The sequence below is a fragment of the Sarcophilus harrisii genome, chromosome 6, assembly GCF_902635505.1.
Source record: "Sarcophilus harrisii chromosome 6, mSarHar1.11, whole genome shotgun sequence".
NCBI lineage: Eukaryota > Metazoa > Chordata > Mammalia > Dasyuromorphia > Dasyuridae > Sarcophilus > Sarcophilus harrisii.
Window position 1 is genome coordinate 135,972,282 of NC_045431.1, and position 144,179 is coordinate 136,116,460.

General features: G+C 34.6%; 3 protein-coding genes across 5 annotated transcripts; 2 read left to right on the forward strand and 1 right to left on the reverse strand.

Moving 5' to 3' along the window:
- Positions 1-3,106: 3,106 nt before the first annotated feature.
- On the forward strand, positions 3,107-7,376 carry LOC100932142 (sodium/hydrogen exchanger 9B2). The gene is made up of 5 exons (XM_031943525.1): positions 3,107-3,113; positions 3,576-3,718; positions 5,020-5,147; positions 5,444-5,526; positions 7,225-7,376. Exons 1-5 carry the CDS (start codon positions 3,107-3,109, stop codon positions 7,344-7,346), a joined length of 483 nt encoding a protein of 160 aa, XP_031799385.1. The 3' UTR covers positions 7,347-7,376.
- A 5,183-nt stretch (positions 7,377-12,559) lies between these two features.
- On the forward strand, positions 12,560-80,104 carry SLC9B1 (solute carrier family 9 member B1). Of its 3 annotated transcripts, none has more exons than XM_031943357.1 (12): positions 12,560-12,789; positions 22,479-22,527; positions 25,673-25,784; positions 33,572-33,742; positions 41,965-42,107; positions 44,601-44,728; positions 46,382-46,557; positions 56,229-56,335; positions 57,235-57,384; positions 71,028-71,136; positions 71,740-71,876; positions 79,688-80,103. In XM_031943357.1, exons 2-12 carry the CDS (start codon positions 22,489-22,491, stop codon positions 79,886-79,888), a joined length of 1,473 nt encoding a protein of 490 aa, XP_031799217.1. In that variant the 5' UTR covers positions 12,560-12,789; positions 22,479-22,488; the 3' UTR covers positions 79,889-80,103. The 3 variants fall into 3 exon arrangements, with proteins under 3 accessions (XP_031799217.1, XP_031799216.1, XP_031799219.1); XM_031943356.1 differs by lacking the exon at positions 12,560-12,789 and adding an exon at positions 20,060-20,191; XM_031943359.1 differs by lacking the exons at positions 12,560-12,789; positions 22,479-22,527 and adding an exon at positions 28,431-28,486 and having other exon boundaries at positions 79,688-80,104.
- A 39,309-nt stretch (positions 80,105-119,413) lies between these two features.
- Positions 119,414-141,159, reverse strand: CISD2 (CDGSH iron sulfur domain 2). Its single transcript, XM_003774332.4, has 3 exons — positions 140,839-141,159; positions 122,015-122,229; positions 119,414-120,563 (listed from the first exon to the last, which is right to left on the reverse strand). The coding sequence occupies exons 1-3, from the start codon at positions 140,939-140,941 to the stop codon at positions 120,474-120,476; spliced, it is 408 nt and encodes a 135-aa protein (XP_003774380.1). The 5' UTR covers positions 140,942-141,159; the 3' UTR covers positions 119,414-120,473.
- Between the last annotated feature and the right edge of the window lie 3,020 nt (positions 141,160-144,179).

Below are 144,179 nucleotides of genomic sequence, written 5' to 3' on the forward strand. Positions count from 1 at the left end.
TGTAAGTCTCTCCAGGCCTCTCTGAAATCATCCTGCTGGTCATTTCTTACAGAACAATAATATTCCATAACATTCATATATCACAATTTATTCAACCATTCTCCGATTGATGGGCATCTATTTAATTGCCACTTTTTAGCTACTTACAGAAAGGGCTGCTACAAACATTTTTGCACATACAGGTCCCTTTCCCTTCTTTAACATCTCTTTGGAATATAATACTGCTGGATCAAGGGGTAAACAGTTTGATAACTTTTTGAGCATAATTCCAAATCACTCTCCAGAATGGCTGGATGTATTCACAGTTCCACCAACAATATATCAGTGTCCCAATTTTCCCACATCCCCTCCAACATTCAGCATTATCTTTTCCTGTCATCCCAGTCAATCTGAGAGGTGTGTAGTAGTATCTCAGAGTTGATTTAATTTGCATTTCTCTGATTAATAATGACTTGGAACATCTTTTCAAATGGCTAGAAATAGTTTCAAGTTCCTCATCTGAAAATTGTCTATTTATATCCTTTGACTATTTATCAATTGGAGAATGGCTTGATTTCTTATAAATTAGAGTCAATTCTCTATATGTTTTGGAAATGAGGCCTTTATCAGAACCTTTGAGTGTAAAAATGTGTTCCCAGTTTATTGCTTCCATTCTAATCTTGTCTGCATTAGTTTTGTTTGTACAAAAGCTTTTTAATTTGACATAATAAAAAATTTCTATTTTGTGTTCAATAATGATCTCTAGTTCTTTGGTCACAAATTCCTTCCTCCTTCACAGGTCTGACAGGTAAAGTATCCTATGTTCTTCTAATTTATTTATAATCTCATTGTTTATGCTTAGATCATGAACCCATTTTGACCTTATCTTGGTGTATAGTGTTAAGTGTGGGTCAATGCCTAGTTTCTGCCATACTAATTTCCAATTTTCCCAGCAGTTTTTGTCAAACAGTGAATTCTTATCCCAAAAGCTGCGGTCTTTGGGTTTGTTTGACAAACAATGATTACTAATCAACAAAGATTATTATTGACAAAGATTATTAAAGTTATTGACTATTTTATCCTGTGAACCTAACCTATTCCACTGATCAACTAGTCTATTTCATAGCCAATATCAAATGGTTTTGGTGATTGCTGCTTTATAATATAGTTTTAGGTCTGATACAGCTAGGCCTCCTTCATTTGATTTTTTTTCATTAGTTCCCTTGAAAGTCTTGACCTTTTGTTCTTCCAGATGAATTTTGTATTGTCATAGTATTGTCATCTTTATTATATTTGCTTGACCTATCCAAGAGCACTTAATATTTTTCTAATTGTTTAGATCTGACTTTATTTGTGTGGAAAGTGTTTTGTAGTTTTGCTCATACAGTTCCTGACTTTCCCTTGGCAGATAGATTCCCAAATATTTTATACTATTGGCAGTTACTTTAAATGAAAGTTCTCTTTGTATTTCTAACTGTTGGATTTTGTTAGTGATATATAAGAATACTAATGATTTATGTGGGTTTATTTTGTATCCTGCAACTTTGCTGAAGTTGTGGATTATTTCTAATAGCTTTTTAGTAGAATCTCTGGGGTTCTCTAAATATACCATCATGTCATCTGCAGAGAGTGACAATTTGTTTTCCTCATTACCTACTCATTTAATCTCTTTCTCAATTCTTATTGCTGAAGCTAGCATTTCTAATACAATATTGAATAGTAATGGTGAAAGTGGGCAACCTTGTTTCATTCCTGCTCTTATTGGGAATGGTTCCAGTTTATCTCCATTACATATGATGCTTACTGATGGTTTTAAATAGATGCTACTGATTATTTTAAGGAAAAGTTCATTTATTCCTAACTCTCAAGTGTTTTTAATAGGAATGGATGTTGGATTTTATCAGATGGTTTTTCTGCATCTATTGAGATGATCATATGGTTTTTGTTAGTCCCAAAAGTCCTTTCCAGGTCAGAATCCATTGATCCTATGACAAGATGGTCTCCATGATTCCTAAAAGTCCTCTAGATCTATAATGCCATAAGAAAACACTTTCTAATAATTGGAGCTATACACAAAGGAAATGGACTGCTTTGGGACATAGTGGATATCCCTTCTTTGAAGTCTTTCAGACAGACTCTGGATGACTATATGTGAGTACATTACACTGAGTATTTTCTTTTGGGTACTCATTAGACTAGATGGCTACTGAGATTGCTTCCAATTCTGAAATTCCATGATTTCATAAATGAAAATTCTGCAAATTTTCTCTTTTCTCATTAGTCCCACAAATTGAATTATAATACTTAAAAATTTTTTTTACACTATTGATTAGAGAAATGCAAATTAAAACAACTCTGAGATACCATCTCACCTCTCAGATTGGCTAAGATGACAAGAAAAGATAATGATAAATGTTGGAGGGGATATGGAAAAACAGGAACACTAATGCATTGTTGTTGGAGAAGTGAAATGATCCAACCATTCGGGAGAGCATTTGGAACTATGCCCAAGGGACTATAAAACTGTGCATACCCTTTGACTCAGCAGTACTACTATGGGTCTATATCCCAAGGAAATCAAAGGATGGAAAAGGACACACATGTGCAAAAATTTTGTAGCAGCTCTTTTTGTGGTAGTGTTGTAAAAAATTGGAAAATGAGTAGATGCCCATTAGTTGGGAAATGGCTGAATAAGTTGTGGTATATGAAGATAAAGGAATATTATTGTTCTATAAAAATAATGAACAATCTGATTTTAGATAGGCCTGGGAAGGTTTACATGAACTGATGCTGAGTGAAATAAACAGAACCAGGAATACATTATACATAATAACAGCAAAAATGTTGCTGTTTTTCAGTGTGTGATGTTTAAAAAATTTGAGAGTTTTTGGATAGTTAAAATCATTTTGTTAGTAATGCTAGCATATTATTAATAAAAGAAATGGTTATTTGGCCATATCTCTTGGACTAAAGATAATTCATGGTGTTTATATGTTTATATGTTCTTCATTATTAGTTACTGGGGAAAGTAACTATTAACACAGTTAATTTAAGTGAATTCTTTTAGCTGCAGAGAGAGAAAAATAGACAAGATAATTTCTGATACATGCCAACAACATAATCAGTTATGAAAGGTTTGGCACTTCTCAGTGATTCAGTGATTCAAGGAAGTTCCAATAAACTTTGGATAGGAAACACCATCTACATATAGAAAGAGAACTATGGACATTGAATGTAAATCAACACATGTTATGTTCACTTTTTTCCCTAGCTTTTTTTCTCTCTCTTGCAGTTTTTCCCTTTTGTTTGGATTTTTCTCTCCCAACACGATTCATAAAGAAATGTATATTTAAAACATTAATATATATATATATATATATATATATGTATAACCAAAAAATAAAACAATTAAAAAAAATAAAAATTTTTAAAAATTATTCATTTAAAATTCAACATGTGTTAAGCACTGAAAAAAAATAGCTTTCAACCATTACTTAAATCATCAAGTGCCTTTAATAATTAAAAATATCCTCAATTTTATTAGAAAATTAATTCATCTGAGAAACACATGTTTTTGTTTTTGTTTTTTTCCCAAGGAATTCTGCTTGCTGGGTTTCTCCTTAAAAATATTCCTGTCATTAGTGACAAAATCCAGATTAAGCACACATGGTCTGCATCTCTGAGAAGCATAGCCTTTTCTGTTATTTTGGTTTGTGCTGGGCTTGGACTTGATTCAAAGGTAAGGTTGAGAAACACAATGCCTAATAATTGAATAGGACTATATTCTTAAGTAAGAATGAAATGTCAAAGTGTTTTGTAAAATGGATGTAGTTTCTCTTTGAATGGGAATATTTCAAGAAGACAGCTTTAATATGAGACAAAGTTAAAACAAAAGCCTAAGGCAGTATTTTACCAAACTTTCCCCCTTTTTTTGGTGACTCCCTGCATCCTCTGTTCCCATTTCTCCTTCAGTGATGTGTTCATATGGTCACAGGGCAGTCCTTTCATGTTTTCTTGGCTCTATCAGTAAGTTGTTGAGTTCAGACAACCTATGGCACTCTTAGAAAATCCCTGCCTCTTATGAAGGTAAAGAGAATACTTCAAGAACTGTTTGTATTCTTGAAAGAAATTATTATTTCTCTCTTGTATTTAATCATTAATTATTGAATTAGGATCAAGGTTTTTTTTTCTCCTTTTCTACTTCTTCATCCAGAAATCAACTAGTATGGAAAATCTTGGGCAAAAACTTGCCCAGCTGGGAATGCTAAAGATCTAATCAAAACCAATAAAAAAAAAAATTCCAAGTTTAGGCAAATGGATGGATTCCTGTTTATTGTGCTTACTCAGACAAATCTGGGAAATGTGGATTCTCCCTTTTGTCAGATGAATAATGTGGAAGTTGATAAATCTATTTGACCAAGTTTTGGGAATTCCACTTCGGGTACTCCAAGACCCTGCTGGACTAAACCCACCTCTCATGATTATTCTATGATTAATTTAAGTTGACCAATCAGAGAAACATTCATTCTTCCAAGAACATATAAACATATAAATGCCATGAATTATCTTTGGTCCAAGAGATATGCCCAAATGACCATTCCTTTTATTAATATGTTAGCATTACTAATAAAATGATTTTAATTATCCAGAAACTCTCAATTTTTTTTAAACATCACACTCTGAAAAGTAAATGTAATCTAATAAATTGGCCAGAGTTCCCTCCCAGCATCAAGACCTTAAATCTCAGAAAAAATAAAAACCAAATATAAAATGGGATATTGGGACAGCTAAGTGGCGCAGTGGATAGAGCACCAGCCCTGAAGTCAGGAATACCCGAGTTCCAATCTGGCCTCAGACTTAACACTTCCTAGCTGTGTGACCTTTCGCAAGTCACTTAACCCCAATTGCCTCAGGAAAAAAAATTAATAATAAAAATAAAATGGGATATTAAAGTGCCCCTTGAACTACCAAACAACTATTATGCTAATTTTGCCTGTACATTATTAGAGGGTTATTTAAATGTATCTTTTTCTATTTCAGGCCCTGACGAAGCTGAAGGCTGTGTGCCTACCATTATCCATAAGCCCTTGTCTTGTTGAGGCACGTTCATCTGCTATTCTTGCCCACTTCTTAATGCACCTACCTTGGCAATGGGGATTTATCTTAGGGTAATTTACTTTTCTTTGGCCTGCGAAAATAGGCAGGGATGTTTGGGGCTTAAATATCTGGCATTTAAATCTATAACTTTTTAAGATATATATTATAATATATATCATATAATATATAGTGCTTCCTAGGTGCCAGGTACTGTACTTCTGTTGAATTTTTTTCTTAGCTTTAGATGACTGAGATTGCCATAATTTTGAATTTATAAACAAGAGGATTTTTGTCCCTGAAGATATTATCTTATTCTTTCAAAGCCATGAAAATAATTTAATGAAGACTTGCAATTATGCCTTTTTAGTTTTGTTCTAGGTGCTGTGTCCCCAGCTGTTATGGTGCCCTCGATGTTCATTTTGCAAGGAGGTAGATATGGTGTTGAAAAAGGTGTCCCTATTAATGAAAAAAAAAATCAAATGAAGGTGGCTTAGCTGTACCAGATCTAAAACTATATTATAGAGCAGCAGTTACCAAAACCATTTGGTATTGGCTAAGGAATAGATTAGTTGATCAGTGGAATAGGTAAAACAGTCAACAAATATAGCAGCCTAGTCTTTGACAAACCCAAAGACCCCAGCTTTTGGGATAAGAACTTACTGTTTGATAAAAATTGCTGGGAAAATTGGAAACTAATATGGCAGAAACTAGGCATTGATCCACACTTAACACCGTACACCAAGATAAGGTCAAAATGGGTTCATGACCTAGGCATAAAGAATGAAATTATTAATAAATTGGAGGAACACAGGATAGTTTACCTCTCAGACCTGTGGAAGGGGAAGGATTTTATGACCAAAGAAGAACTAGAGATCATTACTGATCACAAAATAGAAAATTTCAATTATACCAAACTGAAAAGTTTTTGTACAAACAAAACTAATGCAGACAAGATTAGAAGGGAAGCAATAAACTGGGAAAATATTTTTACAGTCAAAGGTTCTGATAAAAGCCTCATTTCCAAAATATATAGAGAACTAACTCTAATTTATAAAAAATCAAGCCATTCTCCAATTGAAAAATGGTCAAAGGATATGAACAGACAATTCTCAGATGAAGAAATTGAAACTATTTCTAGTCATATGAAAAGATGCTCCAAGTCATTATTAATCAGAGAAATGCAAATTAAGACAACTCTAAGATACCACTACACACCTGTCAGATTGGCTAAGATGACAGGAAAAAATAATGATGATTGTTGGAGGGGATGTGGGAAAACTGGGACATTGATGCATTGTTGGTGGAGTTGTGAACGAATCCAACCATTTTGGAGAGTAGTTTGGAACTATGCTCAAAAAGTTATCAAACTGTGCATACCCTTTGATTCAGCAGTGTTACTACTGGGCTTATATCCCAAAGAGATTATAAAGAAGGGAAAGGGACCTGTATGTGCACAAATGTTTGTGGCAGCCCTCTTTTCAGTGGCCAGAAACTGGAAACTAAGTGAATCCCCATCAGTTGGAGAATGGCTGAATAAATTGTGGTATATGAATATTATGGAATATTATTGTTCTGTAAGAAATGACCAACAGGATGATTTCAGAAAGGTCTGGAGAGACTTACATGAACTGATGCTGAGTGAAATGAGCAGGACCAGGAGATCATTATATACTTCAACAACAATACTATATGATGACCAGTTCTGATGGACCTGGCCATCCTCAGCAAGGAGATCAACCAAATCATTTCCAATGGAGCAGTAATGAACTGAACCAGCCTAGCCCAGAGAAAGAACTCTGGGAGATGACTAAAAACCATCACATTGAATTCCCAATCCCTATATTTATGCCCACCTGCATTTTTGATTTCCTTCACAAGCTAATTGTACAATATTTCAGAGTCTGATTCTTTTTGTACAGCAAAATAATGGTTTGGTCATGTATACTTATTGTGTATCTAATTTATATTTTAATATATTTAACATCTACTGGTCATCCTGCCATCTGGGGGAGGGAGTGGGGGGTAAGAGGTGAAAAATTGGAACAAGAGGTTTGGCAATTGTTAATGCTGTAAAGTTACCCATGCATATAACTTGTAAATAAAAGGCTATTAAATAAAAAAAAAAAGAAAAAAAAGAAAAAGAAAAAGGTGTCCCTACTTTGCTTATGGCTGCTGGTAGCTCTGATGATATTCTAGCTATAACTGGCTTCAATACATATTTAGACATGGCTTTCTCTACAGGTAAATACTTAATAACTCATATTCTTTGACTCCTGAAATATAGAAAAATTGTTACAAGAATGGTCCATTTGTTAACTCTTTTATCTTTGATTTGACTTAATCAAATTCCAGCTTCCAAAATTATGTTGTTGGCATGTATCAGACATTATCTTGTCTATTTTTCTCTCTCTGCAGCTAAAAGTGTTCACTTAAATTAACTGTGTCAATAGTTACGTTCCCCAGTAATTAACAACTCTTATCAAATGAGCAGTGAGTAACATTGGTTGGTCTGGATTAACTGGGCTAGGGTATATTATTAAAAAGCCTTACCCAATGTATTATTTGCAAGATTGTCTTAAAACAGAGGTCTAAAATGAGTTGAGAAATTTGTTTCATTTTGGATCCTAACTGCACCATAAAAAAGAAAAATACTGTCCAGAAAACAATTACTGATTGACTTAGCTTATGTTAAAATTACTACCTAGTTATCAGAGTAAAACCTCAGACCATTAATAGGTTTAGGAAACATTAGCAAATTATACAATTTCATAGTTTCTTTTTAATGATTTAATAATTAGGAATCAATTTAGCTCTATGGCTTGTTAAATGTGATGAGTTAAGTTAAGCATATTACCTGAGCTTTCATAATTTAGTAATTTCAAGTTTTGATCCTATATTTTGCATTATTGACTTGTTTTGGACTTTTATTTATAACTTTATAAATAACAAATGACAAGACTTATTTCCTTGTCTCCTTGGCCTGTGATTTCATTATGTAGTAGAATTCCTTTTGTGGAAATTCCCATTATTGAGCAAGATTAGCATTTCCTCTGAAACTAGCCTCAAAGAGTATCTCTTGTACTGAGCATTTGTACAGTGATTTGCTCAGGGTCACCACAGCTAGCATAAATTAGAGGCAGGGATGGAATACAGATTTTTCTGGATTCTAAGACCAACCTTCTATCCATAAGTCCATGCTTCCTTTCTTTAACTAACAAGATCTCAGTTCCTCATCTATAAAATAAGAGGGTAGATTAGATGATCTCCTCAATCCCTTTAAGCTCTGCATTTAGGGTTCTGTTAATTTCAATTTAACTTAGTAGGCATTTATCAAGTGTCTATTGTATTGAAGCACCATAGGAGGCATTAAGAGATATACAAAAAATAATAAAGCATAATTCCTGTTCTCATGGAGTTGAGGGACAATAAGGAAAAATTACAGATATAAAAAAAGTGACGACAAAAGGAAATACTGATGAAGGGAGCAAATAGAAAAAAAATTAAGACTGAGGAGGAAAAACTAATTCCTGATTACAGGAAAGACTTCATAGAGGAGGCAAAAGTTGAGGTGAAGAAAGTAGAGTATTTCTAGGCATAAGGAAAGAGAAAGTTTATTCCAGGAACACAATAACTAGAACAAAGGCACCAAGCAAAGTATCAAAATGTAGAATAGGATGGAGGAGAGCCATGTGAAATTAGTCTGGAAAAGGATGTCGGTAACATATTGTAGAATGTTTTGAATGTGCAGACTGAGGTCTTTGTACTTGATAGGCAGGCAATAAGAAAGTATTGAGAGGTGGGTTGTTTTTTTGTTTGTTTGTTTTTGTTTTTAATTAATGGAAATGTAATGATGTGGAAAGCTACAATATGTTTCTTTGGCTCCCTATTACATCTAGGGAGATAAGATCCAGTGTTTTGCTTTTATATCCTTTCATAATCTGTCCCCTTCCCATATTTCTAGTATTCTTATATTTATACTACTTTCCCCTCACACACACATACACACACTATGTAATCCAGTGACACTGTCCTTCTTACTGTTCCTCACATCAGACACTCTTATCTTCTGACTCTTTCCATTTATACCGGCTGCTCCCCATGCCTGGAATTCTCTGCTTCTTATTTCCATCTCTTGGCTTACTTGATTTATTTCAGTTCTTAACTAAAATTTCCATAAGAAGCTTTTCCTGCTGTCTCTTACACTGAAGCCTTCCCTCTATTGATTAGCTCCAATTTGTTCTGTATTTATGTTTTTACATGTTGTTTCTCTTATTAGACTGTGAGTTCCCTGGGGGCAAGAACTGCATTTTGCCTTTCTATGTATATGTAATTCTTAGTGCCTGGAATAAAATATGTACTTAATAAATGCTGCTTTACTTGGCTTGAGTATGAAGACATGGCTCAGTGGGAACATAAAGTATATGTGGTAAGAGTAGGTTGGGTTATATACTAGGGTGATGGTAGTAGAAATTGAAAGCAGGATAGAGTCAAATATTTCTCATGTTAACTTTGATTCTTCTTTTTTCCCCCCCCATTCAACATTTCACATGGATATTTAGATGAATAATGGTAATATTGGCAGATATGAAAGGGTCCTCTGATTTTCGTGATTTGCCTTATTTTCCAGAGATGAAGACCCCTTTAATTACCTAACATAACAGTGATTTTTTGCAGCAGAATTCTATTCATCTCTCAGTGCCCTTGAAACTGAGTCAGCTGCAAACCTGGTTCCAGCCAACCTAACAGACTGATGAACCATTTGTAGGGCTTTTTGGATAAGTGAGAAGAAGCTACCTTTATAGTCTAGCAGTATCCAGGAAGGGATTCCAGTTCTGCTTCATTTTTCTCATAACTCATCTTCTCCTGCTTCTCTTTTGCTTTTTCTGTCTTGCTGTAACATAAAAAATCCAAGCCTCTACCAATATTGCAGATTCTTTTGTATTTGGTATAAGGAGTCCCCACATGCATGTACTTTTCTGTTGTAATAAATCAAGTTACTACTTATATCTGGTAGAGCTGTAGATTTTTGGTTAACATAAGAATAAAGAAATTGATTTATAGTAAAAACAACACTGAACTTGAAATCAGACCACTAAGCTGTATATGAGTCAAAGCTTTGTGACAATGTGACTTCAAATCCCCTCACATATTTGACCTTCATTATCTTACAGAATTGCTCAGAGAAAAGTCTTTTACAAACCTTTATAACCATAACAAGAAATTATTTCAGCTGGAATTTTGGTTTACTGGTGCTGGGTAGTGTTGGGTAGAAGTGGAATGCATTGTTGGCACTGTTATGCCATAGTTCTCTTTAACTGTTCTGACTTGGTTTCCCTGAACTAGTTTCCTTTGTCTCAGTTTCCTTAACTGTTCTGTCAAATCCCCTTAGTCATAAAAACCCACTCTGGTCCATTAAGATTGGGAACCGTCATGTATACTTATTGCGTATCTAAGTTATATTTTAATATATTTAACATCTACTGGTCATCCTGCCATTTAGGGGAGGGGGTGGGGGGGGGTAAGAGGTGAAAAATTGGAACAAGAGGTTTGGCAATTGTTAATGCTGTAAAGTTACCCATGTATATATCCTGTAAATTAAAGGCTATTAAATAAATAAAAAATAAATAAATAAATTTAAAAAAAAAAAAAAAAAAAGATTGGGAACCGTTTACTCTAAGGTTATAAATTGCTAGCAAGATAAACAAGAGAGCAGAACTCCTGACCCTCCCCTGTCCTCAAGAATTTACAATATCCCTCTAAAATATTCCAAGATACCTCACTGACATCTTTATCTCTGGGTATTCAGACATCCTGTCTCTGGGCTTTTAGGAGTTATGGTCTCCCCCCAACCTGACAGAAGCCTTCCCGCCTTTTTGGGTCTTTGTTTCTAGGGTTATTTAAAGAATGGGGCAGCTCCTATAAATTGCTGGATTCCAGCCCTGGGATCAACATGGTTTCCTTGGTCCCAGTATAATTTTATCTCTATCTGACTGGATAATTTTAGACAAGAGTCCTGTCCAGTCAATTATACTCTCCAATTAATAAACTATTGAAAACTCTCTAATCTCTCTCCTGCCTCAGTTTCTCCAGCATTACAGCACAAAGGATGATTGGAGGAAGATAAGAAGTCATTTACACAGAGGATAAAAAAAGAGGATTGGTTTAGTAATTGGCTAGGGATGGCAGTGAGGTGGAGTTGAACAATGGAAAGAGATTCTAGGGACACTAGCAGACTTGCACTGAATAGTAGAAGACACAGAGTTGTATATTGGTAATTTAGGGACAACCAGAGGTTGTCTCAATGTTGATGATAGTGCCCTGATAACCTTAATCTAGTTAGAGCTCTAGAAATATTTATGCCATTTATTAATGTGAGCAGTTAGTAAATCGGGAGAAGCAAGTTTTTGAAACTTTCCTTTTGAAGGAAAAAACTAAGTTCAATTTTAGAGATGATGAATTTGAGGTTTGGGATCAAGATATTTTACAGACAGTTGAAAATGTTAAATCGGAACCTTGGGGAAAGTGTGATGCAGATATAGAAGTCATTATAATCAGTATAATTGCTTTTATTTTAAAGCATATTTATGCCACACATACAGTTTAAAATGATCAGATCTTATTACTTTCTAAGCTTTGGTGACACTTGTGTTTTTAAAAATGAAGAAAATTTATGAAGCACTTAATATGTGTCATACAAGGTGCTGTCTTTGGAAATAAAAATACATAAAGCAAAAATGGCCCTTGACCTCAAAGAGCTTAAATTCTATTGGACCAAAGGAAGTGGTAGTCAGTGATTATACTTTGATTCTGAAAGTTATAGGGTTGGTGAAGAGGTACAGGAGAGTAGACTGATAGTCTCCATTCAGGAGGACAAAAGTAATTTGGTCATTGCTTAGGTTCCTGAATGAGGGGGAAATAAAAACAAATGAGGGAAATGGCTTTCCAGCTTGGGGCAAGGCAATGGATGATTGGTGAGGCTATGAGGATCTAAGATGGTTAGAGTTGGGAGCAGAAGTTAATTCAGTGAGGTGTGATTGTGTTCAGTCATAAGAAAAAAAAATTATGTGAATATGTCTCAAAAGGATTGAGAATTTATTTGGTTTCTTAAGACACTGAAAGTCAAATAAAGATTTTCTAATTAGGTTAGTTTATCATAAGAGAGATGAGAAATTATTAGAGAAATTGTTAGAAAATATCATAATAAAATTAGAATAACTCTTTCCTCAGATGGTGAATTTGCTATTAATCCATTGCACTGATTGTGATCAATTGATACCACTAGACAAATGAAATCACAGTGGCCTGTATCGGAAGGTGTGGTTTATTTGTTTGGGGGAGTGGGAAAGGAAGAAAGAATTAAAGATGCTTACCTTTATTTTCAGCTAGTATTTATCCCACACATAAATGTTCATAGTGAGTTTCTATATTCTACATTCTATATTCTACATTCTACATTCTATTAATAAGATGTTTGGTATTCATTCTGAAAAGAGTAACCTACTTTTATACAATATGCCTTTATACAATATACTATTACCATGGTGGTCTAAAAAGAGACTGTGCTTCTTCCCAGTCTGATTTGTAAGTCCTGAGAGAGGCCAACAATCACTTATTTAGTACCATAGAGAGAGAAGCCATGATTTAAAAGGAGACCTTGAGACTTATAGTTAATTCAAAAAATTTCATAAAAGAATCATCTGTACTTCTCAAAAGGTAAGTTATTTTTTTAATGTAATTTATTTAAAACAAATACAAAATAGAAAAGAAAACCAAAATCAGTGTCATGTGCCCAGCAGAACATAAGGAAGTATTTAAAAGATATAAAAATAAATTTCCATCTCAAGAAAGCATAAATAATAGTAAAATACATTGTATTCAGAACTTTCCATCTTTTCTTCCCTGTGTGTTTTCTTTTGTTCTCTGCTGTGCACTTTTTATTTTATTCTTTTCCCTCCCTTTTATTCTTCCTATCTCCCCCAAGCAGACTATAGTTAAGCACAGATATATACAAACACACACATCTACATAATACATACATACATATATACAAATGCATAACACACACATACATTTTAAAATAACATTAATATGACTGACTTTTAATGAAAATTTCTCTGAGTGATTTTTTTAAAAGTTTGACTTTGTCTGAAATGAATGATTACTATCAAAATAAGTTATTCTTATAAGCTTTCTAAAAGTAGTATGTGTTTTTCAGATTGAAAAAACTGTAGGTGATATTAAAAAATGGGAAATTGATATAGGAAAGACATATCAAAGCTGATTATAATAATTTCTTACAGAATTTTAGCCAATATTACTCATTTGTTATTGGGAGACTAAAAGAAATATAAAAACTTTAATCAGCAGCTACTTGGTGTTCAGAGAGATGGCAGTCAGAAACAGCATTGGTTTAGAATGTAATAGCAACTCATTTGTACAATTTAACAGGGGAAAAATAAAATAAAATCTTCTAAGGAAAGATGGTACCAACATAGATACTATAGATACTGATAAAACAGCAAGTTGGAATGAAGGGCATAAAAAGTTTGAAGACTTGCCAAGAGTTAAAACTAAGTATAGTCAATCTAAGAGCATTAAGGAAAAACTGAAAAGAGGTCAATAAAGGATGAAAGATAAAAAATATCAGCAAAGATTTTTATAACCAACTATTTTCACCATGGAGAACAGTGGAGTCACCATAGTTACTCTCTAACATCATATTCTTAGATGTGCTCATAAAGAATGTATAAATAGGACTGAAGGAAAAAAATAAAAGAAAAATACTGGATGAAACCAAGTATACATCGAGAAGGTCCATGCAGGAATCACTGCAATTTGAGGGTGCTAAGTTTGATTATCAATACATTTTAAGAAGGGAAAATATGAAACATATGGTAAACATTTTGGATCTTATTACTAAGAAAAATCAACTTAGAAATAAATACCAATTTATTTATATAAACTTTTATTTTCTTATCTATTTACATTTTCATGAGAATAAGCTATAGATACATCAAGAACATCATGTTGAGGGTATTAATAGGGAACAGGTTTTTGTAAGCAATATTTCACTGTATATTACATCTTTGTCATTGCACAAAAAACTGAACATACAAAATATCACTGTATTGATTGCTGACTAGATAAAAGCATCTGGTTTAGTAAAAAGAGATGTTTGTCTTTGGAGACTCTCCCCTTAGTAAGATGATCTCCATGAAATATATCAAAATCATGTTTCTTTGAAAGATGTAACAACAGAGATAATCTTTTTTGATGTTCACCTCATCATTAATATTATGGAAATCATACAACAGGGGGACATATGCTTGAAATCACTGTCATAGAGGATATTTTGCATGGCAGCCAAGTTAAAGAGAGATTCTTTGAAGATGATGAAATCCTTGGGATGTTGCTATGTTTTGGTATCTCAGTGATTGCAAGAAGTCTTTTAACTACAGAACCACACAAATGAGATCAACAAGCATTTTAAAGCATGGTTCCTTAGCTCTTTGTATCTTATGGACTCCTTTGGCAGTCTGGTGAAATCTATCCTTCTAAGACTAATGTTTTTAAATAATTAAAGGGAACACTAAATTTCAGTTATGAGTATAATTTTGAGAATAAAGATGTAATTTTCCCATCTAAGTTCATAGACTTCCTAAAGACCTCCTAAAATCTATTCACAGAGGTCTTGGGATCTATTGGTCCCAGATTAAGAACCTGTACTCTACAGAGTTTGGTCTTAATATATACATAGGAAAATCCAAATAATTAAAGAATGCCTATGATAAAGTGATGCCATGAAGTTGAATGGAAAATCTGCAGTCTTTATCCACATTTTGGACAAATACTGCAAGGAGAAAAGTAAGGCCCAGAATTGAACAAGAGAAAGAGAATGGATTGGATCATTTTGTAGAAATTTAATGACCCTCAAGTTCTGCCATAACATAAATGCCTCTCTTTTTAATACCATCATTTATATAATGTTGCTTTGACTGAGTTATGGAACATTAAAATCTCTAAAGAAATGAATTTGAGAATTGGTGAAAGAGCAAAGGAAGAGCTCATGTTGGACATGAGAGAGCGTAATGATATAAAATGCAATAAACTAGGAATTCTGAAAGGGAAGTGGGGTAAAGAGAGTTATCAAAGAAATACATGATGACAAATATGAAAATATGTTTAGAAGAATTGCACATGTCTAAACTATATTGGATTGCTTGCTGTCTACTGGAGGAAGAGAAGAGGAGAGAAGGAGAAAAATTTGGAATACAAGATTTTGCAAAGATAAATGTTGAAAACTACTTTTGCATATTTGGAAAAATAAAAAGCTATTATGAAAAATTTTTACATAAAATTTAATTTAAAAAATAAAAATAAAGAAATGCATGAGAGAAAGAAAGAAAATGGGCTGATCATGTGATAAAATGGAAGCTAACCAATATCCTATTCCAAGGATATCTTCATAGTGTTAGGAGAAAATGAGGTATATAATGTTGGAAGGAAAACTCATACACTGGGTCAGAAATTTATTTTGAGTATGGGAAGATTTTTCATACTCCCATAATCATGTTAATCAAAAGATATGTTGGTTAAGGATTAAGACCTAGTTCCAAAATAGATTGAAAAAATCTCTGAGGTATTAGAGTTGGTATGTCAGATTGGCTAAAATGGCAGGAAAAGATGATAAATTTTGGAGGGGATGTGGGAAACTATTGTGGGACACTAATACATTGTTGGTGGAGTTGTGAACTGATTCATACATTCTGGAGAGCAATTTGGAACGATACCCAAAGGGCTATCAAACCATGATCCAGCAGTGTATTTATTGGGTCTGTATCTCAAAGAGATCATAAAAAATTAAAAAGGACCCATATGTGCAAACAATGTTTGTAGCAGACCTTTTTGTAGTGGTAAGGAACTAGAAACTGAATGGATGCCATCAGTTGAGGAATAGCTGAATAATTATAGTATACAAATGTTACGGAATATATTGCTCTATAAGAAACGATTAGCAGGAAGATTCCAGAAAGGCCCAAAGAGACTTAACTAAACTGATGCTGAGTGAAGTGAGTAGACCTCAGAGAACATTGTACATAGCAGCAACAAGATTATGTGATGATCAACTGGGATGGACCCAGCTCTTTTCACCAGTGAGGTGATTCGGGGCAATTCCAATATACAATTCCAATTAGATGGAGAGAGCCATCTGACTCCAGAAAGTGAATTGTGGGGACTGAATGTGGATCACAACATAATATTTTCACCTTATTTGTTGTTGTTTTCTTGCTTTTTTTCTTTCTAAATTTTTTTCTTTTTGATGTTTGTATGTGTGTGTGTGTGTGTGTGTGTGTGGGTGTGTGTGTGTTGTGGTGTGTGTAGCATGATAAATGTGGAAATATATATAGAAGAATTGCACGTTTAACATATATTGGATTACTTGCTATCTAGGAGAGAAGGACAGGGGAAGAAAAGGAGAAAAATTTGGAACACAAGGTTTTGCAAAGGTGAATGTTAAAAACTATCTTTGCATATATTTTGAAAATATAAACCTATTATTAAAAATAGATTGCAAAATTGCAGTTATTAGATATTCTTTAAGTATAAACAATGGTATAATCTTTTAGGACAATTTCCAAAGATAGTAATCAATTATTTTTTGCTAGTAGAATGTTGATAAAATTGAAAATGGAGATAGCCTAGGAAGATCACAAAGAAAAGAACAAAACTAATGAAGATAAAAGAACACAGGATAAAAATGAATAAAACATTAATTTGAAAGAAAAAATTTTTACAACATTTTCAAGTGGTAATTTTATTGAATGGTTTTTCAGCATATATTTTTATATTTTTCTAACAAAGAAATGAAAGGAGTGGAAAGAAACTGGATTTTGAAGTGAGATTACCTGATTGTTGTTGTTCAATCATTTCAGTTGTATTCTATTCTTCATGACCCTATGGGTTTTCTTGGCAAAGATATTGGAGTGGTTTGCCATTTTCTTCTCCAGCACGTTTAAGAGATAGTAACTGATGCAAATAGAGTTAAGTGATTTGCACACTAGTGACTTGCTCACTCACACAGCTAGTAAGTCTCTGAGGCCAGATTTGTATGAGAGATTGATAATTCAGAAAACATTCTAGGACATGAGGAAAATGGGATGTTTGGCATAAATATGCTTTCTTAAAAGATTCACAGGATGAATAAGTCCAGTTTTCAGGAGGATTCTCCTTGATACAGAACTGAGCCCTAGTTGTTTGTATTGAATATTTTGGTTTGCATTTCTTCCTTTTTGGGTGGGATGGGATGGAAGGATATGGTTTGATTAAGAAAGAAAAGAGCTTCTTGGGAGGGTTTTTTTGGAATTTTAAGGAGAGTAATCTCCCGGATAGCTGGAGAAAAGTCAAATTCCTATATGGAGGTGGTCTCAATTTCCACTGTACCTACCCTCCTCCACAATTCTTTGCTCACCTTAAAACCTGTACATTTTCCCCAGCCTGCTCTGTATTGAACAATATTTAATGTGCTGAGTACATTTTTTAAGGCAGAAAAATATTTTATTTAAAATTATAACGACTATATATATATTGAATCACACAAAGAAGTGAATTCTATCTTCTATTCAGAAGTGCTTTTAAATACAATAGGCCTTCAGGTCCTTGATCTGAGCAGTTCTACAAATATTTCTCTACAGCAGTGTTCTCTAAAGCTATTTTGATCATACACCCCATCAATAAAAATATCTTGAACAAGTTATTAAAAATTCAAACAAGCTATTAAAACAAAGCCTCGTGGATTCAGGGAAGCACTGGCTCTCATGCACAGCGAAGAGAATTTTCAGGATGTTAAGCCAGCAAGGAAAAAGGAAACACGTTTTGCAAAACTGAGATTGAAGGTGATTGCTCAGGAAATGCTTTGTTCACTTCCTTATGTATGCAGATAACCAATAAAACCTAAGACTATTCCTGAAGCTTGTGATTCTTTACCCAGCCTCTTATCTTTATGTAAGTCAAGCAAATTCAGATAGAAGTATGTGGTAGACTTCTCCATAGCAACAGTTTCTAAAGGAAGGAGCTATGGAATGAATTCAAGGAGTCCATCCATGGTTTGACTGAAAGGATTGTATGATAGTAAATCTCTTTTCTTTTTCCCCACCACTTGTGGGCTTATTTCCAACACAACTACACTATTTCCTCCCATGACTGGCTTCCTTTGTGATTGTCCTGAGTGTGGACCCCTGGGGACAGTTGCCTATTTCCTCCAATATCCTCAACACATCATCATTTTCTTTGTTTCTTTCCCATAATTGCTTCCTCAGATGTCCCTTAGCAGTTAGAATCTGTGGTCTGATACAAATGGCAAGTGAGTAACCTCCCATCCCAGTTCCTCAACCCTGAAAATCAGACTAGGTCACTCTTCAGCAAACTCCAGTCATACCCTAATAACTTTAGAATCAAATATTTCATTTTTTATCTTTTTATCTCTTAATTTTTATTTTAGAAGTATTAATTTATTTAAGATACATAATTATTAGCATAGTAGTGCATTATAAAATGTATAAATAAGCAAATATATAGAGACGGACAGAGACAGAGACAGACAGAGCAGCTAGGGCATAGTAGAGAGCAGCAAGTACTGAGCCATGAGTCAGGAAGACCTCATTTCAAATTCAGTGTCACACACTTACTAGCTGTGTGATCCTGGGCAAGTCACAATTTAATATTCTAGCCTCAGTTTATTCACTGTTAAGGGTTCTGGAGAAGGGAATGGCAAACTACTAGTATCTTTGCCAGAAAACCCCAATGGGGTCACAAAGAGTCAGATATGCCTGAAAAGACTAAACTATAATAATAAAAAAGTGAATATGTAGGGAGGCTTGCTCAAGATACTTTTATTGATGGGGTGTATGATCAAAATAGCTTTAGAGAACACTGCTCTATAGAAATATTTGTAGAACTGCTCAGATCAAGGACCTGTAGGCCTATAGCATTTAGAAGCACTTCTGAATAGAAGATAGAATTCACTTCTTTGTGTGATTCAGCAGTATTTTCAGAGAACATATCTTCTTGGGCTCATGCTTCAAGAGCAAAATATTTCAGAAGTTGTGGTAGAGCAGAGATTCTGGGTCAGAATATTGCTTACCTGAGTCTATAGGTCATAAGAAAGAACTGCAGAGCTGTTCTTGTCAGAATGATCAGCAGGGAAAGAGCTGATGAAAGATCTGGTTGTACTAGCACAGTTCTGAAGTGCCTTTTGTTGCTACTTTATCAATAAAAAACCTAGGGAAAAGCCCACTATGAACTACAATGTCAGGACCAGTTGGGGACCAGGACTAGGAAGGTAAATGAGCAAGCTGAACATCTATCAAGGGATTAGGAGAGCCTCAGAAGCCAGATAGTGAGGAAGTGAACCATCACAAAGGAAAAGGTACAAAACAATAAGAATTTCAGGGTTATTGCCAGTTACTTCTAATCGGGGTGACTTCCCACATACTGAGGTCAAAAATAGTTTTTGACTCAGTTCCTAAACTCTGTTTTGCTGCTAACATCTGTTATACAAAATCCAGGTAATCCCTTTTTCTTTCGAGATTACTGATCCCTGTTGTTAATTTTTGCTCTTACCTTGTCCCTTTCAGATTGCTTGGTTCCTAAATTTCTGCCAACATCTCTGAGTTTCTGTTTCCTTGTATGTTAGCTGAGGGTGTCAGATTTAAAAGTCTATTCCAGCTCTAAATCTGTGATCCTAGGAGGTTCTGTTTGCCTGACCCCAGTTGCTCTGCTTATACCTAGGCAATTAACCAGGTTGGGAACTCAAACCTGGTTCTGACTTACGGATTTTTCTGATCTTGAAGCTTGTGTGCAACTTATCCCAGAATGATTACCTGAAACTGACCTCACTATAACTTCCCCAGGCAGGATTACATCTCCTTATACATATACAGCCTTTTATGACATATGTACCCTGACATGACAATGAATAACAATTTTTATGTCCCAGACAGTTCACTGAAATGAAACTCTTGTAAATGGATTCTACATGTAAACAGATGGATCTTAGTTCCTCCTATGAAATTCTTTCTACTACAGCAGACTCATTCAGTCAACTGTAATTTATTAGGTGAGATGCTATGCAATAATTGAATTTTTCTTTTGTTGAAAAAGCCTCAAATTAAAATTCAACTAATAATAATTAACAACCATGTACAAGGTGTTATGCTAGAAGGTAGAAATATAACACAATTTTTAAAAAAATCATCCTGTCCCTCCAGGAATAATGTTATACTGGATCAATATAACACAAGGTAAGAATAATTGGGGGTGGGATGAGGAGAAGAGCCCCAAATATCTGATGATGAAGAGAACAATTTCAGCAGAAGATGATCAAGGATTGCTGCACAAAAGAGGTGTGGTTCCCTAAGTCTCAGAGAAAGCTAAAGATTATGAAAAATAGAGTTGATAAAGTTCACTCCAACTATGAGATGGTCTTCCTGAATGGAAGGAGGCCCAAGGGTGAAATGTTGAGTTGGAGATCAGTGAATAGTCTACCTTTCTGAAACTATGCATGAAAAGAAGCTATATGAAATAGGCCTTTAGAAAGGTAGGCTACCTCAAATGTCAGGGTAAGAAGTTTATATTATGATACTGAAAAAGTTTAAAAGACATAGTTTCTGAGTAATCATTTTATTTATAATATTAGCATGTTATCAATAAAATCAAATTCCAAAGATCCTTCATGGCCATGGAATCACAGTTTATATGCCCTCAGAAGAGTGAGTGTTCTTCAGAGTGGCAATCAATTCTAATTGGTTGATAATTCATGAGAAAATGGATATTTAAATGAGATAAGGGCTCATTCTAATGAGTATTTTGGAGGTACTAATGATCACCCTTGTTTTGGTCAAAGAGACTTATCAGTATATATATCAAAGAGAGAATCTACTTTTAACCCAGTTTTCTGTGGCCAACATAATGAACAGGAATTCACCAGTTCTGTTTTCCAAAAATTTTGGGATGAGGAAGTGGAAAATCCTTTAATCCTAATGCAATAACTGTTATTAATATGATTAATATGAAATAATCATTTCAATATTTTTTAGAGGTAGTTGGGAAGTAGAAACCTTCCACAGAAGGTCTGTGAGCTGGGGAGTGATCTTAGACTCATGATTTAGCAACATTATTTTGGTAACTATGCAAGGAAAAGTGGTTTGGAGAGGAAAGAGACTGAAAATAATAAGACCAAATACGAGCCTATTACAACAGTCTAAGCAAGAGATGAGGATCTGAATAAACTATGGTGGTTGGCCAGGTGATGCAAAGAAGGGGACAGATATGAGAGATATTATAAGGGTAAAATCAACAGGACTTAGCAACCAGATATGGTGATGGGATGATAGAGAAAAAAAGATAAAAAAGAGATGAATGTCAAGTTTGACCCTAAATGTCTTGGAACAGAAATCCGAAAGTTTGGAGGAGGAGCAGGTTTGGGTTGGGAGTGGGGAAAATAGAAAAGAAATCCAGGCTTTGGTCATATGTTGAATGAACAAATTTTTTGGATATTAAATTTGAGGTATTACTGTTAGAATATGTAGGTAGAAGTCTAGCAGGCAGATAGACATGTGGGAATTGAATTCAGGTAAAAGATTCAGTCAATCAACAAACATTAGAGTTGGCCACCTCCAGAGAGAGAATTGATGTGTCAGTTCTGAGTGTAAATTAAACTATATATTTTTTTGCTTTATTTTTCTTGTGTTTTTTTTTTTTTTTTTTTGCAGCATGACCAATATGGAAATATGTTTTATATGACTCTATATGTATAATTAATATCACATTGCTTGCTTTTTCAAGGGGTGAAGGAAGTGCAGGAGGAAGGGTGAGAATTTAGAAATCAAAAATTTTTTAAAATGAGTGTCAAAAATGTTTTTTATGTAATTGGGAAATATTTAATGAAATATAAATATATTAGAAAAAAAGACTTAAAGTTGAATATATAGACTTGGGAATCTTCTACATAGAGATATTATATCCATGTATCCAAGAAAGAGATAGATGAAGAATTACCAAGAGATATTGAGAAATGGTCAGACAAAAATGAAAATTGTTTGTTCATTGTTGCAGTTTAAAGGGAGAAACTATAAGACACATAGTGTTAGAGTTAGGAGGTCACTTATATCTTCTCTTCTCCAATCTCTCCATTTCTAGATAAGGAAAGTGAGTCCAAGAAAGGGTAAATTACTTTTTAAAAATCATAAAGGGAGAAAATGGTAAGTCTAGAATTTGAACTTAGGTGTGTGACCCCAAACTAATTAAAAAGAAAACATCTGAAAGCAAAGGAATCCTAAATTGATGTTGAATATATTTTTAGTCTCTCTTTAAAAAAGTTTTCTTTTTCTTTTAAATCTTCCTAGCAAATACATCATGGAATCCAAAAGTGAAGACCCCCAAGCAGCTACTCAGGTAAAGTTGATCATATTTTATAAAACTATTTCAGTCTTCAGACAAAAAGTTCATTCATATTTCATTTCATTTTCCTATTTTCATATAATCAGATTTCTTAGTGGTTGGTTGTTCGAGTATGAGCAAGGCTTTGGAGGATTGAGCAGAAATTGACCGTCATCATATAGAGATGCTTCAAGGGGAAGGGTAGAACAAATTGATTACAAGATCAAAATAGGTGTAGGTAAAACTTAAAGAGGAGGCATTTATGAGGACTAACCCACTGGCTTAGAGATGAGTGAATAGTGTGGTATAAGTGAAACAAGGCTGATAACCTTATTTCTTGATGACCAAATTTCCAATGATGACTTTCTAATCTTTCCAAGGCAATAACATCTAGACTGTGTGCCCATGGATTGTACGCAAATACTTTTACCACATGACCTAGGTCATGAGATCCCAGGGCACATTGTTTTTGTTTTTGCTAAGGCAATTCGGGTTAAATGACTTGTCCAAGGTCACCTAACTAGGAAGTGTTAAGTATCTGAGTCCAGATTTGAGGTCAGATCCTCCTGAGTCCATGACTGGTGCTCTATCCACTGTGCCACCTAACTGCCCCCACAATAATGTTTTTAGAATATAAACTGTCCCAAATAATTTGAAAATTCCTTCCAAATAGGTTTGGTTTCATTTTTTGTCTCTGTATCCCCCTACCTAGGACAATTAAAATATTTAGCAAATATTTATTGAATCAAACTAGAGTGAAAGGACTTGGGTTAAAATCCCAGCTCTATTGCCTACTATGTGATTCTGTGCAATTGATACCCTCTCAGTGTGTCTGGTTCCTCATCTGTAAAATTGGATTTGATAATCTGTAAAGTCCTTTTTTTTTTTTAATCTGTGAGGTTTAATTATGTCTTAAAGCTGGAAAATACATATTACTTCCTTCCTATGTATATCTTTTTTCTTGTTCTTTTTTTTAAAAATAGCTTTTTATTGACAGAACAAATGCATCCGTAATTTTTCAACATTGACCCTTGCAAACACTTCTGATCCAATTTTTCCTTCCTTCCCTTCACCCCCTTCCCTAGATGCCAGGAAGTCTCATACATGTTAAACATGTTAAAGTATATCTTAAATATAATATGTGTACATATTTATACAGTTCTCTTGTTGTACTAGAAAAATTGGATTTAGAATGGTATAACCTGGGAAGAAAAACAAAAATGCAAACAACAATGGAAAAAGTGTAAATGCTATGTTGTGGTCCAAACTCATTTCCCAGTGTTCTTTCGCTGTGTGTAGCTGGTTCTGTTCATCACTGATCAATTGGAATTGAATTGGATCCTCTCATTATCGAAGATATCCACTTCCATCAGAATTGTTCCTCATATAGTATTGTTGTTGAAGTGTATAATGATCTCCTGGTTCTGCTCATTTCACTTAGCATCAGTTCATGTAAGTCTCTTCAAGCCCCTCTGTATTCATCCTGCTGGTCATTTCTTACAGAACAATAATATTCCATAACATTCATATACCATAATTTACTCAGCTATTCTCTAATTGATGGACATCCATTCAATTTCCAGTTTCTAGCCACTATGAAAAGGGCTGCCACAAACATTTTTGTATCATACAGGTCCCTTTCCCTTCTTTAAGATCTCTTTGGGATATAAGCCCAGTAGTAACACTTCTGGATCAAAGGGTATGCACAGTTTGATAACTTTTTGAGTATAGTTCCAAATTTCTGTCCAGAATGGTTGGATCCATTCACAACTCCACCAACAATGCACCAGTGTCCCAATTTTCCCATATCCTCTCCAACATTCATCATTATCTTTTCCTGTCATCTTAGCCAATCTGACAGGTGTGTTGTGGTATCTCAGAGTTGTCCTAATTTGCACTTCCCTGATCAAGGATTGGAACACCTTTTCATATGAGTAGAAATAGTTTCAATTTCATCATCTGAAAACTGTCTGTTCATATCCTGTAAAGTCCTTTTTTAACTTTTAACTATAGAATATTATAAGAATAACTAGCCTTGAAAGGAGGTTCAAAAGAGAACACAGAGGGTTTTATTGATTTGTTAAATTAAATATACATTTACATTCTTTTACAAAAGTATTCTTACTGAACATAAAAGAAGTTCAGTTTCATATAGTTTTTTCTTCTTCTTTGCATATTGAAATGTGTGTTTGTTGATTTTCTTAATTTAAAAATTAAAATTTAAAAATAGAGTAGCTAACATTACCCAGAAATCTGAAAGGCACTTCCTGCCTTTTTTTTTTTCAAAGATGGGAACTATGAATGTGGGACACCATGTATAACGGCACACTTTTTGGAAGCATTGGTTAGTTTTGTGGAATTGTTTTTTTTTCCTTTCTTTTTATTCTTTGTTACAAAGGATAGCTCTCTGAGAGTGGGGTTGGACAAGTATTAAAGAATAGAAGTGAATGTTAAAATTAAAGATACCAACAAAAAATTTTTTTTAAACAACAGCTATTATAGTGAGTATAATATCAGTAATCTGGGAGGGGGTTCCTTCCATTAAAAATCTAAAATGTCCAATATTTAAAATGGGGCACGGAATTAATACTGAGTGAAGTAAGCAAAACCAGGAAAACATTGAACACAACAAGAAATTTGTTATCACACATAACCAACTATAATAGATTTGGCTTTTCTCAGTAATTCATGATCCAAGGTTCATTCCAATAAAATTTGGATAGAAAATGCCATCTGCATCCAGAGAGAGAACTATGGAAAATGAATGCAAATAGAAGCATATATTTTCACCTTTTTTTCTTCTGTTTTTTTTTTTTTTTCTTGTGGTATTTTTTTTTTTTTTTTACCTTTGGTCTGATTTTTCTTTGTCAACATGACTCATATATTAAAAATGAATGTATTGTGTATATCATAAGAAATTAATTTTTTTATCTACGTTTTACTCAGTTCAGAAAACATTTATCAAAAGAATGCTTCTGGGGCCAGGTAGGTGGTGCAAATGGACAGAGTACCAGCCCTGAATTTGGGAGAACCTGAGTTCAAATCTGGTCTCAGACACTTAACATTTCCTAGCTGTGTGACCCTGGGCAAGTCACAAACCTAATTGCCTTGGGGGGGGAGGGGAAGAATGCTTCTGATAAGATTTTGTTATTTGTTTTAGAACTTTGGAGATGAAAAAGTTGAAGAAACCATCCTTTTGGAAGAATCAAAGAAAACTAAGAAATTTCGAATAAATCCACCTATGGGGAAAGTCAACAAAATAATAACAAATGGTATGTAAAGTTAAGTTAAAAGGGCACAGGGAAATTCTAGGCAGAATACTAACAACTCACTTTTGTGTGGTGCTTTAAGGATTACAAAGAATTTTACTCACAACATTTTTTTTGTTATTATCCTAATCCTACAGATTAAAAAACCAAAGTTTAAATAGATTAGTTTAAAAAGCTATCACAAAGTTGTTGCCTCATTCACTCATGATTTTTCAGATCCTATGATATGTTTGGGACTTATGAATAAATGTTTAAAACATTTCCCCCAACCAGTTGAGATAGTAGTATTACTTTTGCATTATTGTAAAAGATGTTGAAATAAACAAGTACTTATCTCTTGTAGATTCATATTTAACTCTTCATTAGTTTCATGTTGATTTTTTTTCTTTAGGCTTAGAAGTTATTTGGATTAGATAGATGCTAAGGTCCCTTGGAACTGGAAGTCAAGTTTTGTAATTCTACATGGTATTTTCTATTCAAATGTACTTTTGACATCTTATTCAATTAAAAAAAAAACAATTTAAACACCCCAAAAAGAGCATCTTGCTTATATGTACCAAGATACAAAAAAAAAAAAAAAGAATTCTATATGAAACCATGAATATTTATTTCATACATTTAATAATTTTGTTTACTAAGTATCTAATAATTCCACATATAACTTCTAGAACTGTCTTACTTCTCTGGGTTTCTTTCTAAGCTCCATTCTGCCATCCTTTTCTATGTTCTCTGTGTGTATGTTTTTCTATGGCTCTCTTTCTTTCTTTTCTTGGCATCACAATTGCTAACCTTCTCCTGCTCCTAATTTAAAAATCAATAGAAAGGAGGGAAAAAACACTCTTATAACAAATAAACATAGTTAAGCAAGCCAAATCTATATATGCCGTAGCCATGCCCCAAAATGTGTAAAATTTTGTAAGATTTTAGTAAGATTTGTAAGATTCTGAATTCCATTTTTTTCTCCCTTCCTCCCTTCCCTTTCCCCAAGACATCAAGCAACCTGATATAGATTATGCATGCAATCATTTTAATTTTTTTAAAATAATAGCTTTTTATTTTCAAATATATACAAAGATAGTTTTCAACATTTACCCTCGCAAAACCTTGTGTTTCAAATTTTTCTACTTCTCTTGCCTACACCCTACTTCCCTAGACATCACCCTCCCCAGAGCATGGACTTCCAGCCAACTGTGAGCATCAGGGTCAAAGACCCAGGGAACAGTGGAGTATTCCTAAGTAGAGCTGAAGAAGGAAATGACAAAAACCACTTTAGTAGCCAAGAAACTTAAAAAGAATCAAACCCTACAGAAAACATCTCAACAACAATAGATGGTAGAGCTCTCCTGAAAAATCCAGTACTAGTTATCTACACCATTTGCCCCTAAGGACTCTGAGCTCTCACACACACCACTGGATCCCATTCTAGAATCTTCACTTGAAAGATCAATTTAATCAATCAATCAAACCTACTATAAACCAACTCTATGCTAAGCTCTGGAGATACAAAAAGAATCAAAAAGCAACATAAAAACAAATACATACAAAACAAACTATTTACACAGTAAAAGGAGAGAACTAACATAGGGAAGACACTAGAAATCAAGGGGGATTTGAGAAGGAGGACTTTCTACAGAAGGTGGGATTTTAGTTGAAACTTGAAACCAGGAAGGTTCTTGATTCATTGTCCTCAGGTTGATCTAGAAAAGTGTCCACAATAAAACTGGCTCATGTCTAGAAACAAAAATGTGATTGGCCAAAAGATATGAACAGACAATTTTCAGATAAAAAATTAAAACCATTTAGTGTCATATGAAAAAATGCTCTAAATCATTATTGATCAAAGAAATGCAAATTAAAACAACTCTAAAGTTCCACTACATACCTCTCATTTTGGCTAAAATAATAGGAAAAGATAATGATGAATGCTGGAGGGGATGTGGAAAAATTGGGACACTTAACACATTGTTAGTGGAGTTGTGAACTGATCTGAACTGATCCAAACCATTCTGGAGAGCAGTTTGGAACTATGACCAAAAGGCTATCAAACTGTGCTTCAACAGTGTCTCTCCTAGGTCCATATCCCAAAGAGATCATTAAAAAAGGGAAAAGGACCTACTTGTACAAATATGTTTGTAGCAGCCCTTTGTGTAGTGGCAAGAAATTGGAAAGTGGGTGGCTGCCCATCAACTGAAGAATGAATAAGTTTTGGTATATGAATGTTATGGAATATTATTGTTCTATAAGAATTAGCAGGACAATTTCAGGGAGGCCAGAAGAGACTTACATGATTCATATTAATGCTAAGTGAAATGAGCAGAACCAGGACATCATTCTACATGGCAACAGCAAGATTATACAATGATCAATTCTGATGGACATGGCTCTTTTCAGCAATGAGATGATTGAGGCCAGTTCCAATGATCTTGTGATCACGAGAACCATCTGCACCCAAAGAGAGCTGTGGGGACTGAGTGTAGATCACAACATAGTATTTTCACCTTTTTTTTCAATATTGTTTGCTTGCATTTTGTTTTCTTTCTCATTTTTTTCCCTTTTTGATCTGATTTTTCTTGTGCACCATGGTAATTGTGGAAATATGTATAGAAGAATTGCACATTTTTAACATATATTGGGTTACTTGCCTTATAGCGAAGAGGAAGAGATGGGAAGGGAAGAAAAAAATTGGAAAACAAGGCTTTGCAAAGGTGAATATTGAAAATTATCTATGCATATATTTTGAAAATAAATAGTTTTAATCAAAAAACAAAACAAAACAAAAAACCAAATGTGACTGGCAGGACACCCAAATTCATCATAAGTAATTCAACATGCAATATAATTGTTGAATATAAAACATTTTGTATTTCATCCCATTCAATGTACTTAAGTTGCTAAAGGCTCACAAGAGCCACTGTACAAATGAAGAAACTTTAAATACTCAAATTCACCATCAGCTTCTCTTCTCCAATCTCACAAAAGGAATTGTATTGGGGCTACTGTTAAAGCAAACTTCTATCATGGCAATGTGTCCCTTTCTCATAGAGTACTAGATCATTTCCCCAAGCTTTATAATGCTAATTGGTGATCTAGACTTCTGAAGGTAAATTTATTTTGGTGTTTATTGAAACTCACTGCTTCTCACCAGTTTTTCTAGATCTATCCTTCCCTTTCTCCAAGGAGCAAGCTGAATCAGGCAATCTCTCTCAAAAGCTCTGTGTCCAGATCCTTGAACACCAAAATTCTTGAATTTGGGGTTATCCACAAGATAATTTTCAAAGCTGATGCCAGCTAGGAAATCTGTTTTCTCTTCTAAAAGTCAGGATTTCAGGATTCTACTATCTAGAGAATCCAAAATCTTCTTGCTCTTCTCCTAGAAGGGATATAGGATTCAGGAAGAGTTATCATTGAGCTCTCCTCTCCAGTTCATATCTAAGCATATGACACAAACTATTGTTAATTTTTCCAGTGCTTTCTCTGAAGACTGAGAGAGGGAATATAGAAATTTTCTTTCATGATAGTTTGTTGCACTTTGGAACAAAGAACAAAGGAAAAAGCAAAGAATGAGCCTGTGAGATATGAGAGCCCCAAATTGAGTACAGCTTGCTTGAGTACCAAGTGACTTGGGAAATCATAGTTCTTCTCTGTTTCATCATTTGCCTCCAAAAATGGCCTTAAATTTCAGATTTGAGTTTCTTCAGTTTTTATAACAATAGTATACATTATAGAATTTCATATCAGGTGATATTGGAACTTTCCTAATCCAGCCTAGTTTATGTTAATTATTTCTCTGTAGAATGGAAGTACCCAGTATTTTGAGGGAAAGACTGTTATTTTTAAGTTTGTATCACAAGCAACTGGTTTAGGGCTTTGCACATAGAAAGTACTAAGTTTTTGTTCTAGTAAATTGAATATTTTGAGGGGGGATTTATAAAATCTGTTTATGAAACAGATTATGACTTAACTGTATAAAACAAGTTGTATTGTTGCATGGTGAGGTTCTTTTTTAGCTAATGTTTTGGAATGAAGCCTAAAATTTTTGTTGCAAAGTAGAATCTGCTTTTCTCACATACTCACAAAAACTCTACTAAATAAACAACTAGTATTGCCAACTAATTTATTTGAAAATCCACCAAATAGAAGAAAAAGAATTTAAGTAGAGAATAAATAAACACCCTTAGTACTACAAGAGGCAATATGAAAAAGCTTGTGCTTGCAGTTTGCATTGGTCCATGATGGTTTTGAATATAACATTTAATGTACATGCCACAACATCAAGATTTTCAAAAGCCCAAATCTGCTTTGAAAGAATGTAAACCTTCTTGATGGATCACATGATTACCTAGTTAATGAGTTGATAATGACAGAATAATCAAGGGTAAAGAGAAAAATACTTTGGTGTAGCATACTGTATACAGATGCGGGTTTGTGTGTTTATCTGTCCATTTCTTGAGAATCATTATATTCAGATGTTGAACATTGTCATTTGGAAACAGTTTAATCACTGGTTAAGAAATGGCAAGAATACATTAAACATAGAAGTAAGCACTTAGATGTAATTGTTGCACAAGGACAGAAATCATCATGGATAATGGTCATTGAAGTTTTGAATTGCTATGGAAGCAAACCAAAAAGTTAAAATGGGAAAATATATTTGTCATGTAATTGGATGGTTATTTAAAGCTTTGGGTCCCACACAAGAGTTTTTAATGTGAGCCCCTTGAACCATTGTTGTAAACCCCCAAGTGGTTTGCACACCATTAAATGGGAATCACTGCCTTGGATTAATTTGATTCTAAGAGGTGCAAAACTCAATGGTTGCGTAGGTTTGGAAAAATTGTGAAGGATATTTTAGGGAAGTGAGCTCCTATCACCCACTGTAACTTTTTGAACCCACAGTGGAAATGAACCCATCAATGAAAAGCTCAGGGAACTTCAAACCTATTCTGAATTCTGTTGTATAATGTGAATACTTGGCAGAGGAAATGCTCTGAATATGCCCAAAACACTTTTAAGATTTTTTTCCTCCTCATGCTTTTCACTAATAATGAGTACAATATAAATACAGAGGAGAGTTAATGTGGTGAGGAATGAGAACAGCTATCTGAGGATGGTGGGAATTCTCTCATAAACAATAATCTTTCAATTGTTACAAGCTTTCTTTAAAACAGATAATACAATTAACAATGTTTTATGATCAAAAAATTGAAAAACATCACATTTTAAGATTTAATTTATTCAATATTTACATGTCTGGCTTTTTTTAATGGCAAAGAAAAGCAGGAACTGGCTAAGAAATAGAGTAGTAGATCAGTGGAATAGATTAGATACAAAATAATACACAGTAGTAAATGAGCATGGTAATCTAGTGTTTGGTAAACTCAATGATCCAAGCTTTTGGGATAAAAACTCATTATTAGACAAAAATTGCTGGGAAAACTGAAAAGCAATTTGGCAGAAGCTAGGTGTAGACTACCATCTCACATTGTATATCATGATAAAATCAAAATGGGCTCATGATTTAGACATAAATGATGATTTGCTATTGTTCAATAGTTCTGACTTCTGACTATTGTTCAGAGAGTTCTGACTTCATTTGAGCTTTTCTTGGCAAAGACACTAGAGTGGTTTGCCAGTTCCATCTCCAACTCATTTGACAGATGAGGAACTAAGGCAAACAGGATTAAGTGATTTGTTCAGGATCACACAGCTAGTAAATGTCTGAGGCTAGATTTGAACTCAGGAAAGATGAGTCTCCATAACTTCAGAACCAGCATGCTATTCACCATGCAGCCTAGGTAGGTGCTGGACATAGTGTAATACCATAAGCAAATTAGAGGAACATAGAACACTCTACTTTTCAAATCTAAGGATAAGGGAAGAATTTATGACAAAACAAGAAACAGAGAATATTATAAGATGTAAAATGGGTAATTTGATAAAGTTAAATTTAAAAGTTTTTGCACAAACACACACCAATGGGAAAAAAAAAAAAAACTAGAGGGAAAATTTAGAGCAAGTTTTTTTGATAATGGCTTCATTTCTCAAATATGAGAGTCAAATTTATAAGAATATGGGTCATTCAACTGATGATAAGTGAAGTGAGTAGGACCAAGTGAACACTGTATATAGCAAAAAGATTGTGTGATGATCAACTCTGATGGATGTGGCTCTTTTCAACAATGAGGTGATTCAGGCCAGTTCATTAGACTTGTGATGGAGCGAGCCATCTGTATTCAGAAAGAAGACCATGGGGGACTGAATGTGGATCACAACATAGTATTTTCATCTTTTTGTTGCTTGGTTGCTTTTTTTTTCTCATCTTTTTCCCTTTTTGATCTGATTTTTCTTGTGTAGCATGATAAATGTAGAAATATGTTTAAAAGAACTGCACATGTTTAACTCATATTGGATTACTTGCTGTCTAGGGGAGAAGATAGAGGGAGGTGAGGGAAAAAAAATCTGGAACACAAGATTTTGTAGGGGTGAATGTTGACAGCTGTCTTTACATGTGTTTTAAAAGTAAAAGTCTATTATTAAATTTTTTAAAAAAAGAATATGGGTCACTCTACAATTGATATGGTCCAAGTATAAGTATATGAACAAAACAGCTTTCAGACAAAGAAATCAAAGGTATCTATAGTTATATTTTTAAAATGCTTAAATTCACTATTGATTAGACAAATGCAAATTAAAACAACTCTGAGTTACCATTTCATATTTATCAGACTGGCTAATATGAAAGAAAAGAAAAATAACAGGTGTTGGAGAGAATATGGACAAATTGGGACTTTAATATGTTCTTGCTGGAGTTGTGAAATGAGCCAATCATTCTGGAGAACAATTTTGATCTATGCCCAAAGGACTATAAAACTGTACATACCCTTTGACTTAGCAATATCACTACTAGATCAGTATCCTGAAGAGAATAAAAAAATGGGAAAGGACCTATTTGTCCAAAAATATTAACAGGAGCTTCTTTTATGGAAGCAAAGAATTGGAAAATGAGGAGAATATATATCAATTGATGAATAGCTGAACAAGTTGTGGTATATATGACTATAATGGAATATTATTGTGCTATAAGAAATGATGAGCAAATGCTTTCAGAGAAACCTGAAAAAACTTACATGAACTGATATAAAATGAAGTGGGTAGAACCAGAACATTGTAGACAGTAATAGTAATATTGTAATAATGATCAATTCTGAATGATTTAGTTATTCTCAGCAATACAATGATCTAAGACAATTGTTTTAGACAAATGATTCATGATGAAAAATTCCATACATCTCCCAAGAAAGAATGGATAGAGTCTGAATGCAGATCAAAGCATACTGTTTTTACTTTCACTCTTTCTCTTTTCCTCTCTTTTTTCTTCTTTTTTTGTCTGTTTTCTATTATAGCGATTAATGTGAAAATGTTTTGTTTTACTGTATATGTAGATATCAAATTGCTTTGCCTTCTTAAGGATGGGAGAGGGGAGAAAACTGGGAATTTCAAATTTTAACAAATTGATGTTAAAAATTATTGGAAAAAATATAAAAATTAAAATAAAATGCCAAAGGAAGAATACCTTTGTTAAAGCTTTGGACACAGAGATATGTGAAAACATGTACTCATTCAAGCAGAAATAACTGCTTCCATAGAAGTAAAGCAGGTTCAATATGGGCTGAATAGCTAAACATAAAAGAAATCTTTTGTTATATAGAGGTGGGTATTATAAGGATAATTATATACAATATATGAATTATATATTTATTTCTAATATCTATTTTCTTGACTTATTTCAGGTGTTCTTGGGGTGCTGTTTTGTGTTATAATCTGGAGCTATACAGGCCGAGAAGTTTTTCCTGGTGGAAACTTATTTGGAATGCTAATTATTTTCTATTGTGCCCTTATTGGTGGTAATCTTTTGCATCTTATTAAGATTCCTTTAGTGCCTCCACTACCTCCTCTTCTTGGTAAGCATAACATTATTTAGGTATTCTAAATTCATTGTGCATATATTTTGAACATTTGGTAGTTACAGTTGTATGTTAACACTGACAAGCATTTTAGTATAATGAAAACTATCCTATTTTGTTCCATACCCATAGACAATATCTTTTTCTTTTTAAAATATTAAGTTTTATTAAAATTAATAAAGCCAAATAAATTTGCTTAGTAATAAGAGAAATTATTGTTCCTCTCTTGTATTTAATGACAAATAATTGATTTAGGACCAAGGTTTTTCCCCTTTTCTACTTCTTCATTCAGAAATCAGCTCCTGTAGGTTATTCACTTTTGAAGTGTAAGGCTGATATTGAGAATGAGAAGTCAGATCCATCTCATCATACTCATAGGTCAGGGTATATTTCCACCAACAAAGAAAAAGTCCTGTACCAATGGACTTTGGAATTTTTACTCATCATGTTAGCGGTAAATCTGATAATTTTCTAATTATTTTAATCATGAATAGTTATATATTTGTTATACTCTTTACTTGTTTTAAAAACATATCTTGCTCCCCAAGAATTCCTTCTATATCAAATCTTTTTTAAAGCAACTTTCCATAATTGAGATACATTGTTTCATTTTCTTCTATGTTTTTAAAAGTTTTTTTTTTTAATTTTTTAAGTCTGTCATCTAACTGGAATCCACTAAGATATATTGTTGGCATCTTTATAAACTGTTAAGCCATTAGAGTTGATAGAGGCAATAATTATCTAATTTAGCATGGTTCAATATGATTGATTTGATCTTAGAAGGAGATATTTTGGGCCAGAACTTGAAACAAGGTACTAAGTACAACTGATAGAAACAATGCTTGTGTTCACACCTTTAGAGAGCTCATAGAAGCAAGAAATATTTAAGTACTCATTGGAGTTCACATGTTTGGGAGATTTTAGGGTTTAGAAAGAGATATCAGAATTCACACCTCCCTTGAAGTTCTTAGGGCCAGAGAGCACTCTGGGAGATAACCCATAATCCCTCTCTCTCAGAGGACCTTTGGGAGATCATATATAGAGAGGAAGCTCTTAGAGCTTAGAGAAACTCACTCTGGAACACTGACTGGGGTCAGAGAGGAGTACTCTGGGAGGAAGCGCAAATGCCCTCTCTTCGAGGCAAGAGAGAGATTCATTGCATCTTCCACCTTGGTGTGGCTGGAGACTGAAGAAAGCAGAGGCAGAAGCCAAGGACAAAGCTGCAAGAGCTCTTGGAACCAAGCAGAGAGATAGGCCTTTGAGCTAACCGGACTATTGAAGGACACAATAAAAGATCTGAACTTTTATCAGCTGGCTGCGATTTTGGGTGATTATTTACTTGTAACTGAAACTAAAGCTGCCTCCAGAAAAACTCCCCGAGAAACCTGCTTTCTCCCAGAGAGAACTCTTATATTTTAAAAAAGAAGATCACCACATTTTGGCGCCCTGAACGTGGGGCTGACAGACCCCTCAGTGGATTTCCGTGGAAAAGCCTCCGATCCTGATTTCTGATTTGATTTTCTATTTCCTTTGGTATTTTCCTCTCCCTCCCTGAGATGTCAGGGAAGATGTGACCATCTTCTTTTTATGGTGTTTTCACTCCTTTTTTGAGCAATCAGGGAAGATGTGATCACCTTTTTGGGGTTCTCACCTCCTTGAGAAGTCAGGGAGGTCATGACCACCTATGTTCTAAATCAAAAGAAAAGGGGAGATGTTGGAATCTTTACAAATTGTTAAGCCATTAGAGTTGATAAAGACAATAATTATCTAATTTAGCATGATTCAATATGATTGATTTGATCTTAGGAGGAGATGTTATGGGCCAGAACTTGAAACAAGGTACTAAGTACAACTGATAGACAATAATACTCATTTAGTATGAGATATCTGAATTCACACCTCCCTTGAAGTTCTTAGGGCCAGAGAGCACTCTGGGAGATAACCCATAAGTCCTGCCTCCAGAAGGAGGAGTTAACCTTTGGGAGATCATATATATAGAGGAAGCTCTTAGAGCTTGGGGAGAGTTTCTTGGGAACATTCCCAGAAGTTGGAGAGGAGCACTATGGGAGGAAGCCTACAAGCCCTCTCTCTGAGACAAGAGAGATTCATTGCATCTTCCATCTTGGTGCTGGCCGGAGGCTGAAGAAAGCAGAGGCAAAGGATAAAGCTGCAAGAGCTCTTAGAACCAAGCAGAGAGACAGGCCTCTAAGAAAACTAACCAGGCTATATTGAAGGACACAATAAAAGATCTGAACTTTTATCAGCTGACTGCGATTTTGGGTGATTATTTACTTGTAACTGAAACTAAAGCTGCCTCCAGAAAACCTCCCAAGAAACCTGCTTTCTCCCAGAGGAGAACCTTTATTATTTTAAAGAAGAAAAAACATCTAACAATATATGGTCTAAGAATTGAGTCTAAATATATGCATCTTTTTAAAAGAATATTTACAAATAACAATTTGTATGTCACATATAATATATATCTTCTGCTTATTCATTCTTCTAGACTATTCTATTTTACTCTTGTATCTTATTTCTTATTATAATTTTGCTTTAATTGTTTAAATAAGCTTTATGGAAAAAGCAGAAAAGTCCTGGGAGATGACTAAAATTTTTTTCTGAAAAACAAGTAAAGTAGAATGCTGCTCTTATTCTCATGATCAGGAACCTAATATAGATTAGAGTAGCAATTTTTATGTGTACTATTGGGATAGTTAACCCAACCTGATATTTTCATGACAACTGTCTTCCAACATAATCTTTTTTTTTATACCATTATTTATCTGCAATATTGGGAAAGACAAAACTGAGTCCTACAATGATCAATATCTGCTAAGTGTTGGATACCTTTAGAAGTGTTGCAGTTCTTTTTTCGAAATCAATAACCTTGGATGTCCTAAGATTATATTAAAATCACTTCTTTTGGTAAGATTTTGCACATACTCTTTGTTCATCTCAAGTAACATGTGATTTCAATGCCAAACTTTACAGAAACAGATTTTAAAAGATTGAATTTTACATAAATTAAAATTTTTTGATAATCCCAATGTCTTAATGTATTTTGAAGATTTTTTCCTATTTCAGAAAAAATGTTTTTCCACATTTTTAAATTTAAAAAACTGATTCCAGATGTCTAGACAAGTTTAATTAATTAATCAGTTGACTTTTTACAAATAAGAAGTTAATAAATGACCATTTTGAAATGCTTTCCCCCTGTTATTCCTCAATAATTTTTATCAAAGGATAAAGATAGGAAAATGGCCTGTGATATCATTAATATAGAGAATCCCCAAGTGAGAAAACAACTCTCTCTGCAACTTAGTTGCCTAGAGCACTAAGAGTTCAAGTGACTGACCTATTGTCATTTTGATAATTCTTATTGTAAGAAATTCAATTCCTTGCAAGCTCCCAGAGAAGGAGACATTATTTTTCTTTTGTATCCCTAGTCCTTTTAATTATATTTGATTATATTACTTGATATCTATGATTGGTTGATTGATGTGCATATCTACAATCATCTTTTGATGAAAAATTAGCCAACTGCGTCTTTTCATATATATATATATATATATATATATTCTATTCTAACCGTGTTTTCTCATCCTACACTTATTCAGTTGGTTTTTGGAGTCATAATTTAGAAGCTAATCTCTACTAATTTTCATTTTATTAGATTTGAACTAGTTTTGCTGCCTGAAAAATATTTCTTTGAATTCAATTCTATTATCTACAATTTTAGCTATCCCTCCTAACATATGCCCTCAAGTCATGGATAAAAATATTGGATGGGACAGAGACAAGTATATTTTCCCTGAGGGTACCTCCTTTAATGCTGATTTCAGTCTATTAATCTGAGCTATTAATCTGCACTCTTGGAGTCTTCCTAGTTGTATCAACATTCATTCAGCCTACAATTTCCAATCTTGTTCAAAAAAATTGCCCAATATTTTTTGTCAGATACCTTATTAAAATAAAAATTTACGATATGCATGGCATTTCTCTGATGTACCAGATTTTGTTTTGTTTTTTAAACAGTAACTTTCAAAACTAAGCAAAACAATTTAGATGCAGTAACAAAAAATTACTATCTTTACAAAATATGAAAGACATTGGAATAAGATAGAGAGCTATCAGTAGCTCTGGTCCACAGGCTAAGTTCTAAAACAGACTTAATTGACATCCTAGCTAAGAATAAAAACCACCATTCCCAATTTTCCCAGTAGCATAAAAATTGACACAAAAGCTAAATAATTGGTGAAATGCCTTTTTTCAGTAGTACTTGCCATGAGGAACAGGAAGTTTCCATATCTAACTTCCGAATAACAAAGTGCCTGTTCTTTATACACTGCTTTATAAACATGTGGTTTAAATAGTTTAATACTTCATGATAATGTTCACAGTATTTTAGATTTCCTAAATGTATTGAAATTATGGTAATTTAGTAATTTCTAAATCTGACATTTCCCGAGAAAGCTCTTGATTGAAAGGGGGTTCCTAGGAATGCCTGCTCTTCAGAGGCCATGAGACCCTGGGCTTGAATTCAGAAAAACCTGGTAGCTATGTGATACTTGAGCAACTCACTTAAACTCTGATGCTTCAGGGAACTTCCTAGGACTTATCAACTAAGACAGGAATTTTTGCCATCTTCTTTGGTAGAAGGAATTCTCACTCATACTGAAAATTCATTCTCCATCAATGATTTCCTACCAGATGAGCATACAGACTCAAGGTAGGTAATGAGAAGTACTAAATATTATGCTTTCCATTTTATGGTAACCAAATTAAGACAAAGGGAGGGAGGTAATGATTCTTCTTTTTGTGTTCTTCAATTTGAAAAGACATACTCAATTCAATTAAACCACCTCTTATTATAGGTGCTAATGAGACATAATACCTACTTCAATGGAGGTTTCAATCAGCAAACTTTTATTAAGTGCTTACCAGGGTGCCAAGCACCCAGCTAAGTGTAACCTTATCAACTAGGGGATGGAAATGGTGAAACAGTGGGAAAAGGCTCCTGCAAAAGGTAATAATTGGGGCAAGTTTTAAAGGAAGCCAGGGATTCTTCAAAGATGAATCTGAGGAAGAAGAGCAATTCAGGCAAAAGTATGAAGATGGAATCACATGTTGTTTTATTCAATTGTGTCCTTTCTTGACCACATTTCTTGGCAAAAAAAAAAAAAAATACTGTAGAGGTTTGCCATTTCCTTCTCCAGCTCATTTTACAGATGAGGAACTGAAGCAAACAATGTTAAATGACTTGCCCAGGATCACACAGCTGGTAAGTGCCTTGAGACCACATTTGAACTCAGGGAGATTCCTGATTCCAGGCCTGGCACTCTATCCACTGTATCCTAGCTGCCCCATCATGTGTGAGCAACAGCAGGTAAGCCAGTCTAGCTTTATTTTAGATTTTATGGAAGGAAGTAATGTGTAAAAAGACTGGAAAAGTAGGAGGAAATTAGGTAGCAATGAAATTTAAATGTCAAACAGAAAAACTGTGTGTGTGTGTGTGTGTGTGTGTGTGTGTGTCGTAACAAGCTGGGGCCGCCACTGAAGTTCATTGAGTTAGGAGATGATCAGATTTGTACTTTAGGAAAATCACTCTTAGAACTGAGTAGAGAAAAATCAGAGCAGAGAGATCTAAATCAGGGAGACTAATAAAGAAGCTATTGTTAACATCCCAAGTGAAGAGATAATGAGGGCCTGAATGAAGATTATGAAAGTGTGAATGGAGAAGAAATGTTTAAAAAAGGAGCTAAGAAATATTTGCCAACAGATTGTGTCCGTGGAGTAGAGGATGCACCTCATAGTTGCAAACCTAGAGTGATTGGATGGATATGGAGGATTCAAAGATTAGGAAAAGTATGTTTCAAAAAGATGCCAGTTTATTTTGTGCATGTTAAGTATGAAATGCCTTCAGGATATTCAGAGTGCATCTAAGAGGAACTTGGGTTTATATAATATAAAACATGCCTTTTTTGTGAATATTTTGCACACTTTTCTACCATTTCTTTTTATCTATCCCTCTCTTAGTAATGCTCCTCTGCTATCCTTTATTTTCTATGTTCTTTTAGTTCTTTGTCTTTGCCTATTTGCATCTTGGTAGCTTTGATCTGTGATCCTATTAATCTCCTTTGGCACTTCTTGTGACCCTTGTGACAGGTTGGTCTGTGCCTCTCTGTACTTAACTCTAAGTCATTCCCTTCTAAATCCAGCTCCAGCAGTTCTTCCTGGCTTTATAAAACCTTCTTCATCTTCCTAGTCTTTTTCTCTGTACTTTGCTTGTGCCTTTATTTCCCTTGTGCCCTATCTTCTGTTCTATTTAGCTTCTTAATCTTCTTACTGCATTGTTTATTTGCCTTACACAAAAATTTTTCTGTTTTATGAGCAGAAGGAAATCTACAAACATGTACATCTGTGGAGAGAAAATCACATTGTCCAAAAGACTATTAGAATCTTCAGGGCTTCTCAGGGTTCTTTAGTTTGGGCCATCTGAATACATCTTCGTATCTCTCACAACCCACTCTTGAACCATTATGGCAATGATCTGCCATCTGTGTTAATAAAATAATAGAGGTTGACATTTATATAGTGCTTTCAGGAATTAGAACAGGTTTCTCCTATTATTTTTATTCTCCCTCCTATATGTGCTGGACTGTTTGAGCTCCTAAAAGGAGCAGGCTGCCAGGGTCATACTTACTAGTCTTCAGAGCCTACCCAGATAAACACAGAGATGAATGAGCTAATCAGGAGGTGCAAGCAGTCTGTCTTTATTCAGATATCATCTCAGCAAGTGAGGCAGGAAGCAAGAGAGAGAGTTCAGCTCAAAGCCATATATTTTTGCTTCCTCTCTTCTGGGATTACTTGTGCCAAGCAAGCCACTCAGCATAAAGCCATAGGTGGAGGGAGGCATATGGAGTTGACATTGTACCAAAGGAGGATATCTTGCAAGAGGACATGCCCCTTGCCACTTCAAGGAGTCTATCAAACTCCTATACCACTGTGTGGCACAACCTTCTGCATCAGGGTCATACCCTTTCTACTTCCTCAGTCCCATCCTGCCCAAGATGAAAGGCTATATGACATGTAAGACTATGTGGCTAATCTTGAAGAGAGATATGTCACCAACACCTATAGATTAAGAATGATTAAAATGACCTGGGCTAGGAACCAGAATTCCCTAATGGCTGAGCAAAAAAAAAAAAAAAAAAAAAAAAAAAAAAAAAAAAAAAAAAAAGGAAGAGAGAACAGACTATTACATTGCCCACCATCAACTTAGGGTTATTATATTCCTAGGACAGCCTTTTTCTCATTGCTGTCTGGAATACCTTCATATATCTCTACATCTTAATATCATTGTAATATCATTTTAAAATTTTAATCAGCATAATTTATGGCATTTTTCTTCTTAAATCTGTTTCAAAGACTACACATAAAAACCTATATGAAGCATAAGTCAACCCCAACCAACCGCTTTACTGACATATCCTTCTTTATTATAGTAGATAGGAACCTAGATTTGGAGCAGGGAAGAGATGAATTCAAATATTATTTCCAATACTATCTGTGGGACCCCAGGCAAGTCACTTCTCATTGCCTCCATTGCCTTATGTGCCTAATGAGAGGGTCTGTTTCAGAGACCTCTAAATTCTCTTCTTGCTCTAGGTCTATAGTATTACCGTTTTAAAATGTATGTCCACTGACAGAAACTTTCCAATTCCTTACCATATTTACCTATTATACTGTTCTTCTCTCCTCTCATGCCTCCTTACTCCTCATTAAAGCCAGCTTACTAGTAACAATAAACTATTTTGACTTTTTGTCTCAACCTATAGTTTTAAGTGTGGAAGCTCCCTAACCTGATGCACAACAACAGCTCCTTTGTAGCTTGTCATCTCCCTTTATCATTGGCTAGCATGTGTCAGAAACAGGAGTGAACCCAGGCTTTCCTGACACCAAGGTGGGCCCACTATTCCCCATGTCTTATTGCTGCTTAAGAATAATAATAATGATAATGATAATGATAATCAATGTCCATGGTTTGTAAAGAACTTTATGTAAAAATCTTAGTTCCTACTCATATGCAATTTGACTTTTTCTGAAATAATGAGATATATTTTCTGCTTAAAGGGAGAATAATTAAACACCCCTGTACTCTGTATTAGAAAAAAAAATTAAAAATCAAGACACACTTCTTTTTTTGTTGTTGTTCCCAGGGATGTTGCTTGCTGGTTTCATCCTCAGAAATACTCCAGTCCTCCGTGATTATATTTATATCAATCAATCCTGGTCTTCCAATTTGAGAAATACTGCCCTTACCATTATTTTGGTACGAGCTGGGCTTGGGCTTGATCCACAGGTAGATCATAATTTGGAATTTCATATTTGAGAATTATAGAGAAGTGAAAGAGACAGAATTTGCCTTATAATTATTTAGAGTAGAGTCTGGGATCAAAGCTAAGTTAAAGTAAAAAACTTTTGTAGAAAAATCATACCCCTTAATTGAAAAGGACATTTAGAGTATGGTCTTCCAATTTCTGCTTGAACATAATCAGTTTTGGGGAACACATTATTTCTTGAATTAGTCCATTCCATTTTTTAATAACTTTAATCAATATATATATATATGCACACACATAGAAAATATGGAGATAAATTGTATATAAATAGATACGAGTAAGACATATATAGAAAAATATATATCTAAATAAACATATAGAGAGGAGAGATAAAGAAATATAGAAACAGAAATATATATACAGAGATTAAGATAAGAAAGAAAAGATAAATGAATAGATATAAATATCTATATCCATATATACCAATTGAAGCTGTTAAAATATATATATATATGTGATACATTAAGAGAATAAGAGAGAATCAGCTTTAATTTTTATAGAAAGAAAATTATATGGACTCATGTCAACATGACTCAGTAGAAAGAGAGCAGGCTTCTTTGTCCCCTCCTTTCACATATAATAATTATGAGAACCAGGTTAAATGGCTTAAATCAGTTCTATAGGTTACTCTCTTAAGGTTTTAAATTGCAGAGAAGCTGATGATTTATAGTGATAAATGAAATTTCTTTATCTGACAATGAAATTAAAAATCCAGCCCCTCTTCCTATTTAGCATATCATTATGTGGAACCAAAATCTGCATTCCCTATATTTTCTGCCTGAGGGTCCTTATTTGATCTTGACAGCACAAAGAATAAATCTAACCATTTGATGATCCTACAAAGTGTGGAAATCAGTAATCCTTCCCTTCCCTCCTCTTTGAATCCCTTCTTTCTCCAAGTCAAACATTTCAGTTCCCTGAACCAATTCTTATATGGCCTAGTTTTATGTTCCCTCACCATCCCAGTCAGCCTCCCGTGGTTGTGTTGAAGTTTATGGACAGTTTATCTCCTCCAATATGACCCTCTGCACTGACAGCAATACTCTATCGGGGTCCTCAAACTATGGCCCGTGGGCCAGATGCGGCAGCTGAGGACAATTATCCCCCTCACCCAGGGCTATGAAGTTTCTTTATTTAAAGGCCCACAAAACAAAGTTTTTGTTTTTACTATAGTCCGGCCCTCCAACAGTCTGAGGGACAGTGAACTGGCCCCCTATTTAAAAAGTTTGAGGACCCCTGTATATAACCTGATTGGGAGATTACAGTGGAACTGTCACCTGCCTTATCTGTGTTAAAGGAAGACCCCAGTCCAAAAAGAGAGTCAATTAATCACAGTCTGATCTCAGATTAGAATAAAATATATTGTCTGGAAAGAAAAATTTGCAAGGAAAAAATCTTAGAAGGGAGGGGAAAGGGAGAAAAAAGAAGGGGAGGAGAAGAGGGAAGAGAAAGGGAGAGCAAGGGAGAGGAAGAGAGGGAGAGACAGGAAGAGAAAGAAAGAGGGAGAGAGAAGGAAAGAGGGAGGGAGGGAATGAGAGAGAGAGAGGAAGGGGGGAGGGAGAGAGAGAAGGAGGGAAGAGAAAGGGAGGGGAGAAGGAGAGAAGAAAAGAGTAAGAGAGAGGAGAAGAGGGGAGAAAGATAGAAAGACAGAGAGGAGTAGGGGGGAAAGAGAGAAAGGGAAGGAGAGGGAGGGGGAGGAGGAGGGAGGACAGATAGAGATGTACAAAAGGGGGAAAGAAGGGAAGGGAGAGAGAGAGACAGAAGAAAGAAGAAGAAAAAGAAGGAGAAAGAGGAAAATGAGGGGGAGGAGGAAGAAGAAGTGAAGAAGGAGGAAGAGGAGGAGGGAATGTCGAACTTGGGAGAGAGCAGATTCAGTTGAGTGTTGGGCTCTTTGGATAATAGATTTACAAACGGAAGAACCCCAGAGGCCCATTTAATTTTGTTGATGAGGAAGCGGAGACCCAAGTCAGCTATGCAAATAATATGCACAAAGTCACAGAAGTAGTAAATATAGAGCATAGATTTAAAGCTAGATTCAAAGGGATGGAAAAGCAGGTGAGAATAGTAAAAATAGAAGCAAAGCAGGCACATAGATTTGTCCAAGGAATTTGAAAGGGTGAAAGGGGGGGGGAAAAAAGGAATAGAGTTTGAAGGAATGATAGGATAGGTTGGAGCAGGGGAGACCCGGGCATGTGTATAGACAGCAAATTTAGGATAGGCATAACTCCTTAACCATTTTTACTTGTTTTAGGTAGTAAGTTAAAAAAATAAATCTTTAAAAATATAAAGGTACATATTATCAAATCTTTGAAGGGTAATAAGCCAAAGGAGAACTATTTCTCTGAACTTTCTAAAAAGTATTTTTAAAAAATTATTGATATTGAGTTTTTTAAATTGTTTTTGTTTGTGTCATTTTAAAGACCATCTGTATATAACTTGTTTCTATGTTTCAGGCACTGCAGAAATTAAAGGGAGTTTGTTTAAGACTATCCATGGGCCCATGTTGTGTAGAAGCATGCTCAGCTGCTGTTTTTTCTCACTTTATTATGAAGTTTCCATGGAAATGGGGATTTCTATTAGGGTAATTTATTCTCATTTTTCCTGTGAAAATATGCAAAACCAGGATTCTGGGATAAAAATGATGGGTATATCAATATGCTGAATAGTCATACTGTCTATAAATATATAAATACACAGATATGATTGAAATGTGGTATTGTCCTTCAATAGCTATAATATATAATATATATTATATATATTATACATATATAACATAATATATATAATATAATATATAGTTTTTTGTTTATTTTTACCACAGAAAATCTTACAAATTCAATTCAGTTAAATAGCATGTATTAAACACCTACTACAGTCAAGACACCGTGCTAGGCTCCGAAAACAAGTTGATGACAAAAAGTAAAGTCAGTTTCATCACATAGCTTTTTTATTCCTAGAATCCATAGGTATATTTTTTAATTCCTCTAGACCCTAAGGTACTAGACTGATCTACTGGCCAGTCTTGAATTGAAGTACTGAATGATTCATGTTCTATAATATCATTCTTCCTTCTCTCCCATCAACTCAAAATAAGTTTTAGATTCCCTAGGCTGAAGGATATCTGAATGGAGTAGGAGTCAAATTTGTACAAAGGAATTCCATTTGTCATTAGATACTTCTCACTCAACAGATATTTATTATTATTATTATTATTAATGCACTTATTATGTGCCAAGAATGGATCTTGTAAGTTAAGCTCAAGGAATTTGTAACTTAATTAAATATCAGAATAGCAAGACTAAAGAGAATCCTTTTAAATCATGTAAAATAGCTACTGGGTATTAACAAGTTCGAGAAGAGATCAGATAATTGTAGTCTGGAATATTTCTGGAATGGGAGAAGTAAGACCTGAATTGGATCTTTAAAAATGACTAGTATATTAATAGGAGAAAGAGTAATGAAATATTTTTAGGATATAATTATTGCTACATTTAAGCAATCTCTCATTTACAACTGTTTGTCTTCCCAAAAATTGACTTATAATGCATTGAGTGCATTTTTTCTTAGAAATAATGTTAGATACAGTGGTTATGATCTCCTTTTATCCTTAATTAAGCCATAATTTAGCTGTCAGAAATTTATATTTAATGTAATTATATGCATAGATATTTTATGTATAATGTACAAATGGCTTTTAAAATATAGTTCCTTGTCATATTCTTATATCTGCTTTTGTTACTTTTCAAAAATTATAAACTTCTGAACCACTGCTGGACCATTCTTCAAAAATTGCATTTTATATATAATTACCAAAGAGAAATTATATCTATACCACTAAAAACTGGAATATAATTATAGCTTTCTTTGCCCATCAACTTCATGCCAATAGTCACTCAGCTAGGTAGTGTCAGTGTTGTGTCTTAAAAACACACTGATTCCAAAGCTAACCTTGTCTTCCCTGGGTTATGCTATTTCTCTTTTGTATAAATCATAATACTGAGCCAGTGAAATATTTTTCTTTTTTTTTCTTTAAATGAAATATTTTTCTAGAAATACATGACACAGTATAACACAGAATAAATACATCATTAATGTTAGTGTAAAAGAAGTACTTAAACTGTGAATTAATAATAATTTAACTATATATATATATATATATATATATATATATATATATAAAGCAATTGATTTCTTAAATGTAATGTTCTTCTGTTAGAGTTCAAAGTGTCTTCAGCTTTGTCCTAGGTGCAGTTTCTCCTGCTGTTGTGGTACCCTCAATGTTGTTACTGCAAGAACAAGGATATGGTGTCAAAAAGGGGATTCCTACTGTGCTGATCGCTGCAAGCAGCTTTGATGATATTCTGGCTATCACCGGCTTTAATACATTCTTGACCATAACATACTCTTCAGGTACACTAAGCAATCCATAGCTTTGAGCCTCGTTTTTCTGTTATTTTGCTTAATAGTGACTTCATTTCTTAATTGGCTAATTAAAACGAAAGCTTAAAAAGGGTTTCATTCTTTTCATTTTTTCTCAGGCAGAAAAAAATTGTTAGTGCATTGGGAAACTACTGCTTGACCCCCAGTGGCTTTTAGTAGAATTACCAGGGAGTTAAATTAACTAAGGCATATATTTGTTGCAGGCTTATGATTTCACTGGTAAATGCAATACCCATTGAGAAAAATTCCCTAACCAATGCACATTTGCCACTGTTCTGTAACTTATAGTCTTAGCATTTGTCTAGGGCACTGAAAGAAAAAGAATTTTATCCAAAGTCCTAGCTAGTATTGGTCTGAAGCACCTAACATAGCTGGTACTTTTGTTTTTTGTTTATTATTATTTTTTTTTTGCTGAGGCAATTGGGGTGAAGTGACTTGCCCAGCATCACACAGCTAGGAAATGTTAAGTGTCTGAGGTCAATTTTGAACTCACATCCTTCTGACTTCAGGGCTGGTGCTCTATCCACTGCAGCATCCATAGCTAGCACTTTAACTACTGTGTGTATGTATATGTATGTATATGTGTATTTATGTATAGGTATAAATATATATACACACATATATATCATTACTATCATCACTGAACTATGAGTAGAGCTAGATTGAACTTAATTCATGCTGAACACAGGATACATTCTGGAATAAATAATGCTTGTTTGTCAACTTGCTTCATGATTTTCTACTTAGCTTGCCAGGTGTCTGTCAAGTTTCAGAGTTTACCTTCAAAAGTTTTTTCCAGTACTTAGCCTTAGTGTTTCCCCTCCCCACTTCCCTGCTCTTTTTCCTGACTATATCCTGTTTGTACATAGATCTTTGCTTATGGTTTTCCTTATTACACTATAAGCTCTCAAAGTATAGGGATTGTCTTTTGCCTTTCTTTGTATCCATAGTACTTAGCACAGAAATTAATAGCATATGTAACATATAACAACAGGGCACACTATTGTTAATCAAATAATTAATCTTCTGCAAAGCAACTAGGTAGCACAGTGGGATAGATATGCTTGCCTTGGAGTTGGGAAGACCCGAGTTCAAGTATAACCTTAGACATACACATCATACGCATATACTCAGACACACACATATATACATACACATTAACTCATATGTAAACATGTCTAAAATAATATTAATATGGCTGACATATGATATAGATTTCTCTCTTGATTGAATCTTTAAGTTTGACTTTGACTAAGAGCAATGATTATTAGCCCTACTTTTCCCCCACTAACAGATTCCACTCCTGAACCTTGTTGTAGCGTTTGTGTTTATCTCTTCTTTCTTTCTTTTTTAAAAATGATAGCCTTTTATTTTCAAAATATATACATGGATAATTTTTGACATTCATGTCTACAAAACCCTATGTTCTAATTTTCCCTCCCTCCCTCTCCCAGTCAGCAAATGATCCAATATATGTTAAACATGTGTAATTCCTCTCTACATATTTCCACAAATATGCTGCACAAGAAAAATCAGATCCAAAAGGGAAAAAATGTCTCTCTTTATTTCTTATCCCTGCTATAATTCTTCTACATTAATTCTGCTCCTTAACTTTCCTTGCTATTACTTTTTTTTTTCCGGTGGAAAGATACAGTTTATTTATTAAACTAAATACAAAATAAGAAAAACAGGATAGAAAAAAAAAAGAAAAGAAAAATTAAACAAAACAAAATATTGTTATGCCCAATAGAACATCAAGAAGGATTCAAAATATATAACAATAAATTTTTGTTTCATAAAAGCATATATAAGAAATTATATTTATAAATGTCCAGCTTTTCTTTACTTTCTTGTAAGTTATTATTTTGTTCTTTGTTTTATTTTTTTATTTTTTCCCGGCACATCCCCCTTACCTCCCCCAAGCAAGCTGCAATTAAGCACAGCTATATATATATTTACAAATATCTACATGCACACATACACAGACTTACATACATACATACATACACAGATACTCAGCTATAATCAGACATACACACATACATATATGCATCACCCATATGTAAACATTCATCGAAAACAATATTAATATGACTGATGTAATATAGATTTATCTCGATTTAATCTTTAAGTTTGACTTTGTGTAAGATCAATGATTACTAGCCCTACTTTTTTCTGAATAAATTCTACTACTAATCCTCATTATAATATTTATGTATATCTATTATTTCTTATCTCTGCTGACACTTTTATTTTAATTCTGCTGCTTAACTTGTTTTGCTTATTACTAAATCTCCTCCCTACTCATGGATCCCTCCCTTATTTTCTTCCCCATTCTTTCCCTTCCTTTTTCATCCCATTCCCATTAATCTACACACCTTAACCCACTTCTGTTAATCTGTTAAAATCTAATCCTTCTGTACCCTATATTATCCTATGACACTCTTCACATTCCTCACTTTATCCCTTGCCCATTAATATACATACCTTGTCCCAAGGACATAAATCTATACATTCTTCTATACCCCACCTTATCCTATTCCCTCTCCCATTATTTCTTTTTTTTTAATCGTTTAATTAGTGAGTTTTTTATTATAGCTTTTTATTTACAAAACATATGCATGGGTAATTTTTTTTAACATTGACCCTTGCAAAACTTCTGTTCCAAATTTCCCCCTCCTTCCTTTCCACCCCCTCCCTTAGATGGCAGGTAGTCTAATACATGTTAAATATATTAAAATATATGTTAAATCCAATATATGTATACATATTTATAGTTATCTTGCTGCACAAGAAAAATCAGATCAAAAAGGAAAAAAAAAACTTGAGAAAGAAAACAAAAATGCAAGTAAACAACAATGGAAAAAGTGAAAATGCTATGTTGTGGTCCACACTCAGTTCCCATAGTCCTCTCTTTGGCTATAGATGACTCTCTTCATTACTGAACAATTGGAACTAGTTTGAATCATCTCATTGTTGAAGAGAGCCATGTCCAAAAGAATTGATCATTGTATAGTCTTGTTGTTGCCATGTATAATGATCTACTGGTTCTGCTCATTTCATTTAGCCACCAGTTCATGTAATCTCTCCAGGCCTCTGAAATCATCTTGTTGGTCATTTCTTACAGAACAATAATATTCCATAACATTCATATACCATAATTTATTCAGCCATTCTCCAACTGATGGACATCCATTCAATTTCCAGTTTCTAGCCACTACAAAAAGGGCTGCCACAAACATTTTTGCACATGTGGATCCCTTTTCTTTAAGATCTCTTTGGGATATAAGCCCAGTAATAATACTGCTGGATCAAAGGGTATGCACAGTTTGATAACTTTTTGAGCATAGATCCAAATTACACTTCAGAATAGTTGAATTCATTCACAGTTCCACCAACAATGTATCAGTGTCCCAGTTTTCCCACATTTCCTCCAACATTTATCATCATCTTTTTTTCCTGTCATCTTAGCCAGTCTGAGAGGTGTGAAGTGGATACCTCAGAGTTGTCTTAAATTGCATTTCTCTAATCAGTAGTGATTTAGAACATTTGTTAATATGACTAGAAATAGTTTTAATGTCTTTCTCTGAAAATTGTCTGTTCATATCTTTTGACCATTCATCATTTGGGGAATGGCTTGTCATATAACACCATAGCTGTTTTTTATTCATATTTGGAACAAAATAAAATTTGTTTCTCTAGCTAAGCTGGTACCATTCTCTTCCTCTCTCCCTTCCTTCCTCTTTCTTCCTCTGCTTCTCTTCTTTCTCCATTTCCCTTTTCCTCTCTCCCTCCCTTCCCCTCTCCCTCTTCCTCTCTAAATTTCAAACAAAAAGTGCATTTTTTAAAATGTTTGACTTGAAGGGAAGCTATCTAGCATTAATTTCTTTTATTGTACTATAGTTTATTTCTACTGAAATATGTACATGTAATAATGTACAAAAGTTATAAAATCATCATTAAAATTATACAATCAAACAAGATATACAAGAATTTTGTGGAGTTTTATTATTGTGGCTATTAAACAATGAGAGCAAAATAACTTACTGGAATATTTTTTTAAAAAGTTAAATGTTAGTCATAGAGAAAAGAGACAGAATCAGTTTGCTTTTTTTCTCTTTCCCCATATCCATTTGATATTGCTCAAATTAATACCATCAGCCACCTAGGTTTTTTTTTTTTTTTAATTCAATGTTTTAAGCTTATGCCCAGTCACTGGTTTATTTATTCACAATAAAGAGTTGGGGGAAGAAGAGAATGGAAGAAGAGAGAAAATTTGTATCCAGTAGACAGGATACAAATGAACCAAATCTCAGCTTTCTAATTGTGAATGTTTTTCTTGGGATCATTTTTCAAGAATAAAGTTACACTTTCTCTTTTTGGTTAACACTTCTTCTATTAGCTGCTGGGACTCTTCAGTTATATCTTCATCTTCCATTTCCCTGATGTTCAGGTGTGTCCATTCCCTTGATTGGTTGCCCATTAAAATGTAATCTGATATACCTCATTGATAATAACCTCTCTGTCACAAAAGACTTTTCTGTGCATACCCTTTGATCCAGCAGTGTTACTACTGGGCTTATATCCCAAAGAGATTATAAAGAAGGGAAAGGGACCTGTATGTGCACGAATGTTTGTGGCAGCCCTTTTTGTAGTGGCTAGAAACTGGAAACTGAATGGATGTCCATCAGTTGGAGAATGGTTGAATAAATTGTGGTATATGAATATTATGGAATATTACTGTTCTGTAAGAAATGACCAATAGGATGATTTCAGAAAGGCCTGGAGAGACTTACATGAACTGATGCTGAGTGAAATGAGTAGGACCAGGAGATCATTATATACTTCAACAACAATACTATATGATGACCAGTTCTGAAGGACCTGGCCATCCTCAGCAAGGAGATCAACCAAATCATTTCCAATGGAGCAGTAATGAACTGAACCAGCCTAGCCCAGAGAAAGAACTCTGGGAGATGACTAAAAACCATTACATTGAATTCCCAATCCCTATATTTAGGCCCACCTGCATTTTTGATTTCCTTCACAAGCTAATTGTACAATATTTCAGAGTCTGATTCTTTTTATACAGCAAAATAATGTTTTGGTCATGTATACTTATTGTATCTAATTTATATTTTAATGTATTTAACATCTACTGGCCATCCTAGGGGAGAGGGGGTGGGGGGTAAGAGGTGAAAAATTGGAACAAGAGGTTTGGCAATTGTTAATGCTGTAAAGTTACCCATGCATATAACCTGTAAATAAAAGGCTATTAAATAAAAAAAAAAACAAATAAACAAAAATAAACAAACAAACAAAAAGACTTTTACAGTAGTTTTAAGTAGCATGTGCCTCTTAATCTTAAATCTGTACCATACCATAGAACCATTTTGCCCTTCATCGTTCAAATTAACATAATCTCTGTTTAAATCTTGATTTCTTCCTTGGATTTTTTGTCAAACATGGCATCTTCAGTTTCATCTCCTCAACTCAGAGGAAGTTTAAAAACCAACTTCTCATCTTTATAAGAATGTCTATTAATTATTTTCCAAACATCCTCCTAAATCCAGTAATATAAATGATCATGACATGTACTACTGCATTAACCAAATGGCAGAATACAAGACATTGTTGTCATCTTCAATAATTTTAGATGATACTTGACTTTTATTCAAACTGCCTCCTCCACACACCGCATAAAAGAATCTTCATTATTTTTATCAAAGTATTCCAAAGATATTCCCTAAAATAAAAGTCCTTGATTGGATTCAATCCTGCTAATGCACACCAATTTTTTAAGAATTGCATAGCCATGATGCTATTTTATTTCAATCTCAATCACAAATTGAACAGTGATTAATAATAACAGCTCTGTAATTGCATTTAAGTATGTGCACATCAAATTGGCATGTTGAACATCACAATGAACCATGCAATGCCAAAGAACATAATAACCTCAGCCTGTATCAAAAATTAAATAAGATCACAGAAATAAAATTAAAATAGATCTTAAATAAAGGCCAAGAGATGGAACAATTTTTCAAAATAGGATTTATGGTAACCTTGGCTTCCCAGTTACTCTACAGGAATTTTACATAAGACTTGGATTCATGGTACTATCCTTGATTAAGCCCCTATCCCATAGTTAACTCCCATCTTTTAGATCTTCATGCAGTAATAAAAGGCAAAGAACAACTAAAATAGCAAGCATTGTAATATTAAAGAGAAACTCCATTTAGCAAGCATGCTTGACACCCAAAACTCTGTTAGGATTCTTACAAGGTGCTAAGTCACTGGAATTGATAGGCACTCCAGGAGATTTACAAGTCAGGATTCAGTCGGGAGATTCACAAGTTCAGTGGAGGAGATTCACAAGTCACAGTTCCCACAATCCCACTCTCAGAGGAGTCAACCTTTGAGTTCACACCTCTAAAAGAGCATATAAAAGGACAAGCCCACTGGGAGAACAGGGAGATTTGAGAAGCCAGGATTCAGAGAGAGAGCAAGAAGCTGAAACTGGAAGAGGCAAAAGACTAGCAGCAAGAGCTCTTGGAACCAAGGAGAAAGATAGGGCTTTAAGAAAACTAACCAGGCTATTTTGAAGGAAACAATAAAGGATCTGGATTTTAACTCCTGGCTGCATTTGGGGTGATTATTGAACTGAACTGAAACTAAGGCTGCCCCCAGAAGCTCCCCAAGAAATCTGCTCCCAGAGAACAATTATATTTAGAGAAGAGAACATTACAAGACTCCAAGCAAACTGATTTGTCTTCTTCTTATCAGCCTGGTCTTAGTCCCTGGTCCCACCTTGATCTTAAGGTTAATCAAGGGGAGGGGGGAGCAAAAAATGTGGGGATAACAATTTGCCCATGATCACAGAAAGCTATCACATATTTTTAAGATATGAAAGCTGCCTAGCACAGACATAGTATATATTGTTCACATATATATAATATATACACATATATAACATACATACATAAATATACATATGTTTATATTTACACAAACACATGTATATGTATATATACATGTATATGCATGTGTGTGTATACATGTTGTTTTTCTATGGGAATGAGGGCATGCCAAGGTTTGGAAGAGCATGGACAACCATGTACAGTTTATCATGAAACAAACATCAGAAGGAATGATTAAAAGCCCTATTGCTTCATTAGTACCTATTTTTGACTCAAGAATGAGAGGAGGAATGTCTAAATAGATTAAACCCTCAGCAAATATTGAATGTAATTTTAAAAATTTTTCTTTGGTCTTCCTTTCCTATTGCCATTGCTCCTTCCTATCTACTCCCTATCCTATCTCCACTATGGAGTATGAGGGGGTTCAGGTAGTTAAATTTCTGGCAATTGTGGGGTAAAGGAAGATGAGGGAAGAGTAGGTTGGGCTATCTTTGGTTCAGGCTACCCCTTTTTCTTTTATTATAGTACCTGACTGAGGCATACTGTCTTGGAAATTTATGGTTTACATTTTTTATCATAATAACTAGCATTTAGATACTAAATCCTGTAAAATATGAAGTTTCAAATATATTCTCATTTGATTCTCATCATAGTCTTGTGATTCAGGTGATACAGATGTGACATCTAAGACATTCTTCCCATTTACAGAAGGAAATTCTGCTATCCCTATGTCTTCTACCAATAGAGCAGAGTTCTATAGTCCCTTTTACCATGGGATTTCAAATTCTGAGCCCTGTTCCACTCCCATACAAATTTGACCAGGATATCAGCTCTATGAATGCTGTTTGTGATATACATAATACTGGCTGATGATTATAGATACATACGTGCATATAGCAAGGTAGTATAGTAGATGGAATGCCAGACTTGGAGTCACGAAGACTTGTCTAATCTGGTCTCAGACACTTTCTAGCTTGTGTTACCCTGGACAAATCATTTAATTTTTCTCTGCCTCAGTTTTTCCATTTATAAATTAAGCTGGAGAAGGAAATAACAAATCACTCCAGTATCTTTGCAAAGAAAACCCCAAATTTGATCACAAAGAGTCAAATAGGACTGAAACAACTGAACAACAAAAATATGTAATTATTCAGTAGACCAAGTAATACAGAATGTAAAGTCTTACTGTGACATGAAACTTTATAAAACTTTAAAACAATTATTTAAAAAATAACATTTCAAGGATTAATTATTTTAAACTCAATATAATTACCATTTTGTGCTCAATTTTCAAACTTTGTAAAAATTTTCATTAGATGTTGCTCATGACTTTGTAATGTTAGTTGTTTTGATGTATACATGACAGATTTGACATGATCCTTCAAGAAAAAGCCTAATGGACATAGAGCAGGTGATTAAGTAATCAAACAAGAGAACCTAGTCTACCATTTTACGAGTTTGAGAAAGTATCATATAAGAACTGTCCAACATACAATGCATAATTATAGTATGCTTCATTTTGTTAAAAATGAAATTCAAAATTTATTATTCAAAGTTCATAAATCCAAATTATGTAAAAGAAGTATATACTTAAAACCACACTATGACTTTTGGGACACTGTATATTAGAGGCTGATTTTCATGTTTGTTTTAGTGTATATCTAATATTGTTGGTTTTTATCCATGATTTTTTTGTACATGAAAACACTGATAGGGTAATGTTTGTCTTTCTATATTTTATTTTACATAGGCAGATATTTCTTTAATATGGTCTCCTGAACTGATATACAAAAAAAGAAAATGATGAATGTTGGAGGGGATGTAGGAAAACTGGGACACTGCTGCACTGTTGGTGGAGTTGTGAATTGATCCAACCATTCTGGGGAGTAATTTGAAACTATACCCAAAGGGCTATAAAACTATGCATACCCAAAGGTATGAATTTCTGGATTTCTGGATCAAATCCAGAAATATCTGCTAGTTCTGTATCCAAAGAGATCTTAAAATAAAAAGGGAAGAGAACCTATTTGTACAAACATATTTATACAAAATATGTATAGAATATTTGTACAAAATATTTATAGTGGCTAAAAATTAGAAATTGAAGAGATCCCCATTTTGGGGAATGACTGAAAAAATTTTGATATATGATTATAATAGAATAATGCGCTATAAGAAATGACAAACAGGACAATTTCAGAAAAATCTGTAAAGACATATAAAATGAGATACAAAATGAAATCAGGAGAACAATGAACATAGTGACCACAGCCTTGTACGATGATAAACTATGAATGGCTTAGCATTTTTCTGCCATACAATTATCCAAGACAATTCCAAAGGACTCATGATCAATAATGTTATCCACATTCAGAGAAAGAACTAATGTTATCTGAATACAGACTGAAGCATAATATTCTCTTTCTCTCTCCCTCCCAGTATCCTCCTTCTTTCCTTCCTTCATTCCTTTCAATTTTTTTTGATTGAATCATCTTGTACAAAATGACTGATATGGAAATGTTTTATATGTTTGCACATGTATAACTTATATCAGAATGTTTACCATTTCAGGAAGAGAGGTCTAGAACTTGGAGCTCAAAACTTAAGAAACAAAACAAAATGAAACAACAAATATTTTTAAATATTTTTACATGTAATTGAGGAAAAAATAAAATATTATTGAAAAAAAATAATGGTCTCCTGATAATATGTTCTTTACAGGTCCTGTATATTGGATTATCATCATGAGTTTTTTTGAAATAATATTGGGTGTGTCAGCAGGAATTATCATAGGATATTTTCTTCGCTACTTTCCAAGTAGTGATCAGGTAAATAGGAAATAAATCTGTTTGATGAAAAGTTGTGCTTAAGCATTTAATAAGAAAAGCTATAATTTGGGAAGATATAAAATATCACTTATTACATTTATTTTTGTGAAAACTATTTTTAATGTATATTAAAGCAGATTTCTGTTGCTTGATAACAGAATCCTCATTAGTGCTTTTAATTGAAGTTTCTAATTTTTTGCAAATAAGAAACAAAAGAATGATCTACTTAACTCTGATGGACAAAGTTCTTCCTTTCCATTACTACCTTTTACTACTATGAGCTAGAAGTCATAAAATTGGATACAACAGCTACTATCCTTTCATTTCCAGATCCTCCCCTGTAAACCTTCCTAAAGGAAGATGCAACATCTACTCCTCTTCTTCCTTTCTATTGTGTTGACCACAGTTGACCTAAATTCTCAATGCTTATGTAGACAGCACAATTATATTTTAATATTTCCCTCCCTGGTTTGGCCTAGCCAAACTTCTTTTATTCCCCCTGACAATTGTTGAAGAGTGTGCTAGAGTTTACACACAGAGGGTTTTATCAATACAGAAAAGGCATATCTTTAAATATTGCTGATTTTTAAAATCGAATTTACTTGCAATTCAATTCTTAATTATTCAGAGGCTGCTGAATAGGAAGCCCTGTTTTTTCTCCTCACTCCCACTAAAAACTTCATGGTTAATAGTAACAAGATAGTAAAAATCTCATTAAGTTTGCTTAAGTTTTCTCTGGTTTAAAGATTTTCATGAAAAACAAGACAGAATGTTCAGATATTACTTAACATCACAAGAGATATTGATGACATGAATAGTAAAATGTCATAGATAATGAAAAACTTTTCTTAAATGTTTAATGTAAATTAATCTTTAAATATCTTTGTTTCTAACCCTAGCATATAGTTGCCTGGAAGAGAGCATTCCTCCTTATGGGTACATCTATTGTGGCTGTCATAGGCAGCAATCGAATTGGTTTACATGCAGCTGGAGGACTAGCTGCAATAGTGTTGACTTTTGTTTCAGCAATACAGTGGGACCATGAAAAGGTATTTACTAGAATAAAAAATGGTAAACAGTTGCATACTTTTTATTTCTATAATGAATGGTCAGAAAATTCTCTATTTAACAATGAGCAGAGTTCCCAATTTTTGTTAATTCTTCAGTTGTTTTGAATTCAGAACAATTTCTTTTTTTTTAATAGAATTTATCCTTTCATCCCCCTAATACATATCTAGAAAATTTTAGCATTCATTTTAATAAGATTTTGAGTTCAAAATTTGTCTCCTTCCCTTCCTTCCTCCCCTCCTGTCTTCTGAAGATTGTAGGCACTTTGGTATAGAATATATATGTGCAATCATGGAAAACATATTTCCATATTAATCTTAGTTATGAAAGAAGAAACACTCAAAAGAAAAAAAAAGAGAAGGATTAAAGTGAAAAAAAAAAAGTGCTTTGATTGCATTCTGAGTCCATCAGTTCTTTATTTGGTTATGGATAATGTTTTTCTTCATGAATACTTTATATTTGTCTTTGGAGCATTTTGTTGCTGAAATTGAATCAATCGTATTTGGTATCACACAATATTGTTTATACAGTGTTTTCCTGATTCTGCTCATTTCACTCTGCATCAGTTTGTACTAGTCTTTCCAGTTTTTTCTGAAATCTGCCTGTTCATTATTTCTTATTGCACAGTAGGATTTCATATATCACAGCTTGCTCAGTTTCCAATATTTTACTCCCCCCCAAAAGGCTTCTATAAACATTTTTGCACATGTAGATTCTTTCCTTCCTTTTTATGATCTCTTTGGGATACAGACCTAGTAGTGCTATTGTTGATCAAAGGGTATGCACAGTTTATTTGCCCCTTCATAGTTCAAATTGCTCTTTAGGAATGGTGGTTGGATCAGTTCACAACTCCACTAACCATGCATTAGTATTCCAATTTTCCTACATTCTCTCCAACATTTATCAATTTCCTTTGTCATTTTGGCCAATTGGTAGGTATGGAGGTGTGGTAACTTAGAGTTGTTTTAATGTGCATTTCTCTAATCAAAAAATGATTTAAAGCAGTTCTTCATATGCCTATAGACAGCTTTGATTTATTCATTTAAAAAGTGCTTGTTTGACCATTCATCTATTGGGAAATGGCTTGTGTGCTTATAAATTTGACTCTGTTTTCTATGTATTTGAGAAATGAGGCTATGAGATAAGGCTATGAGGTATTTGCTATTTAAAAAAATTTTTCCCCAGATTTCTGCTTTCCTCCTACTCTTGGTTGCACTGTTTTTGTGTATAGAAATTTTTAAATTTAATATAATCAAAATTAACTATTTTGCATTTTGTAATGCGCTCTATCTTGTGTTTGATCATTAATCTTTTCCCTTCCCATAGATCTGACTGGTAAGTTATTTCTTACTCTTCTATTTTGCTTATGGTGTCACCCTTTATAGCTAAATCATGAACCCATTTTGAATTTATCTTGGTATATGATGTTAAATCTATACCTACTTTATGTCCTATTGTTTTCCAGTTTTCCATAGTTTTTGTGAAATAGTGAATTCTTATGCTAGAAGCTTGGGTCTTTGGATTTATCAAACATTAGGGTACTTTTATCATTGACTCCTGTGTTATATGTACCAAGTCTATTCCACTAATCTATCACTTTATTTCTTAGCCAGTACCAGAGAGTTTTGATGATTACTGCTTTATTAATATAGTTTTGAGATCTGGTTTTGCTAAAATTAATTTTGTTGTTATTTTTTATAGCTCTATCAGATGTTTTTTGTGGTAGTTTGATTAGTAAAGCAGTGTTATCATTTTTATTATATTGGCTCAGCGTACTGATATTTTTCTGATTAAACAATTAGATCTAAATCTAAATCTAAACAGATCTGAGTTTATTTGTGTGAAGATTATTTTGTAATTGTGTTCATATAGTTCCTGGATTGATTGTTTTATAATTGTGTTCATATAGTTTCTAAGTTTGTCTTGGCAGATAGATTCCCAAATATTTTATATTGTTTACAGTTATTTTAAATGGAAGTTCTTTATCACTTGCTACTAGACTTACTAGGCTTTGTTGGTCATATATATATATAAATACTGATAATTTCTGTGGATTTATCTTATATCCTGCACTTTGCTAAAGTTGTTAATTTTTTCAAATAACTTTTTTTGTTGATAGGCTAGAGTTCTCCAAATATAACATCATATCATCCACAAATAGTGAATAGTTTTGTTCCTTCAATTTCTTTTCCTTCTTTTATTGCTAAAGCTAACATGTTTAGTACTTTTTAACAAAAATGATAATGGGCATCCTTGCTTCACCCCTGATTTTATTGGAAAGGCTTCTGCTTGTTCCCCTAACAAGTAATGCTTACTGACGATTTTAGATAAATACTGCTTATCATTTTAAGAACACTCCCTTTATTCCTATGCTGTCTACTATTTTTAATAGAAATGGGTCCTATATTTAGCCAAAAGCTTTTTCAGCATCTATTGAGATAATCATATATTTTTTCTGTTGGTTTTTAAAAATTGATATGGTTAATTATATTTAATATTGTACCAACTCTGCATTCCTGGTGTAAATCCCATCTGGTCATAGTGTATAATTCTTGTAATATATTGCTGTAATCACCTTGCTAGCATTATGTTCAAAATTTTTACATCAATATTTATTAGGGAAATTGGTCTATAATTATTTTTTCTCACATTTAGTTCTTTCTGGTTTAGGTTATCAGCACCACATATGTGCCATAAAGGGAGTTTGTTAGAGCTTCTTCTTTGTCTATTTTTCCAAATAGTCTGTATAATATTTGAATCAATTGTTCTTTAAATGTTTGGTAGTATCCACTTGTGAACCCAGGAAGTTCATTAATGGCTTGTTCAATTTCATTTTTCCAAGATGGGGTTATTTAGGCAATCAGTTTCCTGATCTGTTAATCTAGGTATTTTTTATTTTAGTAAATATTCATCAACTTTGCTCAGATTGTTAGATTTATTGGCATATGATTGGGCAAAACATTTCTAAATTGATTACTTTAATTTATTATTCATTGGTGGTGATTTTACCCTCTTAATTTTTGATATAAGATATTTAGTTTTATTTCTTTTTTAAAATCAAATTAACCAATGACTTACCTATCTTAATGATTTTTTCATAAAACCAGTTCCTAGATTTATTTATAGCCTGATAGTTTTTTGTTTTGGTTTTGTTTTTATTTTATTTTCTATCTTATTAATCTCACATTTGATTTTCAGGCATTAAAACACACAAAAATGAAAAAACGATTAAGGAGAGCAGAATCATTGACTTCCAAGGGCTTGATTGAAGCTTGATTTTTATGCAAAATAGCCTTTTAAAAAATAATTAAAATTTTCTGTCCCCTTCCTTGTTCTGACGTCTATATTCCATGTTTTTTTGTTTTGTTGTGTGTGTGTGTGTGTGTGTGTGTGTGTGTGTGTGTGTGTTTTGCTGAGGCAATTGGGGTTAAGTAACTTGCCCAGGATCACACAGGTAGGAAATGTTAAATGTCTGAGACGAGATTTGAACTCAGGTCCTCCTGAATTCAGGGATAGTACTCTATCCACCATGCCACCTAGCTGCCTCTTTCCATGTATTTTTTTTTTTCAGATTTCATCATTATTATCACTATGTCTGCTGTGTTCTGATTATGCTTTATTTATTCTACATTACTTTATCTCAAGCTTCTTTACATTTATCTTATAATCCTTTATTGAGAATTGTGTTCAATCATTCATTGTAGTTGTGGTACAATTGTAATAGATATGTTACAGTTTATTTGACTATTGCTCATTGCTGGATCCATGGATTGTCTTCAGTTAATAATATTTTTGACATTTTTTACTGTCTCTAAGTGATGGTATAATAAATTATTTTCACAAGTCTTTTTTCCCCTTTCAGTAATATCTATATGATATAGTCCTAGAAGGATAAGTGCTAGATCAAAGATGATCATATGAATTAACATAATTGTTCTAACTTTTACAATGTTTCTTTCCAAAAAGACTTCTTCCACTTAGAGCATTCTTCAACTATGTACTAACAGTCACACAGTATACTAAGAGGAAATAAAGAAATGTCTAATTATTACATTCTTTTGGAGGTAAATAAGTTTTGGTGAAGGGGTCCTGGAAAGTTAATGATTATTTGTAAGACTTATTTCTATTAAAAAAAAAATCTTCCCATGCTATGGTCCTTAACACAAGGCACTGATTGGAATCATTACTCTCCATTTCTCCGTCATCATAGTAAGTGGTGATTTGAGTTTTTTTCAAATCCCTCTTTTGGACCCTCTTTTAGACACCAGATAATGGTAAAGAAAAGGCATGATTGTCTACTTTTTATTCTCTGCATCCTGAGACACATTTTAATTCTTTACATTATTCCAGTCTATCTTTCCCAGAATCACTGCCTTTATATAAATCCTTATCACTCTTTCTTCTCTGCTAAATTTGACAGATGACTGCTTAAAAACATATCCTTCTTTGTGTGATGCATCTTTGTCTCTAGCCATTCATCTCTTTTTCAAAGACGATCTCTGCCCTTTTGCGGCAACCCATTCTATTTGGACCAACTACTACTTCATTGATAGGAAATCTTCCTTACGCTGAGTTTAAATTTCTTCTTTACAGCTTCCATTAGTTGTTCCTTATTCTGTTCTCTTGGGTCCAGTGGCAAAAATTGAGTATTTCCTTCAAGTCATATCCCTTCAAATTCTTGAATATTGTTACAGCTTCCTAAACCTTCACTTCTTTAGATTATATATATATCCAATTCCTTTAACCTTTCCTCATGCATCATAAATTTGAAGACTTTCATCAATCTGATTGCCTTCTTCTGGATATTCTTTAGTTATTGAAATAATGGTAGAATCCAAAACTGCCCCAGACATTAATTGGTCTCACAGAGTATTAAAAAGCCATTGGTGTCTCCCAAGCATTTAGACTATGGCCAGGAAAGAACTAAATGATGTTTTTGGACATAAATGTCAAGAGAGATCTTCAGAGTGATAAAAAATTAGTCTAAAATGGAAGTTGACATCACTGAAAAGTATAAAATCTGTGCTTGACATGTTAGAAAAATGCTCCTGTCTCCCATTGCATTTTTAGAGAGTATAAATATTGGCAAGGCTTCTCTCTTGAAGGAGAAGTCAAATTTTCTTGACACAATGAGTATTCCTACATACACATAAGCAGCTGGAAAGCATGTGGAGTTGCTGAAGTGTTGTGGGAGAACATCTCTCAATGTATAGATTGCCTGATAGGATATATCTTGATCAGAGCAGAGACATCAAGAGTCAGTGCCTCAAAGGCATTTTGACTTTGGCAGGAATCTCTCTCTTTTGAAGGGTGCTATCCCCTTCATGCCATGTATATAACATTGCTTATTTAACCCATTCCCAATGGAAATAGTTATCATAACTATAAGCCCTTCTCCCCCCACCAATGCCTCTCCGCACCTCATTTGTATAACATAATTACTATTTTTTCCTGGTCAGTTTTGCTTTTTCAACTCTGCCCCAATCTTCTTTTGAGCTACCCAATTACTGATATCAGTCTAAAACATATAATATACATTTCCTTGCACAACACATAAATGATTTGTCCATCTTAAATTTCTTGAAATTAATCTTTGATAGTGGCCTCCAATATGTTAAATTTTCTTTTAAGGTTGGGTTTGGCTGTTGAGACAAAGTCCTAAAAATCTGCAAATTCATTGGATGTTCTTTTTTTCATTCAATCTTACGGATAATTTTGCTGAATATGACATTTTTAGCCAGAGGCCTAGTTCTTTTGATTGCCAATATGTGTTATTTCAGGACCTGAAGTCTTTTATTGTGGCTACTGATAAGTCCTGTATAATTTTAATTGTAGCTCCAGCATATTTGAATTGTTTTTTTTTTTTTTTTTTTTTTCTTGTTTCTTGAAAATTTTTCTCTTTGATCCGAGGGGTTTTGAAATTTGGCAATAATATTCCTATGTGCTTAAATCTCAATCCTGGTGTGGAGTGGAGGGCCCCCCTGGTTGGTGTTGTAGGTGTTGTAGGTTTCCACACTCAGTCTCCAAGTTAAGAGGTAAAGATTTATTATAATTGTGATGCCAATCGAAGTGGACAAAAGTTCCAAGAGAATCTAGCAAAGAGCCAAAAGTAAGGAGATATTATGCTGCTTGATAGTGGGTTAGTTTCTGTGGGAATTTATCAAAGAATCAGAATCAAGAAGATAATTTTATAGGAAAGAGAAATTAAAATTAGGTTGATGTGCTAATATGATGGCTTAGAGTTATAACTGAGGAATAATAAGAGTGGGGTAGTTCCTATCACTGAGTTCTATGGTTTATTGACCAACAGAATCAGTATTAATTTACTGCTATTGACCAGCATTCTTTGTGGCACTCCCAAGGCTGGCTAGCCTTAGGGTTTTTCAAGAATTGCTACTTTCTCATATCTCTTTACTCCCTCCTCTTTCACGTATCTTCTGGAGCTGCTTCAGTAGAGCTGGCTGCCAAGCTGAGTCCAATTGAGGAGAGGAGACTTGATGATGATGGCAGCAGCATACAGGGGCTGTTGAGTTTTAGGATAGATAGCCAGTGGTATTCAGGTTGGAAAGTTAATGATGCTGTTTGAGTAGTCTAGATTAGTGGCTATAAGAGAGTTGTTAAGAATCCCCTTAAAATCAGCCACAGGTTTTAGGAATGAAAGAATTCACTCATTCCCAAATATTAGTTGCAAAATGAAAGTTTATTGTTGGATAGAAATCAGTTTACCAAGAGACTGACTTTATAGTGGCAGATCTATTGGAAAATGAAGTTTTGCACTGAGAATGCAGTTCTCGGTAGACAGAAGGTCCTGGCAGCAAAGGGAACTACCAAGGTCCATTTGCAAAAGTCCTTCGTTGGAGGAAGCCATGATATTGGGTGTCTTGGTGGGGCTGGGACAGCGCAAGCAGGTCAGACCCAATGAGGAGTGGAACAGCCCAAGCAGGTCAGACCCAGTGGGGGTTAGTGGGTGGAGTCCCAAGTTGGCTTATCTACAAGCTGGGTTTCAGTGTGAGTAGAAGATCTTTAATTGAATAGGGTTGAAATTCTTTTGCTAAGGACTAGAACCAACCCCACCTAGATAACAGAATGAAACTGTTTATCTTGTTTCTCTCTGGTGGGGTCCCTCACTGAGGCAGAGTTGAAGGAGATTTTTTTCCTTCAAGAATTTTTAGAGTTTTGGGGTCCCTTCTTCATTAATGGTCTGAAGTCTGGAAGATACAAAGCTCACTGTAGTGAGGGAGAAAGCAGTTATCCTGGATAAGGTGGAGGATAACTCAAAAAAAAAAAAAAAAAAAAAAAGCTGAAATGAGGCAGACCTATCTAATTGTTTGACCAGTGGTTTGGTTGTGAAAAATCCCCTTTCTTTCCATTTAGCTCCATGAGCATGCAAAACATGCAAGGCATATTTGGAGTCAGTATAGTTGTTCACTCTCATTCCTTTTCCCAATTCTAAAGCTCTGGGGAGGGCAAAGAGTTCAACCCTCTGGGCAGAGGTCCCAGTGGGGAGTGGCTTAGCTTCCAAGGTGCTACTGAGGCTCACCACAGAGTAAACTGATTTCTTTTCCCTGTTTAAATTAGTCAGTGCTAACACTGGGGCAAAAGTCAGTTCAGTTTCTTTGAGGCAGATTCAGAGAGTGACAAGATTGGCTCAAATACTTAACAGACTGACAGTCAATGTGGGCCTTAGACAAAGAAACACGATAGCTTCAGGAACTTAGATAGTTATTCCTGGTATACAAAAGAAAGCATCTTTAAGATCTAAAGTTCAGGGAGACTGACCAGGAACTAAAAGCTCGTACTTAAGAAATTTTTCAATCAGGGGTTGCAATCCCTCTCTGATCTCTGACTTCACTGGGTCACAGTGTGGCACCTGTGCCACTGTGGCACCTGTGAGGGAACATGCTGGGATTTTTAGGGTGCACTAAAGTTGGGGTGACATGAGTAACCTACCCAGGGATTTCTGGGTCCAAAGCAGAGAAATCTACTTCCTCCTAGATTTCAGATAGAATATTAAGGGCTATGAGAGAAGCACAAAAAAATGTTCCCAGAGGTGTGAAAAGAGAGAGTTGGGTCCCCAATTTTGCAATTAAATCATTCCCCAACAAGGGGGCAGGACAGGAGGAAATGATAAGAAAAGAGGGTTTGAATAACAGGTCACCAATCTGACAAGGCAGAGGGAATATCTCAAAATAGTTCCTAAGTTTTCCTTCAATCTCCATCACCATAAAAGAGGAGAGGTAGTGGAGCTAGAGTACCAGAGCAGGACAGAATACCAGCTTCCCATAAAGTCAAAGAGAAATTCAAAGGATTTACCTGTCACATCCAAAGTATGTGAGTTCAGCCATCATGATGGAATAAGGGGGAGCCTGACCAAACCCTGGACATTGTGGCTTTTGGTCCTGAGGAGACCAGAGAACGGGGCATTGAGTAGAGGTGGTTCAACCCTATTGCAGACAGTCTCTCTTCCTATGCCTCTCCTGATTGCACTTAGGGCCTGGGTCTGGACGTTTCCTCTGTGGACAATTGTGAGACCAATGGACCTGGCTGTGGCATCTGAAGCACAAACCCACATGGTTCTCAGATATAGCAGCAGCTATAGTTTGAGTCTGCTCTCTGATCCCTTTGGCTCTGCAATTTCCCTCCTCTGCCACAGTTCATTCCCTATTTTTGAAAACTCCAAAAGCTGTTTCCAACAGCTGTGTCTTGGGGAGTTTTGAGGACCCGTGGCAAACTTCTGCAGCTTCCTCTGAAAATCTGGGGCAGACTGACTAATGAAATGCATGCTAAGGACAGTGATCCCCTCCAGAGAAGTGAGGTCCAGGTCTTTCTTTAGAACCTCTAAAAGGCACCCCTGCAAGAGAGCAGGATTTTCCTCAGATCCTTGGAGAGCTTCCTTAAATTTTTCATAATTAACCTGCTTTGTAATTAGATTCTTCATACCTTCAATGAGGCAGATTAGAAAATGATCCATTCTCACTGTTTCCTTCCTGATAATCCCACCCAGGGTTTGTGATTGGAATAGCAATAATCCCTGAGAGGGGGGAGAGAGGGACTCAGCCATATCATCTCCAAACTTCTGGGCTAGATCCCAGATTTTCTTTTTCTCCTCTATGGTGAAGCAAGAGAAGATAATGATGTTAATATCTCCCCAGGTAAGGTCAAATTGGAGGGAGATGACTTTAAATCCCTCAATATGTCTAGTGGGGTCCTCAGAGTAAGGGCCAAATTTTTCCTTAATCTGGGAAAGGTCTGACATTGAAAGGACACATGTTTCCTGATTATTTCACCCCAAGAGCCTGCTAATAACTATCAAAAAAAAAAAAAAAAAAAACTATTTCTCTGAGTGGCCAGAGTTTAGAAGGAGTGGCTAAATCAGGATCTTGAGGGAGAGAAAAAAGGATTCTGATCCCAGTGTGAGAGAGTCTGAGGAGCAGGGTCTGGAGGTTTCAGAAACCAGTTTAAGAGGTGAGGGTTCAGGAGAAGGGTACTGGGTTGAAGAAATATTGCTGGAACATAAGGTCCACATGTTGATAAGGAGGGGTTCCCAGAAGGAATTCTTGGACTTCTGCTCTCAATTGCCCTCCAGTAGATTTAGGGATAGAAATGAACTGTCCCTAAACAGCATTTCTAGTCCTATAGTGCCTCACCTCCTCTGCCATCCACGGAGGGTGAAAAGGTGCAAAGATTCCTTAGTCCAGAAGGAACTTAGCTGAGAAATGACAAGAGATTCCAAGTCCAGGTGTATTCCTGACAAGGAAAATTTATAGAGCAAGGAACTCAGACAACCCAGACAGGCTTTCCTAGTTACTTGGGGTGCTCCCAGCTATAGGATGAAAAGGGGCTTACTTTAAGGAGAACATAAAAGTTGGGGGGTGGGGCCCACTATGTTAGGTACCAAAAATATTGAGGGGGAAGACACCCCAACAAGATCAGGGTCCCTCTGGTCAATGTTGTGGGTTTGACAAAAGAATTTGCATAATCACTAAGTCTGCAAATTAAGTGGCAAAGATTTATTATAATTGTGATGCCATTTGAAATGGACTAAAGTTCAAGGGAATCTAGCAAAGAGCCAAAAGTAAAAAGATACACTGTTTGACAGTGGACTAATTTCCAAGGGAATTTAGCAGAGTCAGAATCAAGAAGATAATTTTATAGGAAAGAGAAATAAAGTTTAGGTTGATATGCTAATAGGATAACTTAGAGATGCAACTGAGGAATGGTAAAGGGTGGGGGTAGTTCCCATCCTTGAGTTCTACAGTTTACTGATCAACAGATTGCCCAACACAATTTGTGGTACTCCCATGGCCTTCTAGCCTTAGGGTTTCTCAGGACTTGCTACTTTCTGATATGACATCCCTGGTGTCTGTCTTCCATTCTTCTTAGGTTATTTCAGGAGGACCCCTGTTCTGTCTCAACTTTTCTTTGTTGAGACCAGTCTATGTTCATTCATCTTGAGGTGCAAATCTGTTCTGTTTCTGGGGGAAATCTGGAGAGCTTGAAATTTTCAGACCTATTCTGCCATTTTCTCAGAATCCTCCCCCTCTCTATTTTTTTTCCCCTTCCTTTTTTCCTTCCTTTCTATCTAAAACACATGCTAGGAAAGGGAAAGGAGAAGTACATGTTTTATGTAGCACTGGTTATGGCAGTCCCTTCTGTAGCAAAATTTTCTCTGTTAAATGCCAAGAACAGAAGTAAGCCCAGGTATGAGGAAAATATTTGGCTAGTGAAAAGTGCCAAGTCAGAGTCAAGGTAAGATCATAAACTCTGGTGGGAATTTTAAAAGAGAAAGGCAGTTTTTTGTTTGTGGCTCTCTCTCTCTCTCTCTCTCTCTCTCTCTCCCTCTCTCTCTCTCTCTTTCTCTGTTTCTGTCTTCTCTGTGTGTGTGTGTGTGTGTGTGTGTGTGTGTATGTATGTCTGTCGTCTTGGGTGAGGTGTAAGAAGTAAGAGTTGAGAGATCCCCTGACAGCAATGGGGTCCCCCAGCTGGTCCACAGGGTTTGCAAAAGAATCCACAAACCCAAATGAAAGAGGTGTGGCAAAAAGTGGGTTTATTACACTAAGAAAACAGTTTTTTTAGCGGGAAAAATCCTGTTAGGCTTATTTGCAATGGTCTGGGCATAAAACATTTAATTTTATTGGTTTTTTTGCTGTCCGGAGCTAGGGAGCAATTTGAGGGACTTGTTTTCAATCTAATAGAGAGTAGTGATCATGCCCCAGGCCAAGATCTCCAATTGAATCTTAGGAGGAGATTATTTATCTGGGAGTTTCTCCTATAAACAGGAGGGTGGGGTTTCGATTCCTAGCCTTTCTAACCCTTCCTCCCCACAAAGATCAGGGGGACAATTTACATCAATCTCTCTCTGTGTCATCAGAATTTCTGTCGTCTGGTGTGTGTGTGTGTGTGTGTGTGTGTGTGTGTGTCTGTCTCTGTCTCTCTCTCATTTTGCTCTCTTCTCTCTCTCTCTTTTTTTCCCCTAGTCCCCCCCCACTTCTCTCCCACTTCTCTCCTCACTCCAGAGATCTGTAGGAGGATATATCTAGTCAGTCCAACTGTGGGACCTCAATTACTTAGACTGTGTTTGTTATATCTCACAACAGCTTCATCTTCACCTTTGGGTTAGAGGCAGGGAAGCTCCCTAGCTTTTGAATTTTGAATTTGAAATTTGGAATTGAGGTTTCAGACTTCAACTCAGAATAGTGGATTTTCATGAACTTTAAAATGGATTTTCCCTTTAGGAAAGAGATTAATGTAGTAAATAGCTCATTTACATGCAAATGAGTAATCCTTTTAGGTTTCTCAAAATTGAGGGAAAAATTATTAGAATATCAATAGAATATCAATTGATATTAGAATATCAATTCCATAGAATGGAAGGAGGGTGCAACATACCAGCTGCAAAATTAACTATGAATTAATTATTAGGGAAATCTTTGTATCCTAGAAAGAAACCTATTTAGATCAACACATTAAAAAGAAAGATTTCGATCAATTCTGTCTGCACCTGTGTAGAACTCAGAAAGCTCCTTAGTTTTAGAGCAACTCAGTCTCTGCATACCTGGATAGTAAGTAGAAATGAGCTTGAACAGCTCAAGCATGCATCTCCACCTTGTGGCTTTCTCTGGTTTTGCATGCTGAGTTGCTACCTGTACTTTATCATGATATTAATAAATGAAAGACTGTGGAATGTGTCAGAATAAGGCTTGGCATTGGACTTAAGGCACAATCAGGAAGATTGGGGTGGGGGGGAGGCAAATAAGAAGGCAAGAGAAAATTGTGACTATTAAGATTTGTTGTTCCTGGCAAGTTTTACTGACAGAAATTATGGATATGATCATTGTACAGTTACTATCGGTGATGTTCCCTAAGGAATTGGAGGTAGAAAAGAGACACTGCAGAAATGGAGGAGGGGGACAAACATATCAATTTTCAAAAAAAAAAAAAAAAAAAAAAGGAAGGTATCAAGAAAGGAGAGTCTATGTCTGTAGACCAAATGAACTTGCTGTTAATTCTCACCAAATTAAAATGGACCAATAAAGTGATGGTTTTTACTACAAAGTAGCAGATGTTTCACTTAAAAAACAAGTCATTTTTAAGTCTGTGGATGCAGAGATCCCTATGGAGAAGAGAAAATACTGTTAATAGACATGTTTCACAAGGATGAAGTGCACCTAAAAGAATCACTACTATTTTAAAAATTCTTATTTTTGTTTCATTTTTACTTTTTTTTTTCATCTTTTTTATTTCCAAATACAAAGGCATAGGGACTAGAATAGGAACTGGATTTATAATTTTGTTGATGTTGGGGAGGTCCCAGGGAGTAACTTCTTCTACCAAAACAAATCAGCCCTTTCTGTGAATCTTCATCCAAGAGAGCTACCTTGCCAACTATAAGGGTAAGGTTCATGGCCAGGATCACCCAGCCATGTGTAAGAGGAAGGATTTGAACACAAGTTTTCTTTGCTCCAAGGTCAGCTTTTATTCTATACTATACTTTTTTTTGGGGGGGGTGGAGGGGGGAGAGGAATAGAGTATGGTCACTAGACTCATCTATCAGGGAAGTAACATACATAACATGATCAGAAGACATATTTGACTCAATCTCTCATGTGTTCCTTGTGACCTAAATGATAATACATTTAGCTGGATTCTGAATTAGTTGAATGAAAGGACTCAAGATTTTGATTAATGACCTAGTTCAACTTGGAAAGTTGTCTTTCTTAAAAAAGTACTGACAAGTGCTTAAAAGATCTGTTTTGGACATTTTCTGGCAGACATTTCTATCAGTATCTTCCCAGAATGTCCCAGAAAGCTTAATACAGTTTAAGCTTTAATGGTATGCTTCTAAGATTTACAGATATACAAAGCTGGAGGCTGAGATGGAGATATCAGGTATGCTTATCCATTCTCTGCAACCTATACTATACTTGACTCTCTTCTAAATCTAGAGCAGTACAAAAACAAGTCTATTAAATCATCAATCTGATGCAAATGGGTTAGAAAAAGTTTGCTCTCCTGAAACCAGACTTTTTCAAGGGTGAGATGTGAAATATTTATAATAAAATAAAATTGTTTAATTTGACTCAGTTCGCTAATAACTTTATCCAATTGTTTTCTTTTTATATAGGTAAAAGTGCAAAAAATAATTGCAGGCACATGGCAAATTTTTCAACCACTCCTTTTTGGTCTGGTTGGAGCAGAGGTGTCTGTTGCAAATCTTGAATCAAATACTATTGGTAAGACATTAGAGGAGAAGTTTTTAGAAATATTGGAGTTTTTTTTTACATTGTATCCCTTGTCCTTAAAAAAAAAAAAAAAAAAAAAAACTTGTCTAGCATAGCAATACATGCTGTATTCAGCACACTCATTTCTTTTTATGTGCTGTAAACAAATACTTTCTGAGGCAGCCAATCTGAATGATCTGGGAACATAAAATCAAATCAGATTTCTATCTATAGGTCATTTAAAGCTCAACTGACATGAAAAACACTTTTTTTATATATAAAAACGTGTCTGTTAACAGAAATGCTGCCTCTCCTGAAATTTGTGCTATCACCATAACTAGACAGCACTTTGTACTCCATCAACTGAATCATTTTTACCCGAGCCAGAAATGTTTTGTTTTATATTCAATCATGTTTGTATTTCCTTATTTTTTAATTTGAAAAGGACAAAATGATAATATGTGTGAAAATGTTTGAAAACAACAACAAAAAAAACAGAATGTCAAACTAAGATGTTATTGGTGTTCTTGGTAATTAATTATCCTCAAAAAGTTTTTCTTGGCTAATATGTTATTGATTTTAATTATTAACTCAAGCTTTCTCAATTTGTTCTAGGCATCTGTGTTGGTACATTGAGCTTGTCATTGTTGGCTCGAATTTTCGTCACATTCTTATTGGTGTGTTTTGCTGGTTTTTCATTTAAGGAAAAAATTTTTGTTGCCTTGGCATGGATACCCAAAGCCACTGTTCAGGTAAGGATGGGAAAGAGCAATTAATGATACAGATTACTTGTAACATATGGTGCTTGGAATTATTAAATTATGGAGATCATTTTGAGTTCTCAACTGGAGGCCTGATAGGCAGTTGTTTTAATTGCTCACACACACACACACACACACAGCACCCCAGCAGAGTGCAATAGATTCAAAATCTTTGGATGGTCAAAGAAAATTTCTTACAGATTCAATGTAGAACTTGGAAGGAAGGCTCCAGTGAATTTGCTCCAGAAATTAGTATTTGACCCTCTAGTGCTCAGCATTTTTATCAGTGATTTAGATAAAATCCTAGATTGTAAGCTTATCATATTCCCAAATGACTTTAAAATGGGATGGGGGTCCCAAGATTTAATATCCAGTGAGGATTAGTCTTCAGTTAACCCTTGAAACTGTGATTTAGTGCACTTTGGAAATAACTTTAAAAAGCCAAACTATCTAATAGTATTGATGATAAATTCTTTTTAAAAATCTCACTTTCAAGAGAAATACTGATTTTTGTGAGAGGTATTTTATAAAACACTATAAAGCAATACTTTGCTAATTAGGCTCTAAAAAGAGAGGTACTTTTTCTAACTTGAAGAATGTTTGAGTCATCTGGGTGTTGACTGTTCTAGAATCTCTAAGTCTTAAAAAATTACTATCTTTTATTTATAATCTCATACTAGTCTTCTAACTGCATAAATTATACCCACAAGTACTTATTACAACAAATGGAATTAAATTTTACTATTTCCTTCCTTCAAAACCTGTTTCCATAAACCTTGTAAATGTTACAAAATTTCTTGACATTTAAAATGAAACTACTTTTTACACCTCAGTTTTCTGTTTTTAATCAGTGCCACAGAAGGGAGATGGCCTATCCTCTCACATCATGCTGTTGTTGTTGGTCTCAAGCAGACAGGTTTTGGTGTAGTTTTTTGGGGAGGCTCTAGATCCAAAAGATTTGGATTTAAATCTGGCCTTTGATATTCTATTACCTGTATGGCCTTAGGAAAATCACCCAACCTTCCTAGACCTCATCTGTAAAAATGAAGGGATGGGAGTAGATGGTCTGATTTTAGCCTCAAGCTTATTGTTTTGTCATGTACAACTCATTGTAACCCCATTTGGAGTTTTCTAAGCAAGGATACTGGAATGGTTTGCCATTTCCTTCTCCAGCTTATTTGATAGATAAGGAAACTGAGGCAAACACAGCCCGATGAGTTGCCCACGGTCATACTTGTTGTTAAGCGTCTGAGTTGGATTCTGCTCTATCTTCAAGCTGAAAAGCCCAAAAAGGAAGGAAATTTACCAGTATAGACTGCTGGCTAATGATGATTTTGCTTGCTTTAACCTCCTAAGTCCTGTATCATACAAACTAAACTCTTGCAGGAACAAAAAGTATAAAATAAAACAGGTCCACTGTGCAGGTACATGTGATCCAATTATTAGCAAAGTTGAATCAACTCTTTATCCGCAGTATGGATGAAATAGACACAATGGACAAATGGAATCTTCAGATATATCCAAGGCTAGAACTTGCTCTTTCTATTCCAACTCCCATGAAAAAGTAGTCAGAAAGACTTCTTGCTTCACTGTGTAGTTGAGGTATTAACAAAATGGCAGTGAAGGGGTTGACATGAGAAAAAGAAGAGATACAGACAACCAATAGCTAGAAAGTTGGGATCTGAAGAATAGTTTATTCTCTATCTAAAGAAAGACTATTAAAATTTAACCACTAGAAAGAGGCAATTTTCATCAGATATATTTGGGCCCAATAAACAGAAAGTTATCAAAAACCACTCAGCTAGAACTTTTGCTTGCTATGACAGTGCTTTGGGGGCTGGTCACTAAACTAAATGAGGTTAGAATAACTGTTCTGGTCATTTGCAAGTATATATAGAAAGTATATCCTTGATTGATCCCTTAAAAAAAAAAGATAAAAACTTGAAGTAATTATACATCTGAATTAGAAGATATAACTAGAAGGGATTGTTATAGGCCAGAACTCTGAACTTGAAACAAAGGATTCTTACAAGGTACTAAGTCAGTGGAATTGATAGAGACAATAGTTATCTAATTTAGTATGGTTCAGTATGATTGATTTAATACTACAAGGAGATGTTATGGGACAGAACTTGAAACAAGGTACTAAGTGGAATTGAGGAGACAATGGTAAAATCTAGTTTAGCATTGATTTAATCCTACAACAAATAATGGTTTCCTGGTGATATAATGATTGGTATATACTCAGTGTGGAGTAAATAAGGGAGAAGCTCTCAGGGCCAGAAAAGACAAGTGCACTAGAAGCTCTCGGGGACTGAGACAGATTCATTCCATCATCCACCTTTGTGGTGACTGCAGACTAAAGCACAACCTTTGGATTCAGAAAGATTCAGAGGACAGAGAAGGAGGCAGGAGCAGAGCTCAAGCTCTTGGAACCAAGGAGAGAGACAGGCCTCTAAAAATACTAGCTGAGCCCCAAGTGAAGGAGATAGGACTTTGAAGGAGATAATAAAAAATTTGGATTTTAACACCTGGCTGGACTTGTGGTGATTACTGAATTGAAAGGAAGGCTGCTCCCAGAGCCCCCAAGAAAACCTCAACAGAGAACATTATATTTTAGAGGGAATATTACATTTTGGCATCCTAATGTGGGACTGATATGATCCTGATTTCAGTGGAAAAGACTCCCAGCTCCAGAAATTAGGATGAGTACAAAAATAGACAAAGAAACTTTGTTAAATGGCTAAAGTAGTATTTCAGCTAAAATGGGACAGATATTTAGAAAACAGCCTTCTTTTCCAATTCAAGGAAAATGTGTAGAAAGCATTGTCAGACTTATGAAAAGCTGAGGTGTGATTGTAACTTGGGAGCAGATCATTGAACTTTTAAAAATTGTACAGTACACATCTCCTTGGTTCTCTAAGGAAAAAGAATTGAATCCAGATAAGTGGAAATTAGTAGGAGAGCAACTATGTCAATTCTACAATGATAATGGACCTGACTCAATTTCCAAAGATACACTTAATACATATAATTTAATACAACTGGCTATAGGAAATTATATAAGTTATAGAATAAGGAAAAAGAAAAAAGAGCAGGAGAGGGAGGATCCAGATAAACTATGTGAAGGGTGAAGAATCAGATAATAATGGAGTTAGGTATAATTTTGAGTATGCTACTTCACAGCAGGAGTATTCCCTATCTCCTGACCTACCTCCCTCAATTAACCCTTCATGGGTGGAGGAGGAAGGAAGAGGGAGAGAGATAGTAAAATAATCAGCACCACCTATGAAGCAACCTATGACAAGATTACAAAAGGCACTGGTTAAGGCAAAAAAAAAGGACAGGATATAGCTGATTTAATAAATGCATACCCTGTGATTGAAGAGCTTTATTCTTCAGGTCAGCAATGGAGAAGATAACACTCCTTTTGATCTGGAAAAAATTAAGGATTTGAAAAAGGGTTGCACTCTTTATGGGGCTACATCATCTTATGTTAAGATGTCACTAGAGAATTTGGCTTATGAAATCTTAACCCCCAGTGACTGGAAATCCATAGCAAAGACATACTTAGAACCTGGACAAAACTTGTTGTGGCTTTCGGAATATCATGAATTATGTAGAATTCAAGCTCAATGCAATAAGCAAACTGAAGTTAACATACAAATCACCTTTGACCAATTAGCAGGTGAAGGTCAGTACGCAGACAATTCTGCACAAACTAATTACCCCATAGCAGCTTATGGAAAAATTGTTACTGCTGCAATAAAAACTTGGGGCACCCTTCTAGGGAAAGATAGAGGAGAAGCCTTCACAAAAATAGAGCAAGGTCCCAATGAACCCTTTGTGGTACGTTTGCAAACAGCTGTCACAAGAATCATTGGAGAAAATGCAGCTACAAGAATAATGATCAGACAACTGGCTAAGGAAAATGCTAATGAGGTTTGCAGAAGAATTATATGGGGACTACACAAAGATGCTGCTTTAGAGGAGATCATAAGATGCTGTGCCACAGTGGGCACAAGTATTTATTATTCCCAGACTATGATGAACATGGGAAGACAGGGTCCCTCTTGGCAAGGGACTTCTAGAGAGAATCGGTAATGTTTTCAATGTGGAAAAGTTGGACATCCTAAGAGCTCAGTGTAGATATGGAGACAGAGTGAGAGGACAGGGTGAGAGAATAAAACACAAAACCCCATGTCCAAAATGTAACCGAGGCTTCCACTGGGCCTCAGAATGTAGACTGACCCAGGGAAATGAGAGGCAGAGCCCAGCTCCAAGATATCAAACAAAAGACACTTGGGGCATGATGGCAGCCGAGGTTACACCTTTAGAAGTTCAGCAAAAAAGTAATCAGATGGTAGAAAGGATTACGTGATCAATCAGCAGAAAAGCAATCAGATTAGCAGAAAAGGATTATAATTGGAGAGAATAGATTTTTTTAACCCAACGAAGGGCATTGTCCAATATGAGCAGCTCCAATATAATGAGCAACTCCTATGTAATTGCCAAGTGATGAGGAGAAATCTAGAAAGTGTTAAATAGATAGGCTCACTGCTTGGGAGAAAGGGTTTGCTTGTATTTCTACAGATGGTGAAGGAAACAGATGAGTTGCAATGAGCACCTGGAAAGAGACAGAAAAAGAGAAAAGCCTCAAAACAAAGAAGACTTAAGAACAAAATCTGCAGAAATCAGTAGATTCCCTAACACAAGATGAAACTATTGCAGGACTTCAAAATTTGCAGGAATTATTGGATTCCTGGCACATGAAGTAATGGACAATAGATTCCTTTTGGACTATTTCTAGGACTTATGGACATGTATAATTCCTCATGTTGATTTTTTATTATTTGTCACATCACTACTAGCCTGTGTTACAATGTGCTTATGTAATTTATGTAATTATGTGTACTACCTCCCATATTGGTGGATTTATGTATACCTGGTTTAAGAGTGAGATCCTTCAGAAACCCACTAATCTGATTTGATTTCCCATTTCCTTTGATGTTTTCATCTCCCTTCCTTAGACATCAGGGAGGGCGTGATCACCTCCTTTTTGGGGTTCTTACCTCCTTGAGAAGTCAGGGAGGTCATGACTATCTATGTTCTAAAACAAAAGAAAGCGGGAGATGTTATGGACCAGAACTCTGAACTTGAAACAGGATTCTTACAAGGTATTAAGTCAGTGGATTTGATAGAGACAATAGTTATCTAATTTAGTATGGTTCAGTATGATTAATTTAATCCTACAAGAAGATGTTATGGGCCAGAACTTGAAACAAAGTACTAAGTGGAATTGAGGAGACAGTGGTAAAATCTAGTTTAGCATTGATTTAATCCTACAACAAATAATGGTTTCCTAGTGATATAATGATTGGTGTACACTCAGTATGGAACATATAAGGGAGAAGCTCTCAGGGTCAGAAAAGACAAGTGCACTAGAAGTTCTCGGAGACTGCAACAGATTCATTCCATCATCCATCTTTGTGGTGGCTGCAGGCTGAAGCACAAATCTTTGGATTCGGAAAGATTCAGAGGACAGAGAAGGAGGCAGGAGCTCAAGCTCTTGGAACCAAGGAAAGAGATAGGTCTCTAAGAAAACTAGCCGAGCCCCAAGTGAAGGAGATAGGACTTTGAAGGAGACAATAAAGGATTTGGACTTTAACACCTGGCTGCATTTGTGGTGACTACTGAACTGAAAGGAAGGCTGCTCCCAGAGACTCCAAGAAAACCTTAACAGAGAACATTACATTTTAGAGAGAATATTACATGGGATTATGGAGAAAAAGGCTTTAAAATTATTTAATTGAATAATGTTGAAAGATATTGGGTACCTTGAAAACCAAAATACTTAGTACATTTGGATGTAATTAATATTTTGGCTTTCTATTCCCCAATCAGTCTAAATAAATAGGTGTTCATTCTATTAAAATCAGAGAACAAAATGCCATTCTTCAATCTTCCTTGATAATCTGATATTTGTAGTTTATGCAGGGAAACTTCAAGCCATTCCATGTGTTTGAAAGCCCTGTGGTATAATGGGAAACAAATATTTCTTGAATTCAGAAAAACATACTTACTAGCAGCTGTGTGAATTCAGGCAAGTTATACTTCTGAGTCTCATTTTTCTTGTCTGCAAAATGGAAATAATATTTATACTATTTGTAATATAACATACTTCATATGGTTGTTACAGGGAAAGTAAGGGGTTCTTTAAGTATGAGTTGTTTTTAGGGAAAAAAGAGAATGGAGGAAATTTGGGGAAAAAACAAAAAAGCATAAGCTCCTTGGGAGCAGAGATGATTTTCTGTCTTGGTATCCCCAGTGCTAGCACATAGTAGGCACTTAATTAATTAATTAATTAATTAGTAGGCCTGTTGATTGGCTGATTGAAGATCTTGAATTTTCTTCAGTACAGTACTGATATATGTATGTATGTGTATGTGTGTGGGTATGTATGTATGTGTATATATAAATATATAATATATATATATACATACACACAAGACTGAAAAAATTGTCTCAATTTGGTAAAATATTTAAAACCTCAGAATCCATAAATACCTAACTAGGATATATATGTCAAGATTGTTGAATACAAAGGAATTTAATTCTTTTAAGAATCTTTAATGTTGTATTTTAGTTTTCTGTCTGAAATAGTTGAGACTTCTGCATTTACATACTGGTTTCTTTTGATTTTGTACTTCACTGGTGATATAAAGATTAAAATTAAAGTTTTAAACTATTTAAAAACCAATTTCAAGATTCATTAATTCATAAAACATGTATTAAGGGACTGCCATGTTGAATAGGCACTGATAATAACAAAGAAAAAAATAAAATAAAATAACTCTTGCCTTTCAGGAGCTTGTATTTTGTTAAGATTAGAGAGAGAAGGACTTGTACAATTAAATGTAAAACCCAAAGTAAATAACAAAGAATTTGTATTTGAAGCACCTCTAACTGAGGCATCAGGATAGTCTCCTGTAGGAGCTGGCATTCCAATTGAGTCATAGATTCGAAGAAGTAGATAAAGGGGTACCATCCATGCAAAGGCATGGAAACAGTTGACAGAATCTTGCCCACATAATTATTGTTATATTAGGCATCTCATGATATGCTGTTACTCTAAACCTCTACTCCCCTTTACTGCCTCTAAAACTTACCTCAAAAACTGTAATATTGTTCTTTCATTCTTCTACCAAATGCTAATAATGCTGAAAGTTTCTAAGTTTCTTTTTCTTTGAGAAGCTGCTGTTACATAATTTTCACTTAGTCTAATATCAAAGGTATCATTTGGTTGAGTTGTATAAAATCATATAAGTAATCTAATTCAACCCAGTGAGGAAACTGAAACCCTGAGAAGGAAGTTACACAAAGTAGTAAGAAGTAAAGCCAAGACTTGACTCCAGATGGTTGATCTCAAAGTCCAAGGTTCTTTTAGCTACATCATGTTTCCTGTTCTTTATGAGGTAGCTCCTAAAATGGAATGCTTATTTCTTAAAAGATTTATTGTTTTTAATTTTTTCCTTTTTGAATAATTAACCTGGTACTTTATGAACTAATACATTTATACACTGAAAATATTCTTTTGTACAATATACTTATAAATTCCCAACCATGGACAGGCTGTCTTGTTAAATGTTGGTTATTTTAATAATTATCAAAGGATTTATACTTTTTCTTAAATACAAATCACTTTTTTCCTTAAAAAAAAAAGTTAAATGCAAAATAAGAAACAAATATAATTTGTTAAACATTTTTTCTTACTACTTCAAACTTTTTCCCCCTAAACTTAGGCTGTTTTAGGACCTCTTGCTTTAGAAGCAGGAAGAAGTAAGAACCTAACTCATTTGGAAGTATACGCAAAGAACGTGATGACCATGGCGTTTCTGGCAATCTTGATCACAGCTCCAAATGGGGCTCTACTCATTGGCTTAGTGGGACCTAAAGTGCTTTCATTAGACAAGCCTGAAGAAGCAGGAGAGATTATTTCTTAATTAATTTCTTAGATGGGGGAAAGAGATGCTTTTTTCAAAAAGTGAGAAACATTTTTACCACCTGTATCTGTTAATAAAATTCTGATATTGCGGAAAGTGGAAAGTTAACTAATGGGAGTGGAATTCTAAAGCTTATACATATCTGCAAATATATAGTTTTCTCTACTGTTTTCCTCTTCAATTTTCTACATCTCCTTAGTATGGCCTTACAACATCTGTTCACTATTAAGAAATTCCCAGAAGGTGTAGTTAGCAATAATTACAGATAGAAAATAATAGCATAAAGTTATCAAACAGGCCTAAGAAAAGTGGAAACAAAATGCATTAAGCCAAAAACAAACAAAAACAACAAATACTCCTCTGCTGAATATTAGGAATGATGGAGTATCGAAGGTAACAACAACAAGAAAAAACTTCATTATTATTTATAAGTAAATCTCTTGAAAAGAAGTGAAAACCTCTGCAAGAAATACCAGCAAAACACTATAAGGAAGAAAACAGTTTCATCTTTGAACAACTGAACTTAACAGAAGGAATCTCTCATTAGAAAACTGATCTTAACAAACTTCTTTATAGATCCCTTTTCAAGAATAGAGAAAGAACAAAATTATAGTTCAGTTACTTCTACCCTTCCCTTAACAAATGATACAATGTTCAAACAAACAATGATTTTAAGGCAATTTTATTTGCAATTGTAAAGCAAAAAAATTTAAATGGAAGAAAACAGAAATTTCGTGTTTTTTTTTTTTTTTACTTGCTACAGAAAAAAACAACCTTCTTGCATTGAAAGCAAGTCATTTTTAAGACTCTTGAGAACTAAAATTGTCACAGACTCCATTGTGGTATTTACAGTATTTTTGTTTTCTTTTCCAATGCCAAAGGCTTTTTATTTTATATATTTATAGAGCGAATTGATTGAGTACATCTTGAGCTGTGCTCAAAGTAGAGAACAGTCCAAAAAGTCACAATCCATTTGTTCTTGAGCCTTTTCAATTGGACATGTAAGGGACAATGCAGAAGTTCTCTAAGGACCACTAAGAAACTCTGCATTTAAATATGCCCTCTTCCTTTCAGAGAAGTCTCTGAGTCCTAGTGTTTTATCATTTTTTCTCCCAGATCTACCCAAGCAAGGAAGATAGTGATCTTTGTAGGACAAAGCAGGACAGTTTCACACTCTTTTTGTAATAAGAGAACTAAAATGATGGGTCCATTCCTATTTTGGTAGATTGGTTTTATGAGGGTTTTATCAAAGATAGCAAAAAACTTTAGATATTAAACTGTATGAGCATTAGATTTTTTTAAATAGACAAGTTAGTATAAATATAAAGAAAACAGTGTATAAGCGATAGTTTGTATTTACTTTCTTCTCTATCTCAGACATCCAACTTTTTTATGCTCATTTTTTTTTTCTGGCCTTATAACTTAAAAAATAATTTTTGAAAATTAGGTCTGAAGTGTAACACTTTAGACAATATATAAGATTAACCATCTATTCATTCACACTATCCCTTCCAGGTAAGAAGTAGAAAATGATCTATATCTTTAAATAGCAATGCCTCTCCTTGTAGGCATTAAATAGTAAACAAATCATTTTCAGAAGGAAATATGTCACTAACTGCATCCTGAACCTTTATTGATTCTTACTCTACTCCATTAAAGAGTTCTCTATGAATATTAGATTTAATTTCTTACAAGTTCATTGTACCCAAATGTTTCTGGTTTAAAAACAATGTGAATAGGTACAATATAACTTTAAATTTATATTTCTAAAACTTTTCATAATTTTAGAAATGTAATCTTTTATTAAATTAAAATTATTTATTCATATATGTGTATCTACTATATGTGTACATATTTATAGAATATTTATTTTTATTTAAAATAAATAAGTTTTTCACCATGTAAATTTATCAAGTATCTTTTTTATGTTTTATACTTCCACTTGTAATTTTATAGCTAAACATAATGCACTTGATTCTTTACTCTTATGTCTTACACTTGCATTGACTACTTGAAAATAACAAAATGTGGAAAAGTTTTAAGTTAATGAGTTATACATTTGTACACATTGGTTTCTTGTCTGAGGATCTGGTTGGTTTACATTCTTTAACCCCTAGGATTCTCTAGTACCTTTTCAGAATTGAGGGAGTCTCTGTTCTTTTGCAGTTAGTTTTAAATGCCACTATGTTCTACCCCCCCCCCTTTTTTTAGAGGCCAATGCTTTAGTACTCCAGTTCCATTTAGCCATTAAAATCAGATTAATTTTTACAAAGACATATTTACTTGAAAGGTATAGCAAGAACACACACACAAACATTTCCTCCCAATATCTATTAATCCCTTTATGCTAAGCCAGGCCACTTTGGTATCCTAGGAAGAGAGGGAATTTAGATTCAAAATTTAATTCAATTCCTATAAGCATTAATACCACCTAGTCCAAATTTCTTAGATCTTGGGCTCTGCTGGGCTAATGGAATACTAATCTTCCCACTCCAGTTCATCCTCCTTTGTACTAAAATAATGGAAATTCTTGAAGTCTTACATCTTTTTTCCCCTACCTATTCTTTTTTCATATTTTTATTAAGCTATCCTTATTAAGGCTATCCTCTCTGAATGTATAGAACATTTTGAAGAAATTTAAAAGAGAAGAGAAAAGAAACATTTATGCTATTATTTGCTGATTTCTTCTTAGTTGCAATTTGAAGGGATATAAGAATGCTATCTCTGACATTTTCACATTCTTTTTGGATCTCTCAAAATTACAACAGTGAGTATCTTTGAAATTGAGGCATCTTTGGATGAATTTCTTCTATATTTCACCAGCTGTTCTTCCTTCAGTCATTAAAGTTTTAAAATCCAAATATGCCATTCCAATTTCCATTGCTAAAAAATACTAGATTGCCATTTAACTACAATTCTTCCCCCCCCCCTCCCCATACTATTTTATTTTTCCAAATACACCTAAAGATAGTTTCCAACATTCCTTTTGGTAAGATTTTATGTTGAAGCATTAAATCTATTTTTTCCCCTGAGGCAACTGGGGTTAAGTGACTTGCTCAGGTCACACAGTTAGGAAGTATTAGGTGTCTGAATCCAAATTTGAACTCAGGTCCTCTTTACTTCAGGGCTGGTGCTCTATCTATTGCACCCCCTAGCTGCCCTGAGGCATTACATCTTTATCAGATACTAGTCTGATCATGTCACCCCTTGTAGATAATCTCAAAGGAAAGGCATTAGCATTGAGGTAGACCAGAAAAAGGTTTCCTGTGGAAGATGGGGTTTTTTAAGTTGTTCAGTCGTGTTCAACTTTTTGTGGCCCTATTTGTGGTTCTCTTGGCAAAGATACTGGAGTGGTTTACCATTTCCTTCTCCAAATCATTTTACACATGAGGAAACTGTGGCAACAAGATTACATGACTTGTCCAAGGTCACACAGTTAGTATCTGAGACCAGATTTAAACTCATGAAGATGACTTCCTGAATCCAAACCTGGCACTCTAGAAAGATAGGTCCTATTATGATCCTCTTTTTATAAATGAGGAAACTAAGGTAACAGAAGTGACTTATTGAACATTACACAACCAGAATGTATCTGAGTTTGGACTTGAATTCAGGTCTTCCTGACCTCAGGCCCACTAGCTATCCTCTATACCAATTAGCTGCCACCATTTATGCTTTACTTTGTATCTTAGCATATAGTTGGTGTTTTAAAATGCTTGTTGACTGGATAGGATAGATTAAATAGTCTAATGTCAGAAGGCAGATTTGATCTCATAGATAATTGCTGAAACCTGATGGGATGGGGATGGGAACCTTTTTGGAAGAGATTGGGTGGGGTGGGAGTTTCCTAGACCGCAATGTTATTGTTTGTCCTTCATTTTTTCTTTCTTTCTTTTTTTCCTTTTTTCTTTTTATTTATTTATTTTCCTTTTTTTGCTGAGGCAATTGGGGTTAAGTGCCCAGGGTCACATAGCTATTAAGTGTCTGAGGGCCAGATTTGAACTCAGGTTTTCCTGACTTCAGGACTGGTGCTCTATCCACTTCATTATCTAGCTGCCCCTGTCCATCATTTTTGAAGAAGGCCAATGACAACACAAAGTGATAGATATCATGAGTGTAGGAAATTCCCTCTGCCAACATGGATTGACAACTACTCTGTATCCCTCCCTGTCTTTAAGAGTTTTCCAGATTACACAGTGTAGGACACATGTGTTTCTAACTTCAGGATCTGTAGTGTAGCCACTATTTCACATTCCTTTCAAGTTATAATTTCCTACAAAATATATATAATTCCTTCTCTTTAAGGAGTTTATATTCTAACAGGGAATCTATCTTAAATAAAATTTAGTAGGAAGAAGAGATTATCTGTAGTGCATTTAGGAAAATATGTGTATTTTCAATGATGCTAACTGCTCAATCTACAAAATACATGGAATCATACTATTGAGAACTGGAAGCAGGGCTATGCCAGAGCCTTCTTGTGTTTTTATTATTTTATTCATTGTTTAGACTTTGAAGAAAATAATAATGGAGATTAAACTTTAAAGTATGCCATGTATTTTTAAAGGACTAGGTTTTTTTTTTCATTCATTAAAAAAATTCTGAATTTTAAATTTTCTACTCCCTTCCATTCAGTAAGAAGGCAATTTATATGATACCCATATGTGAAATCATGAAAAATATTTCTATACTAGCTTATAAAACCATGGAAATAAGCAAGAAAAATAAAGCAGAAAACAATGTTTCAATATTAAAAAAAAAAAAAAGTAGTAATTTTCTACCTCCCAAAGTAACAGGAAGTGATCTTGTCTTCAGAGTAATTTACATCTATCAACTGACCAGAAAGAGGAAGGAAGTGAGATCAGAAAAAAACTACAAACTTTTCACAGCTATAGGAGGGACTACAAAATATTAAGTCAAAAATAGAGCAGCTGATCATTTTTTATGTACTTTAGTATTTATTATCTCATTCTTCAAAGATGGAGAAACCATCTGGGAAGAGGAAGGGGAATCCTGTTCTCAGTATAATTCTCATCAAAAATGAGGAACTGGTTGCTAGGATGAAAATAAGGTGACCCTTCTTAGGGAAGTGACTATTCATTTCTTCTTAGAAACTATGATGACTCTGACAGGCTCCTCAGATTTGGGGGAGGGTCAATATCAAATGGTTCACTTACAAGTAGTGGGGGAGGGGGATTGCTGAGCCTCAAAGTTTACCAAGAAACTTTTAAGTCCAAGAGAGAGATGAAAAATTCCTGGGAATAAAATTCTGAAAACATAGACAGAGACAACTGGCTAATTCACTAAACAAAAAACAAGCATTTATTGAATTTTAACAGAAGTATACAGAACATAGTCAAGGAAAGGTACTGGGGGATGAATTAAAAAAAAAAAAAAAAAGAGGCGCAATCCTATAACAATACTTTCAGTAATACTAAAATAAAAGATAACAAAAGAATGGTTTTTGTTTGTTGTAGTTCATTCATGTCTGACTCTTGATGAGACCCCATTTGAGGTTTTTTTTGGCAAAGATATTGATCCAGTGGATCCATTTTGGTCATATATTTGAGGTTAAGTGATTTATTTGCCCAAGGTCACACAGCTAGGAGTTGTGTGAGGCTGGATGTGAATTCAGATTGTGCTGACTCCAGCCCTCCCATCACACCATCAGCTACTTCTGTTTTTTTTTTTTTTTTTTAATGGATTTTTTAATACTGGAGGAAAGAAAAGAATCAAAGAAATTAATCTTTGATTAGATGCTGTTGACCCATGTTATAAAGAGGATTGAACAGTTCAGTATTTTGCTTCTGTTTTCTCTGACCAAAAGAATGATCTTTGGATAGAAAAGGACAGAATAAAAATACCTAGTTGATACTGTGATAAGAAAGTTTCCTTTAATGAGTTCAACTCATCAGACTCAGATGAACTACAACCTGTAGTACTGAAAGAATTTTGCAAATGTGTGATTGCTGAATTATAATTAGTGATATTTGAAAAACCAGGAAAAATGGGAAAAGTGATTGTCCTGATCTTTAACAAAAAGAACACAGTAGAGTGTGCAAATTGTAGTCATTTGAGGATCCATCTTCAAACCGATAACTAATGAACATCCTACTGGTTCTGAATCTACTTAATTGTATTATGTAAATCTTATACCTCTCCATATTTTCCACAAGAGACTTTGTGAAATCCTTTACAAAACTTTAAGGAAATTACAACATCTCCTTAAACTACAAATGATTATCTCTCTAAAAACAAAAAGGAATAAGATTAGCATGTCATTTCTTTGATCATTGCTTTCTTTTCTAGATATGTATACTTTACATACTGATTAAACCTTCTGGAGGAAACAAAGCAAAAGCTGATCTTGTGATTTTGTCTTATAATATATACCACATTCTGCTCTCATTATCTGTTCTAATCCAGGACTGGTTTTCAATTATTCAGAATTTGGCTCCCACTCAGTGCAACAGTTCAATAGTGCAAACTATTATGTTATTATAATGCAGCCATTCTCAAAGTATGGTAGAGGGATACTTTGTGGTCTCTGAGATCACTTCAGGGGATTCACAAGGTCAAAGGTCTTTTTATAATAACACTAAAATATTTTAATTTCAAATATGATAAATGTCAATATATATAACCCACATAAAAGTTCTTGGGGGGCAATTCCTCAATAATTTTTAAGAATGGGACCTGAAACTTTTTTTTTTACTGAGTAATAATAATAGTAAAGATTTATTATAGATACATAAAAATGTATACATTGAATCTAAAAGAGTTTTTTATAAATTTTTATTTACAAGATATATGCATGGGTAATTTTTCAGCATTGACCCCTGTATCCCTTTTGGGATAAGAATTCATGTTTGATAAAAACTGCTGGGAAAATTGGAAATTAGTATGGCAGAAAATAAGCACTGACCTACACTTAACACTGTACACCAAGATAAGGTCAAAATGGGTTCATGAGCTAGGCATAAAGAATGAAATTTTAAATAAATTAGAAGAACATAGGATAGTTTACCTCTCAGACCTGTGGAAGAGGAAGGAATTTTCCTCTTTTTCAATGTTTCCCCTCCTTTCCTCCACCTCCTCCCCTAGATGGCAGGCAGACACATACATGTTAAATATGTTAAAGTACATGTTAAGTACAATATCCATACAGTTATTTTGCTGCACAAGAAAAATCAGACTTAGATATAAGGTAAAAATAAACTGAGAAGGAAATAAAAAATGCAAGCGGACAAAAACAGGAGTGGAAATGCTATGTTGTGGTTCATATTCATTTCCCATAGTTCTTTCCCTGGGTGTAGCTGATTCATTTCATTACTGCTCTATTGGAACAGATTGGGTTCATCTCATTGTTGAAGTGGGCCACGTCCATCAGAATTGATCATCATATAGTATTGTTGAAGTATATAATGATCTCCTGATCCTGTTCATTTCACTCAGCATCAGTTCATGTAAGTCTCTCCAGGCCTTTCTGAAATCATCCTGCTGGTCATTTCTTACAGAACAATAATATTCCATAACATTCATACCACAACTTATTCAGCCATTCTCCAATTGATGAGCATCCAATTTCCAGTTTCTAGCCACTACAAAAAGGGCTGTCACAAACATTTTTGCACACACAGATCCCTTTCCCTTTTTAAAGATCTCTTTGGGATATAAGCCCAATTGTAACACTGCTGGATCAAAGTACAGTTTGATAACTTTTTGAGCAGAATTCCAAATTGCTCTCCAGAATGGTTGGATTAGTTCATAATTCCACCAACAATGCATCAGTGTTCCAGTTTTCCCGTCCAATGTTCATCATTATCTTTTCCTGTCATCCTAGTCAATCTGAGAGGTGTGCAGTGGTATCTCAGAGTTGTCTTAATTTGTATTTCTATGATTAATAATGATTTGGAACACTTTTTCATATGACTAGAAATAGTTTACATTTCTTCATCTAAAAATTGTCTGTTCATATCCTTTGATCATTTATCAATTGGAGAATGGCTTGATTTCTTATAAATTAGAGTCAATTCTCTATATATTTTGGAAATGAGGCCTTTATCAGAACCTTTGACTGTAAAAATGTTTTCCCAGTTTATTACTTCCCTTATAATCTTTTCTGCATTAGTTTTATTTGTACAAAGGCTTTTTAGTTTGATATAATCAAAATTTTCTATTTTGTGATCAATAATGATCTCTAATTCTTCTTTGGTCACAAATTCCTTCCTCCTCCACAGGTCTGAGAGGTAAACTATCCTCTGTTCTTCTAATTTATTTATAATTTCATTCTTTACACCTAGCTCATGAACCCATTTTAACCTTATCTTGGTGTATAGTGTTAAGTGTAGGCCAATGCTTAGTTTCTGCCATACTAATTTCCAATTTTCCCAGCAGTTTTTATCAAACCGTGAATTCTTTTCCAAAAAGCTAGGGTCTTTGTGTTTGTCAAACACTAGATTATTAAAGTTATTGACTATTTTGTCTTGTGAATTAACCTATTCCACTGATCAACTAGTCTGTTTCTTAGCTAATACCAAATGCTTTTGCTGACTGTGGCTTTATAATATAGTTTTAGATCTGGTATAGCTAGGCCATCTTCATTTGATTTTTTTTTTTTCATTAGTTCCCTTGAAAGTCTTGACTTTTTGTTCTTCCAGATGAATTTTGTTATTTTTTCTAAGTCATTAAAATTTTGGGGAGTCTGATTGGTATTGTACTAAATAAATAGATTAGTTTAGGTAGTATTGTCCTCTTTATTATAGTTGCTCGACCTATCCAAGAGCACTTAATATTTTCCCAATTGCTTAGATCTGACTTTGTGTGGAAAGTGTTTTTGTAGTTTTGCTTATATAGTTTCTGATATTTTTTGATATTTGATATTTGGCAGATAAATTCCCAAATATTTTATATTATCAACCGTTATTTTAAATGGAATTTCTCTTTGTATCTAACTGTTGAATTTTGTTAGTGATATATAAGAATGCTGATTTTTGTGGGTTTATTTTGTATCCTGCAACTTTCCTAAAGGTGTGGATTATTTCTAATACCTTTTTAGTAGAATCTCTGGGGTTCTCTAAGTATACCATCATATCATCTGCAAAGAGTGATAATTTGGTTTTCTCATTACCTACTCTAATTCCTTTAATCTTTTTCTTAACTCTTATTGCCAAATCTAGCATTTCTAATACAATATTGAATAGTAATGGTGATAGTGGGCAACCTTGTTTCGCTCCTGATCTTATTGAGAATGGTTCCAGTTTATCCCCACTACATATGCTGCTTACTGATGGTTTTAAATAGATTCTACTGACTATTTTAAGGAAAAGTCCATTTATTCCTATACTCTCAAATGTTTTTAATAGGAATGGATGTTAGATTTTATCAAATGCTTTTTCTGCATCTATTGAGATGATCATTGGTTTTGTTAATTTGGTTATTGATATAGTCAATTATGCTAATAGTTTTCCTAATATTGAACCAGCCCTGCATTCCTGGTATAAATCCTACTTGATCATGGTGTATTATCCTGGGGATGATTTTCTGTAGTCTTTCTGCTAATATTTTATTTAAGATTTTTGCATCAATATTCAATAGGGAGATTGGTCTATAATTTTCTTTCTCTGTTTTCAACCTACCTAGTTTAGGTATCATCAGTACCATGTCTGTGTCATAAAAGGAATTTGGTGTAGGACCCTTTCATTCCTTATTTTTTCAGATAGTTTATATAACATTGGAGTTAATTGTTCTTCAAATGTTTGGTAGAATTCACTTGTAAATCCATCTGGACCTGAAACTATTACAGAAATGTTTTCAAAAATTTCATATATGCCTTCTCAATGTGTGTATGGGGTTGGGGGAGGAGAGAAAGGGAGAGAATCTGGAACTCAAAAGTTTTTAAAACAAATGTTAAAAAAAGAAATTAGATTGTATATAACTGGGGAAATAAAAAATATATATTAAGCACAAAAGAATGGGACCTGAAACAATTTTAGCAAAATAACAGCTATGTAAAGTAAATTCACGTAAATCATCAGCATTTCTATATATTTCCAACAATACGCTGCAAGAGAATTCTGGGAAGATGGCAGAATAGGTCATAAATTTTAGCAAAATAATAGCTATGTAAAGTAAATTCACATAAATCATCAGCATTTCTATATATTTCCAACAATACGCTGTAAGAGAATTCTGGGAAGTGGCAGAGTAGGTCATAAAATTAAAAGCCCACTAATTGCTCTTCAGGACAAATAAAGACCAAGAAAAAAAAGGCACTTGGGGCAGAACTGGGGTCTTCCTGGGCAGATTACAGAAGATCTGAAAAAAGATAAAGGGAGGAGAGTTAACCTGTAAAAAGTATAAACACCCCCAGACTACTGGGACAATTAGGAGCCCTGGAGATAGATAGGTTCAAGAAGTAGTCTCTGCCAAAACCATAGGAACTTTCACTTCTGGACAGTGTGGGGAGTCCAGGGTCTGAGTCACAGAAGATTGAAGGAATCTCTGCTGTGCTGCTGAGACACAGCACTGAGAAGAAACCAATACATAGTGGGCCAGGGGTTTGCTGGCTGTTGGCCATTATAGGAGGGTGGTGTCCTTGGTTTGGGGTTCCAGGCCAGAAGGGAGAACTGAAGCTAGAGGCAGCATCCTCCCAGCCCCACAAGTTTTTAAAAAATGAGTAGGCAAAGGAAAAAGAAATCAACTATAAAAACTTTACCATGGGAATAGGGAAGACCCAGAGGATCTTCATCTTCAGAGAATTATACTGAAGTTTAAAAAACTTAACACAAAGAAGAGAAATATATGGTTACTTGTCCCCCAAAATTTATAGAAGAACTCAAAAAAAGACTTTAACAACAAAATGAGAGATAATGAAGAAAAATAAGAACCACCTAAGAAAAACAAGATGATTATAAAAAAAGTTAACCAACTAGAAAAAGGAGATATCCAGAGTCTTTAAAAAAGAAAATTATTCTGAAAATTTGAATTGATCAGGGGGAAGCCAATGAAGTTATACGAGACCAAGAATTAATAAAATATGAAGCATGAAAAAATAGAAGAGAATATGATACATCTCATAAGAAAAACAATAGATCCGAAGAACGAATCAAGAAAACATAAGAATATTATTCAGCTATGTGAAAGCTATGACTAAAAAAAAAAACAAAAAAACCTTGACACAATAATACAAGAAATAATTAAAGAAAAATGTCCTGAAGTGATGGAATAAGAGGAAAAAGTAGAAATAGACAAAGCCCCATCAATCACCACTTCAGAGAGAGCCTACAAGGAAAATATTATTGCTTAATTTCAAAACTCCCAGATCAAAGGGAGATTTTTATAAGCAACAACAATACAACAAACAATTCAAATATGTTGGAGCTATAATTATAAATGCATAGGATTTATCAGTGGCAACAATAAAAGACTGAAAGTCCTGGAATGCTATGTAATGACAAAAGAACTAGGATTGAAGACAAAAATAATATATACAGCAAAACTAAGAAGTATACTGAATGAAAAAAATGAACATTTATTAATTTTGTCTCAAACTTAAACTCAATAGGAAATTTAACAGAGCCAATATCACACATAACCTATATCAAATTGCTTACTTTCTCAATGTGGGGGAGGGGAAGTAAGTGGAGGGAGGAGAGCATTTAGAGTTCAATTTTTTTTTAAATGAATGTTTAAAATTGTGTTAATATGTAATTGGAAAATATTAATTTTTTAAAGAGTGAGGTCAAACTTTATGAAACAAAAAAGTTTTGGGAATCACTGTTTTAGTCAAGTATATATTTTCTTCTGGTTCTGCTAATCTCATTCCAAAATGGTTTATACAAATATAATGTGTCTTCAAATTCTTTAAGGTCCTAATTTCTTACTCTACAATAATATTCCATTATTATTCATCAACCACAGCTTATTCAGTCATTACTGAATCCATTTCTTCCATTTCTTTGGTACCACAAAAATTACTGAAAAGTATGAGGAGTTAACAGAAGTATATAAAGCCAAGAGCAGTTCCTCATTGAATAAGTGGTTAAAAAATATGAAGAAATAATTTTCTTTTTTTAAAAATATATGTACATTTTATTTATAATATGATACAATGCAATTACATAAATATCAGATATTATCACTCGAAATGCCCAAAGGAGAGTTAAGTTGGTCTTCCAGTCAAAGACCTACGTTAAAATACCCTCTTTCCTTTCAGCCAGTCACTTTCCCTCTCAATATACCAAGTAGGTCTCACAGGTTAAAATGACTCAGTCTTTGTTGGTTTCCTTTGCTTGGGTGGTTCCCACCCAAGAAGGGTGGGATTTCTTCCCTAGGAGTTCTTTATGTCAATTGAATTCTAAAAAAAAACAGATTGAAATGGCTCCAAAGGACATTTGTCTGGGATGTTTGCCTTTGAATTAGCAAAAGTAGCACAGGCTGCCTCTTTGGGACCCACTTTTTCATCATTCCAAATTTTCCCAGTTTTTTTTCTTTTTTATAGCTTTTTTTTTTTTTTTTTTTTTTTTTACAAGATATATGCACGGGTAATTTTTCAGCACAAACAATTGCAAAACCTTTTGTTCCAAGTTCCTTCCTCCCACCCCTTCCCCCAGATGGCAGGTTGACCAAATATATATTAAATATGTTAAAGTATAAGTTAAATACACTATATGTGTACATGTCCAGACAGTTATTTTGCTGTACAAAAAGAATTGGACTTTTAAATAGTATACAATTAGCCCGTGAAAGAAATCTCAAAAATGAAAACAGACAAAAATAGAGGGATTGGGAATTCTATGTAGTGGTTCATAGTCATCTCCCAGAGTTCTTACCCTGGGTGTAGCTGGTTCAATTCATTACTGCTCTATTGGAACTGATTTGGTTCATCTCATTGTTGAAGAGGGCCACGTCCATCAGAATTGATCATCATATAGTATTGTTGAAGTATATAATGATCTCCTGGTCCTGCTCATTTCACTCAGCAATAGTTCATATCTCTCCAGGCCTTTCTGAAATCATCCTGTTGGTCATTTCTTATAGAATAATATTCCATAATAGTATACCACAATTTATTCAGCCATTCTCCAATTGATGGGCATCCACTTAGTTTCCAATTTCTGGCCACTACAAAGAGGGCTACCTGAAGAAATAATTTTCAAAAGAATTGCAGATTATTAACAATCATATGAAAGGACAGGTAGATGGTACAGTGGAAGGACCACTGACTCTGAATTCAGGAAGACTTGAGTTCAAATGTGGCTTTAGACATATACTAAATTGTGTGATCCTAAACAAATCATTTAATACTATTTGCCTCAGTTTCCACATCTGTCAAATGAACTGGAGAAGGAAATGGCAAAAAACCATTCCAGTATCTTTATCAAGAAAATCCAAATGGGGTCACAAAGATATGACTGAAACAATTAAATAACCACCATATGAAACAGTGCTTCAAACAGATGTTCATGAGAAAAATGCAAATCAAAACAACTCTAAAGTTTCATCCTACATCTTATAGCAAATGGCAAAGATGACCTGAAAAAGGAGATTAATGTTGGGAGGACTACGGAAGGATAGGAACACTAATGCATTGTTGGTGGAGCTATGAATTGGAGTAACTTGTAAAACAATTTGTGATGACATTAAAAAAGGGTAACTAAAATGTCTATCCCGGTTGACACCACTACCAGGCACATTCCCTAAAGAGATCAAAGACAAAAATATTCTGAATACATCAAAAGTCACAGCAGACTTTTTGTAGAAAGAAAGATGTCCATCATTTGGAGGAATGACTGAACAAACTGTAAATAAAAGTGTAGAAACAGACAAAATTTTACCTAGATACTTTTAGAAATAAAGCTTTTGAAAATTATCCTAGTAGGAAGCCTTTGGATTAATCTGAAGAAAATACTATTATCAGTGTTTAACTATTTTTTTTAAAGTAGTATTTCCCCACTCTTCAAATAGACTAAAGGAAGAATTCTTCTACTGAAGTGTTTAGAATAATAACCAGATTAGGATAAAGAACCTGGGATCCTTGATTGAAGAAATTAGAGCAAGATTATATTGACCTACCTAAAAACTGTGTGATCTTTCATCCTCTGAAAGTCCACTAGTTACTCTTTTTTTGTTTTTTAAAGTCATGTCCAACTCTCTGTGACCAAATTCTGGCAGCGATGTTGGTGTGGTTTGCCATTTCCTTCTCCAGTTCATTTGACAAAATGAGGAAACTGGAGTAAATAGGATTAAATAACTTGTCCAGGGTCACAAAGCTAGTAAGTGTTTGAACTCTTTTGTTTGAACTTTTTAAAGGTCCAGTTATTGGAGAATTAAAAACTTTCATTGCTCCACTTACTACTACTATATTCATAAGTCCCAAGTTTGTTTTTAATCTCCTTTAGGCTATATCTCCAGTATATAAAAGATAGGGCAACTGAATATCAAAAGCAGCAAAAATTTATTTTTAACAGTATTTTTCAAACTATATGCAAATATAGTTTTCAACATTCACCTTTGCAAAACCTTCTGTTCCAAATTTTTCTCCTCCTCTCTCTCTCCTTCCCTCCCTCTCCTTCCCTCCCCGACACACCAAGCAATCTGATACAGGTTAAACATGTGCAGTTCTTCTAAACATATTTCCATATTCATCAAATCAAATCAAAAAGGGAAAAAAAAGAGAAAGAAAAACCCCCAAACAAATTACAACAATGATGATAATACTATGTTGTGATCCACATTCAATCTCCATAGTTCTCTCTATGGATGTGAATGGCATTTTCCATCATAAGTTTGAATCACCTCATTGTTGAAAAGAGCCAAATCCATCACAATTGATCATCTCATAATCTTGTTATTGTGTACAATGATTTCTTGGGTCTGCTCATTTCACTTAGCACCAGTTCATGTAAGTCTTTCCAGACTTTTTTGAAATCAGCCTGCTTATTATTTTTTCTTTTTAGATAATTTTTATTTTTCAAAATAAATGCAAAGATAGTTTTCAACGATAATTTTTATTTTTCAAAATAAATGCAAAGATAGTTTTCAACATTCACCCTTGCAAAACCTTCCCTCCCCACTTCCATCCTCTTCTAGAGAGCAAGTAATTTGATATGTTAAACATATGCAATTCTTCTAAATATATTGACTCTCTCCATCACAAGTCTATTGGAATTGCCCTGAATCATCTCATTGTTGAAATGAGTCAAGTAGATCATAGTTGATCATTACATAATCTTTTTTCTTGTGTACAATGATCTCGTGGTTCTATTAACTCCACTTAGCATCAGTTCATGTAAATCTCTCCAGACCTTTCTGAAATCATGCTGATGATTGTTTCTTATAGAACAATAATATTCCATTACATTTCCAATTCTTTGCTACTACAAAAAGGGCTTTTTTTTTTTTTTTTTTTTTGCATATGTGGGTCCCTTTTTTGAATCAAAGTTTGAGAGCCTTTGGGCATAGTTCCAAATTACTCTCTAGAATGGTTGGATCATTTCACAACTCCACCAAGAATAAATTAGTGTCCCAGTTTTCCCACATCCCCTTCAACATTTATCATATTTTCCTGTCATCTTAGCCAATAAAAGATTAATTTAAAGATTCAATCCATCAAGTGTTACAACAAAAGATAAGGTGGGTATAAATCCATGGAAATCAAAGAAATCCAGAAGACATCAAAAAAATTACCAGTGGTGAAAAAGAAGCAGGAGTATGGACACAAGGTGGAGAACAAGCCAGAGTTCAAGAGTGTGAGAACTAGGAGCTGACAGCCTGAACAATTCAATTCTGACTCATTTATTATGGTCTTTTACTCTGGGAGCTGAGTGTTAGTCACACCCATTCTTGCCCAGTTGGTGAAAGCTATTAAATACTAAAGCTTATACATCACTGTTTGTCCTAAAACATCTATCTATATAGCCCAGGCACAAGGCCAAGCAGAATATTACTGGTTAAAACCTTTCATGAGTTTGAGGACATGCAAACTTCATATAGCTTCTATGTTTTTTTTTTTTTTAACTCTGCCTAGTCCATAAGATATAGGAGATGCCCCTAGTAATTTCCAAAATCTGTAATTAATAAACATTAAGTACTTACCTATGTTACAAGATGCTATGCTAAGTGTTTCAAAAACAGAGTTCTGTGGCTCAGTAATCAATAATGAATTTTCAATGGGTACAGGCCTAAAGTGAGATATGCTCACTGCAACTTGGATTGGTTGAGCATAGAATGCTTATGAAACAATATGGTTTTATTTCTTATGAGCCTCTGAGCTCACCATCTGTGTGATGAATTTGAGATTGGTTCAGCTGCTTAAATATGCCAAATTCTTTGAAAGAAACGAGATCTTATTTCTAATCTGAAAGTGGTTCCTAGGGGGTTTTATTGATTATACTCCCTGTGACTTTACCCATCTATAGGATTGCTATAGACTGGCCTAAATAGCTTCTAATTGGTATCAACAACCAGGGCTCTGATATGAAGAAAATCCAGCAAAAGTCATAGTTCACCTGGAAGAAGAGGCTTTGAGTTAAATGAGTGAATTGAGCCATTTTATCAGAACTTTATCATGGATAGTAATATAACTCAGTTCTTTTTTTTTTTTTTTTTTAATAGCCTTTTATTTACAGGTTATATGTATGGGTAACTTTACAGTGTTAACAATTGCCAAACCTCTTGTTCCAATTTTTCACCTCTTACCCCCCACCCCCTCCCCTAGATGGCAGGATGACCAGTAGATGTTAAATACATTAAAATATAAATTAGATACACAATAAGTATACATGACCAAAACGTTATTTTGCTGTATAAAAAGAATCAGACTCTGAAATATTATACAATTAGCTTGTGAAGGAAATCAAAAATGCAGGTGTGCATAAATATAGGGATTGGGAATTCAATGTAATGGTTTTTAGTCATCTCCCAGAGTTCTTTTTCTGGGCATAGCTGGTTCAGTTCATTACTGCTCCAATGGAAATGATTTGGTTGATCTCGTTGCTAAGAATGGCCTTGTTGAAGTATATAATGATCTCCTGGTCCTGCTCATTTCACTCAGCATCAGTTTGTGTAAGTCTCTCCAGGCCTTTCTGAAATCATGTTGTTGATCATTTCTTACAGAACAATAATATTCCATAATATTCATATACCACAATTTATTCAATCATTCTCCAACTGATGGGCATCCACTCAGTTTCCAGTTTCTAGCCACTACAAAGATGGCTGCCACAAACATTCGTGCACATACAGGTCCCTTTCCCTTCTTTATGATCTCTTTGGGATATAAGCCCAGTAGTAACACTGCTGGATCAAAGGGTATGCACAGTTTGATAACTTTTTGAGCATAATTCCAAACTACTCTCCAAAATGGTTGGATTCGTTCACAACTCCACCAACAATGCATCAATGTCCCATATAACTCAGTTCTTATAGTAAGAAGTACAATATAAGGTATTTTTTTAGAACATAGTGGTACATTTTGTCAAATTAACAATGTTATATAGAAAAGAACTAAAGGTTTTTCTGAAGGGTGATAGAGAGGTGAAGAAAACAAATGAGAGAAACTGAGAGTTTAAGTAGGATTTAAATTGGAGAGAATACCGTGAAACCAGGAAAATCTTCCAAAGAAATAAGCAGACTACCTCAGTGGTATTGGTCAATTCAAACCATTTTGGCTACTATGTCAACATCCACCCTTATTGTGGATGATCTTGTACTATTAACATGAAACCCTACTTCAAAGCATCTTGGATGACCGCTGAAAAAAATCCAATCTGACTACACATGAAAAACAATATAAAGAATGTCTATTGTCCACATCATGATAGAGGAAAGTCTTATAGCCCCTTCTCCTTCAGCATAATAGACAATTATTTAGTCTCAGACTTAAAAAGCAAGAGTAAAAAAGAATAGTTTGCTTTCAAGAAATTACAAAACTTCTTAAATGACCCTAAACGACCTTCCCCAAGTTCCAGCAGATGGGCTGGGTCATGTTAGGTCAGCCAGCTGATCCTTTTGCATGATTGAGAACAAGGGAGATCAGGTAATGTATATGATAAGACCAAGAATATATCTCATATGTCATTACCAGAGGATGTATTCACTGATAAACTCCTCCACAATTGGTGCTGTTGTAAAGGTTATATGAACCCTCTTTCACTGGGCCAGGATTATTCTGTAAATGACATTTTCAAAAGTTCTATAATCCACACTTTCTTAGATTTTACACTCAGTCTGGAAGTTCAAAACTGATAGGCTGATGTGTTTTAGGATTTAAAAAGGAAGATGTTCTATTAAAGCTCTCCCTGACAATAGAAAAAATTTCCAGCCTTTTATGGGGAATCATGCCCAGGCAAAGATAAAGCTAAGAGAAGGCTTGTATAACTACAGCATAGAGAGTTTCTCTACCATGTGGACCTGCTTGTCAGGAGCCAAACTTGGGCATCCTTTTGTAACAGGTACTCTTCCTGAACAAAGGTGGGAGTGTTGATAGGTGAGGTAATCCAAGAGTACTGTCAGATTGGATAAGAATGGAGGCAAATTTCTACATTTGTTGTACAAGCTAAATGAATGCTGAGAGGGTATCCACCAGGTACACTTTGACTAATCCTGAATAGAACATGACAGCTTTTCCAAATCAACTAGTTTACTATGACTAATCTTGTTCCAAGGCAAAATTTGGCTCACATTTCAAAATGAGCTGTGATGTTGAACAATAAAATTTACTGAGTTTTGAATCTGGCTACTGACTCACTCATTTCTAGGGTGATTGTTTAAAATCTTCCTGAATTACAGGAGGAAATCTCTCCTCAAATAGGTGAGATAGCTTGTTCTTTCCTTTTTCTATCAGCTGAGAATCTTGCCTCATATTTTATTGAAAAAAAAAAATGATCTTTTTCCCTTTTCTTGATCTTAAATACTTACTAGCTATATGATCTTGGGTGTAGTGTTCTTGTTGGTTTTATGGAGGTCTCTGGACCAGCCTTCATTTCAGCTTAGTAATCACCATGAGAATAGCTAGGGATAAAGTCCAAATTCTTTATTGTCTCCTTGTCTGGGGCTTGGCTAGCTTTCTGGAGGCCCTTCAGATTGGCTTTGGTCTCAGTGGGGGAAGCAGGAGGACAGGACAGCCACCATGATGGTATAAGATGGAGTGAATCTGTCTCTGAGTCCCTCGGTCCCCCAGGAGAAGCCACCAGGAGCCTGACCAAAGATGGAATGAATATCTCTTGGCTCCAAGAGCTTGAGCTCCTGCCTCCAGTCCTCTGTTTTTTCTGGCTCTGACCCTGGCTGAGTTTGTCCCACTTTATAAGCTCTACTTTAGTTACATCATAGGTGTGAAGCTTGTAGAACTATATTAAGTACTAAGTACATGTACTGAACTAGAGAACTATTAATCACCATGCTAAAGTAGATAACCATTGTTTTATCAAGTCCACTGAGTTAGCACCTTGTAAGAATGAATCCTTGTTTCAAGTACAGAGTTCTGGTCCATAACATTTGGGCAAGCCACTTCTGTTTACTTCGGTTTCCTTAACTGTAAAATAGGAGTAATAATAGCACTCAAAGGATTGTTGTTAGGATCAAACAAGATAATATTTGTAAAGTGTTTAACACAATGCCAAGCACACTGTAGGCTCTATATAAAGACTAGTTAATATAATATCTACTCTCTCTTTGTCTCTGTTTTTTTGTGTGTGTCTGTCTTTCTGTATCTATCTTTTCACTTTCTATCCCATTCTTCCCATTCTTTGTTTCTTCTCAAAAGAAGCTTTGGAACTACATATTCCATTGAATAATCTCTAGAATCTACTACATAGATCCCTTAGATAGCATGGTCTTGTGCTCAGCATTCTTTCTGTTGATCTAGACTTATTTTTTCCTCCATATCAAAGAAAAAAACAACTGAGGCTTGATTGGAAATACAATTACATTAGTAAAACAGTTTTCAAACCTTAAAGTGCTATACACAGAATGCCCACTAGGAAAGCATGGCCATTTACCATGAAAATGGCCAAAGAGAAAAAAAAAGAACACTTTTTTTTTCTTTCTTTTTTTTTTTTATGCTGAGGCAATTTGGGTTAATTAACTTGCCCAGGATCACATAGCTAGGAAGTATTAAGTGTCTGAGATCAATTTGAATTCAGGTCCTCCTGACTTCAGGGATGGTGCTCTATCCACTGCACAACAGAATACTTTTGTAGAAGATAAACTAGGCTGTGAATTATACAGAGATAATAACTTGAACTGTTTGGTTAGCATGTCAACACTATTCTTTTAACTCTGGAGAAAGAGCTGCATGTTGATCACTTCATACCATCCATAATTTGGGCTCATTAGATTTCTAGTTCTGACTTGTGTAATATGTTGTGCTAAGCATTCTTTTTCAGGCATGACTATGAATTGTATTAGATTGCTGCTTCCAGCTCAGTGACCTCCACTCACACCTCCACTTCTCAATATGCCCAAAGGGCTATCAAAACTATTCATACCTTTTCTTTTTTTTTTATGATAATTATAACTTTTTATTGACAGAGCCCATGCCTGGGTAATTTTTTGCAACAATTATCCCTTGCACTCACTTCTGTTCCGACTTTTCCCTTCCCTCCCTCCACCCCCGCCCCCAGATGGCAAGCAGTCCTATACATGTTAAATATGTCACAGTATATCCTAGGTACAATATATATGTGCAGAAGCAAACAGTTCTCTTGTTGCACAGGAAGAATTGGATTCAGAAGGTAAAAATAACCCGGGAAGAAAAACAAAAATGCAAACAGTTTACATTCATTTTCCAGTGTTCTTTCTTTGGGTGTAGCTGCTTCTGTCCATTGTTGATCAATTGAAACTGAGTTAGATTTTCTCTTTGTCGAAGAAATCCACTTCCATCACAATACATCCTCATACATTATTGTTGTTGAAGTATATAATGATCTCCTGGTTCTGCTCATTTTACTTAGCATCAGTTCATGTAAATCTCTCCAAGCTTCTCTGTATTCATCCTGCTGGTCATTTCTTACAGAACAATAATATTCCATAACATTCATGTACCACAATTTACCCAACCATTCTCCAATTGATGGACATCCATTCATTTTCCAGTTTCTAGCCACTACAAACAGGGCTGCCACAAACATTTTGGCACATACAGGTACCTTTCCCTTCTTTAGTATCTCTTTGGGATATAAGCCCAGTAGTAGCACTGCTGGATCAAAGGGTATGCACAGTTTGATAACTTTTTAAGCATAGTTCCAAACTACTCTCCAGAATGGTTGGATTCGTTCACAACTCCACCAACAATGCATCAGTGTCCCAGTTTTCCCACATCCCCTCCAACATTCATCATTATTTTTTTGTGTCATCTTAGCTAATCTGATAGGTGTATAGTGGTATCTCAGTGTTGTCTTAATTTGCATTTCTCTGATTAATAATGACTTGGAGCATCTTTTCATATGACTAGAAATAGTTTCAATTTCATCATCTGAAAATTGTCTGTTCATATCCTTTGACCATTTGTCAATTGGAGAATAGCTTAATTTCTTATAAATTAGAGTCAATTCTCTATATATTTTGGAAATGAGGCCTTTATCAGAACCTTTAACTGTGAAAACGTTTTCCCAGTTTGTTGCTTCCCTTCTAATCTTGTTTGAATTAGTTTTGTTTGTACAAAGGCTTTTTAATTTGATGTAATCAAAATTTTCTATTTTGTGATCAGTAATGGTCTCTAGTTCATCTTTGGTCACAAATTTCTTCCTCCTCCACAAGTCTGAGAGATAAACTATCCTATGTTCCTCTAATTTATTTATAATCTTGTTCTTTATGCCTAAATCATGGACCCATTTTGATCTTATCTTAGTATATGGGGTTAAGTGTGGGTCCATGCCCATGGACACTAATTTCTGTCACACTAATTTCCAGTTATCCCAGCAGTTTTTGTCAAATAATGAATTCTTATCCCAAAAGTTAGGATCTTTGCATTTGGCATACACTAGATTGTTTTAGTTGACTATTTTGTCTTGTGAACCTAAACTATTCCACTGATCAACTAATCTATTTCTTAGTCAATACCAAATGGTTTTAGTGACTGCTGCTTTATAATATAGTTTTAGATCAGGTACAGCTAGTGTGCATAACCTTTCATCCAGCAGTGTCTCACTGAGCCTATATCCCAAAGAGATCATAAAGGAGGAAAAGGGACCCACATGTGCAAAAATGTTTGTGACAGCCCTTTTTGTAGTGGCAAGAAACTGGAAATTAAGTGGATGCCCATCAACTGGAGAATTACTGAATAAGTTAAGGCATATGAATGTTATGCAGTAGTATTGTTCTATAAGAAATGATCAGCAGGATGATTTCAGAGAGGCCTAGAAAGACTTTCATGAACTAAGTGAAATGAGCAGAATCAGGAGATCATTGTACATGGCAACAAGATTATGCAATGATCAATTCTGATGGTCATGGCTCTTTTCAATAATGAATAATTGTTCTCTAGGACATCCAGTTTGAAAGGTTCAATAGGCAAATATTGATTCAAGACTGAAACTCAGGGAAGAGACTAGGGCTAGATAACTAGATCTAGAAATCCCATCTGTATAGATATGAAAGTTGAGACTGTATACATAGGTCTAGAAATCAACTGTATAGAGATTATAGTTAAATTCATGGGAGCTAATGAGTTTACAAAGTATGGAGCGAGAAGAAGGTATTGAATAGAATACTAACATGTTGGGGGAGTGATGTCAGTGATAAAACAGCAAAGGAGATGAAAAGAAACAGTATTTAAGGGAAGATTATCATTTATGTCAACATAGCAGAAATAGAAGAATGAAGATTGAAAAAAAAAACATTTTGATTTGGTGATTATTAGTAACTTTGGAGACAGTGGTTTCAGTTGACTGATAAAGTTGGAAAGTATAGTACAAAGGATTGAATAGTGATTGAGAGGAGAGGAAATAGAGGCAGCAAATATAGAAAGCTTTTGTTTTTCTAGAAGTTTGCCTGAGATAGAAGACCAGAGAGTGGCAGAGTCTAGTAAAGACTTCTTAAGGCTAGAGGAGGTATAGGTAAGTTTAAAGGGAGGAAGGAAAAGAACTACAATATAGAAAGAGGTTGAAGATTCTAGACAGAGGAGGAATGACCAATCTGTAACCTGCTGGAGAGAATGGAAGGAGGTGAAGTCTTAGTTAAAGTTTCACCTTCCTCAAGGATCTATTCCTAATGCTCTTTAATCTTAATGCCTTTCCTTTGAGATTATTTCTAAATATCCTATCTATGACTTGTTTGTACATAGTTGTTTGCATGTTGTCTCCCCATCAAACTGTGAGCTCCTTGAGAAAGTATTTTGTCTTTCTTTCTATCCCCAAAGTTTAGCACAGTTCCCAGAAGTAGGAGCTTAATAAATTGTTGTTTACTTCTAACTCTAATGTTCTGTCAATCTAAGCTATTCCTACTACATTTATGAACCAGAACCCAAATTCTGGGTATACTTTGGTGAAAGAAGTGAATTTTCTGTTATATTAATAACCAATTATTAAATTAGTATTAAAGCTTTATCTCTTTATTTCCTCATTAAACGACTGGTCCTTGTAGTCAGTCAAGAAAAGGCTCACAGATGAGATTGTCCAAATCCTCCAAAATCTAATCTAGGTGAATTCTAACCCTAAAGTATTAAGTTAAGCCCTTGTATCTCTCCACTGGAGATAATAGTAACCCATGTTCAAAGCTCCAAAGAGATGGATTCCTTTGTTCAGATTTCTGAAGGCAACCGCGTGTCATGATCATGATTATTTTGTATATTGTACATTTCATTTTGTTCATGGAGGACTTCCCAGATTTTTTTTTTCCTGAAAGCATCCTGCTCCTCATTTCCTAGAAAATAATATTCCATCACAAACACATATTGAACTAGTCCCCAATTGATGGGATCCCCTCAATTTCCATTTTTTTTTGTCCTGAGAAGAGAGCTGCTGTGAATATTTTTTGTACATATAGGTCATTTTCCTTTTTTTTTTTTTTTTCCTGAATCTCTTTTGGTATTTAAGTAGTGGTGTTGTTAGGTCAAAGAATATGCATGAATTTATAGCTCTTTGGGCATAGATCTTATCTTTTGATCATTTGTCAATTGGGGCAGGGCTCTTCTTTTTTAAATTTGATGCAGTTCCCTCTATGTTTGAGAAATGGGGCCTCAGAGAAACTTGCTTTAAAAGGATTTTTTACAATTACCATTGCTAATTGTATTTCCCCCCATTTATTCTCTCTCTCCTTTCACCCCATTCCTCCTCAAAAGTGTTTTGCTACTGACCACTCCCTCCCCCAGTATACCCTTTCTTTTATCACACTTCTTCCCTTCCCTTCCCATATCACATTTCCCTCCTATTTTCTTGCAGGGTAAGATAGATTTCTATACCCCTAGAGTATGTATGTTTTTCCTATTTGAGTCAATTCTGATGAAAGTAAGGTTCACTTCCTCCCCTTCTTCCCCTCCACTGAGCAAACGGAAGCTAGTGACTTTATAAGAAATCAAGATACTATAAAGCAAAACAAAAAAAAAAAATTGAAAATAGGAAAAAAATTGTGAGGAGTTAATCTTTATTACAGAAGCAATAACATACCACTGTAGTTGACTGAGTAGGGCAGTCACATGCTCAAATCTATATTTAAGGGGAATTATTTGTAAGTAGTATGGAAGATGGACTTCAGTGGGCAGACTTGAAATAGAAGGAACAATCAGGCTCTTTTTTTATGACAGATAATTTGCACCATTCCACTTCTCCCTTTCCCTTTCTCCTGGTACATTCCTCTCCCCTTAATTTCATCATTTAAAAAAATATATTATCCCTTCATATTCAATTCCCACCTGTACCTGATATCTATATAGACTCCTTCTAACTGCCATAATAATGAGAAAGTTCTAATGAGTTACAAGTATCATCCTCCTATGTAGGAATGTAAATAGATAAATCTTATTGAATCCCTTATGATACCATTTTCCTGAGTACTTACTTATGCTTCTCCAGAGTCCTATGTCTGAAAATCAAATTTTCCATTCAACTCTAGTCTTTTCATCATTGAATGACAACCTTTTCCTCTGAAAGATTACACTCATTTTTGCTGGAAACTTGATTCTTGGTTGTAATCCTAGTTCCATTGTTCTCTGAAATATCATATTCTAAGCCCTCTGGTCCTTTAAGTAGAAGCTGCTAAATCTTGTGTTATCCTGACTGTGACTCCACTATACTTAAATTGTTTCTTTCTGGATACTTGCAATATTTTCTCCTTGATCTGGGAGTTCCAGAATTTGGCTATAATGTTCCTGGAAGTTTTTATTTTGGGATTTCTTTTAGGAAGTGATTGGAGGATTCTTTCAATTTCTATTTTACCCTCTGATTCCCAAATATCAGGACAGTTTTCCTTGATAATTTCTTGAAAGATGATGTCTAGGCCCTTTTTTTTTTTTTTATCATGATTTGCAGGTAGACCAATAATTACAAAATTATCTTTCCTGAAACTGTTTTCCAGGTCAATTGTTTTTCCAATGAGATATTTCACATTTTTTCTATTTTTTTTTTTTTTTTTTTTTTTGCTTTAGCTTCCATTTGCTCAATTCTATTTTTTAAGGAATTACTTTCCTCAGTGAGCTTTTGTACCTCCTTTCTCAAATGGTCAATTTTGCTTTGTAAGGCATTCTTCTCCTCATTAGTTTTTTGTATTTCCTTTTGCACCTCTCTCAATTCTTTCCCTAATTTTTCTTTTATCCCTCTTACTTGATTTTCAAATTCCCTTTTGAATTCTTTCATTGCCTGAGCCCAATTCTTGTTTTTCTTGGAGGCTTTGGACATAGAAGCTTTGACTTTGTTAACATCTTCTGAGAGTGTGTTTTGATCTTTTTTATCACCATAGTAGTTTTCTATGGCCCAAATCTTTTTCTAATATTCATTCCTTTTCCCAGTCTATTGCTTGGCTTTTAACTCTTTTGTTAAAATAGGGTTCTGTTTCCAGGGTGGACAGTGCATTGCCCCAAGCTTCAGGAGTTTTGTCCAGCTATTTTCAGAGCTCCTTCTAGGAACCTGATCACAAGCACTCTTTTCTGCCCTGGAACTGTTAGGTGTGACCCTGGCCCACTGTAGTTGTAAGATCTAGTGTGCTAAAGCAACTTTGCCTGGGGCTGAGACCAAGCTGTGGATTTGCAATAGGACTGCACACCAGGATCCCACCCTGTTGCCACACTCTCTCCACTGATCTTCCAAGTACTCCTTGGTATTCCAGGAGAGAGGTCCAGAAGTCTCCAGCACTATTGCTGGTTCAGAGGTCCCACTTTGATGATGCTGGGATGCGGGTAAGGACAGGGCAGCCTGCACTGGGATTCCAGGGCTCCCACAGACCTTTTCTACTGACCTTCCAGGTCTTTGGTGTCTCTGGGGTGGGAGATCTGGAAGTCGCCAGTACAGCCTCTGATTCAGATGTCAGGCTGGGTGGGGCCAAGGTAGGGCCTGGAGTTGCACTAGCTCAGCTTGCACTGGGATGTGCAGCTTAGCTTCTAAATTGCCTTTGGCTAGAAAATGTTCTATTCTGTCTTTTTAGGTGCTTTGATGCTCTAACATTGGTTAGAGTCATTATTTAAGGGAATTTGGAGCAGTTTGTGGGAGAGGTTGAGTGAGTTCCTGCTTCTACTCTGCCCTCTGCCATTTTGGCTGACTCCTCATTTCTAATCCACTAAATGATTTTTAGTTATGTACCTTGTTTTTTTTGTTTGTTTGTTTTTTAACATAGTATTATTTGCACACTTAATAGGTTATAGTATAATATAAACAAAACTTTTTTATGTACTGGGAAACCAAAAAATTTCTGTGGCTTGCTATATTGCAATATTATTCTTACTGTGGTCATCTGGAATCAAACTCACGGTGTACCTCTGTGTGTGTCTCTATGTACAGATGGATATATGCAAACATTACTTTTTATTAAACAGCCACCTGCATTTCTTATTGATAGGAGCATGATATTAAGTAGATGCACTATTTTTGTAGCTTTCCTACTTTATGTTGTGTTTGTTTGATTTACTCAGATTATATAGGACTTTCTCAGTACCTTGACTCTGAACATACAGTACTTTCTCAGTACCCTGATTCCAACAATACAGAAGTATTTACCAAAAAGTCTAATGGAAATGACAGTTTAAATACTTTAGTGAAGATTTGTTTTTCCCCATCAGTACAAGATTCATCCATATAACAGCAAACTATTATTCTTTTTCCCTCTTCTGCTTACTCTTTGAAATACTTTAGTTTCAAAATAGAGGGAATTAGGACTGGTAACATATCATTAGGGCTGATCTTGGACTTTTTTTTTTTCTTGGACAGTTACAGAAGCAGTATTACTGTTGCCAAAAGAGTTGCTTTTGCCAGGAACTGAGAAGGGAACCGAGAAGCACATGTGAGATCAAACAAGAGTACCATAGAGTCACCTCAGCTGGTGATATTCCTTAGCCTTCTTCAAGGCTCAGCTTAGGGGCAACATTAATTTTTTGTTGGTCTCTCTTTAACTACCCTACTCCTTTAAGTTTTCTTTCTCTTGTATTTACTTTTCTAATTTAGATATTGCATTCACCAGTAGAATATAAATAAAGCTTTTTGTTTGTTTTTGGGGGGAGGACGGAGAGTGAGGGGATAAGAAGAAATCTTTTTATCTATAGTACTTTGTACCCACATTTCAATATGTGTTTAATCTGGCTTTTACATGGTTTTCACATATATCATCTCTGGTTTCCTGAGCAGCTCTTTATATTCCATAAGCCAGATTTTACACACAGCTACTAAGAAACAATCTCTAAAGATTAGGTAGAGAAACGTTGCCTATTTGCCAGCAATGAAATATTGATTGTTACAACACTTTACTGGGTTACATTAAAAGCATTTATAGTAGCACCTTTTGTCATAATAACAGATTAGATGCTCACTGTCAAGGGAATCACTAACAAGCTGTGAATTCATTTAGGTAATAGAATACTATTGAGTTATTAAGAAATTGTGTATATTAAGGATATAGAGAAGCATGGGAAGACTGATAAAGTGATGTAGAGTGAAGTACCAAAAATATATATATGTTACATGCATGCAAATGGGGAATTCCTGAGTTACATGACTAATAAAATGGAAGAGGATTAGCTATTTTCTCCCATGACTATTCATTCCTCTCAAAATAGAAATTTATATCCCAAAGATAAAGTTTCTTTAACTGTCTAGAATAGTTAGAATCCAAAAGAAACTTTTTAAAAAAGTAAAACAAAACCCATGAAGTGCCATCTACCCTGAGCTCATTCAGTACCCCTAGCCTACCACCCAACAGGCACCAGAAGTGAGGCTGTAACAGAATGTGCTACGAGAGCAACATTTTGTGCTGTAAAAAAATCTCTTTAGGAAAGCAGAGAAAGAAAATGAAATGGGCAGCAATTGAACTAGGACTCAACCTCATACCCTACATCCCTGTCTTCCCAGAGTCTCAAGGACCAAAATTAGAGGAATCAACTCTAGTTGAAAGTTACAACACTTCTAATTCCTGATTCCAGGTCAGAGAAGGAGGACAGAGGGAGTGGGAAAGGACATCATGTGTCTGCACACTACTAAGACTGAGCAAAAAGAACTTAGCAATCAAATGGGTGCCTCCAAATGTCACTTGGGGCAATAACCTAAGTTGGTGAATTGTGAATTGCCCAATAGGAGGAAGCTGAGATACTTTTAGATCCCGTACCAAAGGAAACTACCACAAGAAGGGTTGATGAGAGAAAAGATCCTGTGGAATTTGAGGAAAACATGTGACTATTAGATGAGTGATTTTAAAGAAAAATGAGAATTAGAATAGAATTTATGTCCTACACAGCAAAATAATGAGCAGGGTAGAAAAATATGAACTTGTGATATCAAATCTCATCATCATATATCTGCAGAGAGTAATAATTTTTATTTCTTCATTGTTTTCTTCTCTAATTGCTACAACTAGTATTTCTAGTATAATATTGAATAATAGTGATGATAATGGGTTGTAGAGACAGCCAGTGTTCTATCTACTGCACCACTAGCTCCACAGAAACACCAAGTGGGGACTAAGGGAACCTCGGCTGATTAAGAGCAGTAAGCCCAGATGTGATGCTGAAATGCAGTCCTGGGCAAGAAGGAACCAGCATCCCTGTGCAGAAGCAGTAGGGTAGGGATGCTACTGGCTATGAGTACTTGCAGGTGGTTGGACCTTTTGGTTTGGAGTTCCAGGTCAGAGGAGAGACCTAGAGTGAAGCTAGAGGCATTTCTTCCCTCCCTCCCCCCCCCACCACAATTAGAGCTGCTTACACTAATACTTCTCATTTAAAAAAAAAAAAAAGATTGAACTGGCAAATAAGAAACAACCCAAACTACTATGGCAAGAGGGAAGAACAGGGTTCATCTAGAGAGGAGAACAGTGAAGTTAAAAAAAAAAAAAAAAAAAAGCTTCTTCTATCCCAAGAAGTAATGTAAATGGCTCCCTGTCCAGAGAGAATGTATAGAAGAACTCAAAAAACAATTTAAAAATCAAGTGAGAGACACTGAGGAAAAACTAAAAAAAAACTTAAAAAATAAGAATAATTGGACTACCTGAAAATTGTAACCAAAAAGTGAACCTTGACATGATGATGCAAGAAATAATCTAAGAAAATTATCCTAGAATGACAGAATATGAGGGGAAAGTTGTAGAAAAAAAATCCATTGATCATCACCTCAAAAAGATCCTTTGTGGAAAACATAAAAATATTATTGCCAAATTTCAAAACCCTCAGATCAAAGAGAAAATTCTGCAAGAAACAAGAAGAAAAAAATTCAAATATGCTGGAGCTACAATTAGAATTGTACATGATTTATCAGCAGCCTCATATACTGGCAATCAAAAGAACTAAGCCTGCAGTCAAAAATATATCCAGCAAAATTTTCCATAATATTGAATAAAAAAAAAAAGAACATTTAAAGAACTTGCAGATTTTCAGGACTTTATCAACCAAACGCAACAGAAAATTTAACATATAAGAGCCAATATCAAAGATTAATTTCAGGGAACTTAACATTAATAAATTGTTTATGTTGTTTACATGGAAATGTATACCATACATTTAAGATATCAGCAACTGAGTAGCCCAAAAGGAAGACTGAAATAAAGTTGAGTTGACTCTAAAAAGCAAAACTGCTGAGAAAAAGGCAAAAATACTAATTATATTACACAAATGAGGTACAGAGGAAGAACAGAGGGGTGAGAAGGGTTCATAGTTCTGAAAACCTACTTATATTGGGGATGGGTTAAGCAGACAACACACACACAATCAATAGCATTTCTGTATAATAATAACAAAAATCTGAGAAGCAATGAATAGAAAGAGAATATTCCTTAAAGAAATAAAGAACTACCTAAAAATCTGGAAGAATATTCAGTGGATAGCTGTGCCAATACAATAAAAAAAATAACATTGCAACAGTAGAAGAAATAGATGAACTGGAATATTCTAAATTTGGAAATACTACTAACTTAAAGTAACTTTATGGGTCAAAGAAATCAAGCTTTCAGGTTTGTGTAAATACAGACTCTGAATATGCTTTCCATTCTGGTTCTATCTTAAAGGGAAGGTTCCACCATTCTAGACATTCTTACAAGTAGATACTATCCCACCAAGAAAACTAATGAATTTAACTGCAAGGGACATCATGGTTAACAAATAACAAAACCAAAAGAATAATTGGTCACAACACCAAACTTAAGACATTCCCACCCTTCCCCTATCAGCTGATATCGTGTCTGTATTACTCAATCTTCCTTCCTCCCTTCCTCAGTCTCTTTCTTCCTCTTTTCTCTGTTCACATACCTTTACCTGCTCTTAATTTTTTTTTTTTTTTTTTTGATCATTGAACCCCTGGGGTTTACTGGCTAGACTTCTTAAAGGCCCATGCCTTAAACGTGAATCACTCTCATTAATTGCCTCAATTGGTCATAGTTTGGGTCCAGACTGTCTCAGAGTGAATGTAAATAGCACTCATTTCTGTTTGGCCATAAATTTTGAGGGTCTCTCTCCCAAATTTATTAATTATTGATTTTTTTTTGACAAGATGAAAGAGGCCATTCTTTGCCTCAGTTGCTACCTAGCACTAATTACTAAATGAATGTGGCCTCAAATTTGAGACCTGTTTTTAAGGTAGGGCTTAAAAAGGCCAAAGTCTCCACTGTAACTAGAGCCATCTCCAGTTGTCCTGATCTGGACCCAAATGACTCTGGAGGAGAAAGTAAAGCTGGGGATCTTACACAGCCCTTCCTCAATGAAATCCAATTCATTTGCATATCATGACATCATCTCCCTGATATCATAGTCCTTTTCAAGAATGAAGGATAAAGAACTTAACATCCCAAATAAGAAAAGTTACTTTTGCTACCTACCCTAAGGCTGTATGAAACCCTTTAATATATGTATGTTTTTCCCTTTATTCTGGTTGGATCCTGGAGAATTTTCTTAGAGCTCATTTATGGCTTGTTCAATTTCTTTTTCTAAGATAAGGTTAAATATTTTATATCCTGTTCTATTACCTGGAGCAATTTATATTTTTGCAAATACTAATCCTTTTCATTAATAGCTTTATTGCCATACATTTGGGCAATTTTTTATTTCATCTTTATTGGTTGTAAATTCATCTTTTTTTATGTTGGTAATTTCATTTTCTTCTTTTTTTAAAATCAAATTACCCAATGGTTTATCTACTTTATTTTTTTTTAAACCAGTTGCTAGATTATTAATTTAAGGATTTGTGGAGGGATTAACTTTCACTTTTGTTAATTTTTCATTTAATATTCAGGATTTCTATTTTAGTGTTCAGTTGAGAATTTTTAATTTGTGGTTTTCTAGTTCTTTTAGTTGCAAGACCAATTCATTGATCTGCTCTCATTTAAAGATCCAGATTTTCCCCTAAGTATTGCTTTGGTTGAATCCCCACAAATTTTGGTGTGTTATGTCACTGTTGTCTTTACCTTTAATGAAACTGTTTCTATGGTTTATTCTTTGACCCACACATTTTTAAGGGCTAAGTTCTGTAGTACAACTAATTTTTAATCTATATTTCAAAGAGCTTTTATTAAATATAATTTTATTGCCTTATAGTCAGAAAAAGTTAACATTTCTACTTTTTTCCATTGGTTTGTGAGGTTTTTATGCTCTAATACACAATCAATTTTTGTGAAAGTGGCATGCACAGTTGAGAAAGAGATATGATATCTCTATTCCCATTTGATATTTTCCAGCAATCTAATATATCTAACTTTTCCAAAATTCTTTATGTCACTTTAAGTTTTTTCTTGCTTATTTTATGGTTAGAATTACCTGGGTCTAAGAGCAGAAAATTGAGGTTCTCCCACTATTATAGTTTTATTGTTTGTTTCCTCTTGTGACTCATTTAACTTCTTTTTTGAATTTAGATCCTATGCCATCTGGTGCATATGATGTGGTTAGTGACAGTGCAGAGAGTTGTGGGAACCCCCTCTGGTCAACTCAGGTCCAATGTGAAAGAATTCACGAACCCAAAAAGTCTAACTGGCAAAAGGGAAGTTCATTGTGTTGGCACTGAGAAGTCAGTTTTGCTAGGAAGACAGACTTCTGAGTGACAAGGTCCTGGCAGAGAAATAACAAAAGATTATCACTGAGAAGAAGATTTCTTCGCAGCAGGCAGGAATCCTGTGCGGCAGCTGTGCCAAGAGGTCCCTTGGCAAAGTATATTACTTCGGACTAAGAGTTTAAAATTGTCTTTTTATAAGAAATCTGAGACTGGGGTTTCAATTGAATGAGATTCCTTCAGTGCTGTCACTGTCCCTAGGCCTAGATTTCTAGTTGACTGAGATCACTTAAGTTATATCAGGTTCAGATCTCCAATTGAAGGAGACCATTCTTAAGTTCCAGTTAAATAGGGAGTAGTCCTGGGCTAATCTTAATGAAACCACTTAACTGCTCTGAAAGGTGGGTCTCTGTCAGAAGATAATTTCAGAGCTCACCCCAAAAGTCAAGGACAGTTTTAGAGTTCACCCCCATCACATATATAAGTATTGATACCAATTTATTGTCTAGGGAGTTTTAAGCTTTTTCTACCTATGACCTCTTATTGCCTGAGAAATTTTTAGGCAACTCTGTTTCGAATTTGAGCTGAAGTATTTTTGGCAGTTTTGTGCATGCATAGTGTAAAATGCACACGTGTTCAGAATCAAGGGTACGGTGATGTTGTATGATACAACATGGGCAAGCACTGCCAGAAACATTTCAGATTTCATTGTGTTTGATTTTTGAATTAGTTTTTGGTTATTGAGTTCAGAACCTTTTACTATTGCCAAATTTTCTGTGCCCTCTACATTCAGTTTGTGATCCATAGTTTAAGAAACTTTATCTTATGGTACCTTTTAATAAAATGTGGTTTTCCTATTTATCTCTTAATTAAGTTTATTTTTGTTTTTGCTTTATTTGAGATCATGATTGCCACCTTTTTTTTTTTTTTTTTTTTTTTTTACTTTAACTTAAGAAGCACAACTTAATAATAATTCTGGACTAACTTTGTTGTTGCTCAACAGTGTTTGACTCATCAGTTGTGTCTGATTCTTCTTTGTCAAGAAATCACTTGGGGTTATCGTGGCAAATATACTGAGGGGACTTGCCATTTCTCCAGCTCATTTTACAGATGAAGAAACTGAGGCAAACCATGTTAAATATATTGTTCAGGGTCATACAGGTAATGTTTAAAGCTAGATTTGAACCAAGGTCTTCCAGACTAAAAGCCCAGGACTCTATGTACTGCACCACCTACTAGAATTATAGGGAGGGAAGAATACAGATGAACAGCTAGCTTAATTAGCTTCCCGTAAAGTTATTAACAAATTAACAAAAACAAAATTAAGTTACAAAATGCCAAGGCACTTGAGTCATCATCCAAGAAATGGACTCCAAGCTGAATTATATCCTTTTTTTAATGTAATCTGGCTAATTATTCATCTGAATCATCATGCTTGGAAACTAAACACTTTATTTACCTGGTATTTATACAATAGTTCTGCTCATTCACTGAGTAAGGTAAAAGGTAATTCCTTGGGTTAGTAACCCCAAGGGGTGACCATAGGTCAAGGGCAGGGTGAAGTTACTAAGAAACTTAGTAATTTCTTAGTAATACAAGACAGTTTTTCCCAAAGCATCTATTTCCATTCTATCATCAATTTAGATCAGACTGATTTGGGAATCCCTTCTTTTAAGAAAGATTCATGCAGGAATTATGACAGGTAATTGCAGAAGAACATGGGAGGAGGATCAAGAGATAGGATTGTACATGAAAGTAAGGCAACATTATTCTAACTCACATTCTTATAATTTAAGATTTACAAAATATATTTTTTTCACCTCATGGAGCAGAGAGTGCAAAGCATTATTTCCATAGTAATGGAAATGGAAACTGAAACTCAGGGCTTAAGTGACACAAAGTTATTCCACTAGCAAGTATTATAGCCAGGACTAAAACCCAAATTTTTTTACTTTAAGATTGAAGTTCTGAAATACACATTTTACTATGGGGCAAATATAGGCAAAGATAGAGGAAAATGTGGACAAGATTTGGTAAAACAAAAAAATCTCACTGCAGAATGGGACTGGTGGTGGTAAATATATATGTGTATATGTGTGTGTGTGTGTGTGTGTGTGTGTAGTCTCAAAGAATCCTTCTATGCATTTATGCATTTATGAGATCTGAAATGTAGGCTTAGTCCTAATTTCAGTAAAAGTTCCATGAGATCTGGGACCTTAAGTAGCCATACTCCTCTAAGTAGCCAGTCTCCTCTAAGGGTTTCCTCCTTTGTAAGTTAGGTTGAATTATTCCATTATTATGAATCATTTTAATTCTAACATGATAATTTAAGGATTTTGAGGGGATTGACTTCCCGCAGTTCCCTTCTCTAAAATAAGTGGTTTAAAACCTTATCACTTCCTTCCTCCAAAATAAATGTTTACATAAGAGGTGCTACTCCACACCCTACCCCAGTAATCCCATTTCTTATATTGACAAAAAGGAACATTAGCATCTATATATCAAAAAGAATTAGTTGGAACAGAAAATTACCAACTTTCTGTGGACAGGTAACCTTTGCAATGATGTCTTATATCCTTCCCCACTTCTATCAACCGATAATCATATGTGCCCTTCACCATCCTAGGTGCCCTTTTCTAAAATAATCTCCAGGGTCCTAGCTAAAATATAGTACCTTTAACTGAAAACAATGCTCTCGATGGGATCTGATAAGGGCAGAGTTACAGTGTGACTGTCAACTCATTTGCCGGATGATTCTGTTGCTTAATACAGCCCAAGATTACATCTCTTTTCCTAGCAGCTTTAACACATTATGAAAGTTTGCATTCCTCTAAAATCCTCAAATCTTTCCAGAAAAAAACTGCTTGTTAGCCACATCTACTTTTTCTTTGCTGATTTTTTTTGGATCCATTTATTCCTATTAAATTTTAGATAATAAGACTTAGCTTATTGTTTTAGCCTATATTTTGTGGTTAGGTCATTTCAGTGTAGTTTGCCTCTACATGACCCAATTTGGAGTTTTCTTGGCAAAGATCCTGGAGTAGTTTGCCATTTCCTTTATCAGCTAATTTTATAGATGAAGAATTGAGGAAAACAGGGTTAAGTGAGTTGCCTAGGCTTACACTGCTAATAAGTGCCTAAGACCAGATTTGAACTATATTTAACCTATGTATCTTGTTGACTCTTATCTCATTCATCTGATGTTAGCTATTCCAAACTTCAAGCCATCTTCAGATTTTCTAAATATGCCTTTATACAAGATATTGATAAAAATGCACAAAAAATTAATAAAAATGTCAACTGTTAAATCTGTGCATAGTTCCACTGGAAATTTCCTTTCAAACTGACAGCAAAACATTAATTAATGACAACTCTTTGGGGCTGATAATTAATTCAGCCAGATCAAAATTCACCAGCATTTGTATTAACAAATACAACTCTCCCATCTTTTACATAAGAATAGGATGAAAGAATGACTAATTTTTTGATAAAATTTAAATCTATAACATTCTCCTGATCTACTAAGCTAGCCACTTTTCAAAAAAAGTTAATCTGATACTTCCTATTCTTAGTGAAACCATGAAGGATATTTTTGATCAATTCCTTTTCTATAATTATTAGAAAATAAATTCAATAAAACATTCTAGACTTTTGAAAAACTTTAGTCGTGCTCACAGGTTTATACTTGGCAGTTTCCATACTTTTTCCTTTAAAAAAATCAGAATAACTTCCCATACCTTCATTCTAATAGCTCCTCTTCCATTATCTTTTCCATTATCATGGTGCTATAGAATGAAGGTATGAGAAGTTATTCTGATTTTTTTAAAGGAAAAAATATGGCTAACAGGGAATCAATAACCAAAATCAATAAAAGAAACATGATCTTTCAAATATACTAACAATGGTTCACCAATCACTTATCCCAATTTCAGTAAACAAGAATATGTTTCAATAGAGTCTGGTGACTAGAACTCTTCAATGATGGCTACTCTTAGTTCTTTTACTGATTTTGGTTATTGATTCCCTACTAGTCATTTCTTTTTTGTCCTTTTCGGGAGAAAGACCATTTTCCTTGTTTGCTTTCACCAAATGAGCTAAAAACAAAACAAAAGACAACTTTAAAAATTGCTTTATGTTTACTTACTCAGGTCACTCTGAGCTTTAGTGCTTCTGACATCAGTCTTCAATAGGCCAATGCTATGTTTCTTATATGTTACTGCTCCTCGATTCCATTTTTTGGTATGTGTCTATTTCAAATAACAGACTACCTTCAGAAAAAGCCCGATACCAAGCTCTAAGATGTGAGGAGGATAGGTACTGGGGAAAAGCTATCTCAGATCCACTATAATGGCAAATTATCCACTGTTACTAAATTAAATAACTGAAGATTCCAACCAAATTATATTCCAAACCTTTTCTCAAAAATATGTCATTGGGTATATTGTGATATGTCAGTGTAACAGAATATTAATACATGTAAGAATGATTAAAAAATCATCAGCATTTCTATATATTACTGATAAAGTCCATCAACAAGAGATAGAAAGAGAAATTCCATTTAAAATTTACTGTAGACAAAATAAAATACTTGGGGTTCTACCAGCCAAGACAAACCCAAGAATTATATGAACACAATTACAAAATATTTCTCACACAAATAAAATCAGATCTAAACAATATCAATTGTTCATGGCTAGGCCGAGCTAATACAATAAAAATGACAGTTCTGCCTAAATTGGTCTACTTGTTCAGTGCCATACCAATTAAACTACCAAAATATTTTATAGAACTAGAAAAAATAATAACAAAATTCATTTGGAAAAACAAAAGTCAAGAATATCAAGGAAATTAATGAAAAAATACAAAGAATAGTGGCTTAAGGGGCAGCTAGGTGGTACAGTGTATAGAGCACTAGCCCTGAAGTCAGGAAGACCCGAGTTCAAATCTGGCCTCAGATACTTAACACTTCCTAGCTGTGTGATCCTAGGCAAGTCACTTAATCCCAATTGCCTCAGCAAAAAAACAAAAACAAAAACAAACACAAAGAATGGTAGCTTAGCAGTACCAAACCTAAAACTATATTATAAAGCAGCAGTCATCAAAACCATTTGGTACTGGCTAAGAAATAAGAGTGATGGATCAGTGGAATAGATTAGATACATATACAATAAGCAAGGCCTATAGCAATCTAATATTTGAAAAGACTCCAAACTCCAGTTTCTGGAATAAGAACTCACTCTTTGACAGAAATTGCTGGAAAAACTGGAAAATAATAATGTCAGAAACTCACACAGACTTACATCTCATACCCCATACCAAAATAAAGTCAAAATGGAAACATGACTTGGGTATAAAGGACGATATCATAAACAAATTGGAAGAACAAGGGATAATTTACCTATTAGATCTTTGAAGAAGGGAGAAATTTATGACCAAAGAAGAATTAGAGAACATTATAAAAGGCAAAATGGACAACTTCGATTACATTAAATTTAAAAGGTTTTGCACAAATAAAACCAAAAGAAACAAGATTAAAGGGGAAGTACAAAGCTGGGAAAAAATCTTTATGGCTAATATTTCTGAAAAAGGTCTCATTTCCAAAATATTTAAAGACTTGTGTCAAATTTATAAGAATACACATATTCCTCAATTGATAAAAGGTCAAAGGATATGAACAATTTTCAGATGATGAAATTAAAGCCATTTGTAGTTAAAATGCTCTAAATCATTATTGATTACAGAAATGCAAATTTAAAAAACTCTGAGGTACCAACTCACAACTCTCAGATTGGCTAAACTAACAGGAAAGGATAATGATAAATGTTTGAGGTGAGAAAACTGGGACACTAATGCATTATTAGCTGAGTTGTGAAATGATCCAACTATTCTGGACAGCAATCTGGAACTTTGCCCAAAGGACTATAAAACTTTGCATATCCTTTGACCCAGAAGTGTCATTACTCAGTTTCTATACCAAAGAAATCATAAAGAAGGAAAAAGAACCCACATGTGCAAAAATGTCTTTAGCAGCTCTTTTTGTGATAGAAAAGAATTGGAAAAGGAGTGGATGTCCCTCAATTGGAGAATGGCTGAACAAGTTGTGGTACAGTAAAGAAATATTATTGTTCTATAAAAAATGATGAACAAAGCTGGTGATAGAAAGACCTGGAAAGATTTACATGAACTGATGATGCTGAGCAAAATGAGCAGAACCAGGAATACACTGTATACAATAACAGCAAGAATGTACCATGATCGACCATGAAAGGTTTGGTTCTTTTCAGTAGTTCAGTCATCCAATGGAATCCCAAGAAACTTGTACAGAAAATGCCATCTACAACCTAAGAAAGAACTAAGGAGACTGAATATAAATCAACACATGCTATGTTCACTTCTTTTTTCTGTTTTTTTATGTTTCCCATGGTTTTTCCCATTTGCTCTGATTTTTCTCTCCCAACATAATTCACAAAACGATGTGTATTAAAAATAAACAAAAAAAATAGTCAATTCAGGAACAACAACAAAAAAGCAAGTTTAAAAGACTTCAGTACAATACAATTATAAACCATAATTCTAGTGAATCAGAAATGAAACCTATTCCTCATCTTCTAGTAGAGAGGTGATGTGTTTAAAATGCAGAAGCAAATAACACAGCCAATGTGGGATTTGTTTTCTTGTATTATGCATATTTATAATGAAAGTTTTACTTTGCTTTGCTTTTTATATATGTTCAATTATAGGGATAGAATTGGAAGGAGAAATAACAAATGTTTGTAAAAAATTATCCCTATTAAATACACATACACACACACATATACATGAGATATATCTATATATGTGTGTGAATTATATATACTCCTGAGAACAAGACTAAAATGTATGCTTGATGAATAGCATTTTCTTCACATACAACTAAATGAACTGAATGTACTGAACACTATTTATTGCCAGACACTCTTTTAAAATGAGAAATAGCCCAAAGTACAAAGAAATAAAACAAATTATTGTTAATAAAGTTATAGTTGCTTTTTTTGTAATTTCCCAATAAAATATTTATTTTAAAAAACTTTCTTGTCTTTATTAACTTCTTTAGAATTGAATTTTTTTGTGTGTGGTCTTACATAACTTCTTTAGAATTGAATTTTTTTGTGTGTGGTCTTACATGATAATTTTAACTTTATTTATGATCACCCCCAAAATCACAAGTTGAAACTAAAAAATCTCCAAATGTTCTTTCCTTATCTTTAAGCCAATAGGTCTTAATATGCTATTGTCAGACAAATTTTTATTCAAAGAAGTTCCTTTAGAAGAATCTGTAAACCAAAGAATCCTTGTTGTAATGCAAATAAGCACCCCTTTAAGTTATTTGGATTTTTAAAAATCCTGTTCATCTAGCTTTCTCCAGTTGGGACCCATATTGCACTAGGATCCTTAAAGCAGAAAATCTATCTTTATCCCAGTTACCTAACATATTGCTATCCTACATTCATATAAAGATAACAAGATTGAAGAAAAGTAATTTTAAAGTACAGAAGTGTTTGAAAAATATGTATTTTTACACTGTAGAAAATAAAAGGAGTTATGTAGATACCGAAAACACTATTATCATATAGATAAATACAGATAAATAATTTTAGGAGTATTACAGAAATCTTGGGTTAACAATCTCGCAGTTAAACATCAGTACCAGGAATATGATTTTATTGCTAAAACACAAAGGAACTTATAGTTTCATGATAAAAAGGCTTGTTCAGTTTTTAAGTTCTACATAAATATGATTCTTCTGAGTACACAAAGTATCAAATACAAAACAGTAGTGTAGTAAGAAAACTAAATGGCAGAAACAGTGATCAAATCAACAACAGTAATTAAGACTACTAAAGATATCATCTATGCCATTCAAAGGCACTTGTAGACACAAATAATTGAAAAATACAATGTAATATGAATTGATACCACAGAAATTAAAAGTAATCAGTCCAACTCTCTTATACTTCTTTCTTCTTCAATATTAGTGGACCAACATTATCTCCAGTTAATTCATTGTGTTTATTATGTGATCCATCACAGGCAGGAAACTAGAAAAGAAAAAATTAAAAGTGTTGTACAAAACACAGGATCCAATAAATTTAACTAAACTAAATAAAAAGCAAACTGATTTTGAAAAATGATTATCAAGTACTTTTGACCAAACTGCTTCATTTTATTTAGCACCTGACACAATAGAAAATGGCTTCTGATACTACTATATAGCCTTCTTTTCTTTTTAATGTTTCAAATCGAACGTATGAACAATTAAGACATTATTAGTTGAATTTTTTTTTTAAATCTCAGAAGATTCACATCAGTCAAAGACAGGCTTACAGAAAATCAATGAAAATGCCTAATTATTTTGCAGCTTTAAATTAAAAACTTATTTCGAAGCATATTTATGTTGCTGTGTGGCTCCAACCAAACAGCATGCATTTATTAAACTTCTACCACCTGACAGTCACTGTCCAAATAACAAAAGGGCATGATATTGACTTGAGTGAACTCTGTAATCACTCTGAAACTGTGTTCCCTTTTGATCTGTAAAATTAACACTCTGAAACTGTGTTCCCTTTTGATTTTGGAGTTTCAGGGCCTCGTGGGAAAGCATATCTCCCCAGACAAATGTCGTTATTCAATTAGAAATCTTGGTCTAAAAGCACCCCATTGATCTTTTGGGGATGCCAGACTCTTTCAGGAAATTCCAATTAGAGATCTGGGCTGGCTATTGATAAGCATCTAGGCCTGGGACTTTGGCTTTCTTTTCAACCTGAAACATGAGCCTCAAGATTCCTTTTTAAAGGGCAATTTCTGAACTCATTCTTTGAAGAAGGTTCAAAGCAGCTCTGCCTCTTTGACATAGTGGCCAGGACCCTGCCTGCTGAGAAGGCATTCTCTTCTCAGTGCCAGCCTCCATTTCCTTAATAGGACTTTGCCACTAAAGAAGTCAGTCTTTTAGCAGTGGCTTCCTATCCAATAATCAACTTCCATTTTTGCCAAATAATATTTCGGGTTTCATGAATTCTTTCACGAAGAACCTGCATTGACTAAAAGGGGATTTCCACAATTCTCTGCATTGCCACTAACCTCATCAATGTCAACTGGAAGTAATATTGATGACTTCAAACAAACTATTTCCTTGTTTATATGAATTTTAGAAATATACATATTTTAAAGTGACAGAAAATGCTATTAGATATTCTAAGATAAAATTTTAGTTTAACTCTTATTTAAACTAAAAAATTCAGTTTAAATTTTGATTCTGAACAAAGTATAGCAGTTTACACAAATTTTTACTGAAAATGGCCCAACATCTTTCCCATTGCTCTATTTTTCAAGAGTGTATCTATATAAAACATAAATATATACATAATGAGAAATTTTAAAACATCATGAGAAATCTTCCATCATGTGGAAAGAATCTGACTTGTGATTTAGGGAAGTAAAAATGCTATAATTGGAAAGAATTCTCATGTTTATATGTAATTAGGCATCTTACCGTCTTAGAACGCCAACATCTACAGTAAGCAGCTTTAGTGAGACACAAATCTTCAATGTTTATTTCATTCACTACTTTTGGATTTTCCTTCTGAATCTTGAGATTAATCAAACTATCTTTTTGTTGTTTCTTCTTTGGGAGGAATGGACGAACTGCAAGGTAACCTAGCAGTGCAAGTACACCCAGGAATGGTAATAAACGAAGCCATTCTGAAACTAAATACATACAGATTTATTAAGATTTGCAGTGTTCTATCTTTAAAAGTAAATTATAAACTATTACATAATTAATAAAAGCATATCCCCCACACTTAGGATTTTATTTTAATGAGTCATTGTATTCATCTATCACTGTAACTTCAGATTGAATAACAACATCATAATGAGTTCTAAAGCAAGGTCACTTGTAATTAATGACATTCTGATGTTCTTAGGTAAAAAGGAAGCCCATTAAATATGATTATAAAAGAATCCACATTTTTTATCACCAGTATGATACTAAACCAAATCTATCCAAAAGCATAAGCATTCTCCATTTCTAAAAGAATGAGTTTTTATTGGTCTTTTATTATTTACCATCCTAGTTTTCTTCAGTATCTTTTCTCTTGCCTAAGGACCATCTTATGTAACAAACAGTATTTTATAAAGGAAAAAAAAAGGAAAATGGGAAAAATTACTTATCAACATATGGAAAGTCTAAATATATGTAATATGCAAACGTGTCTGAGCTTCTCACTTTCACAAAGGCATGAACTAGGGATGTCTTTTCAAATTTCTTTATTCCAGTCATGCTTTATAATTTTACTACATTCACTTTTGGTTTTTGATATGTGATTGTCTTTTGTAATGTTTGTATATATTATTTTCTTGGCTCTGCATACCTTATTTTTCATCAGTTCATGTAGATTTTTCTATTCTTCTCTGTATTCATCACATTAATAATTTCTTCCAGTCTATATTCCATTACATTCACATGCCATACTATGTTTTACTGTTACCCACTTAATGGGTATCTACTTTGCTTCCACACAAAAAGCGCTATAATAAATATTTTGGTATATAGGGATTTTTTGGCTTCCTTGTGGTAAAAGTCCAGTAATGGACTCTCTAGGTCAAAGTGTATGGACATTTTAATTAATCATGTAAAACATAATACTGAACTTCATTCCAAAGTGATTTTACCAATTCATAATTCTATCAACAAAGCATTATTTCAATAAATCCACAAACCCGCCAAAATTGACTTGCCATTTTTTGTCATCTTCACCAATTTGCAGGATACCAGGTGAAACCGCAGGGTTGTTTTGACCTGCATTTCTCTTATTATTAGTGATATGGAAGATTCTTTCCAATGATTGTGAATTCACTAGTTTACAATTCTTCTGAGAATTATTCTTACATATCCTGTGACCATTTATATATTAAAGAATGGCTATTGGTCTTAAATGTTTAATTGTTCATTTCCCTAGATAATGAATGGTGGTGTTATTCTATCAAGTTTTTCAACTTGATTGGCATAGCATTAAAAGTATAAATTAATCTTGGTAGTAATTGTGTATTATTACATTAGCATAACCCCATGACAAGTAATGAATATTCTTTAATTTGTAATTTAATTCATACAAGTCTTTGTTGATGATAGACTGATTCCCAGATATTTTATGTATTTTGTAGTTATTAGCAATGGGATTTATTATTGTATAATTGCTTCATGGATCTTACCATACATAATTTGAAATATTGTTGATTTTTGAAGGTTTATTTTATAGCCTGCAACTTTGCTGAGCTATTATCTTGATTAGCATTTTTGCTAATTTCCTAGAATTTTTCAAAGATTCCATAATACCGTCAGCAAATAAGGACAGTTTTATCTCCTCTTTCCTATCTTTGTTTTTAATTTATTTTACTTGTCTAATTGCTGTTGCTAACATTTAATAATAAGGAGAATTGGCATTCTTGCTTCACTCTAATTCAATGAAAAAACTGACAAAGTACATGATACACTGCATTTGATGCTTCATTTTGGCTTTGGGCATAGATTTTTATGATGCTAAAAAAAGATCTCACTATGCCCATACTTTGTAGGACTTCTAGAATTAATTCATATTGTACTCTGTCAAAGGCTTTTTCCACAATTACTGAGATAATCATGTGGCTTGAAATGTTTGGGTTTTTTATTATGAGTATGTTGATTATTCTCCTAATGAACTATCCTCACACAAGAAATCCCACTTGGTCAAATGAAACATCTTTTGGATAACTTACTATAATCTATGTGAAAAGATTTTGCTTAAAATTATTAAACTGATTAACATTAATATACAGTACCTTGGTTTAGGTATTAGGGCATATCTCATTAAAAAAATTTGATAGGGGTGCTTTTTTGCTCAATTTTTAAAAATAATTTGTCTATTATGAGTTACTGTTTTTAAAATTGAATTCTTGAACAAATTCATCAAGATAAAGAATTGGGTTTTATTATTATTATTACTTTTATTTGGTAGTTCCATTATACTTAGTTCTATTTCCTTTCCTGAATTTAGGTTAAAATCTCTTCCTAGTCTTCTGAGAGTATTTTATATTTTTGAAGATTCACGTGTAGCTTTTTTTTGCGTTGTCAGTTGTTAGCATATAATACATTCTGGTTGCTCTTCTTTAAAAAAAATTTTTTCTTCTGGTTTTATTGTGATTTTACCTTGATATAATTTGGCATTTTGTTGATTTGATTTTCTTATCTCTTCTAAAAAATTAGATTAGGTAAAGGTTTAGCTAAAGGTTTATCAATTCATTATCTTTTCTAGAACTAATTTTTAGTTTTATTTCTATGGTTTTATTGGTTTCAAGTTTGTTTCTCCTCTAATTTTTAATATCTCCTCTTCTTTGCTTATTTTGGGTTTGTTTGATGGATTTCTAATTTTTAAAAATGCATAATCAGTTCTTCAGTCCTTTCTTTTTTTTATTTTATCAATGTATAGAGAGATGGCATTTCCTACCCTGAGGACAGGCTTTGGTTATATCCCAGAAATTTTAGCATTTTTTTCACCATTATCACTTTTTCATATATACTGTTTCTATGATTTACTCTTTGACCCACTCATTATTTAAGATTTCATTGTTAAGTTCCCCATTTGAATTATTTTGTTTGTGGTCCCTGAACCAAAGACTGTTGATTACATTCTGGTCAGTAAAGGATAAACTCACTATTTTTGTCTCTATATTCGTTTATAACATCTCTGTGCCCTAAAATGTGGTCATTTTTTGCAAAAATCCATCTGGTGCTGAGAAATATATATGTGTACTTTGCTGCAATATCCTTTAGAAGATATCTAGTTTCTCCAGCAATTTCTTCATATCATAGTTTCCCATTATCTTTTTGTTAGATTTTTGCAAAACTGAGAGGGACAATGAAATCTGTCATTATTGTTTTACTGTCTTCCTGTAGCTATTTCCTTTATTGATTTGGGTGCTTGGACATTTGGACCATATTACAAATTTAATTCTGATACCAGTTTGTTGTCTATAATTTTTTGAGCATAATGTAGTTTCTATTTATCTCTTTTAAATTTCTGAATGTTAATTTTTGCATTGTTAATTGGCAAGAGCACAACTCCTGCTTTTTAAAATTCATTTGATGCATAATACATTTTTTCTTCCAGCCCCAGTTTTATTCTGACTATTTTTAAAAATATGTTTCTGATAAGAAACAGATTTTGGGGTTTTGTTTTCTTACCTAATCTGTTACTCTTTTTAACTTCTGGATTGTTTAAAGCATTTACATTTAAAATTATGAGCTAGGTTGGATTTTTTTTAAAAGTTATGATTTTTCCTTTCTTCTAGTATAAACACAGAACTGTGGCTCTTCAGTTACTAATATATATATGTAACAAATAGAGAGGAAGTTGGGGAGGGAAAACAAGAGATCTGATGGGACTAGAGATATCTTGAAAATATATACATATATATATATATATATATATATATATATATATATCCCTTTTTCTCTCCTCCTTTCTCAACAAGTCTTCTTTGTTGGTTTTTAACTTTCATTTTCTGTGTCACTTTCTAGACAGAATTTTCTTTTCTCTTTCTTTGCTATCCAACTTTTCTCTCTTCTCTAGGCACTCATTCTCTAGTTTATGTATGTTCATATAATAAGTTCATAAGTATATTTATCTAATCCCATTCAATTCTATGCCTTTCTCACAGAATTAAAACTTTTGAGATATCTATTTTGTGCTCTCCCCTCTAAGCAATTTCTGCCACTTTTGTTAGAGTTTGCTGTCTGGTCTAGCCTTTTCCATTATGCTTCACTCCCAGAAAAATTCCTTCAAGCTATTATAGAGAAGACATTTTCCCATGGCATGACTCCCCCACATCCCTAATAATGCAGCTCATCACTGACTTTTGTCCTCCCTTGATCACCTTTCTTATCTATTCGTTCTAAACTTTTTCTCTGGGTCCCACAGATGTCAGCTAACTCTAGGAATTCTAACTTCATTCTTCCTGAAGCAGGACAAGTGGTTACTCTAAACACCAAATCCCCACAATAAGTACTAGCACAAGATCCCCATCTCTTATCATAAAATGCCTCTTTACCCATGAACATTCATTAATGATACTTCCTCCTAAATCTGTAGTCAACTATTTCTTCTCTGCAGTTTCTCTTCTTCCTAAAAGAGAGGAGTCATTTTTACTTTACACTAACCCTTAATTTGAGCAAGGCACAGTACATGCTCCTCTCTATCCTCCTTCCTTCTCTCCTTCTATTCACTCTTTCATTAATTTAGTTCTGCAAAAACTATTGATTCACTTGTAGCAGGGTGTGGTGAGATTCAAGCCATAATGCTCCAAGGCCTACCTCTTCACTATAATCTCATCTGACTTCTACCACCATCTTATCTCTTCGTATACTTTCAGAAAGAAATTTCTTCATGCTCTCTCTCTTTTCACTCTGCTGCTGTTCTTGGCTACTACATTCATTCATCCTTCCTGCATTTCTGATGTTGGTGATATTCACAAAGGGAATAATCACTTCAGGTTGATTTTCTTTCTAGAAATGCCTCTCTATTAATGAACATTCATCTTTTTTCATTTATTATTAAGCTAAGATTTGAAAAGTGAATCACCATGAGATGTATCCTGAGTTCCAATGCTTTTTGGAACACATTATTTCATTCCCTCCTATATTCTCTGGTAGATGTAAAAGTCTTGTGCTATTTGAACCCTTCCTTTGTATTTGAAGGTCATTTTTCTGGGTACTTGCAGAATTTATTTCTTAATGGGATTGTTAAATTTCACCACTACAATATGTCTTGGAGTTTATGGCTCTCAGTTGTTTTTGGTACCCCTTCTGCCACACTCAGAAATCTATAAATTCTTTCAACTGGCACTTTGTTTTTTGTGTTGAGAAGTTCTGAACACAATTCAACAATTTTCTTGTATTATTTCTTGAATTTTGGTATTCAGGCTCTGTGATCTGAGTAAAAATTATAGGTTCTTCTGGGAAAACTAACATCCTTAAGTTGTCATTAAGTATCCAGTCTTTGAAATTACATTTTGCTTGTATAGAAAATATGAATATGAGAGAAAGAAATAGAGAGAGAGAATTTATTTTATCTTCTTCTGGAGTGTCTTTTACTTCTATGTTATTCTAAATTATTTCATTTCTTTGATGAGACTTGCCACCATGGATTCAAAGTTTTTCTATTCTGCCCATTATATAGGCAATTTACATACAGATCATAAATTCTGCTTTCATAATTCCTAATTTTCTTTCAAACCATTCAGAAATGTTGTGTAGTTTAATGCTCTATTCAAAACTCACAAAATCCTCTATTTTGTTTGATATTGGATGGTTTTCTTTTGTTTTATAATATTTTATTCATAGATGCCTCAACTCATTTACTAGATATAGAGAACATATTTCCTTTTGCAGTTCATGTCTCTATTGTTGGTTTATCTGCTTGTGCTCAAGGTCTTTGATTCTTCTTTCCCCTGACCACTTTGATATTTTCAGTCTTTCCCTCCATATATCCTCTATTTTTTTTTCCTGGCTCCTTTCCCTTAGGCTTAGTTGAGTGCCATAAAGTTCTCTACATATGTTATGTTCCCTACATACACAATATCCTTCCCTGTTCTCAATGTTCCTCAGGCTTCTGGCCCAGCAATACACAGCACTAACACTTTCTGTTACCCTAGTGTGTGCACATTTCTGTCATTTAGAGTTTGGATTTCTATGGTACTTAAAAGAGGGAGGCATGAGTGTGTAGATTTGAGTCCTATCCAAATATGCCCATTCCCTATGGTCTTCTGTCTTCCTGCAAATCTCTGTGGCAGCATGCTGCTGTGCTGGCCATCAATAATTTCTTTCTCTGGCTTCTGTTACTTGGATTTTCCAGGCCTCCATGTGTTTCTCAGATTAATAACTGGGCTTGTTGATCCCTAATCCCTCATCCTCTCACTATATATTTATTAAAGATGACACATTAAGTTCCTACTATCCTCCCAGCAATTGAACATCATATCCTCATCTCTTTTCATTCCAAAAATTCCCCATGACACAAAAGAAGTCCTATTTTCAAATGTTCTTAGCCAATCTTAGCTAGGTAATAGCCTACTGGCTTTTCTATTGTAATTTAGGTAAATCTTATTTTAGTCTTTTATGTATCCGTATGTCCCATCAATATCTAAGTGCAATTTCTCCAAAGTGAAAAGGTGAAGGTGAGATCTTTTTAATCTTTTGGATAAGAGTTCTAAACCTTTTTTCTGTTATAATTTCTCTGACAGTCTCAAGAAGCTTCTGGGTTTCCTTTTAGAATAATGTTTTTAAATAACTGAAAGAATTGCTAAAATCCAATTTGTTGTTATTTAGTCATATCTGACTCTATGTGACCCTCTGGATTTTTGTCCATGGGGTTTTCTTGGCAAAAATATTAGAGTGGCTTGCCATTTCCTTCTCCAGTGTGTTCCTGTTTTCAGATGAGGAGCTGAGGCAAATATAGGGGTTAAGTGACTTGCACAGGACCACAGAGCTAGCCAGTGTATGAGGCTGAATTTGAACTCAGATCAGGCATGGTACTCCATTCAGCATACCAATTAGTGGCCTGTTAAAATGGACAGTTAATGGACAGTAAAAATATGTTTTCTCCCATCCAAATTCATAGACACTCTGAAAATTATCCTTTTGGATAGTTTGATAGTTTGAATATGTTATATAATTTGGTACATATATTTGCAATTATCCAGAGATATTATATATAGCAGAATATAATTTTATTTAATTAAGGAATTAACTGATATACTGTCTGGATTTATATAATGATATATTTTGCTAGAAAGTGGGCCCAACTTATTTTTGGTTTATAAAATCATGTCTCACCCCTCATTATACTTCCCCAGCTGTAATGTTCTCTTCTCTAAAATATAATTGTTCTCTAAGAGCAGGTTTCTAAGGGGAATTCTGGAGGCAACCTTCGTTTTAGTTCTGATCAATAATCACCTCAAATGCAGCCAGGAGTTAAAAATCCAAATCCTTTATTATCTCCTTCAAAATACCCCGGCTAGTTTTCTTAGACGCCTATCTATCTCCTTGGTTCTGAGAGCTCTTGCCACTTGTCCTTTGCCTCTGTCAGCTTCAGCCTCCAACTCAACTCTCAATACAAAGCCTCCAGCCAGCACAAAGGTGGAAGTTGGAATGAATCTGTCTTGCCTCCGAGAGTGGTCTTGTGGGATTCTGACTTGTGAATCTCCTGGACTGAATCCTGACTTGTGAATCTCCCAAAAGTCTCTAGTGGGCTTCTGACTTGTGAATCACCCGAAGTCTCTAGTTGAAATTTCTAGCTTATAAATGCTCTCTAAGGGTGTGAACTAAGCATTGTCTCTATCATTCCAGTGACTTAGCACCTTGTTTCAAGTTCTGGCCCAGCCTCCAACAGAACTTGTCAGTGGCACTAGAATTCCTAAAGATCTGAGAATTCCCATTGCAAACTGGGGCAAAAACCTGGAGGAAAATCTCAAATTCTTCATAGAGAGGTAGGAGAGAAACAATTAAAATATCTTCTGTTCTGCAGTGGACCACAAAGAAAAAGTTGGTCAAAAGCATTAATGAGTTAGATTCTATAAAAGCATCACAAACATTTACTACATTAAATAAACGTTTATGGGCTGGTCCAAGAACCTAACCACTGTGTATATTAACATTATATGGAACCCCCAAAGTTATATCAAAGAAGCAATGAACATAGGGCAACTATAAGTCAGAGACTACCTCTATTGGTTTCAGCAGATTACCTCACCAACTTTTCTAAGAAAATAAGCTCATTCTTTCTCCCCTACTCCACATCTCAAAAACTACTGACATTCTTCAACAGTCCTTTGTTTCTACCTGGGGAAAATGTGGTCTTTTCTCCTTGACAAGTTGAAACCTTTTCTACTTTTGACCTAGATGCTATTACCTTTGGTTTCTTTTGAGAACTTACTCTTTTTGCTCATTTATTCTCTCTGTCCTTCTCACCCAATCTCTTGACATCTGCCTAAATATGCTGAGATCCTTACAAATTCCCTCAGGCTACCATCCTACATCTTTTCACTGGAAAGTGAATGGATGCCCATCAATTGGAGAATGGCTGAATAAATTATGGTATATGAATGTTATGGAATATTATTGTTCTGTAAGAAATGACCAGCAGGATGATTTCAGAAAGGCCTGGACAGACTTACATGAATTGATGCTAAGTGAAATGAGCAGAACCAGGAGATCATTATATACGGCAACAATAAGACTATACAATGATCAATTCTGATGGAGATGGTTCTCTCCAACAATGAATTGATTCAAACCAGTTCCAATTGTCCGATAATGAAGAAGAGAGGACTACATCCAGAGAGAGGACTATGGGAACTGAGTGTGGACCACAATATAGCATTTTCACTCTTTCTGTTATTGTTTGCTTGCATTTTTGTTTTCTTTCTCAGGTTTTTTTTTTCTTTCTAGATCTGATTTTTCTTGTGTAGCAAGATAATTGTATAAATATATATATATATATATATATATGTATATTGGATTTAACATATAACTTAACATATTTAACATGCATTGGATTACCTGCCATCTAGGAGTTGGGGGGAAAGAGGGGAAAATTTTGAACAGAAGATTTTGAAAAGGTCAATGTGGAAAAAATTACCTATGCATATGTTTTGTATATAAAAAGATAAAATAATTAAAAAAAAACTATCAACACTTGTCTCTGCTATTTCACTACTTGTTTCTTGATCTCTTGCATTCTGTTATCTCTGCTGAACCTAGTCTCCAACAATCACAAAATGTTTTCAACTATTTAATTCTAAGATCACTGGCTAGTTCTTATTCCCCTTGATCCTTTATTACTTTCTAGTGGCAGAGTATATAGAACATTGGACTTTTAATAAAGAAAACCTAAGTTCAAATTTGGCTTATTAACTTGTGACCTTGGGCAAGTCACTTTATAATTCCTACTGCTTGCTATGTAGATAACTCCAAATCTATGCATTCATAATTCTAGTTCTAATTTCTTTCCTTAACTGCAGTTCTGCATCTACAACTGCTAACTGGATAGCGCTACCTGGATGTCCAATTGTCACTTCAAAATCAACTTGTGCAAAACAGAATGTATTTTATTCCACGGAAAGCCCATTTCTTCTTCAAGCAACCCTATTTCTATTGAGATAGCACCATCTTTACAGTAATACAGGTTGCTGATCTCAAACAAAGCCTTCTTTGACTCAGTTTTCCTCTCTTTTACCCCTATATCCAATTCCTTGTAAATCAGGTTTTTTTTAACTCCCAGATTACTTTCCGTTTTTTTTCTCTATTCACATGACCACCACTTAGTTGAGGCCCCAAGTTGCAGTAGCCTCTTAATTTGTCACTTTGTCTTTTGTCTCTTTTCTATCCAACCTGTCCTCCACAAAGCTATTTAAAAGAAGAAAAAAAAACCTTCATAAGGTCCATTCCAGATCATGTGACCACCCTGCTTATAAACCTTCAGTAAATCACTACTGCTTTCAGAATTAAATATAACCCACACACACAGTTTGACATTTAAGAATCTCTATAATTTGGTTCCAATCTATTTTTATTTCATATAACTGCCTTTCACACTGTACACCTTCTCATCCAACTGGCCTACTAACTTATCTCTAAACTTAACATTCTTTTATCTTAATGGATTTAGCATATGTATACATATATATATATACATGCATATAAGTACACTACTTATCTGCCTTTCTCATCCTTCTATTCCCTTCTTAGGCACAATAATATTCCGTCATATTCATATACCACAATTTGTTTAGCCATTCCCCTATTGAAGGGCATCCCCTCAATTTCTAATTTTTTTGCCAGCAGAAAAGAGCAGCTATATATATGTGTGTGTGTGTGTGTGTGTGTGTGTGTGTGTGTGTGTGTTCTCTACATGTTTCAGAAATGAGCTATCAAGAGAAACTTCAATTTTTTTTTTACCAGTTACAATTGCTAACTGTATCATCATTTTCTATCCACCCAATTTATTCTATTATCTCTCCTTTCACCCAGTTCTTACTCAAAAGTGTTTTGCCTCTGACTAGCTCCTCCCTCAATCTGCCCCCTTTACAATCTACCCCCAGTGTTATCCCCTCCCCCTCTTACTTTCTTGTAGGGCAAGATAGATTTCTATACCCAACTGAGTATGAGATAATTTATCCCATTTTGTCTCTGCCTTTCCCCAGTACATTCCTCTCACCCCTTAAATTTATCTTTTTAGATATCATCCCTTCATATTCAATTCACACTTGTATCCCTTCATATATATATATATTCCTTCTAACTGCTTTAATAATGAGAAAATTCTTAGGAGTTACAAGTATCATCTTCCCACATAGGAATGTAAACAATTTAACTATATTAAGTTCCTTATGATTTCCCTTTCCATTCTTCTTCAATCTTGTATTTAAAAGTCAAATTTTCTATTCAGCTCTGGTCTTTTCATAAAGAATGCTTGTAAAATTCTCTATCTCGCTGAAGGATAATACTCAGTTTTGCTGGATAGGTGATTATTGGTTGTAATTCTAGCTCCTTTGCTCTCTGGAATATCACAAACCCTCTGATCCTTTAACATGAAAACTGCTAAATCTTGTGTTATGGTTCTAAAATACTTGAATTGTTTCTTTTTGGTTGCAGGTTTCAGAGCTTCCAGATTAAGGAGATTTCCTTAATCTGGAAGCTCTGAAACCTGGCTATAATATTCCTGATAATTTTTCATTTTGTGATCTCCTTCAAGAGTTAATCAATTGGATCCCCTCAACTTCTACTTTACCCTCTTGATCCAGAACATCAAGACAGTTTTCTCCAATAATTTATTGAAAGATGATATCCTGGTTCTTTTTTTGATCATGGCTTTCAAGTAGTCCACTAATTACTAAATTCTCTCCCCCAGATCTAAGTTCCTGATCAGTGTTTTTTTTTCCAGTGAGATATTTCACATCCTCATCTATTTTCATTCTTTTTTGTTTTATTGTTTATTGATTTCTCATAGTTAGCTTACATTTGCTTTATTCCAATTTTTAAGGAATTATTTTCTTCAATAAGTTTTTGTTCCTCTCTTCCATTTAGTCAATTTTGCTTTTTAGTCATCCTTCTCTTCACTGGCTTTTTATACCCTCTCCACTATTTGGCCTAGTCTTTTAAGATGTTATTTTTGTGTATGCCTGTGTGTGTGCGCGTGTCCTTTACCATGTTGTAGACTGATTTTTCAGGATTTTCTTGTATCACCTTCCATTTCTCTTCCCAATTTTTCTTTTACCTCTCTTACTTGATTTTCAAAATTCTTTTAGAGCTCTTCCACAGCCTAACAGCAATTTATATTTTTCTTTGGAACTTTGGATAATAGGAGCTTTGAATTTATCTCCTTCCAAGTATGTGTTATGATCTTGTCACCAAAGTAACTTCCTATGGTCAGACTTTTTTCTGTTGTTTACTCATTTCCCCAGATTATTTCTTGACTTTTAACTCTTTGCTCAAGTAGAACTCTACTTCCAGGGTAGAGGATACAATGTTCCAAGCTTTAGGGGTCCTGTGCAGCTCTTTTTGAGATATTTCTATGGACTGTAAGTCCTCAGTTTTTCCCAAAGTAATATGATCTAAGGAGAGGTTATGTTTATTACTCTCCTGGACTGTGGTCTGGCTTGTGAGTGACCGCAAGCTCTCTTTTCTGCCCTGGAACTGTGGCTGCAAGCTCTTGTATGCTAGTACTCCTCTTTGCACTGGGACTAAAACTCAGGATTGCTACCCAGATCCAAGTAAAGGCAATGCAAGAATACTGCTCCTGGTGCCTGGACATCTCCTTCTGTCATGTTGTCTGATACCCTTATTGTCTCTGTGGATTAAGAAGCCTGGAAACTGCCACTGCTGCTACTTATTCAGTCACCCCAAAGCCTGCTACTGGTTTGGTGTGGTCAGGGCTGTGTTAACAAGGCTTGTGATAGACTGCACTCCACTCTCACTCTGATGCAATAGACCTTTTCTGCAAATCTCCTAAATTGCCTTAGTCTAGAAAGTTGTTTCACTGTCTTCTTGTTTGACACTCTAAAATTTGTTAAGTCATTATTTAAAGTCATTATTAAGATGGATTTTGGGAAAGCTCAAGAGAGTTCCTGATTGTACTCCACCATCTTCCATGGGAAGTCTTTAAACAAAACCTTAATAGCCATTTTTCAGATGTTTTGGTTATAGATAGGGAATAGTTTTCCGAATATTAGTCCGAATGGATTAGATTATCTCTGAAGTTCCTTTGAATTCTGATACTCTATAATTGTGAAATTGAAAGAAAAATAGAGAAATCAGAAACATCATGTTTAGGGAGGAAATAAAGGTAAATTATGGATAATGTTAAGTTTGTGGGTTTTAGATTTGCTTGGCTTTTGTTGGGACCAATTTCATTAGGGCAGGGAGCTACTGAGCAACATGTAACTCTGATAAGTAAACCCCTTTTACTAATGTACATCAGCAACCATTCAATAGTTCTTAGTCTTAAAAAGTTGAATTAGAATATCAGGTCACTTGCTCAGGATTACAAATCTAATATGTGCAAGAGACTAGACTTTAAACCATCTTGACTTCAAAGTTGATTCTTATATACTACACAATGTTCGCTCTATTAGTGCAAGGTAAGAGTCAGACGTCCAGGTACTGATGTCTTAAAACAAGCTGGAGACAGAGCTTTTAAACTTAGAGAAGAGGGGGGAAAACAAAAATGGAGAGAAAAGCATAGGATTAAAGATACAGATTTAGAAGTCACTTATACTCAGATGGTATATGAAACTGTGGGAATAAAGGAAATTACCAAAGAAGAAAGTAAAGAGGAAAAGAGGCTCTTTCTGATCTCTTATTTTATCCTGAAGAATATCCACATTAAGATTTTGAGCAAACAAGTCATTCTGAGTAGTATAAATACCAAAATTAGCTATAAATGACACAAAGAAAAACATTATCTGTATCCAGAAAAAGAAATGGGAATAAAAATACACATAATTTTACACATATACACAATTTGTGTATAATGGTGGCTATCTCTAGGGTGAAAGGTGGTAACAGTAAAGAGAAAAAAAGAAATTCACATGATAACTTTGTCATTTATTTAAAAGGAATAGCAACTTGGACACAGTAGATTTGCAGCTTCATATACAATCATCTTTTTAATTATATTGTTATAGAAATGTTTTATTCCATAAATTAAAAATAGTTGTTTTTATTTAATACAAAACTAAGAAGATAGCCCAAGTGTGTGAAGTCTCTGAAGCAACAGAATCTTAAATATCCAGTAAATTAGGATGATCAAATGCAGCAAAAATAAAGATCTGAAAAATGGCCCCTGAAATTTGTGATTATGACGTTATTGGTAACTATCGAGAGTATAATTTTAGAAGAAAATAGATGATTAGTAAAAAATGGGAAACATTAGATACATAGAAAGATGGAACTACAGGTAAATGGGATGAAAGGGCCAAGAGAAGGCTTTTTTTTTTAGGATTCATGAGTCTAAAATATATTTATAAGCAGATGGTAGGGAGGCAGCAGTCATAAAGAAACTGATGACTAGGGAAGAGGGAATGACTCCCAGAACAAAATGCTGGAGAAGGTGAAAGGATTAAAAAAAAAAATGTGAAAGAATACAGGATCCAAAAATGATCTAACCTTAGGGAAGTAGAGATAATTCTTTGGTGCCCAGAGGAAAGGGAAATAACTGCTTGTTGGCTTAATTTAAGAATAAACAGAGAAGGAGGTGAGAGGAATGGGTTTCAAGTAATCTACTCTCAATTAAATGAGAAAAAATAAGTTTCACCACAAAAAGAACCAAAACTTAAAACCAAATGGACACAGTTTCTTCACCAGAAAGAAGTTAAAAAATGGTAGCACAAGAGAATTTGGACAGGTTTAACTGAGAAAACAGATGGGCTATCCAAGTGTTACATTGTTAACAATTATGTAAGAAAACAGAAGAATGCCTCACTGGCATTAAAAGTTGGGAAATTATGAGTTCAGATATTGCCTGACACTAGTTGTGCTACAAGTCATTTAACTTCTTTGGGCCTCAGTTTCATTTGTAAAATGAGGGCATTGGATTTGATGACCTCTAAGATACCTTCCAGTTCTAATGATACTATGATACTGTGGTTCTATGATTTCCAGGGGAAAAAAAAAACTTAGAATAAGACTTGCATAGAATTAGAATATATAGAAAGATTACAATCTACACTAACAAAGGAAGAAACTATATGGATGAAATAACATCATCTGATCACCTACCTACCTGGTTTTGACGCAATCAGATAATTCAGCACTAAATTGTCAACAGATAATTTCACTGGTTAAAACTCTCATTTAGTACAATACAAATAAAAAACCAAAATATGAACATTGACAGCCCCAAGGAGTGTCACTCTATCCACGTAAGAAAAATGTGTAGGGAACTAGTAGCATACCTATTAAGGTCTTAGATTGTTATTGTAAACCCTGGGGATACACAATGTCTACCTCACTTTGTGGTTCAAGGCAACAAATCTTTGCAAAGAAGCAATACTCAGTTTAACCACCATGTTTTAAATCTAGCACTATACTGTTTTCCAGATTCTGTTAAAACTATGTTTTTAAAAGTGTTAGAGGACCTATTCAGATGACAATTAAAAAAAAATTAATCCAGTTATTACTAGCAATAAATTCATTCTAGTCTTCCTGGATACAGATAAGTACTGTTTAAGTACTTAAATACACTTTGTAATCAAGAATACCAGTATGTTTACTAGGAAATGCAGCATCATCGTGAGAGAGCATGTGACTGGAAAAATACTGTGTGATGTTAACATGAGAAAAAAGGACACATGGAAAATGTAGCAGGATTTATGTCTCTGGAACATTTTTAAAAGAATTCAATGGTGAAAAAAAGTTGCTGGACAAAGTCCACTTTATTCACAAAATTAATACCACAAAGTAACCTCCACATTGAAGAAGTTTCACAGAGGGTACACAGATTTCTAAGTCTGTAATGGGCTGAGGTTTGAGCTGATGCACTGAGGTCCCAAGTACATGAGGCTAGATAGTAATTGGGCTATACTCTATTAATATACATGATTGGATAAAGAATGGTCCCTGCCCACTCTCCGTGCAAGTCCTGATGTGTTATATAGGAAATGACGATTTTGGTGGGTGGAGGCAGAGAGAGAGGGGAGAAGACAAGCTGGGAGAGATTGGGCTGGGTTCGAGGCTCCGAGCTGCTGGTTGTGTGGCTGCTGGTCGAGCTAGCTTCTTGACTCAGCTGCACACATTGCTATCGCCGATTCTCTTCCACCTCCGATCCTTCTTCACTGAGAATAAAGACTGACGATTTTCCCCTAACCTGAATTCCTGTCTCGTGCTGATCTTAAAATACACGATCTTTCCCCTAACCTGAATTCCTGTCTCGTGCTGATCTTAAAATACACGATCTTCACATAAGTCTTTGATGATATTGTACAAAAAAGTCAGTTAAAACTGTCTTTTTACCAAAATTATTTTAATTTGTCTACTTGAAAATCAAAGTGGTCATAAAACAACGGCTATTTCCAGATACTAAACAAATGGGAAATTCAAACACTTAAGTGTTCAAGAAAGATGGAATATGATTAAGTGTGTGAAAAATACAAAGATGGGGTAGCTAGGTGGCGTAGCCCTGAAGTGGGGAGGACCTGAGTTCAAATCTGACCTCAGACACTTAACACTTCCTAACTGTGACCCTGGGTAAGTCACTTAACCCCAACTGCCTCTACAAAGAATAATAATAATAATAATACAAAGATGGTTATGAGAGTATGAGGAAGAAGAGATGTCAGGTTTCATGGAAATTAAGATTTCAACAGGCAGAAATAACAGAAGGACATCCTAGGCAAAGTGTAGAGTGTTTAAGAGAACAGTATATGGCTATTTAGATTATGTGAAGAAGGAAAATATGAAATAAGGAATTAAAGAATGGTTAGAGCCAACTTGTGGAGGTCACAGAATGCCAGGTTGTTTGAACTATATTTTGTAAATAGAAGCAGTCGCTGAAAATTTTTGAGAGCAATAGAATATCCTGATCAATATATAGTCAGTGCATTATACTCCCCTCTTTGCTAAGATGTGAGCACTTATCTAGAAAGAATGGTATTGAAGGGGGAGGGAAACTGTTCCCTTTAAGATTATCACTCTGAAACTGTGTTCCCTTATGATCTGTGTTCCCTTTTGGAGTCTCCCCCCAAGATAAATTATCTTTCGGGAATGCCAGACTCTTTGATTCAATTAGAAATCTTGGTCAAAAAGCACCCCTTTGAAGTGTTGTTAATTCCAATAGGAGATCTGGGTGGGATACTGATAAGCATCTAGGGTCTGGGAATCTTGGCTTCCTGAAGCCTCAAGACTCCTTTTAAAGGGCAGTTTCTAAACTCACTCTTTGCAGAATGTTCAAAGCAGCTTGCTCAGCCGTTAGAACCCTGTCCAATGAGAATGCATTCTCTTCTCAGTGTCAGCCTCCATTTACCTAACAGGACTTTGCCACTAACAAAGTCAGTCTCTTAGCAGAACTGGTTTCCTGTCCAACAGTAAACTTTCATTTTTGCCAATTAATAATTCAGGGTTTCATGAATTCTTTCATGAAGAACCTCTGCGCTGACCACAAGAGGATTTTAACAACTCTCTGACTGCCAGTAACCTCATCATTATGAGGATCAAATGAGATAAGATACGTAGAATACTTTGTAGAACTTGACCATAAAAATTCTGGCTACTATTTGTGTAAAATGTTGCACATATTGTCAAATGATGTTCCTGTGTGGGCTTGTTTGAACTGCTTTTTCTTGTTTTCTTTGTAAATATTTTAGTTTAAAAAATGGCTTGCTAGGTAGGGAAGAAGGGATGTATTTAGAAATGAAGGCAATATAAAACAAAAAAAGTTTTAATAAAAAATTTAAACTACCTATCCACCAGGAAAATTAATCTATTATAAATTAACTCAAGAAAATACTTTACAATTTAATCAAACACTTTGAAGTAAACAGACTAGTCAAGTCCTTAATTTCAATTTTTAAAAACTAAAACAAAATCAGCAAAACAAAATATTCCTCAATACTATTTGTTACACTATAAAGAGGAAGTAACTGAATCTTACTTTGAGAAAAACAATACTTATTAACCTATTAAAAAACTAAAGTGATCTTGAGTTTCATGACAAAAGGTTAACTTTGTGAGTTTTTTTAATGTTTACATAATATAATTGAAAAAAAAACTATACCTGATTTTCTTTGTAATCCTGTGTATCTAGTAAATTTTAAAATACTATTTTGATAAGGAGTCTATTAGCCTGCCAAAGTATATTATACAAAACGAATTAAGAATTTTTATACTAGAAGAACCTCTCAACCATTAAATAGGATACTTTCATCAAAATGAAGAAAATGCACACTAGACAAAGTTTCATAGTTTAAAAAAAGAAAAACGTGCTAATTGAATTTCAATGTAATTGGTTTCTTTGTAACTTTGTTCATTTCTAAAGCATTTTAAACCACACAATTGCCACCCCCACCAAAAAGAAAAAAAAAATCGAGTTTAAGAATCCTTCCACTTGAATTCCAATTCACACTTTCACTTTTAGATCCACACAAGGATTGTACCAGAGTTCGGGATTACCCCCATACTACAGCCAATGAAGGTCATTCTAGTTGAACTTTTTTTTAGTGGTGTACCTTTTTAACCTTAAATTATCTAAGTCAGCGGTTAGCCAAGGCCAGCGGAAAGGGGAGGGGCAGGCAAATCCGTGGGGGCAGCTTGAAGAGCCGGCACCCAAAGGTCCTGTCAGGGGGAAACTTGGTTTGCGTCCTCCGACAAGCGTTTGATAGATGCAATTCAAAGTGTCAAAAGCAACGCCCCTTTCAAGAAACGGGCACAAAGGGAACGCGTAGGTAGCTCTAAGTACTTCGCCAACGCTCGGGGAAAGGGAGCCCCCCAGGGTGACCCCGGTTCGGAGTGTAGAGGTCTAAGAAAACATAGGCTCTATAGGCAATGACGCAGCAATACGCGCAGGCGCAAGAGCCTTAAATCTCTCCTCCCTCCCTCCACTTCCCAGCGCTCTACGGCACGTCACATGGTCTCGCGAAGAAAGCCCGCCCCCGAGCGTGCTCCATTCCCTCTTCCCCGTCCATCTGTGGCAGAGTGGGGATAAAGCCTATGTTAAATTAAGACAGTTATTCTCCATCTCTCCCTCCCCCACACAGATAATACACACACATAGACCTCCAGTTTTTTACCTGTGAGCCGGGCGAACCCGGTAATGCTCTCCGGGACTGGAAGACGTTTGAGGTAGGCTGGGAGCTGCACCTTTACGATGCGGGCCACGCTCTCCAGCACCATTCTGTTTCCAAGCAGCGTACGTTCTGCTTTCGGAGGGGGCCCTGACTGCTACTGCGCCTGCGCCGCGATCCAGGACGCTTTCAGTCGCTGGGCTGAATTCGGCTCTAGGATCTCGGGGAGGCGGATCGGTGGTAGGCCCGCAGCTAAGGAGCGGTGATCTGCCGGGTGCTGATTGGTGGAACGGCTAGTGACGTAGGAGGAACAAACGTGAGCCGCGGGCTGAGAAGAAGTTGCAAATTGGGCCTACCTTTTAGGGAGTTCAACCTTGTGGAAACCTGGAAGCTAAAAGGAGAAAGCGCGCGCATATGCTTAAGTATGGGCGTGCCCGGGATCGCTTAGCTTTTTTTGTTTCGACTTATCTTTTTCCGCGGGGCAGGTGTAGACAAGGACGAGACCAGAGCCACTGCCTGGGCCTGAAAATGAGAATTGACTGAGGCCAAATTATACGGCCCACGTCACCTTCTGCTTTCCCCTGTTACCGGACAAGGAAGCTAACTTTTTTTTTTTCCATCTCAGAAACGGCTGAGGAAATACTCCCTATTATCAGAGCTCCTCCAAATCCAGCCAATAAACACTTATTAAGCGCATACTGTGTATGCGCAGAGCAATAGCCAATAATTAGGATTTATATAGCATCTAAAATGCTAATAGCATTTTGCAAAGCATTTGATATGTTAAATTTGTTAAATATCATTTGATATTTGTTAAATATCATTTGAACCTCAAAGCAACACCATGAGGTGGGTAATGATATCCTCTGTATTTTACAGATAGGGTAACTGAGGCCAAAAGTTTAAGTGATTTGCCCAGAGCCCCTCAGCTACTAAGAGAGTTTTGAGGTGGGATTTGAACTCAGTCTTACCTATTCTGAGCCTAACACACTTTTTTTGGACACTTACCAAGACTCCCTGCTCTCAAGAAGCAACAGTCTAATAGGGGAAGACTATACTAAAAACTGTATACAAGTAATATAAATATAAAAATGTAGGGTAAATTGGAAATAACTTGAGGGAAGGCTTCTTGCAGAAGATGACATTTTAGTTGAAAATGAAGCTAGGCTAGAAGGTGTAGTTGACATTTCTCAAAATATATATTTCAGAAAACCACCTCATAGTTCCATATTGTCCGAAAGTTGCAGAGGAAAAAGGTTGGATGGAGTTTACTATTATTTTTTAAAATCATTTAATTTGGCAGAACAAAATTCTGCTTTTATAAGCTGGGCTTCACCAAGAGGTCTTCTATGTATATGTTAAAATTATAAAGAACAGGTGTTTATTCAATAGAGTAAGTTTGTTCAATTTTCTTCTAATTATCAATACCAAGATTATAAAAGGAAACTATAATAGTCAAACATTGTTGGCTATTCTCATGCAATTAATACAGAGTCCAAATGGAGGTTATTTCCTATGGATGTAGATCACATGTTCAGAAATTCCTCAAGCATTTTATCGCTGTGATCATTAATGTAGGTGATGTATCTATTGTCCATTGACAATAAGCACTTATTAAGCATCTGTCATATGTAAGACATTGGTGAATGGGGACACAAGGAAAAATGAAAAAACATTTCTTTGTTGGAAAGTTTATTAGACTTCTACTAATATATCTCAGATTAAACAGTATATGAAACAATGAATTAGGACCCAGATGAACAGAAAAAAAGAGTAGGCTGTGTGGCATTTGAAAAGTTGCACAATGTTTTCAATGACTCCAAATTTTTCCTTGAAACAGAATTACTACATTCATTAAGGATGCAAAATTGTTGAATACCCAAAAGACAATCAAGAAACATGTTCAACATAGTAACTTAATACCATTTAATTCCATACAAAAAGCAGCATAAAAGATAATTTGAGATGGGGTGACTACTGAAGCCAGAGTTAGGGATAATAAGTGGATACCTTATGTACTGTATTATTATTCTTGCAATGTTAAGGGACCTAATGGAAGTCCATCAAGTATGAATTTTGTCAGGCATGATAATATGTACTTAAGGACCCAAAAAAAGGACTAAGGTTTAGAGGACCTGCACTCAGCATTAGTGCATGAACCATTCACAGCTGATGAAATCATGGATCCTTGAAATATGAAGAACACTGTGCATTGTATAAGGTGTTGATTAAATTATTTTTATTGTCATGCTTAAGTGATTGAGGGGATGTTAAGGATATAGAACTTGCCAGGTATATTAGAATTGCTGGAGTCTAATTAGGGCTAGCTCAAAAATATTGTCATTATGGTCTTAAAAAATAAGAGACCAAAAAACCAAAAACAAAACAAAAGGAGACAATGACTTGTTGAAAAGAGGGAAGCATTCTGGGGAGGAAGGGATTTCTTCATCAAATTCAGTATCTCAAACCCCCAAATTATGACTTTCTCTTAGTAAAGGTCCCTGAGCAATGACACCTAGATTTGAACTTGGAGATGCTACAAATCACTAATGGAGAAATAATAAAGTAACTGAGATTCCATCTCATTCCTAGTAGATTGGCAAAAAGAAAAGAACATGTTGTAGGTGCTGCTATGGAAAAAAGGCACATATTGTAACTAACACTCTAAATGACTAATGATGCATTGATGATGTAGTGGTGGGTTGATAACATTCTGGAAAGCAGATTGGAACTATGTCCACAAAGTCACCAAACTATTCCATTTGATCCACCAATACCACTATTAGCTATATACCCCAAAGAAACTAAAGGAAGTGAAAAAAGATTCATATTTACAAAAATATTTACAGCAGCTATTTTTGTGATAGAAAAAAACCTGGAAATGAAGGGAGTAGCCATCAATTAAGGTATGGTTTATGAATAAAGTGGAATATTATTGTGCCATAAGAAATGACAAAATGAACCATTTGAGAGGAGACTGGGAAAACCTGTATGAGGTGATGCAAAATAAAGCTAAACTAGAAGAATAATTTATACAATAATAATATTATAAATAAAAGCAACTTCAAAAAACTTTAGAATTCTGACCAATATAATAATAAAACATGATTCCAAAGGACTGATAATGAGATATTCTGACAGATAAGAAGATTCAGAATATAGTAAGAGACAAATCTTTTTGGATTTAGCCAATGAAGGAACTTGCTTTGCTTGACTATGCATGTTGATTACAAGAGGGTTTTTTTTTTTTTTCCATTTTTGGGTGGGTGGGTGGTGGAACAGAATAAATGCTTGTTAATTGAATTTTTTTTTTGTAGATGTAAAATTTAAGGATCTTAAGTCAGCCT

Bases quoted from the DNA above. Each gene is read 5' to 3' on its own strand.
- CISD2 (XM_003774332.4), bottom strand. From the start codon at position 140,941: ATGGTGCTGGAGAGCGTGGCCCGCATCGTAAAGGTGCAGCTCCCAGCC. The intron at 122,230-140,838 runs GTAAAAAACTGG...GTATGTATTTAG, and splicing joins CGGGTTCGCCCGGCTCACAG to TTTCAGAATGGCTTCGTTTA. The intron at 120,564-122,014 runs GTAAGATGCCTA...TTTCTTTTCTAG, and splicing joins GATGTTGGCGTTCTAAGACG to TTTCCTGCCTGTGATGGATC.
- SLC9B1 (XM_031943357.1), top strand. From the start codon at position 22,489: ATGGAATCCAAAAGTGAAGACCCCCAAGCAGCTACTCAG. The intron at 44,729-46,381 runs GTAATTTATTCT...AAGTGTCTTCAG, and splicing joins AAATGGGGATTTCTATTAGG to CTTTGTCCTAGGTGCAGTTT. The intron at 71,877-79,687 runs GTAAGGATGGGA...CCCTAAACTTAG, and splicing joins TACCCAAAGCCACTGTTCAG to GCTGTTTTAGGACCTCTTGC.
- LOC100932142 (XM_031943525.1), top strand. The intron at 5,148-5,443 runs GTAATTTACTTT...ATGCCTTTTTAG, and splicing joins CAATGGGGATTTATCTTAGG to TTTTGTTCTAGGTGCTGTGT. The intron at 5,527-7,224 runs GTGTCCCTATTA...AAAAAGAAAAAG, and splicing joins TAGATATGGTGTTGAAAAAG to GTGTCCCTACTTTGCTTATG.